This window comes from Protopterus annectens, chromosome 6.part0 (assembly GCF_019279795.1).
Source record: "Protopterus annectens isolate FY-2018-M chromosome 6.part0, PAN1.0, whole genome shotgun sequence".
Lineage (NCBI taxonomy): Eukaryota > Metazoa > Chordata > Ceratodontiformes > Protopteridae > Protopterus > Protopterus annectens.
In genome coordinates this window covers 1,476,114,863-1,476,259,041 of record NC_056737.1, presented here as the reverse complement: position 1 = coordinate 1,476,259,041, position 144,179 = coordinate 1,476,114,863, and positions in this window count along the sequence as shown.

The following is a 144,179-nucleotide window of genomic DNA, read 5'->3' as shown; positions in this document are numbered from 1 at the left end:
CTCAGGAGGTGGATGGTAACCATACCTCCTATGAGAACCATTACTGATATCCCTGTGTGGAACCTCCTGCCTGTGATGACTAGGAGCAGATTCGAACATGTCTGCAGCTGGGGCCATGACATTTCCCTGAGCCACAGTGTCCAAATCAACCTGTCTGCAGTATGTCATGGGAATGTGCAGACAGAGAGGCTGTGGCCTTATTCTGAGGAGGGAATGTGATGTGCATACTCCCTGCATCTGACATATACTCTGCAGCCCCAAGCTATGTCTGCTAATCCCCTTCATCATCATCATCATCATCATCATCATCAGTGGCTAAGGATCCTCAAACATTAGACAGGGAAGTTTCACAGTGTTAGTGTCAGACAATGCTTCACCACTGAATACACCAAAACAAAACATATGTTGTGTAATTAGTCTCAAGTACCACAGCTACACATGCAAGTGATATTATGACAACTTAAAGATAACTATGCCCATACTTTATGCAGGTGTTTGTTGTACTTCAGTACCAGATGTACCTATAAGCAATACAGGTGACATAGGTATTATAAACAGTAATGTGACCAACAGCTAAAGAAGGACATAGTAAAGGCAGGACTACATACCTGGTACATTAACTGTAGAACTCCTTTGGAGCTATCCATCTCTGGTCAAACATACAGTGCCACACTGTGGAACTCTGATGAATTGGTAATGAATTTGGAATAGGCCAGGCCGGAACTCCTTTGTCTCTGTAAGCTGCGGGAAAACAGATGGCCCACCATATGTACCCCTCTGTTCTTATGTCAAAGCCTCCTATCTGAGGGTGGCATTAAAGATCCTATCGCTGGCTCTCTGTCAGAACATATAATAGTTATAGGCCTGGCCACTCACAACTTTGACATTTTTCACATTCTGTTTGCAGAGATGGTCGTGGAAGGGCTTGCTGGAAGGTAACAATGCAATAAGCCATTTACCATGTAAAAGGAGGGCCTGCACTACCACTTCATTCTTAGCATCAGTAAACTTGGGCTTTCAACTGGATACCCCCTTGGTTGCCTGCGGCTTAGGCTTACCACTGTTGATATGAAAAACACTAAAATTAAGAGCCATGGCCTTGTGTAGTACATATCATAACATTATGTAAATGCTATTAATATGTCATATGATTTGGTTCACAAGGGCATGACAGAAACATAGGTCTTAAATGCAGTTTTGTTAGAATAGATTTTACACAAATACAGTTTGCTAGAATAGATATTACATAAATACAATTTTGTTAGAATAGATCTTACATAAATTCAGTATTCTTTTCGCATAGACTTGTAAATGTCACCATTTTGAAGCAGTCCTATATCTTGATTTTTTATTTCAAATTTTTACATACAGCTTTAGTAAATTCAGTTGAGTGCAAAGTTAATAACCTTCAGGCCAAGCGACTAATAAGCATGAAATGTGCAGAGCACAGCTTCTCAAGGGAACGTTATAAGATGTGTAGAGTTCTCTGATTCACAAAGGAATATTTTGTTGTGTCAGAAAGACCTAGCAGAGACAGAAACAGGCAGGAGACATTCACAGATTAGGCACCTGAAATAATAAACCTTATTCAGATGATACAAGGCCTGATAATCAAGGTTGAAGAAGTGCATAAAACTGACAGGAATTTTACAGAGAAGAGAAATATAATTTGCATGTTTCAAGAGAACAGTTCTCAGTTTCAGTCTGGTTTCAAGATTTGTTCAGATCTTTTTCGACTACAACTTTAGTTATGTCACTTTATCTATAATTATTATGCTACCTTCCTTCTAAAGAGGCACTTGTCACAGTGTTGTGCTAGTTACTTATAAAAGTAATAAGCTACTATTACTAGATACTTTTAAGTGAAAGTAATATGTTACTATCACTTATTACTTTTCTAAAAATGTAATATACTACTATTACTAACTAAAGTAACTAGTTACTGTTAATTTACTTTTACATAAGTATAGTTTATCAATTCTCATGTTCAGATTTACTCACATAGTACTTGTGTGTAAAGAATACATGCTTACTGCAGATGAATATGAGTGTATTAAAGTTGCATACACATTGTTACCATAATGATGAATAGCATTTTACAGTTTACAAAGTCCCACAGACTATTCTTTATAGTCAGAGTCACAATTTAATACTTACTAATAAATTACTCACAGCCAGTAACACAAGACCCATAACAAGATATGACCCATCAAATTTTCAACAATGTACATTAGGCTAATCTGCTAAAACAAATGCTGAGGATGCAAAAATGTTTACAGAAAATGTCATATAGGTCTAAAATGACTGTTAACACAACATCAGCCAAAATATCACTTTATATAAATATTCACAATGACTACGCATTTCTGTTGGCTTGAAGAAGGAGCAAATTTTCAAAGTGTTCGTCAGTGAATCTATTTCTTCTTGCAGTCAGCACTTGTCCACCAAGACTGAATAGACATTCAATGGGTGATCTAGATGGCAGAGCTGTATTAGTGTTCAGAAATATCTTCTTGACTATAGGGTAATTGTTGAAAGAAGATATTTCTCTGGAAGGGTCAGCCAGATATATGCCCATCTGAGAACATTGCCTGGCATCGACTCTTTGAAGCTGAAGAATCTGTCTTCAGCAGTTAATGCAGAAGCTTCAGATGACCCATGTGCAGGTTCATCCAGTTTCTGTATGGCATCAAGGAGCAGAGCCTTCCTCTGAGTTTCTGCTCTTCACTGTCCATCTATCACAAACGGAACTGTGGATGCACTATGCTAGCCAGAATGAGCTCTTCATGCTCCAGAAGATGATCGAACTGAGCCTCAATGCCTTTAAGAAGAGCATCAACTAGTGGTACAACAAGCTTCACAGATGGCCTGAAAGGACAACTTGTTTTTCAAGCACATAATGGTGGTGATCAGGATTCCCATGAAGCTTTTTAGTTCTGACTGAAGGATGTTCAGAGCCATTGCCAGGGGCCGCATTGCTTGCACAAACTCAGCAGCAAAGGTAATTAATTTCTGCAGGCCTGAATATGTCATTTCCAATCTGTTCACATATCTCATTCAGCAAGCCTTCACCCTGAGTTGCAATGAGGTGAACTCTCCATCGCGTAGAAAGTGAGATTCCATCATGTTGCATTGGGAATAATCAATGTCAGATCACACTTATTTCGAGCCACTTCAGCAGCTTGGGTGCTGTGACTAGCCTTGTTCTAAGCAGAATAGCATTTGGCCATGGTGCTTCACATGATCTTTTTATACTGTGCATCATCACAAGCAGATTCAGCATTTTGCATGGCAACTAAATTCAACGTGTGCTGCACATCTCAGATGGGGAGGCAGTGAATAGGTGTTCCTGCTTTGCCCTGACTGACTCAGCATACCTGTCACGCTGTTGAAAATCACTGTACCATCATCATCCTCATCTTGGGACAGAATGGTTGTAGTCACAAATCCCTCAAATTCTGAGAAGGCAGTGAAAGCCTTTACAAAATTGCTGCCATTGTCAGTAATTGTTGCACACATGTTTTGATCTATCTTGTACTTGATGGGAATGCTCTCAAGAGTCGATGCTATGAAATCATATGTATGCCTTCCCTGCAATCTACAGCATGACAAAGCAGCAGATTTTCTTTGAAGTATGTCACAGTCGATCCACTGGGTGGTAACACCAAAGAAACTACGATTCTGATAGGTCCAAATGTCAACTGTAGTGTGCTGCATACTATCAACAGTCATGCTGGAAGAAGTTGAAAGCTTGTTCTTATCATTCGTAAGCATATTCGTGTACTTTTCTATAAGATCATATATCTGCCAAATCTCTGTGTTTTTGCTTAAAGTTAAATCACTGTCTCAAAGCAAAATCTTTCACACTGCATCATTATTAACACCATACACAAGTTTGTCTTTTATCAACTCATCTCTCAGATCACCAAATCTGCACATTTTTGACTAGTTTCTCAAGTCAGTTATATATGCTGCAAAAGTTTCACCAGGCTTTTGATCCCTTGTATAAAATAGTGCCTTTCCACTATAATATTAATTTGAGGGTTGCACATTTCTCTACATTTACGTTTTAAGCACTCAGAGTTCATAGGTTCATAGGTTCGTACTAGGCTATCTGCTCTAAGGCATTTATAAGCCTAGCCAGAGTGTATGTGGCTTACACCACCCCTTAGGATGAGAATACTACGCCCTTTTAGGGTTTAGTTTACTATGCCTCTGTCTAGTAGTGACACAGAGATGACCCCCGGGGTAAACCTACGATCTCCCATCCACTCGTCGAGATTTCTCTTGAATAGAGTCAGTGAGGGGCTCTGCCTAACATGGACTGGGATTCTGTTCCAGAGTGTAGGGAGCCTCTGGGTTATGAATCTGTCCCTCCAGCACGTCCTATTTATTTCTGTGTTGAGGTTTAAGTCACTTGTTCTCATGGCTCTGATGGATTTGGATTTTCTGAGGTGGAGCATGTCCATTAATTCAGGATTGGACATGGCCTTGTATGTCAGGCACAGATCACCTCTGAGTAGCCGGTATGCGAATGAACAGAGCTGGAGTTTTTTCAGTCGGGCAGCATATGACATATGTTTAAGACACTTTATCCTCTTGGTGAGGAACTTTTGGGGTCTTTCCAACTGCTGCAGGTGTCGGGTGAGATACATCCCAAATGGGGCATTGTACTCAATCATTGGCCTGATAAGAGAAGAGTACAGGGGCACAATGACCTCTCTTGATCTAGATGTGAAACCCTTCATGATAAGGTGGGCAATATAGAAGGTCTTTCTAACCACTTTGGCAATGTGAGTGTCAAATGAGAGGTTACTGTCAACCTGGGTCCCTAGGTCCCTGATTACCTCTTTCGTACTTAATGGATTACCGCATATGTGGTAATTTGTCAGTACCTTGTTTTTCCCAAAGGGTATTACTATACATTTTTTGGCGTTCAGCTTAAGGCCATGGCTCTGGAACCAATTATCCATTTCTATGAGGCCTCTCTGAAGGATGTTTGTGTCCGCTGGAGTATCAATTATGGCGCCCAGTTTGCAGTCATCTGCGAACTTTGTCAGCCACAATCCTCCTATGTTTGCCTGTACTTCGGAAAAATAAATGCCGAACAAGAGAGGTCCCAGGACTGAGCCCTGTGGGACACTGCTTGTGACTGGCTTAGAGTCTGACATAGCTCCAGCAACTCTGACCCTGTGGGTTCTGTCCTTGAGCCAGTTTGCAACCCATCTTGTGACATATGGGTTTACATTTAAGCTGGTGAGTTTGTCTATGATGCCTGAGTGGGGTATTGTGTCAAAGGCTTTTGCAAGGTCAAGGTAGGCTGTGTGAACTGCCTTACCCTCATCAATGGCCTTAGTGACTGTTTCAAAAAAGTCAACCAAGTTCAAAAGGCAGGATCTGCCCTTGACAAAGCCAAATTGAGTAGGATCCAATGTCTGTAGGTCCCCAATGTCTTTGCTTATGAGTTCCATAATGATCCTCTCCATAGCTTTGCAGACCAGGCTCATCAAGCTTATGGGGCAGTAATTTCCAGGGTCCGTAGAGGCACCGCCTTTGTGAAATGGGACCACTGTTGCCGTACACCACTCTTTGGGTACGTATCCTGTAGTAAGGCTAAGATTAAACAGCAGCCTTATATGTGGGTTTAGTTCCTCTTGGAGTTCATGTAGCACACAGCCCGGGACACCATCCAGTCCCATTGATGCTGTGTTTTTAGCTTTAGAGAGGGCGGCACTCACCTGGGCATCTGAGATGTTAAGGAGGCTACACTCTGCTGGGATAGTTATTTCTCCTTTTGGGGGGAGGGGGAAGAGAAATTTGCACTGAACCTGTCTGCCAGAATGTTGGCAATGTCAGTGGGTTCAGTGTATTTTGTGTCATTTTGGACTAACTCTGAGCATATCTGGGAGTTTCCACCCAGGTTTCTAACATAGCTAAAGAAGGCCTTGTGATTGTCTTTTGTGTCTTTTGCGATTTTTCTCTCAAAGTTGGCCTTGGATGATTTTATGAGTGATCATAGTTCTTTGCTAGTACTGATTAGACACGCCTTCCCTTTTAGGGATTTTGCTCTGTCATGTAGTAGCTTCCTCCTCCTGTTGTAAAGTTTGTTTATGGCTGGGGTCCACCAGACCGGGCGCCTGCCTTTGGGGGAATGGGTCTTGGTTTTATTTGGGATTGCATGATCCATGCATTCTTGAAGGTGCCCATAGAAGGCATTTGCAAAGGATTCAGCAGTGTGGGTTGTGGTTTCCACTGGCCCAGGGGCCTTGATGGATACCACTTCAGTCTTAAGAAGTGTGAAGTTTGCTTTTGATAAGTTCTTCACTGTGGTCTTTTGTGCAGGGGGGGGGTGGGATGTGGATTTCCAGTGAGATTAATTTATGGTCTGATCTTACCAAAGAGGGATATACTTCCGGTGTGGAGCATTTTGTCCCCATGTTTGTGATGATCAGGTCTAGTATATTGTCTCCTCTTGTGGGAATGGTGACTAGTTGTTCCATTGCATTTGAGTTTATGAATTCTAGGAACCTTTGGGCTAGGGTGTTGGGGCTTGAGTAATGTTCCCAGTCTATGTCTGGGTAGTTGAAGTCTCCCAAAATGATGGTATTTGTAGAGACATTCATACACTCCAGTGTCTTCAGGAAGGCTGTGTGGGGTTCCTGAGTTTGAGAGGGTGGTCTGTAGCATGCTACAAACTGTAAGGCAGTTTTGCCTATGGCTAGTTGCACCTGGATAGTCTCCGATGCTTCGTGCGTTGCCACTAACCTGGAGGTGTGGGTATCTTTGTTCCCACATTTCAGCCTGTATCACAATATGGCAGTCTTCCCCCTTCTCTGCCTAAACAGCAGGTGCATACACAAATGAATGTTCTCTATCAATGGCTTCTGAACCAGCAAAATTGAGCAGAATAAATGCTTTTGTATGTGTGTCTTTATCATAAAAAGCAGCATGTATGAAAATATTATTTCTTGCTCAAACAGTCTCCAGTTTTCAGCAATATTATTATCAAACAAAAGCAGATCAGGTCTGTGAAATCCAACTGCCATGTCAAATAAGTGCCAAACACACACTGAGTACATGTAATTATATTCAGCTGTACAACAGACTCTTTGAAATAACTGTACTCTTTGAAAAGATTGTACTGTAATACTACACACACTAACAACACTTTTCACACTTTAGATACTTTGAATAGCTTTAGTTAATGTGAAAAAGTAGTACATTGTGAAAAAATACAGTTATTTTTTCTTTTTTGAACATTTTATATGATTCTGATATTGTTTCAAATGTTTTCGTAATTATTTTAAGTGCTTTTTTCAGTATGTAGCAATTTTGAACATTTTGTTTATTTTGGAATGCTTTGCTTTATATTCATTGAGGGAAAATCATTTAAATGAGTTTATGAACCTGGAAATATTTTCTGACCTGTTTACAAGTCGTTTGCAGTCATTTGAGCCACTCTTGTATATTACTCCATTTCTGACTGTACTCTTCATGGTTTTAAGAAGTTTTGACTTTGGATCCCATCCTGCAAACATGTCACTCATCTTGTGTATTAAAATAAGATGACAATGCTTGGATGTTCATTTAAGATATTTATTATACACAAACACATCAGGATGGATGACTGGAAAATAAAACTTAAGCGAACTAGAACTGACTGACTGACTGCTATACACATACATGCTATCACTCCAGCTGCTTATACAAAATGGCACTCTGCTTGCATGTGATCAGTACTTTTTGTGCATGTGCCTATTAACTACATTGGCTTTGAAAGTAAAACACACATATTATGATCTACTCTCCCTGTGTTCGAGTGGGTTTCCTCAGGGTGCTCCGGTTTCCTCTCACATTCCCAAGACATGCTGGAGGTGGATTAGACATTCTAAATTGGCTTTAGGTGTAAGTGTGTGCATGGGTGTGCCTTCTGAAGAAGGTTGGGCACTGGACTGGCAACTCAACAATGTAAAACTCAACTGCCACTTGTTCTACATACTGATGATCCACCGTGGTGATCCCTGATGGGCACAGCCAAAAGAAGAAGACTAGTCTTTATATTTAGAAAGTCACAGATAATAATGAAACCAAACCAGCCAACAGCACAAGAACTATAAAAACCTATCACATTTTGTTATTTTCAGCAACTAAAAATCAAAACCTGAAAAGAATTTTAAATAGAACTTAAAATATTCTCAGGACAAAAGTTGATTGATCATAGATCCACTTGAAGTGTCCTGCGTGGCACAGTGGGTTGGGGCATCGGGTGCTCAAGTGATGAGTGATGAGTTTGATTCCAGCTGATGGTGGTATGAAGAACCAATGCCAATTATTATACTGCAAGGTAAGGATATGATCTCTGGCAGGCTAAAATTGTCTAGTGTTAGGGGATGATTTAGTGTGTGAGAGTCCCACACTACCAGGGCAGGGCTGGAGTCTGGTCATCATTAGCTTTCACCACCTTGCAGTGCTAAACAAAATGAAGTAAATTTTGCTCCAGACTAATTCTAATGATCTATTATGAATGCTACATGCTATGAGTTGTTCCAACATTATGTTGTAATTTTTTATCCAAATTGCCACTTTAAAGTGTCTATTACCTCCTAACATCTGATTACTATTCATACTATATAGGGACCCCTGAAGTTTTACATCCCTCTTTAGGAGGCTATATCAGCCATGTTGAGAACCACTGGTTTAAGCAAAAATAACTAAAAAGTAACTCACATTTAAGTTACTAGTTACTAAAAAAGTAATATATTACTAGTTACTATTTTGAAAAAGTAATTAGTTATATTATTAATTACTAGAAATTGTAACATATTAGATTAATATATCACTTATTGTAATAGAGTACTCTCATCACTTCTTGTCAATCTTCTTACATAACTTCTCACAACATAATAAAATCTAATTGCAAGAAGTTTCTTGTAACTTTTATTCTGAGAAATGCACTGAAGAGATAATCTGTGAGACTTGCCACTTTTTTCAATCAGAGATGAAAAGCTGTATTTCTACGAACATCTACATCTTATATAATAGACTTTCTTTCATAGCTTTCTCATCCCAAAGAAAAAAAGCACCTGTCCCACAAAAAGTTATATCCCACATGTAACTCAGCTTGACACCTCTAATTGATTTTCACAAATAATTTGGTTGAATTGGTCAGCATACTTAATATGCTACTTTATCTTAGTACTTACAGTATCATCATCTAAAGAAATTGTACATTAATAAAGACAACCATCATTACTTTGTGAAGAAGTTGAAAGATATGGTCCTATCCAACATTCATCCTGATCATTCCTGAATTGCTCACCTAGTTTTTTATCCTCTACTTGCTTCTTCTGTTCATATCTGTCCAAACCTCCCATTTCCAACCTTTAACCTGATAAAAAAATAAATAAACACAATGCTCAGTTGGTCATGAATGGCTTATAAAGAGAAATAGCTAGTTCTGTACTCATCGGTTGCTTGATGGTTGGCATAGGCAACATCACTAGTCTTTCTCATGTGGTAAAAATTAAGAAAATTCCTACACATGCAGTGACATTTTGCTAGTGCACCTGGGATGGGCATGGATGCATGTCAGTAAGCAATTCTGACAAATTTAAAGTAAGGTAAGATGATGCAGTTTTCTGGAAATGCTTTTATGGATCAACATATACATGATGTGAGGATACTATATCAGAGTACGAAAAGTCATACTACATTGATGGTGTGTTGTCATTTCACATTTTTCTTCTCAGCCTATAATTCCATTAAACAGGTAAATATATCACATACCTTTACTTACAATGCTGGGTAATGAACTGATATTGAGTATATGCTAGAAACATCTTGGGTTATACTCCATTGAGTAATATCCTACATTATCACACACCTCATCCTGCTCAGCCTCTATTGTATCACCTTTAGGATATCCATTTTCAAAATTCCATGCAACTTTCAGCTGTCAGTCTCATGCAATATAAGTTGCTCTGTGGCTTCACAATATGCTGCATTGATCTGTAGCATGTCAGCTACAAGACATGGGTATCATTCCAGGGATGTGCACTTTGCATCAGCATTAGAAACATAGACATTGAGCTACCATTTTGATGACTATTACACATGCGAGCTAAACCATGATGTATCACAGAAAGCAATAATGACAACAACATACGCTGATTTAATTACTTAACTGTAAAACATTACATGGCTCATTGCACTCTTATAATGGTGTGTAACTTGCTAATAAGTTGTATGGAGGGTACTGACCCCTGATTACTGGTGTCTGTTTAACACTGCTCAGTTGTTATTCATTCCACAATGTCGAAACACTCATTTCAAATGTGTGCTTTCTGACAACTCCTGTATAACTTTTACAGTGGCATTATTTCTTTACTTATTTTATTTACTTATTTTGTATTTAGTTACCAGGAAAGTCTGACTGGACACAAGTCCTTTTTCAGTGGAGGCACAAGGAGAAAAGCTCCATATAGAAAACAGTATATACCACAATAAACAATGGAATATGATTTAATGGAGTATACACATAATTATACACAGATACTGGTGCATTAGTTTACAAATAAAGCATTATGAGGAAAAAGATGTGAGAACATATAAAGCACCTCCAAATAACATATTTCAGAGTAAGAAGAAATTTCAATATATCATATGTCAAAGAACCAAACTAGACAGGTATCAGCTAGATGAGCTTTTAATTATTTTTGAATTGTATTATAGAGGATGTCGATGTCATGTTGGTGGGCAGAGTATTCCATTTTTATCTATAAAATTTGAGTAGAGGGATTGTAATGATGGAGTATTCTCAGGGTGATACAGAATTTTTTGGGCTAACATAAATTGGTTGCAGAGGAGGATCTGAGGGAATTCTAGCCAGTTACCTGCTTTAGGGCTATACATTGATGTGACTTATAAGGAGTCTGTGGCAAACCTTGCAATTTTGTTGTAACATGAATCAAGTTTTGCTATATCTGTCTTTCTAAGCTTAGTTTGAAGTGGAGAAGCATAAACAAATGTTGAGATGAGGTATGTATGTGCAATTGTGGCCTTGGTGCTCTTTCTAAGTAACTGTTTATTTCTGTATAGTGCACCCATTTTTTGTACATCTTCTTTATGGTTTGGGACATGTGGATATCAAATTTAATATTACAATCAATTGCTACCCCAAGTAGTTTGGTGTGAGTGATTCTTTGATGTGATATTGAATGGGAGTGTAGGTGATGTGCATCTTGTAAGTAGGAAGAGCAGATGTTTCGTTTTATTGGGGTACAGAATTAGTTGGGAATCAGTAAGCCATGCTTCGACAAAAAGAAAGGAAGCCTGTGTTAGTGAATGGAGTTCTTGGAGGGAAGAAGTAGCACATATTAAAGTGGAATCATCTGCATATTGGATGACCAATGCATGCAATGCAGAAGTGTGAAGCTGATTAGTGAAAAGAGAGAACAGGAGGGGACCTAAGATGGAGCTTTAAGGAACTCCTAGAGTAACTGGAAAAAGAGGAGAGAAGTCATGTTGCCATTGAATTGCTTGCTGTTGATCTGCTAGGTTTCTGTGAAATGAGGCAATAGAGGAATCACTAAAATTTAGATCCAAAAGAAGCTTACTGTGCATGACCATATCAAAGGCCTTAGAAAGGTCAAGAAAGATTGCAGGCACAAATTAGTTTTTGTTGTTTCTATGGTTGTTTACTGTATTTGTGAAAGACAGTAGAGGAGTAGGGGTGCTATGAAAAGGCCAGAATCCATGTTGTGTTTTTGACAGAAGTTTGTGAGTATTTAAGTGCTGCATGATTTGCATATGTATACACCCCTGTACAATTTTGAGTAGTGGGGAAAGGATAGCAACAGGATGATAGTTGGTTAGTTCTGTTGAGTTACCTCCTTTGTGTAGAGGAATAATATGGGAAATTTTCTAGATATCAGGAACTAGATTTTCAGATATAGATACTTTAATAAGGATGGCAATTGGGTAAACAATTTCATCAGCAGCAATTCACAGAAAACCAGCTGGTAATTTAACAGCAGCTAACATTGTGGACTTTACCTTTGTAAGTAGTTTTTTTTAATCACGTCCATAAAGACAGGTTGTAAGATAAAGCTGATGTTGCTATTTTGTGATTTAGGTGGTTCCTTGGAGAAAGGGGAGTGCTGAGGGCTAGATAGGGCTGGAATGTATTTAATGAAATATTTATTGAATTGGGTAGCAATATTGTCTGGTGAATTTATAGTAGTTAGTAGCTAGTACAGAGGTCAAGTGAATGTAAATTAGGTAGGCAGGGGTTTCAATATGATAAGTAAGACATTGTAGCAATGTGAGTAGGATTGTGCATCATGCAACATTGACTTAGGTTCAGAGGTTCATAGGTAGGTACTAGGCTATCTACCTGAGGGCATTTTTAAGCCTAGCCAGAGTGTGTCGGCTTTCACCACCCCATTGATTAATTAACTGAGCCTCTGTCAAGCAGAGCCAATGAAGTGATCCCAGGGGTGTATTTTCTGTTACCCATCCACTCGTCGAGGCTTCTCTTGAAGAGTGTTAGTGAGGGGCTCTGCCTAATGTAGTTAGGAATCTTGTTTCAAAGCTTGGGGAGTCTCTGTGACAGGAAGCTATCCCTCCAGCATATTCTATTTATTGTTGTGGTGAGGTTTAGCTCACTAGAGTGCGTGGATCACAGTGACTTGGATTTCTTTAGGTGGAGTATGTCCATCAATTTTGAGTTGGACATGGCTTTGTAAGTCAGGAAGAGATCACCTCTGAGTAAGCGATATGCCACTGAGTACAGACGGAGTTTCTTCAGTCGGGCTGCATAGGACATATGTTTGAGGCCAGTGATCCTCTTGGTGAGGTGCTTTTGTGGTCTTTCCAGCTGTTGGAAGTGTCTTGTGAGGTACATCCCAAATGGGGCATTGTACTCTATGATGGGTCTGATGAGTGAGGAGTAGAGGGGCACTATAACCTCTTTATTTCTAGATATGAACCTAGTAGTAATTAGATGGGCCACATAGAAGGATTTCCTAACTACTTTGGCAATACGATTGTCAAAGGAGAGATTACTATCTAGCTGGGTCCCCAGATTTCTTATTACCACTTCTGTATTAAGGGGGCTGCTGCCTATGTGGTAATCCATGAGCATTTTGTTTTTCCCAAATGGGATGACTATGCATTGTTTGGCATTTAGCTTGAGGCCATGACTTTGACACCATGTGTCTGTCTCAGTAAGGCCTTTTTGAAGGATGTCCGTGTCAGCCGGAGAGTCAATTATGGCTCCCAGTTTGCAGTCATCGGCGAACTTGGTTAGCCATAGTCCTCCTGTGTTTGCCTGTACATCTGAGAAATATATGCTGAGCAGTAGGGGTCCCAGAACCAAGCCTTGCAGGATACCACTTGTGACTGGTTTAGAGTCGGACCGGGAGCCTGCTTTTCTTACCGTGTGACTTCTGTCTGTAAATCAATTGGCAACCCATCTTGAGACATAGGGGTTTATGTTCAGGCTGGTGAGTTTTTCTATAATACCTGAGTGAGGAATGGTGTTGAACACCTTGGTGAGATCAAGGTAGGCTGTGAGAACCACCTTTCCCTCATCTATGACCTTGGCCTTGGTGACTGTCTCGAAGATGTCAACAAGGTTTAGTAGGCATAATCTGCCCTTAACAATGCCGAACAGGGTCAGAAAACAAATACAACGTTAGGTATACTAATTGGATGTAACAATTTGACAGGTGTGAGGAAATCAATAGGAAAAGGTGTAGACTGCTTTCTGACCTTCCCTAGGAGGCTGGTCTAACTGCTTTGGATGATGTTTTAGACAACTTTTCTGCCTATGAAATGCATTTGCACTCACAGAAGGCTAAAATGTTGGATCATGATTTGCTTGATTTTAAAAAAGATCATGTGTTTGCATGGCCACAGATTACAAACTCCAAAGATGAATAAGGAGGACCCACACAAGAGGAAACTGGATTAGAACAGAGTGAGACTCTGAGTACCAATCATGTTGTGCCTTTTGTCACATCTACTGAAGCTCCTAACCCCATTGATTCCACATCCAGAGATGAGTCTGAGCAACCTCCGGTGGTGCGGAGAAAAATCAGCTCCATTCAGCAGAGCTCTCTTCAGCAGAATTCCCTACAGCAGGATTTTTCTTCCCTGTCTCTCCCTTTACTGATCAAATGTTTGGATATGGAGGACCAGGGGAGGTCTATCAGCAGAAGGAGAAAACAGAGGAGGCAGCAGATGGACCCTCCATATTTGTCAATGATGAAATGATATCTACAGCAAACAAAGAAGAGTCCATAGTTGTGAATATTTCAAATAAGTACTTAACCCTTGTTCAAGATTCTGTGCTGGAGTGTGATCTATCTTTTATACTAGCACAAGAAGCTGATGTTAGTGATGTTGTGGTTGACATTAGGTTATTTGTAAGACATGTAATGTTAAAAACTATTTTTCCTGTTGATTCCACATTTTCCAGCTTACAGAAACTTAGTAGTTTTCAGCCTGCACTACATCCAGTTTTGGAAACATTCTGTAAGAAATGTGAACTTGATTTGTTCAAAACTTTTCATGGTAATATTGAAGTTATTAGAGCTAACAAAGTGAATAGTTTCTATAATCTAATTAGGGATGAGAGGGAAGCATTGATGGAGTTGCGAAGGGATAAGACATAGTTTTTAAATCAGCAGATAAAGGAAGGGCTGTGGTGGTCCTTGACTATTCATACTATACAGCTGCAATTATGGCTTTACTCTCTGATAGAACTTTGTATAAGGTGATTGATGCTGGACGTGTCTCATTGTTGAAAAGATCTATTGACTCTTTGGTACAGGATTGTTTGGACAGTCATTTAATAACTTTTGAACTATGTATTTATTTGGTACTTAAATATCCTGTTATACCATTGTTTCAAGGACTTCCCAAGGTGCACAAATTTTTTTATTGTCCTCCTTTTAGACCTATAGTTTCTGGGAAAGCCTGGGTCACAGATCCTTTCTCCATATATGTGGAGAAGTATCTTAGAATAGTCATGAATGGAGTTTGAACAGTTTTGTGTGATACCAAACAATTTTTCAAGACTTGTATAGTTTTATTACATGAGATGGACCCCCTCATGGACTGTTATCCTCTAACCTTGAATGATAAGTCTGTGTTCACTGTGATTACTAATGCAGAAGACATTGAAATGACTAGGGCTTTATTTGTCAACATAGTAGTGTTAGTACACAACTGATAAACCTGTTATGCCTATTACTGGAAATTGTATTGGAAAATAATGGGTTTATGTTTGAAAATTTGGTATTTAAAAGGATGGCATGGCTATGGGCATGGTTGTGTCAATAGCTATGCCAACATGGCACTCGTCGTCTGGGAACAGCAATATGTGTTTCACGGACATGGACTTACACAATACATTTTGTTTTATAGAAGCTTTGTGGATGATATGGTTTTGCTGTGGGAATGGTCCTTTGAGCAGTTCCAAGATTTTGTAATTTATTTACATAGTACAACTTCATATTTGAGATTTATGAGTCACCAACTCCTGAACTCCATTGAATTTCTTGATGTGTGTATTGATAAAGATGTAAATGGTATGTTCTGTACAGGGCTGTTTAGGAAACCATATAGATGTAATGCAGTGTTGTAACAAAAGAGTATGTATCCTGCATATATTTATAAGAATATTTTAAAGGGACAAATCCTACGTATGTCTAGATTAAATAATTTGGATGAGAGGTTTTAAAAGGATTTGACCAATCTGACAACTAATCTTAGGCAGAGAGGGTATGGAACATAGTAATAAGTAATGCTTGCATGTCTGCAATAGGTTTCAGAACTGTTAAGCCAGAACCTTACTTTTCTGAAATTTCTAGGCATGAGGATGAAGTTTTAACCATTCAAGGGAATGGAGCATTAGTTCAGAATTTACTACCTATTACTTTAAATTATACAAGAGATATATAATCACTGCACAGAGTCATCAAGAGAAATTGGTCCATTCTCAAGACAGATGATTCTATTGGAGATGTAGTTGGCAACAGGCCATGTTTTATATATAAAAATTATAAATCTTTGAAGAGACAGCTATGTTATAGAGTTAACCATGTCCCTATGATAGCATCTAATAACACCCAAGGTACAAGGGGGTATCTAAGATGTAGGTTCTGTAAATATATTGACACTTTGGATACTTGTATTCACCCTTCTACTGGGTTTGCATACAAGTTTATACTTTCAGCAGATTGTTGGACATGCAACGTAGTTTACCTTGCCACTTGTACTGCATTTAAAGGCTTCTATGTAGGTGAAATCAACCGTTCACTTTTTGAAAGAATAAGGGAACATCTTTACAGCACCTGGATAGGAGATACTAGAAGTGCTTTAGCTAAACATACCCTAGAAGTTGGCCCTACACATAGTTTTAAATTTAAGGTAATAGTAGTGGTGAACCAGAGTCATCATGGGGTTGATTTAAGGAATTACACTGAGGTGAGGGAACTATGTTGGATAATTAATTTAAAGGCTAATAAGTTACCTGGGTTAAATGGGAAGGTTTTTTTGAAACCTGTCCTGAAGTCCAGGGGCTTCCCACACTAATGGTTGCCTAGTGTTTGTTTTATTAAGGTATCTGATAGTTAAAGAATGTTTTTTATTGGTTGGTGTTTAATTGCTTGTATTATATGTGTCCTTTGTGCCTGTTTTCAACAATATGGTCTGAAGAAGCAACTTCATATGTGAAAGCACTAACCTTCTCTTTTTTTACATGTTTTTTTTTAAATGTGTTTACATTTTAAGTTTGGTCTGCCATGTTTCTGTGCTCAGGCTGGACTGTTGTTTTACTCTGTTTGTCGTTTTTCCCTCGCACAGTTTTCTCCCTTAGAGTACTTTTCCCTTTTTATCAATGAAATGTTTATTGAATTAGGTAGCAATATTGTCTGATGAATTTGAAGTAGTTAGTAGCTAGTACATAGGTCAAGTGAATGTAAATTAGGTAGGCAGGGGTTTCAATATGATAAGAAAGACATTGTAGCAGTGTGAGTAGCATTGCGCATCATGCAACATTGGCTTAGAGAACAAATACAGTGTTAGGTATACTACTTGGATGTAACAGTTTGACAGGTGTGAAGTTCTGATTCTCAAAGTACTGTAGTCCCTTTTAACCCTGGTCATTTGCATTCAAACACACTGTTGATAATATGTATTCAAATTTATGTTTTATGCCAACTGTTTTACAACATTTATTGTGGTGTAAGTAACTAGTATGCAGATTAAGTGAATGTGACTTAGGCAGCATGGGGTTCCAGCCCAATGAGGTGGACATTATAACCTTGTGTATCATACAGTAACAACTTAATAAACAAATACAATGTAAGATTCACTATCTGGATATAACATTTACATGGGTATGGAGTTTTCATCCCCTAAATGTTATAGCTCCTTTTAATTCTGCTCATTCACATTGACACATACTCTGTTGGCAATATCCATTCAAATGTGTGTTTTTGTCAACTGCTGTAGGATTTCTTTTGTGGTGTTAATAACTACTACATGGGCCAAGAGAATGTAATTTAAGAAGGCGGGGGTTCAAATTCATTGTATAGGGAATTGTAGCAGTCTGACAAGTAATCCATACCTTGCAGTAAGTAGGTATAGTGCATATATGTAATAAGGGTACTAGAGTATCTGTATGCTGCAGCTTGCCATTACTTTGCAATTTGTCAGTATAGTAAGGAGCGGGTTCCAGTCCCCTTATTTTTTTCAGTATTACACACTCACAATGTAATAGTGAAATGTGATAGTCACATACATGGGCAAAAAGAGGTTTCATAATAAGGAAAATTATCTGTGCGTGGTATAATTTGTAAGACATTTGGTGAAGAGTGACTTAGCTGTCGTAACATAAATACAGAGAAATTACATTTCTCATTGTTTAACAAAAACTGAGGAAAAATCCTTCAAATGTGCTAAGAACTCAACTTCTTTTGTTCAAGTGAGTAGATGAATGATGAGCAACACCAGTCAATGATGACATAACGTGCCATTAATAATTGCATTTGACAGATGTCAAGTTTGTTTGTAATCATAACATGTTGTGTTCATTGTCAATAAATTAAGGGAAGGATTATGAATTATATATATTGTGTATAATGTTTATAGTATAGCCTTCTACAGTGTTGTAAAATTCCCTGAAAATAGGTATTTAAGAGCACTCTTATAATAATTTGTTTGGTGGATCACTTGTTAATGTGCTGGTGCATCAAACATCAATTAGGCTGGCAAGGATTAAAATCCTTAATGATCTACCTTGTAGAATGCTAACACATCTCATTATCCTGTGCCACTAATGAAGGCATCATGCAAGTAAAACATGAATCTAATATATATACATGTTAGAGATTCCATATCTCAGTTAATTCATGCAGTGATGGGTATGGTGGATGATGGTTTTAAATACCTTCGCTTGTTATGTGTTTTGTTATTTTCCACTGTGCACTTTACATTCTCCAGTATTGTTTTAATGTTTCCATGAAATTAGTATATTCAGACCTCTTCAGTATATAATTTCTGAGGGTTCCCTTGTTAATGGCCAAGAATATGCAATACCACAGAGAAAAGGTAGGAGTTCAAACCCATATATGTCTATTTTGCCTGCCCTGTTATCATCTTCTCCATTCTATGAAATGTGTTTTCCAGTTACCTTTCCTGCCCCTGCTTGTGTGGCATGTTCTTCTAATTCAGTGGTCTAGAGCATGTCAGTGATATAAAAAGATGTTCAATTCCATTCATGTGTGTTGCTGTTTTAGTGCTGGCATGTGTTCAGTTCCTTGAAATATTTTCTCCACTCATCTTTTCTGCCACTGCTTCTGTGGCGTGCCCTGTTACTATTGTGGTCTAGTGCTTATCAATGACACAGACAATCATTCATTTCCATTCATGAATGTTTCTGTTTTAGTGTTGCCATGTGTTCAATTCCCTTGAAAGTAAACAGTCCTGTCATGAGTGTGTATATTATGTTGGGGGGGGGTAGTAATTTGTAATATAATTATCTTTCTGAATGTTTCTGTCACTTTTGAGATGGGTAGTTCTTGGATGTATATTTGTACTGGCTAAAATGATGGCAAACTACGTCATGAGCTAATTAATCAGTTGCACAATTGAGCTAGCCTTTGAAGGGTATTGTGGTTTGATTTAAAGCATAGCTATTGTGATTATTCTGAGTTCTTTATTGGAGCTGTTTACTTATGCAATGACTTTTAATGTGTTTTATAGCAGTTACACCATGCCCACTATAGGTGCTTCCCTTGCTTTTTTTTTGGCAAACCATCTGCACATATAATACATTTCCGAGGTATGTATTTAATGATATGTTGCACTCTGACTTCCACAGTGTCTCATCTTTTCAGTACACTGTGGGAATATTAGCATGTGGACTGAATTGCTGCACTAACACCCTCAGGCCAACACATATTCCTTTTTTAATAACATTTATGGTATAGTATAGGTAAACAATCCAGTGTTGTCAGGTATGGTGCAGGTTATTGCGTAATGTTACTATATTATTGTAGATTACACAACGTCTGTATATACTTCACATTCTACAAAACTGCTGTATTTTCATAGTATCTTATTTTATTTTATTCCACAAATCTGTTTACACCTTTATGTTCTCCATCTCCATATATACCGTTGTATAGTGTAACTTCATCTTAAGTCTCAATGTCTGTGATACATGACTTTCAACTGCACATATCTTTATATATGCATTTGCTGCTGTTGATTGGATCATTAAACAACTGTGCATACACTTGCATCAACCACTGAGGGTGCTTGTACCTTGTCATTGTGCACTTCACCTGTTTGTATTTAGATGCGGCCACAAGGTGGTTTACCAAGATCTAGCCATGAGTATGTGCTGTGGCCATGATGATGTGCTCCTTGTTGCACATGTTAGCATTGCTGTGTATATATCTGATTAGAAATTTTGTTCATCTTGTTGTGAACGTAAATAGTCATAGCTTGACCACAATGCTGCCATGTCATTAATAAATACTTTAGCATGAAAAAATCTGGTACAAAATTAGGATTATCTGTAGCAGCTAAGATAACATGTTCTGATAATTTGCTCAATATAGCTGTGTATTTAGACTGTATTAGTGGGGTTCTCTATCACTATACTTCCTGATAAAACTACTTTGAACTTACATTCATATACTTTCTTACCACCACTCTACTCTTATATTTCCCCATATTCTCTTGCTCTAACTTACTGCGGTCTTTCTTCTGTCTCTTTTTTGTATAATAAGTACTAACTTTACTGCCTTGTTATAAATTTTCAGCTTAGTAAAGTTTTTTTTTCTTTCATTTCAGAGCCTACAGTCACTACATTTGACCTTGATATTGCAGGAGCTCTGCCACAAGGCCCTGCACCTACAAGTTTACTGAGAATTTTGTTAGTGGTTAATGTAAGCATATTTATCATGCAGAACTGTGGTGCATATTACCTTTAATTAGTTAAATACATGCCTGCTCTGTGATTGAAAGTCACTGAGAAATAGCCCATGGACTCTAAGGACCTCAACTAAGTTGGCCACTCTCCCCATTTGCTTGACCAGTAGACTATACTGCATATGCCAGTTATTAATTCTGGAAAATGACAGACAGCATGTTTTACTTGCATCTCTTTGTAAATTGATTTGTTCTGGCTATAATCTGATTTCTCTCTGTCATACATTGACCTGAGGGTGGTATACCACCTACTCACCCACTGCTTCTTACTCTAATATTATATTTCCTACGTACACATTTCATCTGTGGCTCGTATTCCAAAGCCCTCCACAAATGACCTTACAGCTTCTATATATACACTTTTGATTCTTCTTTCCTACTTTTCTATCTCCGTTTAATTTTTAGCCTCATTCCCAACTACCTTTCACCCTCCCATACTGCTTTTTACTATATCCATTTATAATTGCACAACTCCCTAATAGTACCTATCTACTCCACATTGCAGCTTTGTCTTTTCCCAAATAAACCCTCATTTCTTTGTAGTTTGACTACATTATAATATTCTAGCATTTAATACACCTCTGTTCCTTACAGTATAGAGAAGACAACCTACTTATTTTTATAGAAAATACTCCTCCTCTTACCTGTCCTCTTCTACCTTTCAGCATCCACCATCAACCTCTTGTTTCCTTCTTCATTGCAACTTCCCCATTACCTGGCATCTATGAAATAGATTCCTGTACTTAACTCATTACATTCGAGCGATGCCTCCAGGTGCATTTGCAGTTAACTCCTACTGATGCCTGAAGGCATCAAATATTGCTTGTTCATATTTGCATCAATAATTCCAAAACCATGCAATGTACAAGATGTTATGATATTAATTTATATAGATATAATTTTCAATTTTTTCTAAATATTTCAACAACCAAGTAACACAGACAGATTTCCATAGCCTCATATGAAATCTCTCAGACAGATTAATAAAATGCTGCTGACAGTATATGTGTAACTTGAGTGGTTGCTGAGATATTATAAGTTGTTTGCAAAATATTACAAACCTAATAGTTACTGTGTTTACTGGGACTTATAAAATTCAGTTTTTAAGACCTCAAACCTAAAGAATACTACCACTATAAAAATAGTTTGTGCTGAAGTATTTGCCATTTATACCTCTTTCATAACCTCTATGGTTCCAATGATATGAGCATTTGTTTGAAATGTGAGGACATAATTTGATTCTTTCAAAAGGCTTAGGCTCTACCCATTGGCAGTTAAAGTGCAAACTTCCTGAGCTCAATTGGAGTGAATGAGTTTTAATTATGCTACTCTTCAGGTTATCCTACCATGACTCATTAGTTTGCAACATCTTTTCTGTTCTGTCCCAAAAATCTATCCATGCTTCCTGTTTACACTTTCCACATAGTGCACCAAACCTATTTAATATTTCCCTTCACCTTTTTTCCCAATATAGGCTGATTAATTGGACTTCAACTCAAACTAAAACAAAATTAAGTGCAAGAATCCTCGCCAAAAAAAAAAAAAAAAAAAAACAAGTATGCATAATTCCCCAATATACTAAATCCTTCTAGGATGACATATAGACCATAATCCTGGCCCCACCTGTCACAATGAACACAAAGATAATTCTCTCCTATGCACTTCTGTAACCAAACAACAGCCCCCGACCCTGGTGATCTAATGTTTGCTGCAATGAGTGTCAGAAGCATAAGAAATAAAACTGATGAACTACATGCCTGGGTTACCCAACATAATTTTGCTGTTCTCTGTGTAATTGAAACTTGGCTTAAACACAACATAAAAGACTCAGAAGTTATACCTCATGGCTATAATATCATCTGTAATGACCATATAAAGACGAAAGGTGGTGGTATTGCTTTAATATTTCTCAGTACCTACGACATTTTCCCTTATAGCAAACCAACACCAAAATTCAGTTCAGCAGAGCTTCTTACTGTATTCCTCAAAATAAACAATTATAAACAAATGTGTATTACTGTCCTTTATGTCCCTTCTGGTGACAATACAGCTATACTGGAAGATATCTTACATTGGATATCTATGACATTTCCACAAGAAAAATATTACTAGGTGATATAAATGTCAATTGGTTGGACATAAACTATAACTCCCCTTCATTTAGCATGAACTTATATGGTTTCACACAACTAATTAATAGCCCCCGCATATTATAGCAAAGCATCAAATTCCCTATTAGACTGGATCATAGTATCAGACCTTAGCAAATACTCCAACACGGGTACAATGTCAGACTGTCTCAATGATCATCTCCCAAGGTATGTGACTAGACATCTTACACATCCAGTAAAGCAACATATTTGCAAACCAACACTTAATACAAAAAAACACAAAGTATGTAGTATAGAACACCAAAGCAGGAGCCCGTATGCAGCAAAAAGATTTATTGTCTTCTGGTACCTCGGCTATACAAAGCCTTCATAGGAATAATGAAAGACAAAATGCTGCATCTTTTTATACATCTGCTAATTTGAATAATTATACAATTAATTATACAATTAAGTTAATACAAAGGCAGTTTAGTCAAAATTGAAAATATTTCCCATTCAGAATAAGCTGCTAAAGTTATAAATACAATAAATTGAACAACTTTATTAAATAATTTTATAATTTATAACATAATATTCATTTCTAAATTCAGACCCTTGGGCATAAGAGTACCAAAATTCAGAATAAATCTGCTTTCTAAATTTAATAGTTTTTGTGAATAGTTTCCAGAACCTATAACACTTGATTTGGCAAGAACACTAAAAAACAAAGAGTCAACACTACCATTATGAACTCTATTGAAATGTTCCGAAATGGGACTATCTATCCTGAGGTTCCTAACATCACCAATGTGCTCCATAATGTGTATTTTTACCTGTCGTTTTGTTTGACCAATATAATATTTAGGTGGAACACATCCACAACCCACTATATAAACAACACCACAGGCTTTACAATCAAATCTATCTGTGGCATTAAATTTAATGCCATTAATAACACTACCTGAAAGATTTTTAACCCTAGGGCAAATTTTACACCTACCACAAACGAACATACCATTACCTTCATTCAAGTGTTTCACGTTATATTTCAAACTCAAAAGTTCTTTTAAATTAGAAAATCTACCATTAGAGAAACAGACACTTTTAGAAAAAAGGTGTCCTATTTCATCATTATCACAAACAATAGGCCACAAAAAATCAACAATGCTCTTAAGTCTATTAGAAAACGGAGAATATTTAGTCACAAAGAATATTTTCTCATTATTTATATTCTCAGATTTATTAAATACATAAGAACCTAGTGCCAAATTGTCCTTCAAACTTTTATTACCAAGAACCTTATGTTCACTATTAATAACACCACTTTTTGAATAACCCCTACTTAAAAGTCTATTCCTTACATCATTAAATTCTGCTCTCAAAAAACATTTTTCAGACGTATGTTCAAATATACGTTTGAATTCACCAAAAGGGAGAGCCTCAATTAAATGTGTTGGATGTGCACTAGAAGCATGTAAAAAATTATTTGTTGCTGTCTCCTTTCTATAAGGTCTAAACTGAATATTATTGTAAATATCCACATATAACAAAATATCAAGAAATTGCATTATATGTAAATCAACTTTATATGTAAACTTCAAACCAAATTTATTCAAATGAAGCTTATCAATAAATTCACTGAATTCAGAAATGTCACCCTTACAAATGAATATCAAATCATCAATGTACCTACGGTATAAAACCACAGATTTACGAAAGAACTCTAATGTATAAAGAAAACTGGTCTCAAAAAATGACATAAATAAAATTGCATATGTGGGGGCAAAACTAGCCCCCATTGCTGTACCTTCTTTTTGCAAAAAAATTTTTTCTCACATAAAAAATAATTATGTGTGAGTGCAAATTCAAGCAGCAGAATAATAAAAGAGGTATGAGGGCCTTCCCCCAAAATATTACTAACAGCCTCAAGACCAAATTTAGTTGGAATACTTGTGTATAGGGCCTTGACATCTACAGTAGCCCAATAGAATTCCTTATCCCAATGCATATTTTTAACGAAGGCACAAAAATCATTAGTATTCCTAATGTGAGAGATAACATTCTTCAGTTCTTTTTTCAACAAACTATCCAGTAGAATTCCCACATTCTCAAGAAAACAACCACAGCTAGAAACTATAGGGCTACCAGGAGGGTCACTAAAATTATGATGTATTTTAGGTAAGGCATAAAAGGTTGCATCTCTAGGATTAGCCACATGTAATTTTTTTACATCTTTATGTGTAAGAAAACCCAATCTTTCACCCCGTTCTAACAGCTCCAAAAGTGCTCCATTAAATTCCAAAATAGGGTTATAAAAAAGTTCAGTGTAATCATTTTCATCATATAACAAATCAAAAACCATTTTTAGGTAATGTTGTTTGTTCATAATCACCCAATTGCCCCCTTTGTCAGCTTGACAAAAAACATATTTATCAGAAACTTTTTGCATAGCTCTAACAGCTAGCCATTCAGATTTTGTTAAATTAAATTCAATAAATTGTTTCCTAAAATGAGCATATTCAGTTTCAACCTTCTTAATCAAAACATTTTCAAAATTATTCAAAATAACTGACTTCTTAGGTGGATAAAAAGTGCTATATGTGGGTAAACACGGAACTTCAAGCTTGCCATATCCAGTGAAAAAATGATTCAACTCAAGATCTAAGTCACAGAACACAGTTTCAGATACATTAACATCCACAGCATTATCTAACTCATAGTCATAAATGGAAAGATTCAGTAATGAGTCATCTAAAATAAAAGAATTTTCATTACTCATACTGCTATTTACATCCAACAAAACCTGGTTGGCAGAATCTTGTGCTTCAAAATACACTTTTAAATATAATTTGCGACAAAAACGTTTTATATCAAGCACAATGTCAGCAAGAGCAGGTATTTTAGTGGGAACATATTTACTGCCCTTAAGCAAAACTTGTTTCATATCAGAGGTAATATTCAAGTCGCTTAAATTTAAAACATGTAAATTAGAAGTATTAACATCATTGCGTACAAGAACAGATTCCAAGCTAACAGAGTCAACACCTACTGTGGATGAAAAATTAAAGTTAGTATCTTCTATTTCGACCTCTTGTTCTCGGTTTACATCTATTGTTTTGGTGAAAATTCCATCTGCTTTGCTGCTCCGTCTCTGAATGCAACTCCAAATCTTCCGTTAGATCCACTCTTTCAAAAGACACGCTCTTCTTACTTGCAGTTGTATCTGATGACGAAACTGAAGAGTCCCGCCCACTATGAGAGCTTGCTTCCATACCTTTACCCTGGAATGTACCATTTTTACTTTTGCGTTGCCATGAATATATCAAGTTATTCTTAAAGTCATTTATATCACGATTAAGTTTTTTCTTTTTACGTTGAATGACTTCATTCTCAACCTTGGCAACTTCATCATTTATTTTCTTCATGATAGTATGAAAGCTCTCATTGGAAAAATCATTAACTAAGCTGCCTTGTATGTCAGCGATCTGAGATTGGATCACCCCTAGAGTTTTCTGATTACGTTTAACCAGAATTTTGAGCCACCCAAGAGTACACTGTAATGAAACTGCCTTCCATTCTTCCAATAATTCTTTTTCATCTTCGCAAAATCTAAAAGCAGGTAATTTGTCTATACGAAGACCTCTTGGTGTAATTGATAGGCTCACGTATTTTTCAAGCAAACGGGTATCATAAAACAGTGAAATTTCTTTTACCATGAGTTTCTTTAAGTCATTGAATCTCTTATCATAGTTACCATTCACCGCAAATGTCCAAGGGTCAGAACGAGCCAATTTATCTTCTCTTTCCTTCAGTAAATTAGCAAACATCAAACCATCTGTATTCCAAACCGGACTCGACATATTGAACCAGCTCCAAAATATTGAATACAAAAAACCACGAAGTATGTAGTGTAGAACACCAAAGCAGGAGCCAGTATGCAGCAAAAAGATTTATTGTCTTCTGGTACCTCGGCAATACAAAGCCTTCATAGGAATAATGAAAGACAAAATGCTGCATCTTTTTATACATCTGCTAATTTGAATAATTATACAATTAATTATACAATTAAGTTAATACAAAGGCAATTTAGTCAAAATTGAAAATATTTCCCATTCAGAATAAGCTGCTAAAGTTATAAATACAATAAATTGAACAACTTTATTGAAGAAGTCACTGAGAAATAGCCCATACTCTAAGGACCTCAACTAAGTTGGCCACTCTCCCCATTTGCTTGACCAGTAGACTATACTGCATATGCCAGTTATTAATTCTGGAAAATGACAGACAGCATGTTTTACTTGCATCTCTTTGTAAATTGATTTGTTCTGGCTATAATCTGATTTCTCTCTGTCATACATTGAGCTGAGGGCGGTATACCACCTACTCACCCACTGCTTCTTACTCTAATATTATATTTCCTACGTACACATTTCATTTGTGGCTCGTATTCCAAAGCCCTCCACAAATGACCTTACGGCTTCTATATATACACTTTTGATTCTTCTTTCCTACTTTTCTATCTCCGTTTAATTTTTAGCCTCATTCCCAACTACCTTTCGCCCTCCCATACTGCTTTTTACTATATCCATTTATAATCGCACAACTCCCTAATAGTACCTATCTACTCCACATTTCAGCTTTGTCTTTTCCCAAATAAACCCTCATTTCTTTGTATTTTGACTACATTATTATATTCTAGCATTTAATACACCTCTGTTCCTTCCAGTATAGAGAAGACAACCTACTTATTTTTATATAAAATACTCCTCCTCTTACCTGTCCTCTTCTACCATTCAGCATCCACCATCAACCTCTTGTTTCCTTCTTCATTGCAACTTCCCCATTACCTGGCATCTATGAAATAGATTTCTGTACTTAACTCATTACATTCGAGTGATGCCTCCAGGTGCATTTGCAGTTAACTCCTACTGATGCCTGAAGGCATCAAATATTGCTTGCTCATATTTGCATCAATAATTCCAAAACCAGGCTATTTACAAGATGTTAGAATATTAATTTATATAGATATAATTTTCAATTTTTTCTAAATATTTCAACAACCAAGTAACACAGACAGATTTCCATAGCCTCATATGAAAGCTCTCAGACAGATTAATAAAATGCTGCTGAGAGTATGTGTGTACCTTGAGTGGTTTCTGAGATATTATAAGTTGTTTGCAAAATATTACAAACCTAATAGTTACTGTGTTTACTGGGACTTATAAAATTCAGTTTTTAAGACCTCAAACCTAAAGAATACTACCACTATAAAAATAGTTTGTGCTGAAGTATTTGCCATTTATACCTCTTTCATAACCTCTATGGTTCCAGTGATATGAGCATTTGTTTGAAATATGAGGACATAATTTGATTCTTTCAAAAGGCTTAGGCTCTACCCATTGGCAGTCAAAGTGCAAACTTCCTGAGCTCTATTGGAGTGAATGAGTTTTAATTATGCTACTCTTCAGGTTATCCTACCATGACTCATTAGTTTGCAACATCTTTCCTGCTCTGTCCCAACAACCTATCCATGCTTCCTATTTACACTCTCCACATAGTGCACCAAACCTATTTAATATTTCCCTTCACCTTTTTTCCCAATATAGGCTGATTAATTGGACTTCAACTCAAACTAAAACAAAATTAAATGCAAGAATCCTCGCCAAAAAAAAAAAAAAAAACAAGTATGCATAATTCCCCAATATACTAAATCCTTCTAGGATGACGTATAGACCACAATCCTGGCCCCACCTGTCACAATGAACACAAAGATAATTCTCTCCTATGCACTTCTGTAACCAAACAACAGCCCCCGACCCTGGTGATCTAATTTTTGCTGCAATAAGTGTCAGAAGCATAAGAAATAAAACTGATGAACTACATGCCTGGGTTACCCAACATAATTCTGCTGTTCTCTGTGTAATTGAAACTTGGCTTAAACACAACATAAAAGACTCAGAAGTTATACCTCGTGGCTATAATATCATCTGTAATGACCATATAAAGACGAAAGGTGGTGATATTGCTTTAATATTTCTCAGTACCTACGACATTTTCCCTTATAGCAAACCAACACCAAAATTCAGTTCAGCAGAGCTTCTTACTGTATTCCTCAAAATAAACAATTATAAACAAATGTGTATTACTGTCCTTTATGTCCCTTCTGGTGACAATACAGCTATACTGGAAGATATCTTACATTGGATATCTATGACATTTCCACAAGAAAAATATTACTAGGTGATATAAATGTCAATTGGTTGGACATAAACTATAACTCCCCTTCATTTAGCATGAACTTATATGGTTTCACACAACTAATTAATAGCCCCCGCATATTATAGAAAAACATCAAATTCCCTATTAGACTGGATCATAGTATCAGACCTTAGCAAATACTCCAAAATGGGTACAATGTCAGACTGTCTCAATGATCATCTCCCAAGGTATGTGACTAGACATCTTACACATCTAGTAAAGCAAGATATTTGCAAAACAACACTTAACCCTTTTCAAGTTTAATCCAGAAATGTTCATTACTATACTGTTATCTATTAATTGGAACTTCCTAAAACTTCTCCCCTCAGACAATGCTGCAAACTGAATTCAATGCAACTTTTCTTAATATCCTAAGTAGCCCTGCATCTCATAGGAGGAAGAGACTGAAAACAAATAATGCAATTTGACTATCCAAAAAGAGTAGCATGCTAATGCAGGATAGAGAAAAAGCATGGAAAGAATGGCAAGTTGTAAAACACCTTAATATCTTATAAACTTCAAAATGATTTACAATCATATTAAAAGTAAATAAATGAAGACAAAAAATACTATAATAACCTGCAGAATAACTTTAAACATAACCTTAGCAATTTTGGAAATCCATTATAGAAATCTTACATCCCAGCCAAAATCTCAACCCAATCCCCTATCCCAATGACTCAACACTCAAAACTGCAATACAGTTCATCTCTTATTTTATAGATAGTATAGCATCTCTAACCTAGGATTCCTCAATATCTAATCCCAACCTGGCCTAACAGCCGCATATCACCACATCCACTTTCACCTTCAAACCTTTGCCCAGATCCTATATAAAACTAATCTTAAACTAAATTAAACAGTGCTCTTCTTCAGCTGATGATGTTCCAAGTGAGTGTCTAAAAATAGTAGCAAATAACATTGCTTAAACTGCTTGAATCCTTATAAATACGTCAAGATAGGAATGCTGCATTCCCTCTCTCTGGAAAAAGTCACATAATATCCCTCTGCACAAAGGGGGAAATTCAACTGACATTACCTATAGTAATTTTTACCTCCCCTTACAAAAATAGTTGAAAAATGTATTCAGAAACAATTGCTAGATGATCTCCTGCAGGAAGAATGTCTATCCCCTACACAACATGGCTTCCATCCTTCCCATAGTACTAGCACTGCCCTTCTAATCTATATAGATACTGTCAATAATGCTAGAGATAATGGAAGAGTAGTCTCTTCCTTATTTCTAGACTTGTCTAAAGCCTTTGATACAGTTTGTCACAGCAAACTTCTACTTCAGATGCCCTCACGAGGTCTTCTCAGCCTACCCTTCTGTGGTTCAAAAGCAATCCATCCCCGATAACAGTCAGTAAAATGGCACTATACACTCCCTCCTTACCTCACAGTCATGACTGATGTGCTACAAGGTCCTTGGTCCCCTTCTCTTTGACATTTTTAACAACATCCTCTATACCTCCACACAACAGGCCACCCTAATACAATAAACAGATGATTCCACTCTCATTTGCAAATCTGACAACATGGTACACCTTCAAAAATTACTCAGCTAGCTATAACAGCCACTGAAATGTGGCTTTAAAACTCACAACTCATGCTGAACCCCAAAAAGACCAAACTACTTTTCCCCCAAATCCTTCTCTCATAAAAAAAATAAAGTTGTCACACTTGATAATACAATCATTGAAGTCACTCCTCATAGCAAACTATTAGGGGGATAGTGGATGGTAATCTTACATTTGATCTTCATATAAAAAATTTAATAAGTAAAACTCATCAAAAACTAGGGATGCTTTGCAGAGCCCAAAACTTTTGTTATGACACAGCTAAAACTACACGTACCACTACTTACCTCCTCCCCACTCTTATTTATGGTGCTCCCATCCTTACTAACTTCCAGGCTTCACAAAAATTAAAACTTGAACAATGTTATACCAAATTTGCTAAATTTGCAACACATACCCCTTTCAGAACCCAGCACTGTATAGCACTGAAAAGCCTTAATTGGTTAGAACTGCCACATCAACTAACATATACACAACTTTTTACAACCTATAAACTTATCCAGCATCCATCTGCCTGTCTAGCTCTAAAACAAATTCTACACCACTATGTTCCCAGTCAGTCATTGTAATCCAGTGACCAAAAACTCCTGTCTGTCTACAAACCTAGCAAATCTGCTGAACATCGTCTGTATTAATACAAGGTTGCTAAGGCGTGGAACTCCTTACCTGTATCCGTCAGGTCTATAGCCTCCCTACAATCTTTCACAACCACCCTAAAGTATTTCCTAGCTAAAATCTATCTCTGTTCTTGTTCAAAACAAGGATCAACGATATCCCTAAATGTGAACAAGTACCTTTTCATTCCACTTGCCTCCTTACTCTTTCTTTTCTTCACTTACCGCCTTACTGTTATCTAATTATCGTCCCTGATTTTCACTCTAAATATAGCATAAGCCTGTTTTCCCTCATTTCATGTTGCAGTTCTAATTTGTATTAGACAATTTAATTGATTTTATTTTGTAATTAATTTTAATTAGGGTTAGTATTTAAGATGAGGAGTTTGGGTATTTTGTGTTAATTTCTGATGAAGTGGTTGACGAAAACGGATCTGGAATAAAGCATTGAAAGTTTATGTGTTGGCGTTTTAGTTGTGGGCAGTTTGCTACATCGAGTGACTACTTTGGTTGCTGCCTGGTTCCTGTTGGTGTCATTTTGCTGTTTATTAGACAATTTACCTTTAATTTCTCTACAAACTATTTAAAATTTCTCTAAATATTAAATGATTGTTATATACCTTGTATTGATTCTTAACCAATGTTTTTATATTATGTCGAATTTGTTATAATTATTTAAACAGCAGATGCTTTTGTTTTATTTTTGAAGAATGTAAAATTAATTTTCTTAAAATGTTTTGTAATAATTTGGAGCTTTTCTCCCCAGGCCTCCAAAGAAAATGGGCTACTATCCAGTAGGACTTTCCCAGTAATCAAATGTCAATAAATAAGTAAATAAATGAATAAATAAATAAATACATTCTTTAAATAAACCATGTTATTTCAAGAATCTATGGGTAATCAGTATTAATTTAATAAAAGAAAGAAGTTCTAGAAAGAACTATATGAAATTTTGTATATTAAGTTAATAAGCATTACAGAAATGTCGAAATTCTTTAATGTGACTTATCATTAGATATTGAAAAATATACCAAGAAATGCTGTTATTATGCTAATACAGAAATTGTGAAGAATGCCAATATGTTAGTTATCTTTGAATCTTCCCTTAGTTTTTTCCAGTCTGACAGATTATCAAGACTGAATTAGTTATCATTGTTACTCATCACGAATATTGAAATATTCTTGTAGGAAAAGTTTAAAAAAATCATTCAAGGTTATGAAAAGTGAGTTTTTACAAAAGTAGAAATCTGTAGCGAGGGTGCTTATTTTAATAACAGTCAATCCAGTGAGCAAATTAATTTAAAGACTATGTCATTTTTTTAATTCTGGCATAAACCTTTTTGATGTTTGACTCAAGGCTGTGTAGTCAAAGGTACATATATCAGGTTAATACTAAACTACCGGATACTTAGGCTCATTTAGTGTCATATTAATGCTAGATATAAAAAGTGCATTTATTATATTATTTACTATACCCAAAAGAAACACACTTGATTAATAAAGTTTTCATTTATAATTCTGGGTTCTATTGCATCCATCAATAGCTTATGCTAGACAAGGTATGGACTTAGCTACATTTTGAAAATATAAAAGAATATAATCAGCAAGTGCTGAAATATTGATGATAGTCATGATAAAGTTAGTACCTAGCAGTTTGTGATTCTGTATGATTTTGGAAAATAGAGGTTTTAAAGAAAAAAATAAATGAGGTGACAGATGGCACTGTGCCTACTGCCAACTGAAATAGTGATAGGAGACAGTAGCCTCCCTCTGTTATAAAGACAGTTGGATGTCAAATTGTATAAGATATCAGTGGCTTCAATATAAAAATCTGTAAAAGGAATTTTCTTTAACACTTCAAATAGAAATAGAACACATACATGATCAGAGATACTTACAACACTGTGGTAATTCCTGAGATTATCATGCAAAGCCCAGGCATAGAAATACTGTATATAAGGAAAACTTGAGGTGGAATGTAAAAGTCCAGGAAGTTATCAAAAGAAAAGAGTGCAAGAAAAAGTGGGAACTAGAAAAGATGAACCAGGATAAAGAGCAATACTGGTTAATGAAGAGGCTAAGCCAGCAGCTGTAACATCAAAGGACAGTCATCAGAGGACCACTAATAGTTTCTGGAAAGTGACTCACCAAATTGCACAAAGAAAGTCTATTAGGTTGAAAGGCTAAAACAGAAAGCTAAAGAAGATAGTCATCAGAAACCATTCATAAGGAATGTAAGGAAAAACCTGCTCAACAGTCCAGAAGGCTTGAAAGGCAGATGGAAGGAGTACTTCCATTAGCTTCCGAATGAAGGAAGCCTTGCAGAAGATGTACCGTCCCATTCACTGCCTGCAATGGAAGAGAATGACTAGTCTACCCTAGAAGAGGAAATCAGGGCATCCAGAAAAAAAAAATATGTGGATTGTTTGAGAGAAGAAGTTAAAAAAGAAAGCAAGGAAATGAAGCCAGGGAAAGCAGCAGACTCAGATGAGGTCACAAGAGAAATGATCAAGCTGTTGGGTAATTAGTTGATAAATGGCTCCGGAGGATTCTTGCAGCAGTACAAAGAGAAAAGCATATCCCAGATGATGGCAGAATATGCATTTCAGTGCCAGTGTACAAGAACAATGGGACATTCAGAACAGTGGGGAGTATAGAGGTTTCATACTCCTGTCACACTGAATGAAAGTGCTGGTGGAAAGGGTGATGGAAAAATGGATATGCAGTGAAGTAGGCAGTAATGTGGGAGATTAGCAGTTTGGATTCAGATTAGGATCCAGAGTGACTGACTCAAAGTTTGCAGTGAGACACTTAGTGTAGAAGAAGCTGAAGTTGAGGAAAGAATCTAATTGATCATTTCTAAATTTAGAGATAGCATATGACAATGTCCCAAAAAAGCTAATATGGACAGTCTTGTTGTAATTGAAAATAATGTTAACATTGGTGTTATCAGTGCAGGCTCAAAACAAGGACCCAATGACACAAATGTGATTAGTATTCTGATGCAAAGAGGAATTCACAATGGGAGTGGTTGTGCACCAGGGTTAAGTCGTGAGCCCACTGCTTTTCATACTGGTGATGGACTGCATTAAAAATAGGTTGGAAGGGACAGTTCAACAGAGCTGCTCTATGCAGACAATGTAGCATTGCAAGTAGACTCGGGAAAGGAACTTCAGAAAATGATAGGGAATGGAATGCAAAACTGAAGGCACATGGGATGAAACTGATTGCAGACAAAACAGTTGTCATGGCAATAAATGGATGAAATCAGAATGTTGTGAAAACTGATGTAGAATGGAAATAGTGGATAAGGATAACAGCTTCAAAAAACTGGGGAGGGCTTTGTGAAGAGAAGTGAAATCTGAATAAGGAGGACAAAGACTGAATCAGAGGGGCTGCCATCAACTGGTACAGAATGTGAGGAAAAGTGTGTAAAAGAGGAATGCCAAAAATGTTGAATAACAAGGTATACCAAATATTGGCACAACTAGTTATTCTGTCTGATGTAGAAACCTGGTCAATAAAGGAAGAGCAGCCACGGAAACAAGAGTATAAGGTGGTATAGTGTCTGAAATGGCTGGTAGGAGCACACTGTTGCAAAGATGAAGAAATTATGACGTAAGCGCTGATGCCCAAGTAGTTCTATTTGCAAAAAATTCAAAGAGAAAAGGGTATGTTGATTTGGACAAGTGCAGAAAAGCAAAGTTGATTTGGAGAAGAATATTTGTGAGAGAGTTGAAGAAGGTAAGAAGAAATAAAAACATCCCAAAAAAAGAGAAATTAATTTTGTGAGAGAATACCATGGCTATCAAAGAAAGTGGAATAGTGGCACCTAAACAGAGAAAGTGTAATAGTTGATTTGAAACACTGACCTCAAGTAGAAAATAGTGCTGATGAAGATGATGATTTCTGATATGATATAAACAGTTTCAACCTGATGTTATGAGCGTTGCTCTGGCTTTGATTTGGTAAGCAGAGAGATACTGTGCTAAAACAAGTCCAAACACTCAGATATAAAGTAAAATTCTTTAATGAAATCACAGTTAAGCTCCAAACACTCAGAAATAAAGTTTCCAAACACTATGAAATGTAATTTTATTGAAGAATTTTACTTTGTTTCTGAGTGTTTAGACTTAACTTTACCACAATATTTATCTGGTTATTGGTGATCATTGCTTTACTTCTGACATTGCATTTTTGGTTCTCAGTTTTACTAAGGCCAAATGAAATGTTGAGATAACTTGGTTAATCACAAGGTGAAAATGGCCAGAATTAGTAAATAAACCTTAATGTGTCAAATTATCAGTGATATCAGATGATAATTTTTAATTTGAGGATGATCTGAATTGGATTTAGCGGTAAAAAAAAAAAAAATATATATATATATATATATATATATATATATATATATATGTGTGTGTGTCAAAAAGCAAATAAAAGAAGATAAAACACAATATTATCAGTCTGCCCTAAACTCCTCTCATCACAACCCTAAGCAGTTCTGGTCCACAATAAACTCCATTCTCCACCCAGGTAAAGTAGGCACCCCCCCACCTACCACTCCCCCTTCCTCCAGCAGTATTGCTGACTCATTCAATAAACACTTTACTGAAACCATTCTGTGTTTGACTAAACAACACAACCCTCTACCCATCCTCCTTACATCAAAACCAAATACTCTGCCCACAGTCTTTTCTTTTTCATCAGTACCTACCTCCTATATAAAAAAAAGGTCTATTGAAACTTAAGCCTACAAAACTTTCAGCTGATAGTATCCCATCTGAATATCTAAAAATAGCAGCAGAAGCCCTAGCTTATCCAGTCTCTATCTTAATTTAATTGGTCCTTATCAGAAAGGTATGTCCCCACACTGTGGAAAATATCCAATGTCATTCCACTCCATAAAGGTGGCTTTTCCACTCAACTTTCCAATTACCGCCCCTTAGCCATCCTTTCTCCACTTTCCAAGATACTAGAGAAATGCATCCATTCTCAAATCTTAGACTACCTCTTAGCTAATAACCTCCTCTCCACACCCAGCATGGCTTCAGGCCATACCACAGCACTACTAGTGCCGTGCTCTCTTTCACTAATGCTATCCTTCATCATAAAAATAATGACCTGGTCTCTTTACTATATTTCTGGATATATCCATGGCTTTTGACATAGTCTCACACAAACTACTAATGTCTGTTCTCACTAACCTATCCGTTTCTCAGTCAGCTACTGATTGGTTTCACAGCTATCAATCTGGCCACCAACAATCAGTTGTCTGGCATAATGACCTATCTTCATGACTTCAAGTAACACTCGATGTTCCCCAAGGATCCATCATTGGTCTCCTACTATTCTCACTCTTCATCAATGATCTATTCACAGCCACCAAGCATACTTCTCTTATACAGTGTGGAGATGACGCCATCCTCATCTGCTCAGCCCCAACTATACCTGAACCTCACAAGATCACACAGGAAGCCTTTTCAGCTGTAGAAACCTAGCCATCAATGCCCAGTTATTATTGAACCCAAGCAAGACTAAACTGCTTATCTTCCAACCCACTAAATCTAACCCAATTATCCCCCACTTTAATATTCTAGCCAAAGACAATACCGTCATCTTCTCAACAGAACACACCAAACAACTTAGTGTTGAAATTGATAACAATCTCAGATTTGACACTCACATTTCTCTTCCTATAAAAAAAAGGTTCACAAAAAACTAGGTGCATTGCATAGAAACAAACAATTCCTCAACAAGACAGCCAGAATTTCTGCTGCCAATTCCCACCTAATCTCCATTTTATCCTATGCCTCTCCTATACTTACCTATCTTAGACAAGCAGACCTAAACAAGCTCGAGGCTTGCTATAATAAAATTGCTAAGTTTGCCATTGGTGCATCTTATCACAGCCACCACTTTATCTCACTTAGAGAACTTGACTGGCTTGAACTCCCTCAACTTCTTCACCTGAATCAACTCTCTCTCACCTACAAGTTAGTAAACCATCCTCTTAAAGTCCCATCTCTTTAAAACTTTCTCCAGCCCTCTGCTCCAACTAGACCTTTACACTCCAGCAGCAAAAATCTGCTTCTAGTGACCAAACCCAAGAACTCAGCAGGAGAAGCGCTATTCTCCTGCATCATATCCAGATTATGGAACAATCCCCCCCTTATAACCACACTATGTGCTTGCAATCTCTTCAAGACTGCACTAAAAACTCACTTAAAAAGTCTCTGGTTATGCCCATGCACCAATCCTGACTAGTAACCCTCCTTTTTACCACCCCTTCTTCTCCCCTCCCCTAGCCACACTGTCTCACACCATCTGATTATTGCATTCCTTCCTCTGCAGGCTCTGGCTCACCCTTTAACCTCCCCTTCCCTCCTCACTCAATCACTCAGACCTGTTATAACATGCTTAACTACCTCACTTCATCTCCACTCCCGGTACACATCTAACTGACTTACACCTAGCTTTCTCTCACTACCATGTATACTAGTCACCCAGTCTCTTCTCTTACTCCTCATTCTTCCCATTTCATTAACCCTTCTAGCTTGGTACACCTTCATGTGAAGCTTCTGCTTTATATCTGCTTTGAGTTTAGTGCAATATTTGTATATAAGATTTAGGTATATGAGTTTACAACGGTATCCTACCTTTATTCCTAGCCTCTAGCTAGATATTAGTATATCTGTTCATTACTATGTTTCATATTGTATGTATATCTTATGTTTGCTGCAGTATGTATTATTTGCTATTGTATGTATATTCAACTCCACAACAAGTCATTGTCTATGTTGGAGTGAATGACTTGAGACGTACCTCCCTGGACTACATGAAAAGAGACATGGAAGAGCTCTCAGATCATGTGGCCCAGGCAGGTATGACCCTAGTCCTGAGTAGCATCCTGCCATCACCCAGAATGATACTACAGTATAAGGACAAAATGATTGACTTCAACAATTGGTGAAGTTTATGGTGTCATTCAAAAGGGATCCAGTATCTGTCTGCCTGGGATCACATGATCGACAAATCACGATGCTTTGCCAGAGATTGTCTGCACCTGTCACCCCTGGGATTCAGGTTACTGGCTAAGGCTCTTGCCACCCCTATAGTGCCTTTTTTAGGCAAGGCTCAAAGGACAAAGCCACCACCATAACAGATATAAACATGCAAAATCTGAAGGTAATGCTACTCAGTGCTAGAATTTTAAACCTCAAAATGCACTCTCTCGAGGCACTCCTAAAAATGGAGAACATCGATATCTGTGCAGTAACTGGGACCTGGTTCAAGGCTCCAGAGAGCACCCCTGCAATACCAGGCTACAACTCTTACCACACTTTTCAGCCAGCAAACCAGGACTGAAGCACTATAGGCGGAGGAGTGTCCATATTCACCAAGGAAATTCACACCTCCAGGCTAGTTGCCCAAATGCATCTGAATTTCTACAGGTACAACTAACACTAGGTAAGACTGCAATCCAAATTGTAGCTTGCTACAGATCCCCCACCATGCCCCAAGATTCTCACTACACATTTCTAAACATACTGGAAAATAGTAAGATACAACCAAACACCCTAATACTGGGTGATTTCAACTACCCCGCCATTAACTGGGAAAACTACTCGGGTATCAACACCTTTGCCCAACGTTTTTTGGAATTCATAAATTCCAACGCCCTGGATCAACTAATCCATAGTCCCATCAGGGGCTCAAATATCCTAGACCTGGTCATTACCAACATGGGAGATTGATGCTCCACACCAGTGGTCACCCCCTCATTGGTCAAGTCTGACCATAAGCGAATCACCCCCACCCCCCAGTAGGGAAACATAAAAAACTTCTCCAAAGCCAACTTCATGCTACTCAAGTCAGAGGTGCCAAATGTCATGACAGCCATGCAGATGGGAACTGAAAGTTTGACTGTTGAATCCTACACTAAGGCACTGTATGAGCACATCCACTCATGCATGAATCATGCCATTCCAAATAGAACCAAGACAGTTTCCTCCAAAAAAAAAGGAACCCCATCTGGCGGTCCCCTGCCATAAACAAACTATACAACAGAAGGGAGAAACTGTTGCAGAAAAGAGGAAAATCTCAGGATGCAAAAAACTCCCTTTCCAGCCTCTAAAAGGAGCTGAGATCCCTCATAAAATCCTCCAAAACAAGTTACGAAAGTAAAATTGCCAAAGATTCCAAGGTCAGCCACAAGGCATTTTATAGTTATGTCAAGAATCTAAATGGCAATGCTCAGATCTGCTCTGAGCTACAACATAATGTCATTAAATATACTGATCCCAAAGATATTGCCAATATCCTGGAAGATCAATTCAGTGCCAACTTCACCCCCCTCTCACCCCCTAAAGGGCCCATCTCAATACCAAAAGATTGCCAAATTTCAGTAATCACGGCCATACAGGTAAAAAAATGCACTCTCCAAAGCTAAGAATACAGCATCCATGGGACCAGATGACATCCTGGGCTGTGTATTGCATGAAGTACAAAATTAACTGGCACCTCACCTAAGTGTCATGTTTAATCATAGTCTCACCTCAGGCTTCATGCCCACTGAGTGGATCACAGCTACAGTTATCCCACTCCACATAGGGGGATCCTCCATGGATCCCGGAAACTATTGTCCCATCAGTCTGATGAGCCTGATCTGCAAAGCCATGGAACACATTATCATGGAACTTAAACAAAGACATTGGCAACCCCTCAGACACTGGACCCCACCCAGTTTGGTTTCGTAAAGGGCCAATCTTGTCTCCACAACCTGATTAACTTCTTTGAATCAGTCTCCAGAGCTGTGGATGAGGGTAAGGCAGTCCACACAGCCTATCTGGACCTCACCAAGGCCATTGGACACAATTACCCACTCTGTAATCATAGATAAACTTACTAAGCTGGGCATTAATCCCTAAGTCACTGACAGAACCCACACTGTAAAAGTAGCTAACTCAAAATCCAGTTCCAGACAAGTGACAAGAGGAGTACCTCAGGGTTCAGTCCTGGGGCAGCTCTTGTTTGGCATCTACTTCTCTGAAGTACAGGCCCGCACTAAGGGACTCTGGATAGCAAAGTTCGCAGATGACTGCAAACTGGAAGCCATTATTGAATCCCCAAATGATATAGATATTCTACAAAAGGGCTTTACAGAAACAGATTCTTGGTGCCAGAGCCATGGGCTCAAGCTCAATGCCAAGAAATATATAGTTATCCCCTTTGGGAAAAACCATGTACCCATGAATTACCACATAAGTGGTAGTACACTAAACACTGAAACTGTGATAATGGATTTAGGGACACAGGTGGACAGTGGTTTCACCTTCGATAACCACATAGCCACAACAGTCAGGAAATCCTTCTATGTGGCACACCTCATCACTAAGGGCTTTTCATCCAGAAAAAAGGAGGTCATTGTCCCACTGTACTCATCCCTCATTAGACCCATTGTAGAGTACAATGCCCCTTTTGGTATGTACCTCACAAGACATCTGCAACAACTGGAAAGACCACAGAAATACCTCACTAAAGGAATCACAGGCCTAAAGCAGATGCTCTGTGCTGTCCATCTAAAAAAACTCCAGCTATACTCTGCCACATATCATCTACTCAGAGCCGATCTCTACTTAACATACAAGGCCATATCAAGTCCAACGCTGTTGGACATGCTACAGTTAAAGAAATCCCATTCTCTCAGAGCCACATGCTCCAGGGATCTAAACCTGGTCATCACAATGAACAAAACATGCTGGAGGGATAGGTTCCTGTCCCAGAGACTCCCCATACTCTGGAATAGACTGCCCATATATGTCAAGCTGAGCGTCTCTTTGGCCCTCTTCAAAAGGAACCTTGACGACTGGATGGGAGCTAAGGAAATTCACCCTAGGGATCATGTCAGTCAACCTGAAAGACAAGGGACCAGGGAAGTAAATATTCTGGGAAGAAATAGCCAGGGAATTGTTATGGCTAGGCTTGTATAGGCCCTAGGGCCAATAGCCTTGTACCAGCCTATGAACCTATGCACTCTGCTGCTCATTTCTTGTTCTGTGGAGCTTTTCTGCCCATTCCTCAGCTGAAAAAGGACCTGTGTCCAGTTGGAATTTCATGGTAAACAAATACAAATAAATAAATAAAATAATAATAATACTATATTCTTGACCTGCCCAAATATTTGTCATTAATGCCATTTTCTCTAAGATAGCTATATGCTTTTCAAACAATTGACAATAAATATTATTTTTTTACAAAAGGATTCATAATTTTTTCTGATTTTGTTTGTCTAATTTAAGCCATGAAATAACACACAAGGCTTCCTGTATAATAATTTATTTTATTTTTGCATTTGTTAACTGGGAAAGTCTGACTTGGGACGAGTCAATTTTCAGCAGAGGCCTGGGGAGAAATGTCTGTATCTACTTTTATAACTTGGTGAGAGGTTTGATGAGAATCCATTTAGAAAGTTCTCTGTACCAATAGTAGCATTACGGGTATTTTTATTTATTTATTTATTTTTCTTTTTGAGGCATAAATGTGTAGCACTAACAACATTGTGTGGATGTGAGCAGAGAAAACCATTTTCTGCTAATGACGATATATTTTTCAAGCTGTTCTTCAACCTGACTAGCTGGATTAAGAATTTTGGAGGTGTACCTGCCCATATGACATATTTGAATGTATATATAATATAGTTCAAATAATGACTGGTTGGAGTCTATTTAAATTACATCACAGCCCTTTTATTTCCTTCAAAGCTTTTATTATATTATTATGGAACATCAAGTTACAGGTAGCTATAGATTTATTTTTAACATATGCACGCTAATGTATGGTTTCAAGTCCTGACCTTCCAGTTCTGACAATAATTTATTAAAAATAGCCTTCTCCACTATTTTCCACAACAATAAAGTAAACTTATGGGTCTGTTTGACACTAGGTTTGTCATATATACAAGTAATGGTACTGTAAGTTCATGTGGATAATTTTTATAAAATTCTGTTTCCTTCCTATGCTTTATTTGGTTACATTTTGCATAGTTCTTTTTCAGTCTAATTTAATATAATTTCAGTATCTAAAGTTACCCAGATGTTACTAGTACAATTTATCACTGTCTTTATGGAGACAGACTGCTTTCCATGCATGAGATTTCATAAATATATCTATAATATTTTTTATTTTAGAATAAAGTTTGGAATCTACACACAGTTTATCAATTTGTATGTTTTAAGTCCTACAACATCTTATGTATCTAGAAAACATTTTTTTTATTGTGCTCAATATCTTTATACAAATGTTCTTCAAAATTTTCTTGATCATGTCTCACACTCTGCTTAATTTGTCTGTCCAGTTTCTTTCCATTTTCAGTTTTTGTTCAACATTATTTCCATTTTTTTATATATTTTATCTCTCATCTTAATTAAATATGTTGTTCCTATGGAAGTATATCCACCTGATCTTGTGTTCCTGGATCCTAATGTTAAACATGTTTATTTATTTATTTTGCCTTCCATTTCCCTTTCAAAACTTGCTACATTCCTTCTTTAGTCTTTAAACTGAATACATCACTCTTTTTAGTGAGGAATTGCTTTACCCTTTAGAGAAGGACATTTTTGGTGTGTTTTCTTTCATCTTTGTCTTCTTTTTTTTACTAAGTGTTGGATATGATAGTCAGTAATCGATGTGTATAGTTAGTTGTTTGTTTAGATAATGTTACAAACTCAACAGTTGTATAGTTAATGGTGGTAATAGAGAGGCTTGTTTTCTAGCATGTGAGATGCTTTGGTTGAAAATTATTAGCTTTGTTTTGCTGAAGTCAATGAGCAGCTGCGAATTAATTATCTATGCTCCTTCTCAGAAGTACTCAGGTAATTTGTAGTAGTTTGCTTAGGTATGGGGCTGAGCATATAAGGATGGAGCCCTCTGCATACTGTATATTGCATATTGTATAACAGAGATCATTCTTTGGTTACAAAAATACTTAACAACTCTCAAAGCATACCCACAATAGTAATCTATCCAGATTTAAGCAGTTGCAGGTGAACATTCAGTAGCTTAAAAGATGAAACCTTGAGGCCAACAGCACAGAGACTGTAGTATTGAAAGCACTTACATTCAGTCGTAGCTGTAAACTATTAGACACTAACATTTCTTGGCCTGAAATTGCACTGAAATTAGCCATAAAGTGACTGTAGAGTAGTGCACTATGCAGACCCAACATTTACAGTTTTGCCATCTTGATGACTCCCCAAGTCAATAAAGAAATCTTAATGGAGAATTGCTACACACAGGTAGTTGGTACAACACTCATGAGACTGAAGTGATTTTAGAACTTTTACTATAATTGGATGAATTCTGTACTTGAAGAAGACAGCAAAAAATCGGTACATAAAATCCTGAGCAAAGAGAATTGCAGTAAACAATCTAGGATGTGAAAAAAACCCTGTTGTCTAGATGATTAATATTTTGGTAGCAGCATGTGTTTTGATCTCAGAAAAGTTTTTCAGATGAAAAACATCTGACTGTGCAACTCATACAACCTGACTAGAAAGACACAGGCTGCTGTCAAAAATGTATTCAAGTCATTAACACAGGAAATAAATCTTTTAACTGGACAAGTAAAATTCAGTTTCTCTTTACTCTTTCATTTCATTGATTTACTTTCATAAACATAAATTGGAGTGATGAATGCAGTGAACAGGTAATCCATTAATGCAATTAAGTTAATTCATGCTAATTGGAATCCACTTCTGAACAGCTTCACAGTGATGGCAACACAGTGCCATAATACACACACACACACACACACACACACACACACACACACACACACACACACACACACATATATATATATATATATATATATATATATATATATATATATATAGATATATATATTATTTATATATCTATATATGTTATTTGTCTTTTCGGCTTTTCCTGGTTAGGGGTCGCCACAGCAGAACTCCAGTCTGCTAATGATTGGCAGTAGATGTTTTTATGGTGCCGAGTTGCCAGCCCGACACCCAACATTCAGCAAAGGCACACCCATTCACACATGTTGGGAGGGAGGGTGGCCTGGTGGATAACGTGTTTGCCTAACAAACACAAGGTGCAGAGTTTGAGTCTCACACAAGATATTATGGCTGCTTAAAAATGGCTCTCAAGGCAGGCAGCATGTCTTTTGGAGGCCACTTGACCGCAGGGAGCTTTTGTATATATATATATATATATATATATATATATATATATATATATATATATATAATTGGATTCTTTATTTGCACAAACAGCACTGTGAAGGATGTACATGGCAAACATGGATAGCATTCTAATTTGAGGGAGTTAACCTGATTCATGGCATGAAGTACATTGCCATCTAAGCCATTCCATATAGCAGATTTGCTGTGCTGTTAATCTGGAGTGTTGACATGAGACAGTAATGTCACCTAAGTCTTATTAGAATCTAATCAAATTATACTAATATGCATTTTGTTAAACAATTTGTTAATACAGCTATTTTGCCTTGGACCATGATTCTAATCATCATGTTAACATGATAAAGTTAGGTATCTTTGTCAAGAAGTATTTCAAGCAAGTATTTCTTACCATTTCCCCAAGCGGTTGCATATGAGTTTCAGTGATCAATTAAAACGCCACAAATAATGCATTGAAAAGCAACACTCAAATCAAGAGAATCAAGAGCAAATTAAATTGTCTCCAACATGGAGGAGAACATTAATTTCTTTGACATATGCTGATTCTAAGCCATCTTATTCTCAGTAACCTCCAAAAAAGATAGATGTGTTCTCATAGTTATAAGGTTTTAGGTATCAAAAGAGGACTTTTTCAATAATGACACAACAACAACCTTGTTGTCTCAGTGTCTACAAAGACATAGCTAATTGCATTTCTGCATCTTATTATAGGGGTGTAAGACCAGGATCTCAACTAGACTGATGGTCATATTAGCTAGACAGTTCTCATTATCTCAGAATCATCACTGATTGACAAGATGATCCAGTAAAAATTGTGGAAGATTAATATTGGTGTATAAGACTGATTATGTTTCTGGATGTACCAGGGCTATTCAAGAAAAGTGCACTAACTGTCCACAAGAAGAAATGGCTGACTAGGGTGATTTCTACCTGTAGCAATTACCTGAGCTACAAAAGCAGTCTTGCACATGAAAATGTATGTTAATATGAAGACATGTTTCCTTCAGATGAAACAAAGGTCAAGGACCAGGCTCCTAGCATGTCTTAAATTTCTGTCTTACTATATACATTATCTGCACATAACAATCAAACAATAGCTGAAAGAAATTAGGAGACAATAGAAGTAAAAACCTGAAGGCCTAAATATCTTGTGCCCTAATTACTTCTAATTTATACTTGACTACTAAAGCCTCCATTTATCAAGTTATAGTAAGTACTGATGGCTACAATGACAGTCTGTGGGGCAGTAGATGTAAAGCTGAGCTCCAGGAAGAAACAGGAGAATAATTAGTCTCATTACTTGAACTCCTCATCAGTAAAGTGATTGATAACAGGAGAAGCATTATAGTTTTTTCTTATTCTTAAAAAAAAATATTTGATATTTGGTATGTCCACTCTAATTAAATTATTGTATGAAACAGAAGGTAAATGCCTGATCAGAACTGATATCTAACAAAGCTTTTGTGATAAGATGCAAGATGAAATGTTAGTGTAAAATGAAGCCCAAAGTCATGCCTGAAATTAAGACAGTAGGGGAGGGGACTAAGATAACATTCAAAATATGTTAATGAAATAAATCCTTTTTTTTTTGGTAGCCATTGCATTGCTCTGTAGGAATTTATTATCATAACTGAAAGGGGTGCCAGTGTTTTGAACTTGAACATAAGATTCTCAGCAACTACTCATTCTAGGGAGGGATAAACAAAGAATACAGAGAGTAGTTGAAAACAATAAACACATGAAAACCATGATGTACAATTGCAAATTCCTAATGAAAACTTGACAGTTATATGACAGAACCACATATGTGTGATCAGAAAATATTGGAAACAGTTAAATGTGAAGTAACACATGCTCACATCCCACATCCACAAAACTAAATCCCTATGACACCACAATGTCAGTCTTGAAACACAAATGCTGGTTTTCTCACATTAATGATTATACCTAAGAGTGATGGTCACAAACAAGCCTAGTACCCTACATTAGCCCATATATTCCTTCTTCCACCACGAAAAGTATGCATGACATTAGTTAAGACTGCAGCCACTAATATTCAGAATAGTAACATAATGCAGTCAGAGTTAGAAATGTATCACATAATGGAAAAATGGACTGCAAACTTTAATTATACAAATATCCACTGTAAATTGAACTTGACTGTATATTTTTCTCTTGGGGTTCTGAGTCAGCTGATATTTTACAAAACAAGGTAGCTAGGACTCATTTATCAAAATATTGATAATCATAAGCTGTGTTTAGAAGAATCCCATCCATTTATGTGGTAAAAGAACAGTGTAGATGTGGAAGAGGACATGATAATCACATAAAAAGTCATTCTTTCCATTCAGGGGGAATGGCTATGCAACATATTAAATATTTGGGTCCCTAGTCTTAAACTTGAACTCAAAAGTATCTCAGCTTGCTATTTTACAGGATGCCATTGAAATCTAACCTGGAATACATCATGCACTGGAGAGACATATCCATAGGAAACAGAAATATATATCAAACTTTTAGAAAAGGTGAAGATGGTGATGAGGATAGCTAAACAATTTGAACAGATGGTGTGTGAAAGAAAAATGAGCACTTTTTGAATTTACAATCAGCAGAAGAAGGGAAACCTTCACAAATCCATAGTCTAGGCTAGGAGTGAATGAACATCAAGGTATACCATTCATTGACTATGAAATCTAAAGAGAATGTGAGGTTAAGTTCTGTACTGAAATCAAGAAAATCTTCTGTAGTGTACAAGCAGTGGGATGATAGCACTTACTGCCTAGGGCACTGTGAACATTAATCAATGAATGCTGTTCAAATGGAGTAGCACAGCAGGACAGAATGTGAATGGTCATGGTACACAGACATCTTTGTTTGAGTTATGGAGGTAGTATCACTACTCAGGCAAAGATGGAAAAAAAAATGCAATGCCTCCTTGTGTCTGCTTAACTGTATTGTCATAAATCTGACACTGACCAGAGTTATCACTTAATCAAGGCATACTGAGTATGTGGGCATTATCACATTGTATCCAGCAATACAGTAAAGAGAAAGTGATATTAAATATACTTTGTGAAATATATTGCTGGCCTAGGTAATCAAGTCGGCATGTTTCTTTCACAAACTAGAGGAATAAAAGAAAGTCCTTGAAATTTAAAAGCCATTGTTTGAAGGCATGTATTTGACAAAAGCACTACATCTGCCATCTTGGGTAACTGTGGTAGCTAGCTTTGAGAATTAATGAAGTAGTGGGCAAACTTCTATTGTGTTATTAAAAGTGCACTTTCTTAAGACAGAAAGATTCTCTCAGCAGATGAAATTTGTGAGTGAAGTAGCACGGGATACAATAGAGTAGCGCTGGCAGCTTCTATTATAATATTACAACAGTGTGAGCACCAAAGCAGAAAGTATATGTAAGAGAACAATGTCCATTTTAACTTGTTAGAATCAGGAAAATAAAACATAAAAAAATATGATTCTTGTGAATTGTTGTTTAGGAGACCAGATTCTGCTCAAAGCGCCTGATTCTGTGAATTTTTTTTTTTTTTTTTGGTCAGTGAAGAAAGAAAATTAATGTCCATTGTGCATGCTCATTCTGCATAATGCTCTCAGCAAAAATAGTGTCTAACTATTCCTAGCAAGATTAGGATAAGGGGAAAATATCCTAAATAAAATAACCCTTCAGAGCATTTCTAGTTTGTGTGTGATTTCTGGTTAAAAGACAAAAGGAGTCCATTAGCAAGCCCTTAGAACTTTACCCCAGCATCAGTATTAAATCAATTGTGATTGTTCAGCAGTAGAGCCATGCAGGAAGGGGCAACTAACCCATGATCTGATATAACTCAAGAAAAATTGTTGAAGTCTTTTATCTTAAAAGGTCATTAGGTTTATATATTCCGACCTAAAAAAATAGAAGTTGTTTTCTAAGTCTGTCTCAACAGAAGTATAGGCTATAATAGTCTGCCTAATGGAGAGCTGTCACCTTTTGTTTGTTTTATCAGCAACCTAAACTCATAATCAAAATGTAAGACTCCAGAACATCACATGGAGAATAGAGAGTATATCTATGAATGTACACGAATCCATGTGTTGTGTGTTGGTGTTTATCCGTATGTATATGTATGTAAATATATGCACATGGGTGTGAGTGTGTGTGTGTGTGTGTGTGTGTGTGTGTGTGTGTGTGTGTGTGTGTGTACACATAACAGAGGTGAGACTTAAGGAAGGTGCTGACAAGTTGAGGAAGGGGGAGGACGATGGATTTAGAGATATCAACCAATCACAATGTAGATACTGGTGATAGGGTGGACTGGATAACAAACCAGGGGATGCAAGGGCATAGAAGGGAGAGAGGGAGAGATACACTGAGATGGGAGTTAGATTGGATATTCTGCTTTGTACATGTCGTCCAGAGGGGAATGTCAGAGAGTACCCTGCTCACCCTCCCTTTGGGCCTGGCTGAGATGTAGTTGGCAGGGTAGGACAGGGATATGACTGTATCAGCTGCAAGAGCAGTCTTTCATGGTGGCTGATGCTGGCATCTTTCTGCCAGTCCACAACTTACTCCAGCACCTCTACCAGTTCCTTGTGGCTCACATAGTCACCACCCCAGGCAGAGCCACTGGCAGGAACAACTGCACTTCCAGGTGGTAAGGCATCACCAGGGGCATGGGAAGTTGGCAGAGCAATGCACTTTAGTGCAGCCACTGGAAGGCAGTCCTACATGATTTTCGTGCAGATAAAGGGATGGCTGGAATTGCTGGGGATGGGCGAACCAGACATAGTCACTGGCACTTGCAAGGTAGTTGTTGTACTTAACTGCAAAATAAATATAGACAAGCAACATAACAAGCATGACAAAATATTTTAAAAAGAAAGTATAGTGACAAAAGAGAGAATGAGAAATTGCACTAATTCAATTTATTAACTGCATTATCAAATGATTCAAACTACAAGTGCAGCTGGTACAGCTGTTAAAAAAACAAACAAACTAGCAGCAGGACATCTGTCTGACACTGGAAGGATGCTATGCTGATATGTGCTATCCTAGCAATGTGATCACAGGGGAAACTTTTGAGGCTGTACTGCCTCCACTGACTATTATTGTCAAGTGCACTAGCACCAATCTGCCACCAAAATGCTTGAGCATCATTCCGTTTGTATTACCAACTGCTATTCTGTAACTATCATTTACTGTACCACCAGCATAATTGTGCATGCCTATAAATGGAATAGTTACTCGCACTTTACATGACTGACTGATGAGTCAGGTTCAGAAAACCATACAAACATCAATATCAATACTTAGATATGTGTACACAGCAATACATTCCGCTGTAAAGTTTACTGTTAGAGATACTTTTATTAATTTAACATAGTCACAATATATACAGAGAAAGGAAAAAAAAATCAAGCTATAACTATACTTTTATAGAATGTTAGGAATATATTAAATCATCAACGTAATCTTATGTAATTAATACATTAAGAGTCTTGGTACATCAATAGCAACATTTTGAGGCTCTCCCAACCTCTAAAAGTCTTAATATAATTTATAGATCTTATTCTTATCACTTCTTTTTCAGTTTTACATAGTATTGCTGTTAAATGTAAACATTATTTGAGTGTAGGGACTGAATATGATTTCCAGTTTTTGTAATAATTTTTCTAGCTACAGCCAGGAGACATAAGAAAATGTTTTGTTGCTTGGCTTTTACAGAAAAAAGGACTAGTACATCCATTAGTATTATTGGTCTAGTTAAAGAGCACTTATCAGACCATAATCCCTTAAGAGACAGAGTTATCTCTTCCCAATATACATTTGTTTTTTTACAGTCGATAACCATGTGTGTCCAATAAGCTTTTACATCTTTACTACATCTCCAGCGCAATGAAAAAGTAATTTTACTAAACTTAGAGATTATATAAACAGTAACAATCATCCTATGTGTTTATTTCCCTGTAATGACTTTCCAGTATAAACTTGAAGTTTGACTAACTGATTTAAGTAGCAAAGTTGTATTCTTGCCATCTATTAGGTTACTCAATACACTACTATTTAAAAAGTTCCTTAATTTTGCATCAAAATTATTGTAATTATTATTATTATTATTATTATTATTATTATTAGTAGTAGTAGTATTATTATTATTTATAGCTACATGTATAACTTGGATAAGCTTATTTTGTAGGTCAATTTACTTTTGATGATAGCATTCATATGTTCATATAATGGGGGGATAATTGTCTGTTCCTCTTCACTCAAATTATCTATAAATTCATTTAATTTCTTATTGATGGATAATGTTAATTGGTTAATAGATTCATCTGACTTATAATATTTCATTAAATATTCTGGGGGCTTTGCTTTTTCTTTTTCAATACAGTCAGACCACAATACTAATACATTCCTTTTTAGTAAATTCATTTTAAGATTGTCCTGAGTTTCCTTAAATCTAGAGATGTGTGCAATGGGAAAGCACACAACTTTCTATTTTCATATTAATGGAGTTTTAAAAACATGCTTCTTAACTGTTTTAAGAATTTATTTCATATACGCAGAGTCTAAAGATTGAAAATAATTTCCTTCAAAGGTATATTTTATTAACCAGATGAAAGGATTGTTATATATTTCTAATGCATCATATGTGATAAACCTATTTAGTATAATTTGCTTCTGGATGTTTTTTTTTTTCATTGACTTGTGTAAGTTGAATCTATCCAGGGTATAATAAAGTTCAAATTTGCAGCAATAGAATAAAATTCTGCATTTGAGAAGCTAATACCACCATAGTCCCATAATCTTATATGATTTCTATAAGCAATTCCTGTTTTTTTTTCAGGATACCATAAGATTGAAGTTAACATTGTTTCCAATTTCTTTAAACACTTTTTGTCAGGTATTAAAGTTATTGAATGCAACATGTATATAAGCATATAATCGTGGGTAATACAATAATTTTAATATGTACTAACCTATCCTTGAAAGTAAAAAAAAAAATCCACTTTTTAAATAAAAGGTAACACTTCTTGATAGGTTTTTATTCCTAATTATCTTTATATTTATTATTAAACATACCATCTAGTAATTGATTTAACATGAACATTTTGGTTTTATTAGTATTATTAGTATTATTATTATTAAATTTTAGTAGCGATGCATCTTGAAACTTTTCAATTTCCTCATTTATTTCTTCAACTGAATAATTTAACTCTCCTATAGTTAGTAAAATATCATCTGCAAGAAGCTGCATTTTAGATTGACAATCCTTGTTAGTTAAGAATCCATCAATTTTGTCATTGCTTCTTATACTGTTATCTGAGGATATGATAACTAAAGCAAAATAGTAGAAGGGACAAGGGACACCCTTGCTTTGTGGCTTTGCTTAAAGTGAATTCTTGAGAAATGTAAGATTCAGTTTTAACATGTGCTTTTGGGTGTCTATGCAGTTTTTCTTTAATAATCAAATTAGTTTGGAAATGCAAATGCTTCTAAAGGTTTAAACAAGTAGTTCTAATCTACAGAATTAAAAGCTCTCATGATATCTAACCTAATTAGGGCCAATTTCTTGTTCGTTTCTTTTTCTAAATCTATACTATCATACTTTAATTTATTGACTATAAATCCTGTTTGATCTTTATTAAGTAACTTATCTACTGTATCTCCTAATCTTGTAGTAAAGATGGAAGCAAATATGTTATAGTCTACTTTTAATAATGAAATAGGTTTATATGAGGAAACTAATAAATTATCCTTTCCCTGTTAAAGTATAGGTGAGATTGCACAACCTTTCTAAGAGGTAAGAATTATTTTGTCACTCTGAATTATCCTGAAAATTACACTAAGTAATTCTAAAATATTAACTGAAGCAGAATTTATAATTCCATATTTAAACCATCTAACCTCGGAGCTTTACCATGTTCTCCTTTTTTTAAAGCTTCTTTAACTTCTATTATGGTAATAGGCTTATTCAATAGAGATATTTGTTGGCCATTAAGTTTATTAGTAACATTTTTCTTTAAGTACTTCTCAATTTTGTAATCATCAGGATTACCATTTTTATTTGTATTATGATCCTTCTGGATTTTTTTAATATGAAGCAATTTTTCTATGTATGAATTAAGTTTGGTAGTGTGAGGAGCTCAGATTTTTTGAATTGTGCCTTTTTGCTTGACATTTTACTTCTATTAGCTATGTACCTATGTATCCAGGAGATGTGATGGAAGGGCAGTGCAGCAAAGCCACTTGGCTTGTGATCCAGAGTCTACTACTCAGGTGGAGGGCAGGCTAGGAATGGTGTAGAATTGTGGTGAGAAAGAAGCTTTGGAAAGCAGTAAGGAATATGATCAGAATTAATGACAGACTCATGGAAGTCAGACTCCAGTGAAATGATAGGGCAGTATTCATAATCTCAGCCTGTGCACGACAGCAGGGTTATGATAGTGAGGAAAAGAGTGAATTCAGACAGCAGTTGCAGGACCTACTAGATAAAGCAGGACAACATGAATTAGTGTTGATAATGGGTGACTTGAATGCACATATTGCGACAGAACAGGATAGGAGGACTGTCTGGGTCCACATGAGTGGGGCAACAACAGGATTAAAGAAGGAGAAGCCATTCTAGACTTCTGTCTGGAAAATGGCTTGATAGTAGCCAACACATGGTTCAGAAAGAGAGACAGTCACAAGATCACATACAAGAGCAGTGAACATGCAATTCAGGAAGACTTCCTCCTAGTAAGGAAAAGGCACTGGGGCAGAATCCATGATTGCAAAGTCATCCTCAGTGAAATAGTCATCCCACAGTGTAAACCACTAGTTGCCACAATTATCTGCATGCAGTGGTCACAGAAGGCTCTAATGTCAACAGAGACCAGGCTGAAGACCTGGAAGTTGACTAGAGAGAAAGTACAACAGTTCAAGTAATTACCTAGGGCTCTAGCACCCCAAGAAGAGGAGCAAATAGGTGGAGTTGAAGAAGAATGTCAGCATCTAAAATCAGCATGTGTTTGGAATACAGAAAAGATATGTGGCCAAGCCAGGTATGGAAATAAGGTACATAAGGAAAGCTGGTGATGGAAGGCAGAAGTTCAGGAAGTCATCAAAAGAAAAAAAAAATGCAGGAAGAAGTGGCAGACAGAAAAAGACTGATGAGGCTAGGAAGAACTACTGGTTGGCTAACAAAGAAGCTAAGAAAGAAGTTGCAATAGCAAATAATAGGACATCACAAGCACTGTATCAACTTCTGGAAAGTGATTCAGTAAGGGGTACAAAGGCACTATACCAGGTTGCAAGGAAAAGACAGAAAGATAAAGACGATAGTCAGACACCCTTCATAATGGATGCCAGCAACAACCTGCTCACAAGCCCAGAGGACATTAAAGGCAGATGGAAGGGGTATTTCCAGCAGCTTCTGAATGGAGAAAACCCCACAAAAGCAAGACTGCCCAAGAAAAAGCCTACAATGAGAGAAGAAGAGGAACCCACCCTAGAAGAAGTAAGAACAGCACAAAGGAAGATGAAGTCAGGGAAAGCAGCAGGCTCAGATGAGGTCACAGCAGATATGATAAAGATGCTGGGTTAGATAGGGGAGAAATGGCACCTGAGGGTACTAATGGCAGTGTGGAGAGAAAGACATATCTCAGATGACTGGAGAACAAGTATACTTATGCCAGTGTACAAGAACAATGGGGACATCCACAACTGTGGGCAGTACAGAGACAACAAATTCCTATCACATTGCATGAAAGTACTGGAGAGAGTGGTTGATAAATTGATACGCAGAGTAGTAGAATGTAACATGGGAGATGAGCAGTTTGGATTCAGATCAGGATGCAGCACAACTGACCCGATGTTTGCATTGAGACAGATGATGAGAAGAAGCTAGAGATGAGGAGAGAGTCCAAATGGGTATTCCAAGACTTGGAGAAAGCATATGACAAGGTCCCAAGGCAGCTGATCTGGGCAGTACTGCAGTGGTTTGAAGTCCCATAAACATTGGTAGAATTAGTGCAGGCTATGTACAAAGACCCAGTGACTCAAGTAGGAACAGTGTTCAGCCTCACAGAGGGGTTCCTAGTGGGAGTGGGTGTGGGTGTACATTGGGTTTCAGCTCAGAGCCCACTGCTGTTTCATACTGGTGATGGACAACATTAGCAAACAGGTTGGAAGGGACGGATCAACAAAGCTGATGTATGCAGATGATGTGGCAGTACAGGCAGACTCTGAGCTAGAATTTCAGCAAAGGATAGGAGAATGGAATGCAAATCTGAAGGCACATGGGATGAAACTAAGCACAGATAAGATGGTGGTAATAGCAGCAAATTGGGGAAATCAGAAGAAGCTGATAATAGAGATAGAAGGGAATATAGTGGAAAAGGTAAACAGCTTTAAGTATCTGGGAGTAGTTGAGGAGAAGGGTAGTCTGAATGATGAGGTCAAAGCTAGAATCAGCAGAGCTGCAGGTATAGTCTATAACAGAAAAATGCCAAAGAACCTGAAAGGTAAGATGTACAAGACAGTGGTGCAACCAGTACTGCTGTATGGTACAGAAACCTGGGCAGTAAAGGCAGAATGGTTGAAGAAGCTAGAGGCAATGGAAATGAAGTGCCTAAGAAAGGTGATAGGATGCACACTGTTGGACAGATGAAGAAATGAGGACATAAGAGCAGAAGCCAAAGTAGTTCCATTTGCAGAAAAGATCAAAGAGAACAGATTACGGTGGTTTGGGTACATGTTTAGAAAAGCAGAAGACAATCTGGTGAGGAAGATTTGGGACAGACAGGAAGAAGGTAAGAGGAAGCAAGGAAGCCCAGAAAAGAGGTGGATAGATTTTGTGAAAAAAGATCTGTGACAGTCAGGCATGAGTTTTGAAGAAGGCAGGAGTGTAGCACTGAATTGAGAGAGTTGGCAACAGTTAACAAGATACCTTGACCCCATGTAGAAAAATGGGAAAAAAGGGGGCTGATGATGATGATAATGATTACTTCTATTAGCTAATCTATGTATATTTTTTTTCAAGTTGTTGAACAACTGAAGTTTTATTTTTTTCTAAAGCAGTCTCCACTTTATGCAATAAAACTGATATTTTGTCATTATTTTTAATGACTTCAGTACTATCTAATTTCTTTGTTTGTTGGTCAATCCTCACTTCATTGCATTTTATCTTGCATTTCTACCAACTCTTTATCCCATTCTTTCATTTTATTAATAGCCCATTTCTATATTTAATATGCCTTTTTAATGAGTCCCACTATATGACTTTACTAACATGACCATTATCATTCAAATATAAAACATTCTTGATTTGTTCCATAAAATAACTCTTAAATTATTTTAATTTCATTATGTATACTGCAATCCTATAAATAATCTGAAATTTCCTTACATCCATTGACATAGTAATACTTAGTACATTGTGATTACATAAAGGATGAGGGATAATTTTAATATAATTCACTATATTAAGTAAATATTTAGAGGCATAAATCATATCACTTCAAGTTTGCATCCTGTGCATATAAGAGTGAGCGAAGAACAATGGCTTTTCTTCTGATTTTACTGTTTAATCAACTAAATTATTGTTCCTATGCCACATGTTTAGTGCTTTAGCTGATCCCAGAATTTTAGCTTTCTTATGTTCACTTGTGTCTTCTATACTTGATATACAATTAAAACCCCCCTGTTAAAATTAAACTACCCTTCCAATGACTTTCTAATAAGTTTAAGTGACCTTTAGCCACTCTTGCTCCCATTTAAGGAATCCAGTAAAAATAGGTAGTGTATAGATTTTGCTGTTATACTTAATTATTGTAAATATACACATTCCTTTGGGATCATTAATGGATTACATGCCATTAGGCATTATAGCTGATTTATCCCAAAGTATAATAGGTAATACTGGATAAGTTATTGTCAGAAATGGATAGGTTGGGACTTGAAACCATATATCAGCATGCATATGTTGAAAATAGATATATTACCACCTGTAACATGATGTTCTATAACAATATAATAACAGCTATGAATGAAAAATGGTGCTGTGCTGTGATTTATATAGATTTAACTTCAGCATTTGACAGGGTCATACACAAAACGCTGATCAATAAATTAGTACAACTAGGTATTGATGTACTGTTGATAAGATGGATAGCTGCATGGCTTGCAGACATACCTCTCAACCTGGAAACATCAAAAATCTTGACAAGGCCCATGAAAAATAGGTACAAATCTGTATGCTGATTAACATCTAATTTGCATACATAACTACGTAACCCCACCCACTCCAATGGAATTGTGGGATACCAACTTTCAAACACAAACTGAAGAACAGACAACCAAAATATGGCACCAGAGTCCCCCTGTAGCCATTCCAAAGTCCCATTACCTGGCTATTTCACCCCATTTACCATAAACACTAATATGTGCATACTGCTTTACTTCTACAATGATTATTTGGATTTTATTTTTACATTTTACAGCACAACAATGCGCACACACTAATAGACATGGCATTAAAACTTCTCTGTCCTTGAAACTCACATTCATTGAAACAGCATTGAAACCCACACCACAGCCAAAGAAAATGCATCTGGCCAGTGGTGGATACAGATTACCTTTGGAGTGTTTTCAAATCATTGGCCCCTTGCACACAAAACAAGAAGCATACATGTGTTCTTTTCTTTGATACACTTTCCTGACTTTATTCAATTATATTCCTTGTATAATACAGCACACTTGTTAGATAGAGCACATTTTAAATTTGTTTGAACATTTTTCCAGTAGGCTGTACTGTAGGCAATAAAACAAAATGCATTAACCAATAATGACAAAACTGCCAAATTCAGAAAATTCCTTGTATAATACAGCACACTTGTTAGACAAAGTGCATTTTAAATGCATTGTTTGAACATTTTTCCAGTAGGCTGTACTGTAGGCAATGAAACAAAATGATACAACAAACAAAACCAATAATGACAAAACTGCCTATTTCAGAACATTTCCATCATAAAAGTCCTCTTCCACACCCACACTATAAATAGAAACTCAGATAGGACATCCTCACATATAAAAGAATAAAGCTATACATATTTAACTTCTAATGTTGATGTTTATTTTAATTTTTTGTCAGTCTGACACTACTGTGATATGTTTATCCTTTTTCTACTAAAAATACTGTTGTCTGGATTGTCACAAAAGAAATCCATAGCATTTGAATGAATAATCTGAGAAAGGTCTGTAGCCCATTACTAAGCAGACCTGTTTTGAGGATACTAAATGACCCATGACAGAGGTGACACAAGAACTTACTTCCATGTTAAACTGATGTTTTGTAGGGATGTTTAAGAACATTTTGCTGTATGCTACCCAGTCAGTGAAACTAATGTGAAGTTGCAGAAAAATATATTTTTTTCTGTAGGAGTGATTATAGTCCATCTTAATGGTTATAAGAGGAATACAAACATTTTGCATTCTAAGACATAAGCTGGCATTTTCCTATCATATGACATACCAATTATAGCAGGTGGAAGTATGGTTAAGTCTACAGATTTCTTCATTAAGCTTTTTTTTACAGCGTGAGAAACATTTTGTTAATATAGTCAACATTAGCATAACCAGAAATCATACCCCATCTTCAATGTCTTCCTGGTGAAGAAAGACGTCTGCCATGAGGCCTTCTGAGCCACACAAAAAAGAAAAGTTCTTCTTCACATTACACTAATAGACCCTTTCCAACCAAACTGTAAAAAAATCAGTCAGGTGCCCTTCCAGAACTGAAACCATCACTAAAACCTGGTGCAATGGTACACCTGTACTCACCTGTATAAGTGGTGCTGTGGCTTTTAAAGCCCATTCAAACCACCATGCTTTAGTTACAGCCTTCAAAAAAGCAAGGGGCATAACAGTTTCTCATTATGGCTCCTCTTTTTCAGTACAAGGAGGCAGCAACTTGCTTTGCTTTGTTACATGATTCTGAATGTTGCCTGTTCAAACATACTGGCCTGTAAAAGTTACTGTGACACTTGTACCACCACCACTACAAACAAACACAAATTCCTAAAAGCAAAAAAAAAAAAAAAAAAGAAAAAAGAAAAAATGTGGCTTTGATTCCTATGTGTATCCAGACAGCTTTCCACAGACAAGAACTAAAAATAACTGCATAATAATTTAAATAATATATGAGGGGTTTGATTTTCTTTAGGTAGAGGGTAGTAATTAACTATTCATACTCATGTGAACTGCTGTGTTTCATTCAAATCATAAACGTGTATGAACAGCCAACCTAAAGTAAATAAGAAGGACTGGAAAAGTTTCTGTCCAGATTAAAATAGAGAAAGCCACGTGACTTAGATCACAATGGGCTAAAGCAAATCAGCAGAAAAAAAGTTACTTATACATTCCATTGGAGCAAAAACACACATAGAAACAAGAAAGTGTTGCCTAGCATAAACTCTGCGTATAAGACATATTGAATGAATCCAGAGTATTTAATTTGAATTTTAAGAACAGCAACAGCTGGTAGTTTCAAGTCCAGAAATTATTTCTGCTCTTCTTTTCTGCATTGATATCCTGTCATCACACATCTTCAAAGCAAGCATTACTATCCAGAGTACCATTCCCGCAGGTCCAATTCCTGTTCTGAGACCATAAAATAAATAATCCATCCTAATTTCCTGTTCCCCAGCCATAAAATACATAATCCATCTGAATCCGGAGTGCCATTGCTGTTCCCCAAACATAATCCGTTTGTTCCTGCTCGCATTTGAGCAGCCAGGCCAGCCAGAAATGCGTGGATGACATGAGCCCCTTGAGCTCAATTCTGACAGGCTGGTAGCCATGATTGAGCTGACATCATTGCACACGTGATGATGTCAGCGCAAACAGGGAGAAAAATAAAAAATAATTCCCCACTCGGGAATCATGGCACCCCTTCATTTGGACCCCAAAACCTGGTAAAAAATTAGTAATTTGGTATGGTTGGGAGGTAGTTACAAATAGGATATGGCAAGTATCACACACCAACTGGACAGGTGAAATTCATGGTTACAGTCAAGGTGTCCCACAGGGCTCTGTCCTAAGCCCTCCATTGTTTAGATTGTATCTTTCAGACCTTACTTTTTCATCTGAGGTGTTCTACAGTCTATATGCTGTATCTTAGCTAATCTTGATGAGTGGATGGGAAATAGGAAATACACCCCTGGGATCACTTTTGTGTCTCTGCTCGACAGTGGCACAGGAAAATAACTTTCTTGGGTGTTGTAAGCCAGGGAACCTTGTTGGCTAGGCTTACGTAGGCCCTTGGGCCAATAGCCTAGTACCTACCTATGAACCTATGAACCTATGTTGATGACCTGAAATTGGGTAAACTGATTACAAGTTTTACAGATAAGGCATGTCTGCAAAATTATTTGACTAAATTGACCATTTGGGCACAGGAGAATAATATGTTGATAAATACATCAAAAACTAAGCACATGATATTTGGGAGACATAAACTGAAAGGTGAATATTTAATACAGCACACAGTGACTGAAACTGTAGACTAATTTAAGGACTTGGGTATATATGTAGATTCAGCTATGGGTTTTTCTAATCATATGAACCAATTGGCTAATGATATTTATAGAACTATAGGTTGTATAAAAAGATTTATAAAGTCTAGGAAATCAAACATAATGAAGTCATTGTTTATTAGTTACATTAGACCCAAACGTCTGTATGGAATAACAATATGGAAACCCTATAAGAAAACAAGCATGAATAAACTGGAAAGAGTACAGTGGAAATATACCAAGGGCATCCATGGATGTGAAAATCTAAGTTATTATGAAAGACTAAAATATTTGAAGTTGTACAGTGTCTCTTATATATATTTAAAATGAGATCTTATTCAGGTATATAGGGCATTTAGGGACAACTACCTCTGGGAATGTTTGGGGTTATCAAAACATATTAGAGAATCATCAGATAACATGTGTAGAAGATTCCATAGGAATGAGAAGTGTAGTAAGTGGTTCTCTGACAGAGTAGATGATGCTTGGAACAGACTACCAAATTACATTAAAGAAAGTACTAGTTTAGATACTTTTAAGAGCACCCTGGACATTTATTATGGGAAGAAGTGGTTTGGTATATTGGCAAGCTAGAAGGGCATTAATGCCCATGCCTGAAACATTTGTATGTATGTATGTATGTCTGTATGTATGTATGTAAGTATAGTAGTTCCTGTCTTCTTTTTTCTTAAAAGAAGCAGATGATAAAATTTCATAACCAAAATTACTCAGATATTGTATATCTTAATCTACCAAGTGAGTCATTGTAAGACTACAATTGTAACTGCATATATTACTAATAAAACACAACCTACAATGATACCAAAGTTCCTAGTTTTCCTATCATATAGACAAATTAATATACTATATCTCTACCTACTAACACTTAAAAATTCATAAAAAAAAAATAACCAAAAGATACTGTGACTTACAAATAATATAATGTTATATATAAGTTAAAAATAATAAGACACCATTAATTTAGTTATACATGTTGCCACTTAAAACTATTCCCCATTACTACATACATTTAATAATCCTATTCTATTAATCACAAATATTAAATAATCCAACAAATAGTTTACTATATACCTATTTATGTAATATAAGATCATAGGCTCATAAGAAGTTCTTAGGCTAATGGCTCTAGGGCTCTTACAAGACTGGCTAAGTTCTACCATTATTTCCATGATCAGCACCTATTGTCCCTGTCCAAGAGGGACACAGGTGAAATACTTAAATAGTAGTATAAATTATACTACTGAATTTATATTACTGAAATAGCAGTATAAATTATCCATTAAATATTCATAAATTATTCACTCTTCCAACATTATTAAAACAAAATATCTAAATAAATAAGTAGAACAAAGTGGGACCTGAAGAGATAAAGATATCTGTAATCTTACAGGTGACAGGTAATATTATCATGTTAGACTGTTATACAAAAGGAAAATCAATGTGTATATATATATATATATATATATATATATATATATATATATATATATATATACATATATATTCATCATGCTAAAAGATATATACAGTACATATTTTAAAGATCTAACTAAAGCTCTGAAATAATTTTAAAAGTACGAGTGTCTATATTTCAAAATTGTGTAACAATCTTAATATCAACATATATAAAAATTGTTAGCTTATTAAACTAATTCATAAAATATGTACATTACTGAGGTCAAATAGAATGTCTTGCTATTTTATGAAGTAAAAAAATGAAGTCTGTACTGTATTAAAAAGTTACAATGTGCTTAATTTAAATCCCATTCCCCGTTCCCTGGCTCAATCATATTGAAAAATCTACTTTACTTTCTATCAGAATGGATGCACTGATTCAGTAATATAACAATCAAATTTCTGCTCTGACTTATGAAATGAATTATTTCAGGTAGCATTACTGACTCTAATAACATACAATATGCAAAAAGTTTTTGGCATTGACATGACCAAGCATCATATTTTAGCTTTCAGGATATTGTCACATATTTTTATATGATTTTCTATGTACATTTTATGAGATCTTGTACATTTAAATTTCTGCCATATGCAGATATATGTAACACATATCTTTCTTATAAGTAGTGTGTTATTTCAATATATATTTTTATGCCTTATCTGCTAATTAAATTCTACATTATTCTATATAATTTGTATTTTTAAGATCTACCATCAAAGAACAATTTAATGAGCAGCTCACAATTAAAGATTACAGTATGTGTATATATTTTTTAACTTACTGATACTGTTCTTTTATTAATCTTACATAGTAGATATTTCATTCCTTGTGCATATGCATATTATTCATAAGGTATTTACTCTTTTATTAATTCTAGTATTACAAGCAGTCCTTACAATATGTACAAGAACTCCTGCGTGTGTATTTTAAATGTGTGTTTTTAGCCATTGTGAACTGCTGTTCTTGTCTAGACTTCACATCCTGACATTAGAATTTGATTACAGCATGTGAAAATGACAACTCACAGCACACAGTAGCTGATACTTTCCTCTGAATTTCTCATTACTCTTAAGTCTTTTAAAGTTTTCTAATCAGTAACAAACATCTACCATTACTTCTTTCTATTAATATGTAGAGTTAATAACACTTCAACATAAGCTAGTAACATTCAGCTAAATGTAAGCAAATTCTGTCAGCAAAAAAATATAAACTATCACTAGCTTTTGTTCTACAAATTCTTCACCTCTAAGAAAATAAAAGAAAAATATGTCATTTTGAGTAGACTTCTCACCTGTATACCTGAAAACAAAAGAAAGACAAAGAAATTTCCTTTCTATTTTCATAGATATCAGTGCTGAGCACTGACCTATATTTTCTTCCAAACAGCTCAAGAAACAGACAAGAAGCAAGGCAGGCAAGAATCCAACATTCTCACACAACTAGAACATTCTTTTGTTCGCAAACTTTTTTTTTTTTTTTTTTTTTTTAGTGTTACTTGCTTTTTTAACAATATGTAAAAAGAATGTGTTCAGCTGGAACACAAAACATAAAATCACCAGCACTTTCACTTTCATAGTACTTAGACCTCACATTCAGTTAACCCAGAAATGCACTTACTAAGCAAAGGTAAACAAATAAAACAAAATTCTTAACTTAAATAGTCTTAAAGTTACCAATTCTATTGCTTATAATTTAGTAATATTCTCTTACAAAAAGTATTTCTTTAACATTTACAAGTATATTTATAAGTTTAGTTAAATGAAATACATTAATTATTTCACTGTAACTATAGTAAAATTGTAAAATTAATCATTTTATAGGTTCGTATGTATTTACTAGGATAATGACCATAACGGCCTTTTAAAGCTTAGCCATGCATTCCACATCTCTGACAAGTTCTGGTACCCTTGTAAGTATAAGCAGGGGCTTTGTTCCTGTGAAATGGAGAACTACAGTTATTCCTCTCCACAAAGGTGGCCTAGAAAAGGACCCAGGGAATTACAGACTCATAAACCCGATCCGCCTCATCGGTTAGGTCATAGAATGCATCATTATTGACCTCATAATTAAAGACATAGGTGACCTCCAAACCCTGGATCCTATCTAATTTGGCTTCATGAAAGGCAGATCCTGCCTGTTAAATCTGGTGCATTTCTTTTAAAGTGTGACCGTGGCCATTGATGAGGGAAATCTGTGCACACAGCATAATTTGCCTTGGCAAAGGCTTTTGACACAATCCCACATTCAGGCATTACTGATAAACTTAGCAAACCAAATGTAAACCCCTTCATTGAAAGATGGGTTGACAACTGGCTCACAAACCAGATACACACTATCAAAGTGGGTGACTCCACATCAACCAGCGGACCTGTTACCAATGGGGTGTCACAGGAGTCAGTGATGGAACCCCTACTGTTTGGCAAATAATTCTCAGAAATTCAGGTCAAAATTAAAGGGTTGTGTTTGACCAAGTTTGCAGATGGCTGCAAACTAGGTGCAATCATTGCTTCCCCAAATGATGTCAGCATACTCCAGGATGGTATCACACAGACCAATGACTGGTGTATTAGTGACAATCTTAAACTGAATGCAAAGAAATGCATCATTATTCCCATCAGCACTAACAATGTCCCTTCACACTATCAAATCAATAACAATACCATAAGTACCCAGTAAGTGGTAAGGGATCTGGGATCACAGGTTGACTGTGACCTTAACTTTGACCACCACGTGTCTACCATTGTAAGGAAAGCTTTCCATGTAGCTCACTTGATTAGCAAAGGCATCACCTCGACAGCAAAAGAAGTTATAAACCCCTATACTCGCCACTTATCCAGCCCATAATTGAGCATAATGCCCCAGTCGGTATGTACTGTACTAAGCATCTACAGCAATTAGAGAGACCTCAAAGGTTTCTAACAATGAAGCTCAAGGGCCTACATCATAAGCCTTACATGGACTGACTAAAATCCCTCTCACTGTACTCTGTAACATATAGACTTTTTAGGGGAGACTTATGCCTGGCTTACAGAGCAACACAAAACCCAAATCTAGTGAACTTACTGCATATCCGTAAATCAAATGGGTCTAGGGCTACCCATTCCAGGGACTTAAATATGGCCTGCAACTTAAATAGGACATGCTGGAAGGGTAGATTTATCTCACAGCAACTGCCATGTCTTTGGAACAGGCTACCAAGTCATGTGAAAAAGAGCAGTTCTATGACACTGTTCAACAAAAACCTGGATGAGAGGATGGGGCATCATAAATTCTTATTGGGGATAGTGCCCACAACCCTCTTTGACATGGGCAGCCATCACTAAATGTAAGTGTGGGTATTGACTAGTAGCTCTACAGTATTACATTGGGTTGAAACAGCTAGGCTTAAAATGACCTCCTGGTCAATAACCTAGTAATATCCTATGATATTATGACCCTATGAAACATTTATAAGCAGGGGCCTGGGAAATGAACCATTTACAGTTTGCCTGTGTCCATTAGAGACATAGGTGCTAAAAACCAGAGATGAATTTCCAGTTCTCTATCCAATTACCCAAGTTAAAATTGAATTGGATTAAAGAGGAATTCTGCTTAATATGGATGAGGAGCCTTTTGCAAAGATGGGGTAGTCTCTGGGATATATACCTGTCTCTCCAGCAGGTCCTATTTATATCACAGGCAAGGCTTAAGTCTTCAGAATGGGTAATTCTAGTGCTGTTTGTTTTGTGGATATGCAGGAGGTCTATCAGAGTAGGGTCTAACAATGCCCTGTATGCCAGGCATTGATCTCCCCTCAAAAGCCTGTAGGAGAGAGAATAAAAGAAATAGGACCTTGAGGTGGTCTGCATAGGACATTTTACTTATGTCTTGTGTTTTACTTGTATTCTGTTTTAACTGCTTATTAAAACTTGAAAAAAGACCACAGCTCTGTCTCTTGTGAGTCAGGCAGAAATTAGTACAGGTCAATAGAACAGGTCAGTTAAGGTTAATCATCTGTGAACTGAGGGGGTGGAGCTAGGAACTAAACCTTCTATTTAAGTGGTAAAATAAAACATTTCAGAGCTTTACAAGAAAGGCTCACCCAGACTCTGCTACACTTTGCTGTGAGGGAAAGGTTAGTTTGCTTTTTATTTATTGTATTACTTTATTGCCTTTTTCTATTTTGAATACTGTAATTTGTTTTATTTACCTTGTCTTTTACTTGCATTCTGCTTTTAACTGCATATTAAAACTCGAAAAGAGACCACAGCTCTGTCTCTTGTGAGTCAGGCAGAAATGTTATTTCCCCCACACTCCCACCTGGTTACTGTAGTGTTCTTAAACACCACTGTCTTTCTAGTTGCCTTCCCCTTATGTTAATTTGACCATATATCTCATTTCATCTCTGTTTTTACTGGCTTGTGTGAGTAAGCACAAAATTATCATTTTGTGAAATCACTCCCCTTCAACTATTTAAATTTATTGGCCATCTTACTGTATTCCATAGTACTAGAATACAAAAGTGACCACCCCCTTTCAATCTATCTTGCTGTTTTAAAAATAGTGACTCTCCACTAAAACATAACTTTTTAGACACATAAAACTTAAGTTACCTACTTTCTCATCTAACTTCTCTATTGCACACTGCAGTGTTTAGGACAAACCATTTTTTTTTCATCTTACCTTTAGGCATTCCTGTGACTAGCACTTGCTTTAAAACCTGCTGGAAAGCACTAGGAAGTCTAAACTGATAAGCACTCAACTCTCCTTGTTAATAAGGATAACTTAATCATAGGCACTAAACAGCATATAACTGCAAGGTACCTTGCTAAGGTAAGGGAAAACAGCTCTTGTACTTTACAAAAAAAAAAAAAAAAAAAAGCATCAAACCAGGAATATCCAAGGGTCAGCTTCTGGTGATTTCTCCTGTCCACCTGGAGAATTTGGGCATATTGGGGCAATGCAGCAATTTCCTCATGTACTCAGATGACCCTCTCCTCTTAACACCCAACACTATAACCTGTGAGAGATGCACTTACATCGCCAAACTGGAAGCAAAGGTCTCTCCACCCATGATTGTGCTAGACAGTCAAGAGGATAAGGTTAACACCTGCAATATACCTCAAGCAACACATAGCCCTTCTAAACCCACACCAGCAACACCCACACATAGCAACACTAAACCCACATATGTGGAGGCCCTTAACAGTAACCTGCCCAAGTAACAAGGACCTCTGAAGCTGAAACACAAACAAACACCAGTCACAACCAAAGTGTCACATAGCTCACAACACCAGTGTGCCACACAACAACAGCCCCTAAGGCAAGACAATGTACCCAACACTTTAGTCATAGGTGACTCTATAGTCAGGCACACTGAGGTCCCACTCACCAGGCTGAACAAGGAGAAAATTACAGTCAGCTGCCTGTCAGGTGGCAGGATCCACCACATAACACATACACTCAAGTCACTCCACAATAAGTACAAATATGACTCTGTCGTTGTCCATGTTGAAGTGAATAACTTGAGACATACCTCCCTGGACTACATGAAAAGAGTCATGGAAGATCTCTCAGATCATGTGGCCCAGGCAGGTATGACCCTAGCCCTGAGTAGCATCCTGCCTTCACCCAGAATGATACCACAGTATAAGGACAAAATAACTGACTTCAGCAATTGGCTAAACTTCTGGTGTCATTCAAAGGGGATCCAGTATCTGTCTTCCTGGTACGACATGATTGACAGACCATGATGCTTTGCCAGAGATGGTCTGCACCTATTGCCCCTGGAATTCAGGTTACTGGCTAAGGCTCTTGTCACTCCTATAGTGCCTTTTTTAGGCAAAGTTCAAAGGACAAAACCACCACCGTAACAGGTACAAGCATGCAAAATCTGAAGGTAATGCTACTCAATGCTAGAAGTCAAAACCTCAAAATGCACGCTCTCGGGGCACTCCTAAAAATGGAGAACATCGATATCTGTGCAGTAACTGAGACCTGCTTCAAGGCTCCAGAGAGCACCCCTGCAATACCAGGCTACAACTCTTACCATACTTTTTGGCCACCAAACCAGGACAGAAACACTATAGGTGGAGGAGTGTCCATATTCACCAAGGATATTCACAGCACCAGACTAGTTGCCCAACACAATGCATCTGAAATTTTCCAGTTGCAACTAACATTGGTAAGACTGCAATCCAAATTGTAGCTTGCTACAGATCCCCCACCATGCCCCAAGATTCTCACTACACCTTTCTAAACATACTGGAAAATATTATGATACAACCAAACACTCTAATACTGAGTGATTTCAACTACCCTGACATTAACTGGGAAAACTACTCATGTACCAACATCTTTGCCCAACGGTTCTTGGAATTCATAAATTCCAGTGCCCTGGATCAACTAATCCATAGTCCCACCAGGGGCTTCAATATACTAGACCTGGTCATTACCAACATGGGAAATCAATACTCCACACCTATTGTCACCCCCAAGTTGGTCAGGTCTGACCTTAAGCTAATCACCCTTGACATCCACATCCCACCCCTTCCAGTAAGGAAACCTATGTAAAAAACTTCTCCAAAGCCAACTTCATGTTACAGAAGTAGCCATCTTCATGCTGCTGAAGTCAGAAGTGACAAACTTCATGACACCCATGCAGATGGGAACTGAAAGTTCGACTGCTGAATCCTACACTAAGGCACTGTATGAGCACATCCACTTGTGCATGAATTGTGCCATCCCCAATAGTACCAAGATGCTCCCTCCAAAAAAAGGAAGACAATCTGGTGGTCCCTTGCCATAAACAAACTTTACAACAAAAGGAAGAAACTGTTCCAGAAAAGAGGAAAATCCCAGGATGCAAAAACTCCCTTTCCAGCCTCAGTAAGAAGCTGACATCCTTCATAAAATCCTCCAAAGCTACTTACGAAAATAAAATTGCCAAATATTCCAAAGACAACCACAAGGCATTCTATAGCTATGTCAAGAATCTAAATGGCAATGCTCAGATCTGCTCTGAGCTACAACAGAATGGCATTAAATATATTGATCCCAAAGATATTGCCAATATCCTGGCAGATCGATTCAGTGCAAACTTCACCACACCGCCTCTCACCCCCTAAAGGGCACATCTCAAAATTGAAAGATTGCCAAATTCTGGTAATAACGGCCACACAGGTAAAAAATGCACTCTCCAAAGCTAAGAACACAGCATCCATGGGATCAGATGACATCCCAGGCTGTGTACTACATGAACTACAAAATTAACTGGCACCTCACCTAAGTGTCATGTTTAATCATAGCCTCACCTCAGGCTTCATGCCCACTGAGTGGTGCACAGCTGTAGTTATCCCACTCCACAAGGGGGGATCCACCTTGGATCCTGGGAACTACCGCCCATCAATCTGATGAGCCGGATCTGCAAAGCCATGGAACGTATTATCATGGGAGTTATAAACCAAGACACTGGCAACCATCAAACACTGGATCCCATGCAGTTTGGGTTTGTGAAGGGCTGGTCTTGTCTCCTAAACCTGATTGACTTTTTTGAATCAGTCTCCAGAGCTGTGGACAATGGCAAGGTGGTCTACTCAGCCTATCTGGACCTCGCCAAGGCCTTCGACACCATCCCTCTGGAATCTCTCTGGAACTCTGGAATCATAAATAAATTTACTAAGCTGTGCATTAATCCCTACATCACTCGATGGGTTGCCAACTGGCATACAGCTCCAGCAAGTGATAAGTGGAGTACCTCAGGGTTCAGTCCTGGAAATGCTCTTGTTTAGCATCTACTTCTCTGAAGTACAGGCCAACACTAAGGGACTCTGGATAACAAAGTTCACAGATGATTACAAACTGGGAGCCATTATCGAATCCCCATATTATGTGGATATTCTACAAAAGGGCCTTACAGAAACATATACTTGGTGCCAGAGCCATGGGCACAAGCTCAATGACAAAAAATGTATAGTCATCCTCTTTGGGAAAAAATATGTACCCATGAATTACCACATAGGTGGCAGTACACTAAACATTGAAGGTGTGATGAGAGACTTAGAGACACAGGTGGACAGTGGTCTCACCTTTGATAACCACATAGCCACAACAATCAGGAAATCCTTCTATGTGGCACACCTCATCACTAAGGGCTTTTTATCCAGGAAAAAGGAGGTCATTGTCCCACTGTACTCATCCCTCATTAGACCCATTATAGAATACAATGCTCCGTTTGGTATGTACCTCTCAAGACATCTGCAACAACTGGAAAAGCTGCAGAAATACCTCACTAAAAGAATCACAGGCCTAAAGCAGATGCACTATGCTGACCGTCTAAAAAACTCCACCTATACTCTGTTGCATATCATCTACTCAGAGGCGATCTCTACTTAACATACAAGGCCATGTCAAACCCAGAGCTGTTGGACATGCTACACTTAAAGAAATCCCAATCCCTCAGAGACACATGTTCCAGGGATCAAAACCCTGTCATCACAATGAACAAAACATGCTGGAGGGATAGGTTCCTGACCCAGAGACTCCCCAGACTCTGGAATACACTGTCCATACATGTCAAGCAAAGCAGCTCTTTGGCCCTCTTCAAAAGGAACCTTGATGATTGGATGGGAGATAGGAAATTCCCCCTGGGAATCATGTCAGTCACCCTGCTAGACAGGGATCCAGGGAAGTAAATACTGTGGGAAGAAATAGCCAGGGAATTGTTATGGTTAGGCTTGTATAGGCCCTAGGGTCGATAGCTTAGTACCAGCCTATGAACCTATGGCCTCTATTTTTTTAGTGAGGAACTTCTGTGAACATTCCAGTTGTTGAATATGCCTGGTTAGGTACATTCCAAAGGGGGCATTGTACTCAATTATAAGTCTGATGAATGGTGAACACAGTGGAACAATGAAATCCTTGGACCTAGATGCCATACCTTTGTTTATAAGTTGTATAACATAGAATGATTTCCTTACTGCCGTAGATGAGATGGTCAAATGCTAAATTACTGTCCATGTGTGTCCCTATGTCCCTGACTACTGAGTCAACTGTAAGGGGTGTGTTGTCCTGAAGGATGCGATTATGCATTTCTTGGCATTTAGTTTTAGTCCATGGCTCTGACTCCAGTTGTTTGTCTGTGTCAGCCCTTCCTGGATAACTTTTGTGTCAGCATGAGATTCAATGACAGCTCCTAATTTGCAATCATCTGCAAATTTAGTCAGCCAGAGGTTATTGACATTGTCTTTGACTTCAGAAAACTAAATACCAAAAGGAAGCAGTTCAAGGACTGATCCCTGAGAGACTCCACTTGTGACAGGCCTCTTTGTAGAGGTGGACTCCCCAATTCTAACTTCCTGGGTTCTGTCTGTGAGCCAGTTGACTATCTACTGGGTGGCATACAGGCTTGTACCTAACCTCTTGAATTTGTCAACAACGCCCAAGTAGAATATTGTGTCAAATGCCATGGGCAGGTAAAGGTATGCATTGTAAATCATTTTTCCCTCATGCATTGCTTTGGTGATCTTCTCAAAAAAGTCCTCTAGGTTGAGTAGGCATAACCTCTTGCCCTTGACAAAATCAAACTGAATTGCGTCCAGTGTCTGGAGGTTTGCTATATTACTATGATTATTTACATATAAGACTAGTGAGACTTATGGGTCTGCAGTTTCTAGGGTCTTTAGATGGCCCACTTTTATGAAGAGGGATGACTGTTGCTGTTCTCCATTTGTGAGGCACAAAGACTGTTTGGAGGCTACAGTTAAAAAGCAATTCCAGAGGGCCTGATAGGTCATTTTTCATGTTACTTAGAAGGCATCTTGGGATATTGTCAGGGCCCATTGATGCAGTGTTCTTGGCCTTAGAGAGAGCATTAAGGACTTGCTCCCTAGTGATAGCAGGGGGGAGTTTTATGTGATGGTATTTCCTAAGGGAAGGTTGGGTGGGAGAGAGGGGTAAAGTTAGAGCTGAATTTATTGGCAGTAGGTTTGCTACATCTTCTGGCTCAGCAGAGGTGGTTCAATTTACAATGAGCTCTGCTAAAGAATGCCTTGTGGCTGTCCTTGGCCAGGGAGGCCAACTTTAACACACATTTGGCTTTGGTACACTTTATTTATCCTCTGAGTTGTTTGTTTAGTTTGTTGAAATTGCTTTTATGTTGCTGAGTGCTGCAACTCCTAAATTTTGCATTGATTTTCTTCCTTCTGTTATACAGCTGACTGATTTTGTGATTCCACCTGGGTGGCTTGTTTTTTGAGTTAGCTCTGTACTTCATCCTAGTGGGTACAGCTGCCTCTGTGTAGCTATTAACATGCCTGTATAGGATTTATGTGAACAGTTCTGCATAGGCATCAGCATTCTTGGTGTTTATGGGGGTTTGAAATGTTGCTGGGTTATCACTTAATAGCAGGAAGTTAGCCTTAGAGTAGTTCCTGAATATTCCTCTAGTGGGGGGGGGGGGGGTCCAGACATTATTTTTACTTCAAAGAAGACCATTTTGTGGTCTGACCTTACCAGGGAAGATGGTACAGTATGGGGTTTGCAGCACTTTCCCATATTAGTGAGGACCAGATCCAGTATGGTTGCACCCCTGGCTGGTGTATTGACAATCTAGTCCAGGAAGTTTCTGTTACAAAATCTAAGAATCTCTGTGCCTGTACATGTGGTGTCATATAGGATTCTCATTTAATAGTGGGTAATTAAAGTTGACCATGAATATGGGATTGGGTCAGATAGTGAATGTTTCCAATAAGTATAAATGCATGGTATGGGTTTCTTGTGTCATAGAGTGAGACCTATAGCTTGCAAGGAAATGATATAGGATTTTGCCTATGATGATTTGAGCATAGAACACCTCAAGTGCATTGTCTTCTTTGATCAGCCTTGAGGTATATTTATTTTTGATGTAAATTTAGGCACCTCCACCTTTAGTCGTTGTCTGTGTAATAGCTGTTGTAAATGTGTGGAAGGCATTATATTACATTCCTTGTCATGAAAGATATTTTAGCTTAAAATATAAATAAATATTTACATATGTATTGAAGCTTAAAGTCCAATACAGACATTTTACTTAAAGGGTAAATCTGTTGTTTCAGAAAATAAAAGTCCTGTAATCAGAGAATAAAAAACACTATTTTTAAGCTTTTTTTTTAATTTTAGAAGCAGCTTTCCAGGAGTTCAGCTCCCTCTGTCTCTTGAGGGATATACTGTTCCAATCCATTTTCACTATTATTGAGGATCACAGGATCATATGAGGTTACTAGGCTATTGGCCTCATGACCCTTATAAGCCTAGCCAAGAGTTTAGCCCATGTTTAGACAAATCAGCACCCAGTGTCCCTATCCAGCAGGGACCACGGGTGGAATCCCAGGGGTATATTTTCTATTTCCCATCCAGTTATCTAGTTTGCACTTAAAAAGGGGTAAAGAGGTACTCTGCTTGATGTGAAGAGGGAGACTATTCCATAGACGAGGGAGTCTCTGGAGCACAAATCTGTCCTGCCAACAAGTCCCATTGATGTCACAGACCAGGTCGACGCCATTCATGTGGGTTACTCGAGTGGAGCTTGACTTGCAGATATGCAGCAGTCCCATCAAGATGGGGTCCATGATTGCCTTGTATGCCAAACAGAGGTCACCTATGAGGAGTCTGCATGAAACTGAGTAGACAGATAGGGCTTTTAACCTATCTGTTTATGGTAGATGTTTGAGGCCCTGGATTCTCCTGGTGAGGGACCTCTGTGGTCTCTCCAGCTGCTTCATGTGCTTTGTGAGGTACATACTGAAAGGAGCATTGTACTCAATAATGGGCATTATCAGGGAAGAATACATGGATGTTATGACCTCCTTGTCCGTGTCTCAAAGAAGTCAACCAAATTTAGCAGACATGACCTCTCCTTGATGAAGCTAAACTGTGTGGGATCACGTGTTTGGAGGTTGACAATGTCCTTGTTAATGAGGTCCATGATAATCCGTTCCATGGCCTTGCAGATCAGGCTAGTTAGCCTGATGGGTCTATAATTTCCCAGATCGGTGGATGCTCCCCCTTTGTGTAAAGGGATGACAGGGCTGTCCTTGACTCAGCTGGGATGAAGCCAGTACTCGGGCTTTGGTTGAATAGGCTGCCTAATGGTGCTGCAAGTTCCTGCCTGAGTTCACGTAGGATGCACATGAGATGTTATTGGTCCCATGGACATTGTATTTTCTGGCTTTGAGACAGCAGTGATGACCTGTTCCCTAGATATAAGGGGAAAGGGGCAGGTACTGGAGATGTTCTGATTTACTCATGGGGGGACAGAGGGGTAAAGTTTTCACTGAATCTGTTAGCCAGCAAGTTTTCTATATCTACGGCATTTGTATATGTGGTGTACTTGATCACTAGTTCTGAACAAATCTTTGTGCTTCCTTTGAGGTTGTGGGCATATGTGAAGAAGGCCTTATGATTGTCTCTAGTAGATGTGGCCAATTTGGACTTGAAGTTTGCTTTGGAGAATTTCATTAGTGCTCTTATTTGCTTGTTCAGACTTAGGAGACATTGCTTCCAATTGGGCACCTGCTCCTTCCTGGTCTTTGACAGCAATTTTTTCCTTTTGTTATAGAGTTTATTTAATGCAGATATCCACCAGACAGGTTTACACTTCCTTGCAGAGGATGACTTAGTCTTGTCTGATATTCCTGATTCCATGCATCTATATAAATGCTTGTATAGTGCTTTGGATATTGATGCCAGTTCCTACAGAGGCAGATGGGGCTGTGAATCTGTTTATACCATCCCTCAGGGGTCTGTAATCAACTTTGGAGAAGTTTTTATGTCTGATCCTAGCCAGTGGGGGGTTGGAGGAGATGGTGACTTTGAAAGTGATCGCTTTGTGGTCAGATCTTACCAGGTAGGATGATACTATAGGGATGCTGTAGTGGTTACTCATGTTGGTTAATACCAAGTCCAAGATATTATCATCCCTTGTGAGGGGTATCAACTAGCTGTTCCCAGGCATTTGCAATGACAAAATCAAGGAATCTCTGGGCATTTGTGTTCTGGCATGAGTAGTTCTTCCAGTCTATGTTTGGGAAGTTAAAGTCACTCAGGATCAGAGCAAAGGGTTGAATCTTGATAGATTTGAACAGGTCCAAATAGGTAGATTGGGCATCTTGAGTCAGATTTGGGGGCTGGTAGCTAGATATGATTTGAATAGGGGTCTTGCCAATGGTTAACTGCATCTGGAGTGTCTCCCGTGTGTCATACTGTGTCATACTGTTTGAACAGCCTGAAGGCGTGTATGTCTTTAATGTATATTGAAACTCTACTGCCTTTGGCTTTACTGCCCACAGTTTGGGGTCTGAATGTATGATAGAATGAGTAACCAGGTAAGGCTGTGGTGCTCTCTGCAGCTTTGAACCAGGTTTCTGTGACTGCACAGATGCCAGCATTTCCTAGAGTTAGGAATGCTTGCAATGAGTACAGTTTCATGTTTAGACTCCAAGCGTTTAGGAGCATGACATTTAATTAGTGTTTTGTTGACATTTTTGTGCTGGTAGTTTTATCCTCGTCACTTTTCCTAAAAAAGGCACTATAGGGGAGACAAGAACCTTTGCCAGAAGCCTGAAGCCCAGATGAGACAGATGTAGCCCATCTCTGCATTGTGGTCTGTCTATCATATCTTCCCAGGCTGTCAGGTACTGGATCCCTGGAATGACACCAGAAACTAAGCCAATTGTTAGTCAGTCATTTTCTGTTTGTACTGGGGCATCATGCTGGGTGATGACAGAATGCTGCTTAATGCTAGGGACATACTTACCTGGCACACATAATCAGCAAGCTCAATCATTTCTCTCTTCATATAGTCCAGAGAGGTACATCTCAAGTCATTCATGCCAACATGGACTATGTCAGAGTCATAACAATACCTGTTGTTGAGAGACTTGCATGTATGTGTGAGATGGTGAATTCTGGTACCTGACAGACAACTAACCATGACATTATCCTTATCTAGCCTGGTGAGAGGCACATCTGTGTGTCTCACAACGGAGTCTCCTATGACTAATATGTTGGGTTTATGGTGAATCCTTAGTGGTTGTGAGGCACAGGTGTGTGGACTATGCATGCTGTGTGGTGTGGAGGGCTATGGAGATTGCATATTTTTTTGCCTCAAAGGTCTCCTTTGTCTGGATATGTCTATGTGGAGGACGTCTGCATATGTAGGTGTATGTTGTGCAGGTGTGGATGGTGTTTGACGTGTAGTGATTGTGTTGACAACCTTTTCAATGCTAGATATATACTGGCTTGAGGGGGAGAGAGCTTGGACTCTAGGTTCCTAATGTAATTGCATCTCTCACAGATTGTGTTCCTAGGTGGTAGTAGTAGATGGTTGGAATTCATTTTTGTTGACGAAAGTGGATACCTCCTCCAGTTTGAAATAATTTGATCTACCACTGTAAGGTTTACAAATATACAGACAACTGACACAGAAGTAATGCAGTAATAAAAAATAAAAATCTTAGACAAGAAAAATTAATTAGAGAAAGCAAAAGACATATGTAGCCTGAACCTGAAAAGTCACTCCTTCCATCTCCAGAATAGGATCATAAGTTCATAGGAAGTTACTAGACTAATGGGCCTAGGGCCCTTACAAGCCTAGCCAAGTTCTTACCCTTATTTCCATGATCAGCACCTATTGCCCCTGTCCAAGAGGGATGCAGATGGAACCCCTGGGGTGAATTTATGGTCACCCATCTAGTCATACAGATTGCATCTGAAGAGGTCCAAAGAGGTACTTAGTTTAATATGAAGTGGGAGTCTGTTCCAAAGGTGTGGTAACCTCTGGAAGACAAATTTGTCCCTCCAGCAGGTTTTATTAATATCACATACCAGGTAATGTTTTTAGAGAGAGTAACCCTTGGACCATTTGACTTACAGATATGCAGCATTTCCAATAAAGCATGGTCAGCAATTCCTTGTATGCAAGGCTGAGGTCACCTCTGAGACGTCTGTATAAAGCAGAATAAAGTGACAGTGATTTCAGGTGATTCCAATAAGACAGATGCTGAAGACCTTGAATTTTCCTTGTGAGGAACCTTTTTGGTTTCTCCAATTGCTGCAGGTGCTTGGAAAGATACATACCAAAAGGGGCGTTACATGCAATATTGGCCTGAGGAGGGAAGAGTACAGGGAAGTTGTAACTCCTTTTTTTTCTGGAGGCAATGCCCTTACTTATGAGATGAGCAATAGAGAATATCCTTCTTAACACTATGGAGACATGGTGATCAAAGGTAGGGTTGCTGTCAACCTTTGTTCCCAGGTCTCTCATCACTGAGTGTGTACTTAAGGTGTTGTTATTGATGGGGTAGTTAACAGGAACATTGATTTTACTGAAAGGAATAATAATACATTTTGTTACATTGATTTTAAGGCTATGACTTTGTTACCAATCATTTGTTTGTGTAAGACCCTTTTGTAGGATGTTGGCATCATTTGGAGATTCTATGACTGCTCCCAGTTTGCTGTCACCAGCAAACTTTGTCAGCCACAGACCTTTAGTTTTTGCTTGTACTTCAGATAAATAGATTCCAAACTGTAGAGATCCCAGGACTGATTGCTGTGGAACACCACTGGTTACAGGTCTGCTTTTGGAGGTGGAATCCCATACTTTGACTATATGAGTTCCCTCAATGAGCCAGTTAATGACCCATCTAACGATATAAGGGGTGATGCCTAGTTGGGTGGGTTTGTCAATGATGCCTGAGTGGAGAATAGTGTCAAATGCCTTGGCTAAGTCCAGGTAGGCTGTATGCATATATTTCCCTTAGTCCAGGGCCTTGGTGACTGTCTCAAAAGTCCACCAGGTTTAAAAGGCTTGATCTCCCCTTGACAAATCCAAATTGAGAAGGGTCTAATGTTTGGCAATAACCTGTATCTTTGTTTATAAGGTCCATGATGATTGGTCCATGGCCTTGCAGATAAGGCTAGTCAGGCTAATAGGTCTATAGTTTCCAGGGTCAGTGGTAGCACCAGCTTTATGCAAGGGAATAACGGTGGCTGTTTTCCATTCAGCTGGTATGAAGCCAGTGGTTAGACTATGATTGAAAAGAGTACCCAATGGTATTTTTAATTCATGTTGAAGCCCATGTAGGACACAGCTAGGGATGTTATCCAGTCCCACAGAAGCTGTGTTTTTGGGCTTAGAGAGGGCATTTACGGCCTGCTCTTTGGAGATACAAGGTAGGGGACAGGTGGTAGGGATGTAATGAGGTACGTGTGGTGGAGACATTGGAGTGAAGCTTTCACAGAAACTGTCAGCCAACAGGCTAGCTATGTCTACAGGCTCAGTATATGTGCTATCATTAACTATCAGGTCAGCACAAATCTGGGCCTTTCCTTTTAGGTTACGGATGCAACTAGCGAATGCCTTGTAGCTGTCCTTTGTTGAGGAAGATAATTTGGACCCATGGTTTGCTTTGGAGGACTTCACAAGAAGTCTTAGTTGCTTGTTTAAGCTGAAGAGGTAGTGTTTCCAGTTTAGGAGGGCTTGCTCCCTCTTACTCTAAGACAGCAATTTCTTCATCTTATTGTAAAGCATGTTAATGGCAGTTGTCCATCAGGCAGGTTTGCTCTTCCTTGAGGAGATTGTTTTGGTCCTATCATGAATGGCTGAGTCAATACAGGTATACAATTGTTCGTATAAAGCATTGGTGTAGAGCTCGGCATAGTTGTCAGTTCCATCTGAGGGAGGAGGTGCAGTGAAGCTATTTATACCATCCTGTAAAAGGTTATAGTGTGATTTGGAGAAGTTTTCTTTTACTTTAGTTGCTGCTGGGGGGGGGGGGGCAGCTGCAATAGTTACTTCAAATGAGACTGATTTGTTGTCAGATCTCACCAGGGAGGTCCTCACAGTGGGGAATGCTACAGTGGTCCACCATATTGGTAAGCATCAGATACAGGATGTTGGCACCACTTGTGGTGGTATGGACCAGCTGTTCCAGGGGATTGTAGTTAATGAAGTCAAGGAACCTTTGGGCAAGCGAGTTTGAGCATGAGTAATTTACCCAGTCAATGGATGGGTAGTTGTTGCCAAAAACCATTGTGTTTGGATGTATCTTGATAGACTCAAGTAGATCAAAAGATGCAGATTGGGTATCCTGATTCATGGAGGGGGTCCTATTGCTGGCATTGACTTGAATAGGTGTCCTACCAACAGTTAAATGAACCTGAAGTGTCTCCAGTGAATCATTCTGTTTAACCAATCTGGAGGTGTATTTATCACCACACCCTTTAATTTTCATGCCTTCATTTTAGGTTCATAGGTAGGTACTAGGCTATCTGCTCAAGAGCATTTATAAGCCTAGCCAGAGTGTGTCGGCTTTCACCACCCCATTGATTAACTAACTGATCATCTGTCAAGCAGAGCCAATGAAGCGATCCCAGTTGTGTATTTTCTGTTACCCATCCACTCATCAAGGCTTCTCTTGAAGAGTGTTAGTGAGGGGCTCTGCCTGATGTAATTTGGAATTTTGTTCCAAAGCATGGGGAGTCTCTGTGACAGGAATCTATCCCTCCAGAATGTTCTATTTATTGTTGTGGCGAGGTTTAGTTCACTAGAACACGTGGGTCGCAGTGACTTGGATTTCTTTAGGTGGAGCATGTACATCAATTCTGAGTTGGACATGGCTTTGTAAGTCAGGCAGAGATCACCTCTGAGTAAGTGATATGCCACTGAGTACAGCCAGAGTTTTTTCAGTCGGGCTGCATAGGGCATATGTTTGAGACCAGTAATCCTCTTGGTGAGGTACTTTTGTGGTCTTTCCAGCTGTTGGAAGTGTCTTGTTAGGTACATCCCAAATGGGGCATTGTATGCTATGATGGGTCTAATGAGTGATGAATAGAGGGGCACTATACCCTCTTTATTTCTAAATGCAGACCCTTTAGTAATTATTTGGGCCACATAGAGGGATTTCCTAATTACTTTGGCAATGTGATTGTCAAAGGAGAGATTACTATCTACCTGGGTCCCCAGATCTCTTATTACCTCTTCTGTATTAAGGGGGCTGCCATGTATGTGGTAATTTGTGAGTGTTTTGTTTTTCCCAAACGGGATGACTATGCAGTTTTTGGCATTTAGCTTGAGGCCATGACTTTGACACCAGGTGTCTGTCTCGGTAAGGCCCTTTTGGAGGATGTCCGTGTCAGCCAGAGAGTCAGTTATGGCTCCCAGTTTGCAGTCATCTGCGAACTTGGTTAGCCATAGTCCTCCTGTGTTTTCCTATACTTATGAGAAGTATATGCTGAACAGTAGGGGTCCCAGGACCGAGCCTTGTGAGACACCACTTCTGACTGGTTTAGAGTCAGACCTGGAGCCCGCTATTCTTACCATGTGAGTTCTGTCTGTAAGCCAGCTGGCAACCCATCTCATGATGTAGGGGTTTATGTTCAGGTTGGAGAGTTTTTCTGTAATACCTGAGTGGGGAATGGTGTTGAAAGCCTTGGCGAGGTCAAGATAGGCTGTGTGAATCACCCTTCCCTTGTCTATGGCCTTGGTGGCAGTCTCGAAGAAGTCAACCAGGTTTAGTAGGCATGATCTGCCCTTAACAAAGCCAAACTGGGTCAGGTCAAGTGTTTGGAGGTTCCCAATGTCTTTGTTAATGAGTTCCATGATGATGCATTCTATAGCCTTGCAGACCAGACTAGTCAGGCCTATGGGGTGATAGTTACCAGGGTCATATGTGGCCCCTCCTTTGTGGAGAGGAATAACTGCTGCTGTGCACCATTCTATGGGTACATAGCCTGTGGAGAGGCTGAGGTTGAACAGCATGTTTAGGTGGGGGGGGGGGGGTTAGTTTGTTCTGTAGTTCATGCAAGATGCAGCCTGGTACACCATCTGGTTCCACTGACGCTGTGTTTTTGGCTTTTGAAAGGGCTGTTTTCACCTGTGCATCTGTGATTTTTGGGACATACACTTTTTCGATATTGTTGTGGGCCCTTTTGGAGGTGAGAGGGGGGTGAAGTTTGCACTGAATCTATCTGCCAGGATGTTGGCAGTATCAGTAGGTTCAGTATATTTTGAGGTCTGAACGTGTGGAGTGAGATGTAACCTGGCATGGCTGGGGTCCTCTCCACAGCTTTGAACCAGATCTCCATGACTGCACAAATATCTGCATCTTCCAAGGTGAGGGCAGCCTCCAAAGAGTGCAGTTTCATGTTGAGACTCATAGCATTTAGCAGCATACCCTTGAGGTTGTTTTAGATGGAGTTTTTACTTTGGGAATTTTGTCTTTAAAACACTGAGAATAGGAGACTAATCTCTTTGATAGCTTCCTGACCTGTTGTAAAAATGTAAGCATTTAGTGGCATGACCTCAGTTTATTATTGAGGAAACTAAACATCTATAATAGTTGCACAGAGAATATATCTCATATGACCTTACTCTGACCTCTTTTTACCATTGGCACAACATTTTATGATGGGTCCTGCACACATCATTGTAGAGGTGCCAGTCCTGCTCACTAGAGGAAGATATGCTGTTGGTATCATTGAAAGCTATGACATAATAGTGCCAGGAATCCACCTTATTCTGGGGACCATTATAGGAGTCACTAGCCTGGTGCTCCCAGTGGTCTCATTGTAGTAAGTAAAGGAAGATCTTAGATTCCTTGTTGTACTACCAGGGCACCCCACCATACGAAGTATCAGTGAAAGCCATACCCATGTTCTAGGTCTCATTCTAAAGAATAATGTCTGGCATCTTGTGATCATACCTGTTTTCCATTTCACCAACTACCACACATCAAATATCAATTCAATAGCATGACTTCTGGTCGGGTGTGAAAAAGACAGCACCAAGAATTTTGCCATGCTAAAGTGAAATAAAGGTGTGAGAAATGGCAAGCCATTTGAGTACTATGTGCATGAAGTTTAACTTCAATTTCATAATTGTTCTTTAGCACATCCATCAACTGCAAATACTTTAAATCTCATAGAACATCCCAGTGTGTGTCATCAACTTGCCCACACAAGCTCAATGCATTCAGCAGGTGCTCATGTAGGTTCATGAGACTGAGTGACATCAACCTGCCCACACATGCTCAATGCATTCAGCAGGTGATCATGTAGGTTCATGAGACTGAGTGACATCGGCCTGCCCACACATGCTCAATGCATTCAGCAGGTGCTCGTGTAGTTTCATGAGACTGAGTGATCCTCTTAGCAGGACTATTGTCATGACCACAACATGTAAAATAGCAGTTCAGAAACATTCATCATTCAGGCCCTCATCTGCAGAACCATAGTGGTCAGAGGCTCAAATCTATAAAATATAAACCCCAGCAACTGCAGAGAGCCCATTGCACTACAAAGCACTACATTGATCAACAATGAAGAAATTTGCTATAGCTGGAGAAATTTTTTGAGAAGGAAGAAACTAACATTAATGGACTTCTGAGTTAAGACCTTCTTTCTCCTACCTTTTTCATTGTCTTGCCTGCCTTCAGAAGGTCTGGCTTGTACAAGTATCTAAGGAATATGACTTCTGAAAGAAGTCACATCAAAACATTGTATCCTGCTGATGTAATAATAAGTACAATCAAGGAAGGTCTACTAATCAAATGGTGAAGTTAACTAAGGTCCAACTGCCTGTGGTAAAGAACTGAATCAGCATTAAAGGGGCAAAGCAATACTGTTTGGAATTGTTGTCTGCTGTCATTGTATAGTGCAGAGCAAGAGATTATGCAGGAGTCAGGGCTGTGGTCTTCTGTTGTTGTATGATCTCATGCTCAGCTTTCTTCTGAATGGTGGCAGTACAGGTAAGATGCTTACCTTTATTGCCAACATTCAGCAGATAGTACAGGTAAGTATGGCTTACCCCTAATGTCAGCATTCAGCAGACAATACAGGTAACAGTTCAAATAAGACATGCTTATTTGAAGTTTAGCCATGCAGTCATTGAAATTTCTATACTCTGCTAGCATTGGGTGAGGAAAGATCTTTTGTTAGGGTTGAGTATGGAGCATTCACACTGCAGTTGTACAGTAATGGAATATAACTGTTACTGGAAATGATGGTTAATAATTTTAATCAAGGTACTGTGTATGCTTTTAGGGCTGCCTGGTATAATCCCTTGTCATGTTACCTAAAATGCAGCTGAAGCATAGAATGTATAGTAGATACATTATAAAATGACTAATGGCTGATTGTTGTTGGGGGGGGGGGTCAGTGGGAATCACTGGCAGCATTTGTGGCAATTGCTCTGTTAAGCCATTATGTCTAATTATAATATATATTTACTGATATCAAACATGGTTGGTCAAGTGCAGATGGTGTGGCATACCAAATCTGTTCTTATCCTTATATTCAGTTATCCTTATATTCAGTCTTGACTCAGTATAATGCCTGGCAAAGAAAAGGCGTGTAAATGCAAGTTCTCCCATAAGGAGAATGAAATCTTGCTGTAGGCCCTCCATCTCCATGGTTGATAGATGTTCAGACAGGAGACATGAGTCTGTCACTATGGCAACCATGCTTGGCAGGATACAGTAAATGGTATCAATGTTGTCAGTGGCCAAGGCAGAAACTATAAACAAGTCAGACATTGAGCTACTGATATTATTTGAGATACTCAAAATGTATTGGCCACATTGAAGGAAAAGCTAGGATGATGGAAGGCAACACATCAGCCTATCCACTATTAACTCAGAAAGATAAGTTCCTTACCTTTCTACATGGAGATCAGACACATCAATATCCCATGGCAGGGTGATGGACCTTAGTGCATAACTATAGTATGCCGACAGAACCTCTATAAAAGATGTCCCAAGTGTGTGCAGTACTCTTGAGACAAATGAATACTGCTAAACTGTGTAGTTTAGCGCATATCACTAAATATATTTTACTCCTTTCTGTTGAAACATCTGGGCTTCAAATAACAAGAGCACCTGTGCAAGGTAAAGATTACCTTTATACATTATACCACTGTGTTCCATGCTTATTATTTCTGCACTGGTAATAAAGTAATGGTGATAGGTTTTTCTTACTGCATGTATTTTAATTTGTTGTCTCCACAGCTGATGTACTTTCCAGTTCTTTCACCATGGATATGTCTCTTCCACATGTTGGAGATGAGTATGATACTGACAACGATGTCAGTGACCAACTGGCATGATCATGGTATCTGTACTGGATTCTAAGAATGTGTAATCCAGATACCCTGCCCATTCTGTGGGCATGGCCTTTGTACCTGTGGAATCCGCACAAGATGCTCTGATTACCGGTGAAAGGAAGGTTATCACTAACTGATCTAGGAAGGATGGTATGTCTCTCCTTGCTGAACCGCCCTTGCAAGCTCCATCAGGCATAGAAAGGACAAGGGTGGTTGGTGTTCCAGTAGGCATAGATCCTATGGGTACCCTCCCAACTAGCTGTTTCAATATCTGCAATCAAGCAAATGTGCAAGGCAATTACAAAGAGACAGACCAACAACACCTCAGTTTTTGCAGAGGTAGTATGTGTTTTAAAGTTATGAGTGATGATCTGAGGTACTGCACATCCTGTATATGTGAAACCCTGGGGATGATTTGCCTGCTTGTGCAACAATGTCCCTCTTCTGCTCAAAGAACATGCAGACAAGGACATCCATGAAGATGTGGTGCTCTTGCCACTGAAACATTTGTTATATCCTATCACTCACTTTAATGCAGTATGGCTACCTCCAGGCAATGGCTTGTTACTGCCTGAAACATTTCTTTTACAGTCATCTGTTCTGAATGGAGGAATGAATTGGATGCCATATTTTTTCGGGTCTATATTATATCATCAACCGCTTAGCTTGTCGAACAGTTAAACATCGACAGCTAAGGGTCAAAAGCTTACAGTATTGAATGGCCAGTTAAGCAAATTCAGTTGGTCATTATCGTGAATTTGCCCTTTCCCCAGTGTAGAGCGATTTCATTATAATTAGTTAGGGGGGTTGTGGGGAGCACACTGCCCCACTTTGTTATGGCTTGGAAGTTCATGTTAGTTTGGCAAGGTAAGGCAAATTCTTTCCCTATGAAAGAATTCACTTAACTGGCTGTTTGAGATTGTACGTTTTCGACCCTTAGCTGTTGATGTTTCAGCAAGCTAAGCAGTTGATGATATAATATAGACCCACTTTTTCTCTGAGTATCTTTGATTTGTCCATAAGACACCACCACAGTGTTACAACATCTGCTGAGGCTGTGTTCTGTCAGAAGCACACATATTCCACTGTAGGATCTAGTTGCACACACACACACACACACACACACACACACACACACACACACACACACACACACACACACACAACATTTTACCTTAGACCAGACATAGCCCACATCATTATTACCTATCACAAAGCTTATGGCATTAGAACAGCACGCACACATTTACCAGAAGAAGACATTGCACAATGTGTTTCCATGCCTACCTGCACAAATAATAACTATCGCCTGCCTTTGTAATTTTTTACTTTGGTTTCCTATGCCTGATGCCCAGTGTGGCTGTCTATTCAGTGAGTAATCACGGGCTGGTTTTAGGTTTGAATGCATCACTTTTACTGTAGTATAAGCACCTTAACCTGGCCCTAAGCTATGAAATAAGTACTGCAATCACCTTTTTCTAGCATGATCATTCCCTCCTGATGGAACTTCCACTAACTCTCACTTAGCTCATTCTCCACTACCTGGTGTGGTGGGAAATGATCATTCTGCATATACCCTCCCTGCTGCAACCATTTCTTCAATATTATGTGTGTAATATTGCATATACTAAAAATATCTCTGTACATGTGCCAGGTTCATAATACAGGGTAACATCAGATACATCCAGGCAATAAAAATGTACATTTGGCATTCCATGTACACATTTGATATAGATCCAGGTTTGAGGCATGCTGTTCTAGTAGCCATACTCTACAATGTTCACTAGATTACATATTGATGTCACCAACCATGTCTAGAAGACATATCTGCCATTGTCAATAAGATTCACCTGGGGAAAGATGGTCCTCACAAACTGTTGATACAAATCATATGTGCTATATATGGGAATCATGACTATTTTCTGAGAGTCCTGCAGACACATTGTAGATTGCATCCTGAGTATTACAGATCACATGGCAGTTGATGCAGGGGTTACTTTTACTATTCATATATCTTCTTCCCTGCTCACCAGGTGGGGACTTTTAGATGAATGTGGAAACAGTCCATATCCCCAGTTACTTCAGGGAGATAGGGTAATCATAAATGTCTCACATGGTGGGACTATCTGAATCTGCTATGTTGTTTTCTCTCTCCTCTGTGGTATAAGGAAATTGTGTATGCTCCCTACATGCTGTAGCATGGCATCAAGGAACCAGTGGATATCACTGAGGCAGATGCCTGGAAACCCCCCTATTGTGTCCATCATTGGTTGCTGAAAGGTCCCTGTAGTTAGTATTCTTAATGTCACACATACTTTAGTATTCACTGGGTTAGGTAGTTCACACCTTCCACTGGCTTGCAGAAGAAAGAAACATATATCATCCATCACTTGTATGGTAACTCTGTCTGCACAGTAGCAGTCTATAAAGTCAGTGTCACAAAGGTCATGAAGTGTTAAGCACACACAGACAACATAGCTCCTCTGAGGGTGACAGAGCACAGCACTGTGGTTACTAGCATCAATTACAACCTGTGCTGAACATTCACATTTGCCAAAGCTGCCTAATATAATTCTGCTGTTCCATCGCTGTAACATCAGGTTTTGTAGTAATCAAATTCACTGGTGGTGGTGCTTCCAGTTGCAGATTTTATAAGTTTCTGAATTAATCTGCTATACAGATTTCTTCTCATTTGCATATCCAGTGTCCCTTATTTTAATAATGATTTGCATTAACATGTCATTACACTGCCATTAGCACACATTGCTAGCAACTGTGTTACTTGGTCTCCTCTACTCATGCTCAGTACATTTATGAATTGCATACACCTTGCACTTGGCTGCTCATCGCTCATAGTTTCTAACTGTAATGCAGCAAATGTTTCTGAATCCTAGTTTGTTTAGCATACAATATAAGTCCTCGGTATAATTACTGATCTATATGGTTAATAAAATTGTTTTGTGGGTTTTTTGAGTAATAATGGAGTTGTTTCTTTTATCCTCTTGGGGGGAGAAAAACTACATGACTGCTAATTTCTTTGAGTAAATCAAGAGCTTAATTTTATGGGTCCATTTGCATAAGTCATTAAAGTCAGACTACACTTGCTATTCTAATTTAGTACTGGAGCTATGTGAAATGAGCAACAGAATATTCTCAGCAACCTCTGGAAAATTTAAATGAGGAATATCTTTTTATGTTATTTTTTATTTTTATTTTTTAACAGAGAGAAAAGGCTCTGTCTTAGCATTGATCTTTGAAGTTCATGGTACCACACTGGAAGCTGCCAAGATCAGAGACAAAAGACTCAATGAACACCGTTTATGTTCTTAATGCATACCTTTGAGAATGAGAGAAAACTCTCCAGCTCAAAATGATCCATAACAGTGGCCACAGCCGATCTTATGTGAAATGGTGGCTTATGCAATGGGCTACAAGGTACCCCCCACTATTGGCCACATCTCTTATTGTCCCTCTTTGTTTTACCCCATCCTGACCTCCCTCACACTATCCTGATCATTTTTTTCTTCCATTTCTCACATTTTGCTCTGCTCTTCATCTTTGTCCTGCATCCTCACAATGCACTCAGAATGGGCAAGACTGCACTGAAATAATCATGGGACAAATAATTGAAATAAACTGGGGGTCTGGGGGACAAAGTCACAAGGATGTAGGTATTCAGGGATATATTTCAAAGGTTTTGATCCAATGAAGACCTGAACAACAAAGAGAATTAAGGGAATAAATTCAGTCCAAATCTTTGAATGTGCTTTTCTCTACTCTACATCATTGCAACACATTCTAAGTTATCTTTTTCTAACTGTTTCTAACTGACCAAAACTGCATTGTAATAACTGTTGAGGAAATAATCCAATTAAGCTGGGACTCTGGAGGTTGATAGGACCCCAGGTCATGTGGTTGAATACAATCTGAGTTGCATTGTACAGCTTTTTTCTCTAAGCTATGATTTCTAGAGGAGGGAAATAACTAATCACTCTTCCATAAAAATACCAAAAACATATGCAAATAACATATGTTATTGGATGTTTAAATGTACTGTTGCTTTAAACCCATGAATGTTTTAGTACGTATACTAAAACTTCTAAAATAAATAAATACATACAAAGTGCATTTTATTTTGCATAATAATATAATTGTTAGATAGATCTATAAATCTACAGACTTTAACAGTTTTATTACATGATACAATAAAATAATAATTTCTATTACTTAATAATGATTCAAGTAGTGCAAGGTACATAATATAGCATGAATTCCGAAAACAAAGATATTAAAACAGGATTAACAATACGAAGGAGTTTATGTAACCCTAAGGAACAGAAGTATAGCACAGTTCAGTCTTAGTACAATGTGTTTTGATTAGAAGCAAAACTGTTCGTGTCAGCTGTATGCTGTACTATTCATTTGGGACCTTGGTATCTTAAAAAGTTCTTATGTAAGTAGGAGTGACTTTGAAATTGCAGATGAGTGAAGGTCACCTTTCAAAAGGCAGCATGTTTTGTTCTCTGACAAATTCAAATGATTTCTTGTTTCGTTGTATTTCAAATGCAGTCTGTCTGTGGACTTTACACATTGCCTAACTATATGTACTCTTCTGCAAAATTGGGTAGGCCAAATTAAATAGTTTGATGCTGCTTACATTTAAATTCACTGTTTTTTAATGTTCTATTAATTCTATACAAAAAATATCTAATAAGATTTATATACAAGAAATATTAAACTTGACTCTGATTGGGTTCATTAAACAGTTTGACAATAAGTCCATCAAATTTCAAACTTATTTTTTCAAATATTCTAGAATAAAATATTTATTAGAATACACAGTTTAACACTGTTGGGCTATGGAGTTTTTTTTTTCTGTGCCTTGAATTATTTTATCTTATTTTATAAATGCAAAATTCCCTACCAAATCAATATTACTACGACATGTAGTTATATACGTGAATCCATTTTGCTCCTGGACTTAGGCACATATACTTCTGTTTAATGTATCTATATGTAACCAGCCTTGTCTACGTACAAATTATACTATTAACATCACATAAATTTTGTGTTTGAGTAATAATATTGTCAGGTCACTGCGATTATTAGCATATGGCAATAATCACTTCTGCTGCCAAACAGACACTGTGCTAGTATTATTTTTTATCTCTTGAAAAGTGGAGATGAGCACACCTGTGCTAGAAGAAAACTGATTACATGCACAACATGAAATTTAATATTTCTACAATAGTTTTACAATACTTTTTTATAAACATAGGAAACTTCCCATAACTTGTAGATGACTACCTAGTTATCATTAACATGACATTAAATTAAGAGAGGGGGTTTGCTGGAATGCTTCCTAAAACATGGTGTGACAACACCATTTCTCTTAAGCTGTGGATGTCTAGATGGCATTTTAATGGATGTGCAAGTTCAGACTATGGGAAATGACAGAATTATTGTGTAAAATGTCACTTTACACAGTGTTAAGCTCGAAATGACACTAGAGACAACATTCCCTGTCAAATCTAAAACTGATGTGTACTTGCTTGTTGTGAAATCCTCTTTGTAGGCATTTCTCCACAATACTACCATCATGCCTCATACTTCTGATAACATGTGGGTAATAGCTGTGACTTATTATCCTGTTCTGCTGCTATAACTGAGATATGTATAGCAAGTGATATGCATAGTTATTTGTTATATTTTAAACAATGGAGAACAGTGTTTGATGAAGTGATGAGTACAGTTAGATTTTTCATCAGTTGTTCTAGATTAGTTTGCATGAATTTAATTGGGGACCATGAACATTTGACATAATTTTTTCTTATTTCTATTTGCTCACTCCCTGCTGTAGCAATGAATGTAGAACTACATGTTAGTATGCTATTGTGTATCAGAGAGTGAGTTACTTCTTTCTACTTTTTTTCCTCTGAGTTGCAGGAACACTGCAATAATAATAAAGAAGTAAGGGTATATGCAGAGCAAAAAATGTTTGATTCCTGCAGAAGCATTCATTGTAGTTTGTGGGTTGCATGCTAACATGAAACTGTATTCCTTTAGAATAGTTAGATCTTAAATTAGATTAGTACTGATGTTATGACCTTATACTTGAGGAAATAAGTATTAGGGGACATTTTGAGGGGTTTGAGTACTAAGGAGCCATACAAGAAGCACATAATCGTCTGTCATGACATGAATAGACAGATATTTGTTTTGTCTGACAGAAAATAAATTGCCTGCTCTTTTCTCTTGAGTTTGTTTTTTGGCTAGGGTGTTTTTGTGTAAAGTCTGCATGACCTCTGTGTATTCACAGGAGTTTTGCCAACTATTTTAGTTTCCATTATACACCAAAACTATGGCTTTGTTGACATGTTGTTCTTTCAACTTGGCTGCAGTTCTGAATACCATGGTTAAAAAAGTGTGTGGCATTGTCTGATGCTTGGTGCTCCCATTCAGGAAGTGCATCTGCCTTTCACTATTTAGGTTTCAGGACAAGGTGTAACCCCCCCCCCCCGTTATCATGAAGTGAATTAAGCAGCTAATCAAAGAATAATGGAAAGAAGTAATAGAGTAGCAATTAGACACTTAGCTCCAAACAAAGATGTATCTGCTTGAATACTCAGGAGCTCCCACCAACATTCGGTGCAACTCTTTGCAAGTCACATCACTTGATTTTGTTATAATGTAATCAGTGAATGAGTGAAAATGATTCATAGGATCTATTTATCTGCCTAGACATAAAAAAGTTAAATGGCAGCTACTGTTTTATGTTTCCCTTCAACCAAATATGATTTTCACACCCCACACTAAGAATGTTGTTAGCAAAAGTTTATTTCAGCTTAAGGTCTCCTATAAAGTGTGCAACTATAGAAGCCAGAAGTGTCATTGCTATCAGTGTACTATTAAAAATCCAAGCTAGAATACACTTTCCCCATTATTGCATTATCATTCCCCCAAACCTCTTCTTTTTACAGGCCACAGAAAGCAAAATTATTAGATTCATTCACATATTCATTCCCACAGAAAATCACTTTATTACCATAACATTTAACTCACAGTGCACGCAACAGCTGCATTTTTGCTAAACTGATTCACTTGCACCTACTCACTGATAGCTATTGTCCCTTATTAAAAACAATTTTCTTTCACCAAAATCAAGTTGGCACGCTAAGAAGCAAAGATGGATGGGGGTGTGTGAGGACAGGATGAGACTAGGGTAGCAGCAGTTTTCTCCTGCTCTGCTTCTACATATATTTCTGACAGGAAATTATATTTCTAAACAAATCTAAACAATGTAATTGAGTGAATTTTGAAAAATATTACCGTGCTTGACGGTTGTATCAAACATTTTTTACATATTCCATTATTTTCCTGTCAACTTCTTTGTGGGAAATATTCATCACTGTATTCAGCCTTATAATGAGTCATACAAAGGTAACTTCGCAAGATCCTGTACTTAAAAAAAGAAATGAATTCAGTACTAACTACCATTCAAGAGTTATCACTAAAGATAGATACATTGGACACCAAAATTGCGGACTTTAAACAGAACTGTTGCAAAGAAATGGAACAAATCAGTGAAACCTGGCAGCTGTGGAAGACCCAGATATCAGGCATTGCAGATACTTTAAATGACATACATGAAAGACTGAATGAGGATGAAAACAATATTGAGTTCCTGTAAAAACAAAATACTCTTCTCCTAGCCAAAATTGATGACCTTGAAAACAGATCTCACAGGAATAACATTGAAATATTTAGATTACCTGAAAGAACTGAAGGTAATAATATGATTGTTTATCTTCCTTGCTCTCTTAAATTTTAGGCTTATCATAAGCACTCTTATATGGATTACAGAGAGCACATAGATCCTTAGTTACTCCTGCATCTAAAAACATTTCTCTGAGGTCTATTATTGTTAAATGTTCTTCCTCTCAAGATAAAGAACTTGTTCTTAAGACTGACTGGGTTAAATCACAACTCAAAGTAGATGGATGGATGTTACATTTGTTTTGACAAAGACTATTCTGCAGCAGTAATATCCAAGACAGACCCATTTCTTCCTCTCATTAGAGAACTTAAGAGAAAAAGCACAAAAGTACATCTACCATTTCCTGACAGATTAAAGATTTTCCTTTCAGACAAATTGAAACTCTTGAAGATCTGCACCCTGCTTTGTCATATTTAAAAACTAATAAAATATTAAAACAAACAAAATGTATGGATTGGTCCAATATGTCCTTCAAGGGGCAAGCAGAGAAAAATGGATTGAAGGTAAATGAAAAGAAGAAGAAATTAAGAAATAAATGACTGCTTTCTTAATTCATATATATATATATAAAAATAACAAAGTGCTAAATATTTTCTTCTTATATAAATACGTCTATTATTATCTTCATATTTTAAAACAATACTGCAAAAGATCTCATACTCATCTATAACATAAACAGACGTTAGAAAATCAACTAGAAGTCTGCTATTACAAGGTAACCTAACCTTTTTATACTTCCCAATTCCATAAACAACCAATACTTTCTTGATATGTTTTAACAAAATATTATTAGATATTTGATAGTATCAATCCTTATTTAAATGAAGCATATAGCCCCTATACCAAAATTTACACCATGGTGTTGCATTCACAGCTTGTTACCATTAAACTAATGTGTATGTGTTTCAGTTGCGGTTGGATTGAGTTTGATTACATTAGTTTACATATCTATGTCTCTAACTTGTCTTAGTCTCATAAATGGGGAATGATTTACTAAAAAGGGGCTTGTGCTCCATGTAGCATTTCATGTTTTAAAAGCATTAACAGTGAAAAATGCCTTACCGGGGGATAAATTGACATAACCTATTTTATGAATGTAGATGGGGCCCTACCTGGCTATAATTCAGTTTAATATTTGAGAAATTGTTTTACCATTACTAATAGTATAACCTGAAAGTTGTTTACATTATTAGTGCAGGGCTTTGATAATGTGTAGCTGTTGTGCCTTACCAGATGGATTGTGGTGATTGTTTTTGGGGGAGTGGGATAATTCCATTTTCTGTGGATATATTTCATGTGATAGTTTGCAAATGAAGGGCTGTGATGGTTGGAATAGATTTAATATTATTTCTAATTATAGATTTGTTATATATGTTCCTTAGTCTTGATAATGATGTGAAATACTGTCAGAAAATTAGAGAAATATGTCTGGTTACAAGATGTATACATAAAAAGTAGAAGTAATGTTTTTTCTCCCTATTGTTTCAGCTTTCTCATCTTACTTAAACACTTGAAGCCTTCTCTGATAAACAGCTTGAGCTTTGTGAAGTTTCCTGCCCATGCAGAGAAGCAGGGTTGTTAATGACTTATGATTTTGATTGGTGAAGAGCTTTAGAAGGTTAATTTAAATAATAGGTGGAATCTAAGAAGACTGCATTAGCTCAAATGTCACTAAGTTCTCAGTTGAACAAAGTCAATTAAACCATAAGCCTATGAATGGGGAATGCAATAAGACACTTAAACTCTGATTTCTGGCTAACATAAATTAAAATTTAAGTTATATTGTATGTTAAGACATCATAGCTTAATAATATAATTCTCTTTTCTATAGTACGCTACCAAAAGTTTATTTTTTCTCTTTCTAAATGATTAGTTTTGATATATTTTTGAATGAAAAATAATAATATGGACATACCATTTCTGTTATATAAGGCAGTATAGTTTGTTACATAAGATAAATGATAAGAATGCTAAGATTTGGTGAATGTTATATATACATTAAGATCTGTCAGAAGTGTTGCTTTTTATAATTTAACAAGGAAAACAAAATAATGCTGCATATACTGTGATATTTTATTGACTACATTTCTTGAAGATTATATTTAAATGCACATACTAAGATGTTTCACAGAAGCATTACATTGATAGTGACATGAACATATATATGACATTGGCAACCTTTTTTTAGAAGCTTAATATTACTGTCATGACTATGTTATCTTTATATTTAAAGTTATGCTATACAAAACAAAGAAAAAATCTCAAACCTTATGTTTAATAGGGATGACATAAGTTGTGTTAGCTTATTATAGTAAACTGCTGAGCACAAATAGCAATATATTATTGTTTAAATGTTTTATGACATCTATTATTATTACAGTTTCACTGAATGAAAATAGATTCAGGAAGGAAATTTATATTTTTGTGAGGCACATAAAAGAAATCTTTAACTGCAATACAGCAGTTTCTAACCTTTTCAAAATGACAGTAGATGAGATTCAAGAGTGTATATAGATATCAAATAATAAGAAGAAATATTTTTCTCTTAGTGTTTTAATGAACATACAAAAATGAAAAATATGCAAGTAAAAAAACAACTTTAGGAATGTAATACTCCTCTTATTTTTCACAGATATATACCAGTTTAAATGATATAGGCTTGTGTTTAATTTGCTATTAATGGCAATTTTGTTGCAACCTGATTGTTTGTTTGACTTTTGACTGTTTCTCTCTCTGTAATATTATAATTTTGGAAATGTCTGTATTTTGTATAATGATGGAGCTTTTCTCCCCAGGCCTCCGCTGAAAAAGGACATTGTATCCAGTCGGATTTTTCCCGGTTAACAAATGTAAAATAAAAAATAATAAATAAACTATAAATGTTAATGGATTGAATAATGGTTACAAGTGGCATAGTCTAAACAAATATTTGAAGTTATTTAACTCTAAGATTTTTTTTTCAACAAACATACCTACTGACAGAAGATAAAGACAGGTTTAATGCTAAGTATTACTCTATGTTATCTAGTTCACATTATAATAAAAAAGAGGAGCTGCTGTATCATGGGAACATTCTTTGCCTATGCCTAAAATCATTGACACATATATGGAGGATAAAGGTATGATTTGTTCTGTTACCTAGAATATAATAAGATAATATTAACCCTTATTAACTTATACTGGATTATTGGAATAGGAAGTAAAACCATTAAACAACTTCTAGAACAAGTAATTAAAATTTCAAAAGGCAGCATCATATTAGCAGGAGATATTAATTGTATAGTCACCAAAGGATACTAATACAACAGGTAAATGTAAAATACAGGCATCAGCAAAGGCACTGTTAAAGTTCACTGAACTATTTCACCTTCAGGACATAAAAGATTTCTCAGATCCAGAATCACTTTTCTTTACACATTACTCACATGGACATAGAGCACAATCCAGAATTGATAGAATATATGTCTGCAATGAGTTGATAGATAAACTAGGCAAAGTTAAAGTGGCATCTTGCACACTTTCAGATCAAAATGCAATCACTTTTGAGCAGTAGTTTTTAAAATCTAATAATAACATTAAGATCAGGAGGATACCAGCATATATAGGTTCATAGATTAGTACTAGGCTAAGTGCCCTTGTGAGCCATTTTAAGCTTAGCCAATTACCCCATGTCAGAATCAAACCCTGCACCTTGTGCTTGTAAGGGAGACACTTTAACCATTATGACAATCTCCTATGAAATAAACAGCCTCTGCAAGGCTCAAACCCTGGACCCTGCACACCATAGACAAAGTAACTTACCACTAAACCATACCAGATATATAACTTGCTTAAATGATTTTAAGGACTTTTTTTTTATTAAGGCATTCTTTCTTATATAGAAATTAACAATACAGGAGATATTTCAGAAATGTATCTATAGGATGCACTAAAATCATATCTTTTTGGTAGCTATCAATAAAAAAAAAAACAATGGGACAAATAATTGTACAATATACAAGAACAACTTGACAAATTAAAACTGGAAAATCAGACATGTAACAAGAATAACATATAAGAGATTAATAATCTACATAATAATTATTTGGAAATTTTAAATCATAAAACTAGGATTAATCTAGAAAAGTTTAAGATAATCAAGTTCTCTATTAACCCAAAATCTATGCATAGGTTAGCTAACAGAGCAAAACTACTAAGTAGGTCTCACCATATAAAGAAGATGTACTCATGCAATAAAAAAGTAAAAGTGAAGGAAATAGAAGATATTTTAAAAAGTTTTGAAATGATTGCAAAAAAAAATCAGTCAATATAATGCAATAACAGACTCAAAAGCGATAATCAAAACTTTTATTAAAAATATATTATTTGATGACCAAGTGAAAATAATTGATAAAACTATCTCAATGTCTGAAATTCAAACTCACATTAACAAATTAAAACCTAACAAAGTACCAGGTTAAGATAGAATTATACAAGTTACAACCTAAAGAAGCCTTAAACATATTACCCAACTTTTTTATAGTTAAAGACTTAACAAAAGTTCCTCCCTCCAGGAAATATACTATTATAATCCCAATTAAAAAAATAACAATTATTCAGCTGAATGTTCTCCGTGCAGACCAATTTCTGTTTTAAATATAGGCTATAAATTATTCATGGCAATTCATGCTACTAGATTAAAATATGTTCTACCTTCCATGATTAATGTGGATCAGACTGGTTTTATTCTAAATAGAAATACGTATGACAATATCAAAAGAATAATAACAGTAAATGACTATGTACACAATACAAAAGAGAATCTAACATTAATGTGTCTAGATATTAATAGTGCTGTGAATTGGAAATATCATTTGTTAGTCTTAGAGAAATTCAATTTTTCAAGTAATTTTTAGACATCTTATAAATCTACTTTTGACAATTGTTTTGCATACATTAAACTAGGTATTTTTACTTCTGAATCAATACAAATTTTAAAGGGAACTAGAAAAGGATGTCTTCTTTTACCCCTGCTTTTCACATTTAATTATGGAACCTTTTGCTAATTTTATTAGGTCAAATTTAGGCATACAAGGCATTAGCAAAAATGCAAATTTGGTTTCTAAAATCCAATTATTTACTGATGGCATTCTTCTGACATTGAGTGACAGTGATAATTCCCTTTCTGTTGTTCGTAAGACAATGGATGTGTTCCAAAAAATCTGATCTCTCATTTAATGTTAACAAAACAAAAATTCTACTAATAAATGCCAATATTGATAGGATAAATGATAGATGTACTAAATATGTTGTCAAAGTGAGAACAGTGAACAATTTAAGGATAATTATAACAGATAACATTAATATCATAAATTGCAATTGCACTAGCATCATAATTAGCATAAAGAATCTAATCTAAAGAACATTTGCACCACACCACACTCATCACATAGTCTCACTAAATCTACACCACCAAAATCCAGACATAGTAACACAAAAACATTTGCGGAGGTTTTAAATAATAATCTGCCTAAGCAAAACGAACTCAGTTGGCAACTGACAAGTTATTTATTTGAAACATCAGTCTAAATATTAATTGTGCCCTTGAAATATTGTTGCCGTTTTGACAAAACAAAGCCTGAATTGAAAAAGGAATGATTTGAAGAAGTGAAGTATTGTACAGATTTCAAAGACAGCTATTGACACTACAATATAAGTAGAAATGTATACATGCAAGGAAAAATTGAAATGCTTTATACTTTTAGTTAAAATAGCTTATTGTTAACTTTTTGCTGTATCAGAAAATTTAAAGAGCTAGGAAATTATTTCTAATTTGTCTTTATAATGTTTACTAAAGTGATATTAGTCACTGACTTGTTTAATGGATTGCGAGTCATGTACAAGAAGGACTACTGAATGCTATTTCTGTTTACCCATGTTTGCTGAATTTGTTTTATTAGTACTGATTTAAAACAAGGGAAAGAAAGGTAAGGGAAATCTCTGTTTTTCTGGTCAAGGGAGGAGAGGCTTAAGAGTATTTTGACTGCCCTGAAAACTCTCTAAGATGCTCTAAATACTGTTTGATTAATACTTATCTAAGGTAAGTCTTGATTACCATATAGGTACCTTCACATTCATTCTAGACCTGGTGTGATTACCCATTCTGGAAGCAGGAGGTGCCCTATGCAGGATGGGAAATGTCAGGGTGATCATAGTCCATTCTTAGACTCTGCTTTATAAATCTATAAATATGTAAAAGCACTGCACACTAGAATGTAGGGCACCTCTACTCAGAGTCAGGATACCACTGATAAGCCATGTCTTTTCATAAGTGTAAGTTGAAGTTGGTGAGCTGAAGAGTGGGAAAGTAAAGGAAGACAGTACACCTACAGTAAATTCATATTTCATTGGTAATCACTCATTGACTCCTGTAGAGTCCTTTTAGTCAAATTATTTTAGTAATAATCTATTTGTTGTTGGCTTATTTAGTGTATGGTCTTCTGTTGCATTTAATTTATCCAAAATGACATATCTGACATGTTTGGGATCTCTTAAGGGTAACTAAATATTGGATGTTTTCTAAGTCAACATAATAATTGTTTACACTAACATTCCATCCTGATATATAAAATACAATAGAACAATAATAGAATAATATAGAATTTCATATCTCTTTTAAGAAAATTCTCCAGATAATAATTTAACATATGGAGCTCAGTTGATATTGTTGGTTAAAGGTATGAGTGATAATCCAATAGATCTATTTTGATCTACTGGATTAGGAATTACTTTCATTCCATGTTTAATGGGAAATTCATATTTACTTGTATTTGATACTTTAGAATTAATGTTTTATAGAAGTATCAAGACTAGTAAATCTCCAGGACCAGATGGTTTCACACCTGAATTTTTTAAAACTTACACATCAGTGCTTACACCCCTTCTTTTGGAAATTTTTAATCACATAATGATTTATGGTATATTGGATTTACACTGGAACACTTCAAAAACCATTTTAATTTTGAAAAAAGACAAAGAAAAAACTGATCCTAACAATTATAGACCTATTTCTTTGATTAACATCAATATTAAAATCCTAGCTTCTATACTTGCCTTTAGACTGAAAAATGTTTTACCATTCTTGATTTCTTCAGAACAGGCGGGCTTTATATCACATAGACATTCATGGGATAATACTTTGACAATTGATTCTCTTATACACTTTACTAAAAATGACTCAAATCCACTGTATGCACTGATCCTTGACGCTGCTAAGGCTTTTGATAGGGTTAACTGGGATTTTCTTTTTCACATTATGTCTTGCTTCAACATACCATCTACTTACATAGACTTCATTAAAATTTTATATAAAAATTCCTCTACCTTTCTTTATATCAATAGGAAAGTATCCAAAAGCATAAAGATCATCAATGGTACAAAGCAAGGATGCCCACTATCTCCTTTTTTATTTAATTTTTATATAGAGCCTTTATTATTATATATAAAACAAAATACCTTTCATAAGATTCCTAGAATTCTCAACACTAATGTATGTTTGTCGGCTTTTGCAGATGATCTTGTAATTTATTTCCAAACACCTAGCTCAGACCTTTCAAAATTGATTGATTCTATTGAATGTTTTTCAGAGGCCTCGGGATATCAGATTAACACTCAAAAAGCACATATTTTCCCCATAAATTCACTCGCCCACAAATCATACTTATTTCCAGACTCTGCTTTCCGGATAGTTCAGAATTTTAAATATTTGGGGATTCTTATAAATCATAATGGACTCTCCACATTTCAAAATAATCTAGCTAAAGTATGGTCGTCTATAATACTTGATTTGAATAGATGGAAATTGTTAAATTTATCACTTCTATCAAAAGCAGCAATAATAAAAATGAATATACTCCCCAGATTGCTATTTCAATTCAATGCTGTGGATCAGTTAATTCCAAAATCCTTTTTTTCAAAAATTAATAAAGTACTGGCTAGTTTCTTATGGTTTCCCAAATCAGTAAGAATTTCTTACACTAATTTAATTTCTCCTAAAAGTAGGGGGGGACTTGGTCTACCGAATTTTCATCTCTATTATTTGATTATCTCGGCTACTAAACTATTATCTATCTTGAATAGTAATATTGAAAGGCATAATCAATACCCTATTTGGACAAAATTATTGTACCAATACATTCTAACAAAAAATATTAATCCAGTAGCTCTTCCTTTTCTTTCATTAGATGTCATGAATAATTTAAAAATTCCCAAATCTTTACAACAAAAAATCATCGCTTTTCAAGAATTGCTAAAACTTGTCAATTTAGAAAATATATTTCAATTAATGCAACCTCTTCATTTAAACCCAAATATTAACTTAGACAATATACCTATTAATCTTCTAAATTTTCCCCTGATCAAAGATCTTACTGTTTGGGATCTGATGCAACACAAAAATGAAACTCTCACCAATATACGCAAAACTCTTAAGGTTAATGCTAATTATATAACTATTCTACGTCAACTGAGAGACGTTGTCGATGCTAAGTTTCTTCACATTAAAATAGACAACACAGATCTCACTAATTATAAAGTAGTTACACAAATCCTTACACTTCCAGAGAAAATGTTATCTAAATCTTATAATCTTATAAATCAGTTAACTCATAATACAGCTTGCCTCTTTTCTAATTATTGGGACAAACACAATCCTCGTGTATCTATAGAACAGAAACTCTCAGCTATTAAAAATACACTAGAGTACTTGCCTTTCAAAAAACTCTTTTACACACAACTAATGATTAATAATAATGCATATTTCACTCCTTCTAAACTTAACAAATTTGATGCTAATAAATCGGCCTCATGTTCATGTTGTTCTCACCCTAATGCAGATCTTCTACACATTTTATGGTCTTGTCACCATTCACACAAACTTTGGACTTCCCTAAAAGTCCGTTTACAGAAAATGGGATATCATAAATCCACCCTATCCTGGGAGATTGCAATATTACACATACCAATTATTTATCTCTCCAAATTGGATACACAAGTGCTAATTTACATATGTTCACTTATAAAACTCTACATCACCCAAAATTGGCTAGATTGTACTAAACTGAATTGGAATAATTTTAAAACCCTAGCCTGTACATATCTTAGAGCACAGAAAATGTTAGTGAAAAGTCCCAAGAAGTTGGCTCTTTTTAACAAAGCTATAGAAAAGGTGTTACATATTATTAATAGTGAATAGTTGTCTACTCTTCTTTTGGGATTCATAGACCTCAGTCTCCTTTATATTCCCATACCTGCTTTATTTTAGATCTTTACCTATTTTGATAAATTTCTTGGTTAACACTTGTATATGATGTATATAGTTATTGTATTGTTCTCAGATAATATTGAGATAAAATATTTATCATACAAAAGCTGTGTTACCATAATTATCTCCTAACTTTTCAATCTTTCATTATGTATTTTAATTTAGTTTTGTTGTTGTTGTATTCTTATTTCAATATTTTAAAAATTCAATAAAAAGTTTTTGGAAAAAAAATGTTTTATAGAAGTACTTTTTTAAAGCCTGACCAGAATTTTACCCTACTTATATTTAAAGAAGAAAGAAAATTACATTACACTCCCAAGTTTACACACATAAAATAACATCAAGTGTTATCAGAGAATATGGTATAACTACTATAATCAAAATAAAAAAAGAAACAAAACGTTTCTTCCAACAAGAAGAGTTGGGTTGGGAGGGTGGCTTAATGGCTAAGGTGTTTGCCTTACAAACACAAGGTGTAGGGTTTGAGTCTCATAAGGGATAATTTGCTAGGCTTAAAATGGCTCGCAAGGGCAGTTAGCCTAGTAATAAACTATGGACCTATGAACAATAACTTGAAATGGATTTAACTTCCTTATCATTAAATATTAATGGCTTAAATAATGCAAATAAAAGATTAAACTTACTAAATAAGGCACAAATAGTATTTCTCCAGGAAACGCATTTTAAGACTAATGATAGCTTCATTTGGAATCCTAAGGACTATAAAGTCTTAGCTCAATCCTCATATAGAACAAAGACAAAAGGAGTATCAATTATCTGGAAGAGAAACATAATCACTCCAAATGTTATTTATAAATACGAAGACAAAGAAGGTCTACTAGCATTCCTTACAATTAAATTTAATAACAGAATATGGACCTTAGTTAATCTATATTGGTTCCCAGGAATTGGAGCAGGAGCAGTTAAAAAACACCTAGATTTTATTTCCAACAATTATAAAGGAAATCTTATACTGGGAGGAGACTTTAATTGTACCTTAGAAGCTTCTGAAACCACCAAGAAGTCTTTTCATATAGCAACTATTTCAAAATCCTTATAAAAATGGATTGATTAATTTCATTTAATAGACACTTTTAAAGTAAAAGATAATAAATCCTTATTATTTTCCAATAAATACCATAGATTTGGAACACAAACCAGAATAGACAAATTATTTGTAGTTCAAGATTTACAAACAAAAATCTTCAACTTCTCAATAGTTCCATGCCCCTTCTCAGATCATGACTCTCTGATAATGAAGCTCCAAATAGAGTTTAAACTTTTAATCCTCTCAACTAGAATTCCATCATATATCATGAAAATTAAAGAATTCAGACCCTGGATGTTGTTAGAACTACAATTATTTTTTGAAATTAATAATACAAAATAAATCAGTAGAGTCATAGTTTGAGACTCATTAAAAGCACATTTATTTGGTAAAACCTTTAGCTGGTACAAAAACAAAGTTAGGGAGTGGGAATCTGAATCATTAGACTTGCAAACCAGACTCTTGACAGCAAAATCTAAAAAAAATCTGAATTGTCCAGAAGTCAAAAAAGAAATAGAGGAATTAAATAAAAAATAGAATGAAATTCTAACACACAAAAGTTGTCTAGCCTTGGAAAAATTAAAAATAAACTCATTAGCCACCTCCCCCAGATATCTACATAATTTATCTACAAGAACTAAAATACAATCTAATGCAAATAACAGTAGTATATATCATGAAAAGAAAGGGAAAAAAGTATCAGATATAGGAGACATCCTTGAAGCATTTCAGTTCCATTATATGGAACACTTCAAAAAAGAAGATTTAGATACCAACCAAATAAACTTAGATACAAACCTTATCAATATAAAAAAAAATCCTGAAAACTTAAACTAGACCTACAAAAACCTATATCCTACAAAGAAATTGTTGACAAGATAAAACAAAGTAAATCTAACAAAGCTCCAGGGATAGATGGTATAATTACTGAAATTTACAACCTCTTCCCTTCAACAGTAATCTCCCTTTTTCATAAAACTTTGCTAGAAGTCCAGTCAGAAGCAAAAATACCACCCTCATGGAAATATTCTCTCATAACACCAATTCTAAAAGATAATAAACCATCAGACCTTTGCACCTCATACAGACACATATCATTACTGAATAATGATTACAAAATATTCTTGTCAATCCTAGATAACAGAATGAAAATCCCACTTTCAAAGACAATTAATAATGATCAAACTGGATTTTTATATAACAGGCACACACACAATAATATTAAAAGGATACTCACTCTTATAGATTATGTGAATAAAGAAGATAGAGAAACATTTGTAATCGGATTAGACATAGAAAAAGCCTTTGATTCCCTCAACTGGGAATATCTATTTAAAACTTAACATTATTTGAATTTTCTCCTCCCTTCATCTTATTACTAAAAACATATATATTAATAACTTAGCCTACATTAAATTAGGTCCTTTCACCTCAGAATCTATCCATATAACGAATGGTACTGATCAAGGATGCCCCCTTTTTCCTATTTTATTTGCTTTGGCTATAGAAATACTTGCAGAAAAAATATGCAATAATCCAAGAATTAAAGGAATAGAAGTCTGTGACCAGTACATATCTAAAATAATGCTTTTGGCTAATGATATTTTATTAACCCTATCAAACTCCAAAGAGTGATTAGGAGAGCTAGAAGAAGTAATGGAGAAATTTTATAAGATTTCAGGTATACACTTTAATAGATCAAAATCAAAATTTCTATTTTTAAATAAAAAAAGACCTACAAGTTACAGATAAATCCATCATAGGAAAACAAGAACTTACACTAAATTATTTAGGAATAGTGTTATGCAAAAATATAAACAAAACAATATTAATAAATTATAAAAACATTATTGAAACAATAAAAATATATATAAAAAAGTGGAACAAAATGATATTGGGCCAGATTCACGAAGGCTTGCACGGAGTCTAAGAGTAGAGTAAGACTCCATGCAGCCAACATGTCTGCCGAGCAATCCAGGAACAGCCGGTAGGGGCGTGCAATAGAGCTCCTAAAATGAGTCTTACACAGACAGGGCTTGGATATGCAAATTACCTCAATTGCAGGCGAAAGCTATGCAAATGAGGTAAATTTGCGATCCAGGAAACCCGAACCTGTCCGAGTAAGAGTAGTGTTATTTGCAGACGTACTCAGCTGACAACTGAGTACGGTTCTGCAAATAGCAAAACGGAGCCGATACAGCACCAAATAAAGGTTGCATCCAGTTGAGGAAGCATGCCAATGGCCAAATATACGGCCATTGGCAATGTTCACGGATGCAAAATAAAAATAAAAGTATTTTTTTTTATCCCGATTGCCGATGTTTAAGCGTAGCGCAGTGCCGCGCAAACACGCTGCACTCTAAAATCCAGAAAACCAATAATTAAAATCCACAAATGTGGATTTTATTGTAATTCCTAATTTACAATGCAAGGGAATGGCAGGCCGAAGACAACATGGCTTCCGAGTAGAGGTTGCTAAGGGGGGAAGCTCAGTCTAAGAGATGTAACCAAGCATTAGTAGGCAATCCTATGCAAATGAGGGTAAGGATAGTGAATCCCAAGTTTACATAGCAAATGAGCACAGTCAGTGGAGTGTAGTAGTAGGATAAGGGGAGTATCAGAGTAGAAGATAGGTGACATCTCGAGGGGGGTTTGTATGAAAGAAGTGAAGGTCATTGGAGCAGAGTGGCATGTGTTTGCTGTCAGTTACGCATCACTGGAAGAGGTGTGTCAACAGGTATCCTAGCTAAAGTCAAGAAGTTGAAGATGTATGCCATGGATAACACTAAAGTTTCTTGTAGAAGTGCTTGCAATGTGTTTGCGTGTGGGTGCACGCCTGTATATCCGAGTTAGACTGTGTGAGCGTGTGTAAGCCTGTGTGCATGTGTTTAAGCCAGAGTAAGCATGTCCAAGGTTGAGTTGAGTAAGCGCGTTTGCACCGGTGTGTGACCATTTTATCAAGAATAAGCAAGTTTTAGTCCATGTAATCATGTGTGCATGCATGTGAGCTGGTGTGAGTGTGTTTGCACTTGTCTGTGCTGCACTGCCCCCCTGAGGAAACAGAAAGGTAAAAGGAAGCACAACAAATAGTAGGAAGTTAACCAGGGAGTACTAGTAGAGCTAGCAGGTGAAAACAATCAGAATCAGGCAATTACAGAGGCAGTACACTAGCCCAGCCCAGCACAGCACTTAAAACTCAGCAAACAACATTCCACTATGTTTCTCCCAGAGACACTGCAACACTGCAGTAAGCTAATAGAAGGGAAAACTGAAAAAGCTTTACTGAGACAAAGAAATGTTAGGGGCTGCCATTGCTGTTATAAGGTGACATATGCAACATGCTGAGGGTGGTGACAATGCAAATGCTGCTGGACAACCCACAGTGAGGAGACTGAGAAGAGTGTACAGGCCCAGGGTAACATATCAGGGGCTACATGAGCTGGAGATAGTGGAGCACTATAGAGTGGACAGAGACCTCATGCAGCAAATTGTTGAGCTGTGCAGGCCATGCCTCACACACAGAACCAACAAAGGGGAACCCATCCCAGTGGAAACCAAGGTATGTGTTGGCCTAAGAATATTAGCAACAGGTACCTTGCAGAGACCAACTGGTAATATGATGGGGATATCACAGACATCAGCATCCAGGGTACTGCACCAGTTAATGGATGCCATGTCAGCACATGTCGGTGATCATGTATATTTACCCAATTCCCATGAGGTATTGGCCAGCAATATGTGTCTCTTCCAGCAAATAGCAGAATACCCTGAGTTAGTGGGTGCAATAGACTGCATGCACATATGCATCAAAGCACCAGCTGGTGAGCGGGGTAGGGACTACTTTAACCGCAAGGGCTTCTCCTCCATCAACTACCAGGTTGTGTGTGATGCCCAGGGCGTAATACTGAATGTGTGCACTGGCTGCCCTGGAAGCCACCATGATTCCCATATCTGGCATCTGATACAGCTGTACCAGACATTTGCCAATGGGGACATTCCTTATGGTCACCTAGTGGGGTATGCTGGCTACGCACTGGAGCCATGGCTGATGACACCAATAAGAAATGCACACACACCTGAACAGGAACACCATAATGAGGCACACGCACAAACACGAAATGTAATTGAGCATGTGTTTGGGCTGCTGAAGTCATGATTCCGGTGCCTGGACACATCTGGTGGAGCCTTGCAGTACTTACCAACTACATGTACCCAAATTGTCGTGGTATGTGCTATGTTAAATAATATGATCCTGCAAAAACAGCTGCAGCAGGACCAGCATAGGCCTGGGCCAAACAGCCCCCCACCATTGCCCAGGCAATCACAGGCAGAGCGTGACTTGGAGGAGGAACAATGTCAGTCTGCCCCAGTAGGCAGAAGGAGGTGTGCCCAGTATACTTTGGCCTTGGCAAATAGGCAATGCATAGCAAATACACTGGCTCAGTAGGAACCCTGGAAATGATACCTCTCTTTGACTCGCACATATAATAAAAGGGATGCCTAACTTGACACTACCTGTTTTCAAACATGTATAGGGAGTGTAGTATGTGCATCCGACATAAGCAGCCCTGCAGCACCAACTGAGGCATGATTGCCATGTGTTAAGCAATATAAAGCAGTGCTAAACAGCTTTTACCACAATTTAGTATATGTAAACAAAATTGCACACACCAACTAGCACAACTGTTGTCAATGTTGAGCAATATTGGGCAACGTTCAGCAATGTTGGACAAGCTTGGTCTAAGCTAGGCATAGCTGAACAAAAGCCAACATGCTCATATTTGCTCTACTGGCCATTAAGCAGTCTGGTCTGCTCAGTATGAAAATATAAAGTAGTGACAGGCCTCAAACCCAGGATACTGTGCACTATAGTCATAGTACTGAACCACTAAACATGACAGTATTTCAGTGGTCAGCCTGTATGAAGAAATGTTGATAAGTCTATGCAAAGTATCTCATGGAAACCCGTTGAGGCACAGCATAATTCCTGTTGAGTTATGACACAAAGGTGAGCCCTGCAGTAAGAATAGAACCTGATTTTCAACACACATATAGTATAAATGTTAATATTGGTCATGTTCACACGCATCAACAAATGTAGTGGACCTCAGACAGCAACATACTGAAAGGTCACACTGGGCATGCTCACACACTTGAATAAATGAGACAAATGTCAGGCAACAAAACACTGAAAGGCCGAACTGGGCATGTCACACACTTAGGCCACGTCTGAGTACAGCAGTGGGCCATACATATCTGGCAGTTGCATGTGTTAACTCAGGAACTTCTCACTATTCAGCAATCCGCCCTGTGCACACAGTTATATGACAACAGACACATATATAATATAGTGGAACCCTGTCATAATCAAATATGTTCTGCAGATACTTAGGTTGTTCATAGAAAGTGGGAAAGCAAAGAAGATAAAAAGCCTGCAATCAGTATCAACAATAAACAATGTGCATCCTGAACATTATCATAGGTTCAGAGGTTGATACTAGGCTATCTGCCCTAGGGCATGTATAAGCCTAGCCAGAGTGTGTTTGGCTTTCGCAACCCTGTTAGATTAGTACACTGTGCCTGTGAATAGTAGGTTACACAAGATAGCCCATTTATGATTAGTGTATTGTGCCTCTGTCTAGCAGGGACCCAGAAAATATCCCAGGGGTAAACATACGATCACCCATCCACTTGTCAAGATGTCTTCTGTAGGTGGTTAGTGGGGGCTCTGCCTATGCGGGACTGGGATTTCATTCCTGAGTGAGTGGAGCCTCTGGGATAAGAATCTGTCCATCCAGCATGTCCTATTAACATGTGTGCTGAGGTTTACATCCCTGGAGTGTGTAGCTCCAAGGGATTCGGATATCTTGAGGTGGAGCATGTCCATTAATTCTGGGTTGGACATGGCTTTAAACAACAGGCACAGATCACATCTGAGTAGGCAGTAAGCGAATGAGTAGAGCTGGAGTTACTTTATCCGAACTGCGCAGGGCAGCTGTGTGAGTCCCTAGATCTACTTGTTGAGGTACTTTTGTGGCCATTACAGTTGCTGCAGGTGTCGGGTAAGGTACATCCCAAATGGAGCATTGTATCCAAGCATGGTCTTGATGAGTATAGGGACACAATGACCTCACTTGATCTACATGTGAAACCTTATGGGATAAGGTGGGCTATATAGAAGGTCTGTCTAACCACTTTGGCAATATGATTGTCAAAGGCGAGAGTACAAACAACTCGTGTCCCCAAATCCCTAACAACTCCTACCTTACACAATGGATTACCACCTATGTGGTAATGTGTGGGCACGTTGTTATTCCCAAAGGGGATGACTATGCATCTAATGGCATTTAGCTGTAGGCCATGGCTCTGGCATCAGTCATCCATCTCTGTGAGACACTGTTTGAGGATGCTTGTGCCAGCTGAAGAGTTGATTATAGCACCCAGTCTGCAGTCATCTGCGAACATGGTCAGCCATATTCCTCCTGTGTTAGCCTGTACATCAGAGAAATATATACTGAACAAGAGAGGTCCCAGGACTGAGCCTTGTGGGATGCCACTTGTAACTGGTGTATAGTCAGACATGGCACCTGCAATACTCACCATGTGGGTGCTATCCCTGATCCAGTTAGCAATCCATCTTGTGACATATGTGTCGATATCGAAGCTGGTGAGCCTATGTATAATGGCTGAGTGGGGTATTGTGTTGAAGGGTTTAGTGAGGTACAGGTAGGCTGTGTGTACAACCTTCCCTACGTCTATGGACCTGGTAACTGTTTAAAGAAGTTGAACAGGTTCAAGAGGCAAGATCTGCCCACAACAAAGTCGAAATGTGTAGGATCCAGTGTCTGTAGGTTCCCAATGTCTGTGTGTATGAGTTCCATGACAATACACTCCATAGCTTTGCAAAACAGGCTAGTTAGGCTTATAGGGTGATATAGTCTGGGGTCCGTTGTAGCACCACCTCTGTGGAGCAGGACCACTGTTGCTGTACACCATTTCTTGGGTACATACCCTGTAGTAACTCTGATATTGAACAGTGACTTAATGTGAGGGTTATGTTCGTCATGAAGCTTGTGTAAGACGCAGGCCAGGACACCGTCTGGTCCCATTGATGCTGTGCTGTCTACTTTGGAGAGGGCAGCACTCACTTGTTCATTTGTGATGTCAGGGAGGCTACACTCTGTTGGGATGGACAGTTGCTCTTTAGGGGGGATGGGGGGAGACATTTGCACTGAACCTGTTTGCCAGGATGTTGGCAATGTCTATGGGTTCAGGGTATGTTTAGTCAGTATGCAGTAACTCACAGCATATCTTTGAGTTTCCACCCAGGTTCCTGACATAACTAAAGAAGGCCTTGTGATTGTCCTAAGTGTCTGGTGCAATTTTCCGTTATAAGTGGGCCTTAGATGAATTCATGAGTGATCGTAGCTTTTTGCTAGTACTGATCAGAGATGCCTTCCCTTTTTTGGGATTGTGCTGTATCATGTGGTAGCCTCCTTCTTTCGTTGTATAGCTTATTAATGGCTGGGGTCCACCAGACAGGTCCCCTTCCTTTGGAGGAGTGTGTCTTGTTGTTATTTGGGATAGCACAATCCATACATTCCAGTAGATGTCCATAGAATGCATTTGTAAAGGATTCAGAGGTCTGAGCCATATTTACCACTGTCCCAGGGTCTTTGAAGGATACCACCTTGGTTTGGAGAAGTGTGACATTTGCTTTTGAGAAGTTCTTCACCGAGATTGCCTAAGATGGGGGTGGGGATGGGATAATGATGTCCAGTGAGATAAATGTATGGTCTGACCTTACCAATGAGGGGTATACCTCTGGTGTGGAACATAGAGTCCCCATGTTTGTGATGATCAGGTCCAATATGTTTTCCCCTCTTGTGGGTGTGGTGACCAGTTGTGCCATAGCATTTGAGTTTAGAAATACTAGCAACTGTTGGGTGAGGGTGTTGGGGCTTGAGTAGTATTCCCAGTCAATGTTTGGGTATTTGAAGTCACCCAATATAATGGTGTTTGGGGAGACCTTCATATTCTCCAGTGTTCCCAGGAAAGCTGAGTAGGGTTCCTGGGTTTGGGAGGGTGGTCTGTAGCAGGCTACAAACTGAAAGGCAGTTTTTTCCACTGTTAGTTGCACATGTATGTGTAGTGGGGAGTACTGAGCTGCTTGTTTGTCCTCAGAGGAGTGGATAGAAGCAGCAACTAGTAATTCATCGGCCATTTTGTGTCATTTCCTGTTTTTTCCAGCCACCTGCTATAAAGCACGCTTTGGCAGGCTTTTCTGGCATTAGAGAACTAGGCATAGCTCCTCGTGGTCCCCTGCAGAGTTCCTAAGCCAGCAGAGAGCAGAAAAAGCAACTTTCTTAATCATAAGTATTTTTTAAACTTTTTAGTTTGCATTGTTCGATCTTTTGAGCTTTTCGACTACTGTTTGTGCCTATATTACTGTTTTATTACCTTATTTTCCTGTTTTTGTGAGCTTATATTGTTGATTGCACTTGTGGGCTAAAAAATTGCTTAAAAGTAACAAACAGGCTAATACACTCAAGTGTACCAGCCTTTGATAGCAATTTAGTCGAAAACAAAGCATTTACTGCATTTTTTTCTGTCTGTTTGCAAAAAAAAAAACAAAAAATATTTCTCCTTTTCTAAACTTTCCTAGCTAGTTGTTCCAGTGATCAGATTTTGCTGATCCCTGGGCTTTGTATTTGGTTTCTGTGTTCCTCCATTTTCTTGTGTGGCCAGAGGTAGTTTCTTTACTCACCAGTGGGAGTGGGGAGTACTGAGCTGCTTGTTTGTCCTCAGAGGAGTGGTTAGAAGCAGCAACTAGTAATTTGTCAGCCATTTTGGGTCATTTCCTGTTTTTCCAGCCCCCTGCTATAAAGCACGCGTTAGCGCGCTTTAGTCTTGAGCTGCTACCGTTACACACTAGGGCAGCCGGTTAATCAGATTTAAACTATTAGGGCTACCTAAAGTCCACTCTTCAAATTTTCCCTTAAAACTACCTTCCTCAAAGTATACTACTGTTCTATTTAGTGTATCCTACAACTATAAATTATCTCTACTTGACTCCCAAGTAGACTATTCTCTATCTGTATAGTGAAGCACTTGCTCCTACAGTACTTATTACCTCGATACAGCACTCTTGTTATAGAAAGTACCCCAAAAAAGCAAACCCCATTTCTCGGTCACCCACATCCCCCAGAACCTTTTCTTAAGTTTTTCTGTCCATTCCTTCTAGCATGTCGAGGGATCAGTTGCTAATGTCCTCTCCTGCTCAGCTGGTGAACCTGGGAATATTGAGGCAATGTTACAATTGCCTCATGTACACAGACAACCCTCTCCTCCTCCCACAAAACACAAATACATGCGAGAGATGCAACTATACGGCCAAACTGGAGGCTGAGCTCTCTCAACATAGGACTGGCATGACCAGACAGGAAGAGAAGGTAACCACACACACTATAGACCCAGTCTCACATAATACCATCACAACCTCAAATCATACACATAAACACACAAAGACATACTCGGAGGCTCTGATCAAAAATCTACCAAAACAGCAGAGGCCACCAAAGCAGACACCCAAACAACTGCCACCTCAGAACACAACACCTGCAACACATAGACCACACAGTCAGAGTGTCAAGCAGTCACAGCCCTTAAGGCCAAACACAATGCCAGACACACTAGTCATTGGTGACTCCATAGTCAGACACACTGACGTCCCGCTCACCAGACTGAGTAAGGTGAAGGTCACAGTAAGCTGCCTGTCGGGTGCTAGAATCCGCCACATAACGCATGCACTCAGGTCTCTCAACAGCAGGTACAAGTACGACTCAATCATTGTCCACGCTGGTGTTAACGACCTGAGACGTACCTCCTTGGACTACATGAAAAGAGACATAGAGGAGCTCTCTGATTATGTAGCCCAAGCAGGTATGACCCTGACCTTGAGCAGTATCCTACCTTCACCAAGAATGATGCCACACTACAGAGATATGATGATCAGCTTTAACAATTGGCTTAAACTCTGGTGTCATTCAAAGGGGATCCAATGTCTGTCTGCCTGGGATGACATGCTGGACAAGCCACGCTGCTTCAAGGGACGGCTTGCACTTGTCACCCTGGGATTCGGATTTTGGCAAAGGCTCTTGCCACCCCATAGTGCCTTTTTAGGCAAGGCTCAAATTCTAAACCTACCACCCTAGAACAAAACAAAGAAAAAACTAAGGGTAATGCTGCTCAATGCCAGAAGTCTCAACCTCAAGATGCACACTCGAGGCCCTTCTCAGTATGGAGAACATCGATGTCTGTGCTGTGACAGAAACCTGGTTCAAGGCTCCTGAGAGCACCCCAGCACTATCAGGTTTTACCTCATATCATGCGTTCCGGCCCCAAAACCCGGACAATACCAAGAAAGGAGGAGGGGTATCCATATTCATCAAGGACACCCACACCTCAAGATTGGTGGCATCGCACGATGCATCGGAAACCATCCAGGTGCAATTAACCATAGGCAAGACTGCTCTGCAATTTGTAGCATGTTACAGGCCACCCTCGCAAACTCAGGAACCTCATATGGCCTTCCTGAAAACACTGGAGGGGATAAATGTATCTCCGAACACCATCATACTAGGTGACTTCAACTACCCTAATATAGACTGGGAACACTACTCAAGCCCACACTCTCCAGCCCAAAAGTTCCTGGAATTCATAAACTCAAATGCCATGGAACAACTAGTCACCATCCCCACAAGAGGAGAAAACATACTTGATCTCATCATCACGAACATGGGAGCACAATGTTCAACGCTGGAAGTATACCCCTCACTGGTGAAATCTGATCACAAACTAATCTCGCTGGTGGTCCTCATCCCGCCCCCACCCGAAATGAAAAAGACCACAGTAAAGAACTTCTCGAAAGCCGACTTCACACTTCTAAAGACTAGTGTGGTCTCCTTTAAGGCCCCTGAGCCGGCGGTTAACATTACTCAAACCGCTGAATCACTTACAAATGCCTTCTACCAGCACCTGCAGGGCTGCATGGATCAGGCAATCCCAAGCAAAACAAAGACTCTTTGTACCAAAGGCAAGCGTCCAGTCTGGTGGACCCCAGCCATAAACAAACTCTACAACAAAAGGAGAAAGCTACTACAAAATAGAGCAAAATCCTTAAAAGGTAAGATACCGCTGATCACTATAAGTAAAAAGCTAAGAGCTCTCATAAAATCATCCAAAGCTAATTTTGAGAAAAAAATAGCTAAGGACTCTAAAGACGACCATAAGGCATTCTTTAGCTATGTCAGAAACCTAGGAGGAAACTCCCAGATATGCTCAGAATTAGTTCAAAATGATGTGAAGATTACTGATCCTACAGACATTGCCAACATACTGGCTGACAGGTTCAGTGCAAACTTCTCCCCCCCCCCTAAAGGAGAGATATCTATACCAAATGATTGTAGCCCCCCAAACATCTCTAACGCCCAGGTGAGAACTGCTCTCTCCAAGGCAAAGAACACAGCATCCATGGGACCTGATGGTGTCCCCGGCTGTGTGCTCCATGAACTCAACGAGGAATTAAACCCACAGTTAGGACAGCTGTTTAATCTTAGTCTCACCTCCAGATACGTACCCAGGGAGTGGCGACAGCGACTGCGGTCCCACTCCACAAAGGTGGTGCCTCCACCGACCCTGGAAATTACCGTCCCATTAGCTTGACAAGCCTTATCTGCAAAGCAATGGAGAGGATCATAATGGATCTCATAAATAAAGACATAGGGAACTTGCAGACTTTGGATCCAACCCAGTTTGGCTTTGTCAAAGGCAGATCATGCCTTCTAAACTTGGTTGACTTTTTCGAAACAGTCACCAAGGCCATTGACGAGGGAAAGGCAGTCCATACAGCCTACCTAGACCTGGCAAAGGCTTTTGATACAATACCTCACTCGGGTATCATTGAAAAACTCATCAACTTAAATGTAAACCCATACATTACAAGATGGGTTGCAAACTGGCTGAGTGACAGAACCCACAGGGTCAGAGTTGCTGGTGCCATGTCAGACTCAAAGCCTGTCACAAGTGGTGTCCCACAGGGCTCAGTCCTGGGCCCACTCTTGTTTGGCATCTACTTTTCTGAAGTACAAGCAAACACAGGAGGGTTATGGCTGACAAAGTTTGCAGATGACTGCAAACTGGGCGCCGTAGTTGAAAACACATCCGACACAGATATCCTTCAGAAGGGTCTCACAGAAATGGATAACTGGTGCTAGAGCCATGGCCTAAAGTTAAATGCCAAGAAATGCATAGTCATACCCTTCGGGAAAAATAAGGTTACCCCTAGCTACCATATAGGTGGCAATCCCCTGAACACAGAAGAAGTTATTAGGGACCTGGGAACCCAGGTTGACAGTAGCCCTTCATTCGACACTCATATTGCTAAAGTAGTTAGGAAGACCTTCTACATTGCCCACCTTATCATGAAGGGATTCACATCTAGATCAAGGGAAGTCATAGTCTCCCTATACTCATCACTCATCAGACCAATGATCGAGTACAATGCCCCATTCGGAATGTATCTGACCCGACACTTGCAACAGCTGGAGAGGCCACAAAAGTTCCTCACCAAAAGGATAAAGGGTCTCAAAAATCTGTCTTATGCTGCCCGACTGAAAGAACTCCAGTTATATTCAGTTGCTTACCGCTTGCTCAGAGGTGACCTATGCCTGACATACAAGGCCATGTCAAACCCAGATTTGATGAACATGCTTCATCTCAAAAATCTAGATCCTCAGAGCCACAAGGCGGAGACTTAGACCTCGACACAGTTATTAATAGGACGTGCTGGAGGGATAGATTCATCACCCAAAGACTCCCTATGCTGTGGAACAAAATTCCGGTTTATGTGAGGCAGAGCACCTCGCTGGCCTTGTTCAAGAGGAATCTTGACCAATGGATGGGAGATCGCAGATACACCCCAGGGGTTAGCTCAGTGTCACTGCTCGACAGAGGCACAGCAAAATAATGGGCATAGTTTCTCCAAACTAAAGGGGTGGCGTAATCCACAAAACTATGGGCTAGGCTTATAAATGCCCTCGGGCAGATGGCCTAGTATGAACCTATGAACCTATGAACCTATGTATGGTCTCCGATGCTTCGTGCAGTGCTACTAACCTAGAGGTGTGTTTACCTGTGATGTATATGGATATTGTTGGCCGGTCCGAGTCTTGTGGCCAAAAAGCATGGTATGAAGTATAACCTGGTAGTGCTGGTGTGCTTTCAGGAGCCTGAACCAGGTGTCTGTTACTACACAGATATTGACATTCCCCATACTGAGGAGAGTCCTGAGTGTGTGCAGTTTGAGGGTAAGACATCTGGTGTTGAGCAGCATTATCCTTAGTTTCTTTTACCTTGTAACATCTATGGAGGTGGGTTTGTCATTTGAGCCTCTCTTCAAAAAGGCACTATGGGGGTGGCAAGAGCCTTAGCCAGTATTTGAAAGTCCAGGGGTGACAGGTGCAAGCTGTCCATAGCAAAGCTACGTGGCATGTCGAGCATGTCATCCCAGGCTGACAGACTCTGGATCCCCTTTGAATGACACCAATATGTTAGCCAACTTTTAAAAGTGATCAGTTTCTCTGTATACTGTGACATCAGTCTTGGTGAGGATAAGATGCTACACAAGGTCAGGGTCATACTGGCCTGGGCTACATGATCAGAGAGCTCCTCTATGTCTCTTGTCATGTAGTCCAGGGAGGAACGTCAGAGGTTATTTGCACCAGCATGGACAATGATGGAGCCATTTCTGTACTTGCTTTGGAGTGACCTGAGTGCATGTGTTATGTGGCGGATCCTGGCACCCGACAGACAGCTCAAAGTGACCATCTCCTTGTTCAGCCTGGTGAGTGGGACCTCAGTGTGTCTAACAATAAGTGACACATATTACAAGTGTATTAGGTGTGTTGTTTAGCCCTAAGGGCAGTGACTGTGTGGCACACTGACTTTGTGAACTATGTGATATGTGGGTATTGTTGTGGGGTAGCAGTTGTCTGTGTGTCTGCTTTGGAGGTCTCTGCTGCTTAGGCAGAGTTTATTTAGAACTTCTGAGTATGTTTTTGTGTGGTAATGTAGTTTGATTACTGTTGTTATAGGTCTATGTGAGACTGGATTTGTGGTGTGTGTGGTTACCTTCACCACCTGATAGACTGTGCCAGTCATGGGTCGAGAGAGCTCAGCCTCGTGTATGTCTATATAGTTGCATCTCTCACATATATCTGAGTTTGTTGGGAGGAGGAGAGGGTTGTCTGTGTACATAAGGCAGTTTTAACATTGCATCAAAATTCCAATATTCACCAGCTGGACTGGAGAGTACACACTAAACCGACATTTGGACATGCCAGGATATTATGATGACATACACTGTTGACTGATCACAAAAGATCAGTAGGGTGTTAACTGTGTAAAAGAGTATAACAGGGGTTTAGTGCTCAGGTTTGTCGGTGTTTTGGAAAGATTATCTGTGAAGGAGTCCAGACTGAGCCATGACACCTCCTTCAGCTATGTCATAAATAGCAATGTACACTCATATATGCTGCCGCCTCACAGTAAGATGCTGTCTGGTTCGATTCTCAGCTAAATAGTCTTCTGCATGGAGACATACATGAATGGGCATACCTTTGTTGAAGGTTGTGCATCAGGCCTGGCAAGCCGGTACATAAAAATCAACTGCCAATCATGAGCGGACCGGAGTTCCACTGTGGCGACCCCTAAGCGAGAAAAGCCGAAAGACACAAACAAACTCATATATGTCCTAAGTCAGGGCCAGCTGTACCTGACTGACAATGCTGACATCCTGGGAGGGTGGCCTAATGGTTAAGGTGTTTGCCTTACAAACACAAGGTACAGGGTTTGAATCTCACAGAGGATAATTGGCTAGGCTTAAAATGGCTCGCAAGGGCAGTTAGCCTAGTACTAATCTATCAACCTATCAACAATCCTGTCAGACAGGCCCATATATACATACCCACCTCCCATGACAAAAGGCCCTATCATCATAGCAGGAGATATCACATGTAGAATAGGTAAACATCTCCCCCCAATGCCGAAAGCATGGCATCAATTGGATTACATTGTTTCCCTATTTGTGTCATGAGTAAACTACAGAACAAACAGACCCTGCACCTGAACAGTCTGTTAAGCCTCACCCTCTACAGGATCTGAAACCGTTGAATGTGTTACAGCAACATATGGCACTCCTCACAAGTGTTGGTGAACAACAGACCATGGGAAGTATAGTCCAATAAGCCTATGAAGTCTGATCTGCAAGGCCATGGAGTCCATCATGATTGTAGTCATAAACAGAGCTATTGGAAGCCGACAAACACACAACCCTAACAACTGTGGTATGTTCATGGGCAGATCATGGTTCCCAAACCTGCTAGACTGTTTGCAAGGCAGCCACCCAGGACATACATCACTGAACAGAGCTACACACGTCCCACATAGACTTTGAATAGCCCCTTATCAACATGTTGTATCCACAAAATCAACAATCTGTGCATCAATATGTATTGTCATATGAAGGAATGGCAATTTGTCCACAGATAGATGGGGTGGAAAGCTGTGTACTATCGATTGGCGGACCAAGGACAGACCCTGTCAAACTTGCCTGTGCCACAATACATGTATCATCATCTCCACTATTTGTGGCAGTGACTTTAGGTTCCCTGCTGCATTCAGCCAACCCAACCTCAGCACCTGTCAGAGGAAGACAGGAAACACACTTTACAATCTGTACATGATGTTATCACACATGCACACATGCACACATGCACACATGCACACATGAACACATGCACACATGAACACATGCACACATGCACACAAATACACTCCTCACTACAGCAGATACAAACACACACACACCAGCAATCCAACACATACTCAATAGTGGTTGAAGGTGGGTGACAGTATCACAAGGCAAACAGTCACCTCACACATGTCATCATTCAGAATATGTGTTGCTCAAGACCATGCAGTGTGAGTGTAGACAGCCCTAGTTAATAACAGTATACATGGCTTTGATGCATGTGTGTAGTTGTTCAGTGATTGGCTACACCCTGGAACACGATGTGTACAAGGACACAACATTGCTGTGCAAGTATTATCAGCTCTGCAATGTCCTGTGCACCATCACTCACAGGTATACCTACCATGGCTGCATGTGTTATCTGTGTGCCACATAGATTTCCATGTCTGATTACAGTGTCTTTGTCTGTAGCAGATAATAGTGGGCACAGGTGTAGCACATGCATGCTATGTACACACATGGGATGAGTGGTGCACGTATACGTGATGGAATACCAATGCTCGACATGGCCATTGTACAGTGGTTATGGTGAGTGTGGGACATATTGCAGATATGTCGGTGCCAGCAATGACTTGGCATGCTACATGACTGCAACATTAAACACCACACATACCCAATGTGTGACATGTGACCTATACATCCAATAGCATTCCAGGACATATATGTGTCACTCTGTACAGATGGCGACTGCTATGCATATTGTGTATAGTTGCATATGTTTGCACACACACAACATGCTATGCATATTGTGTATAGGTGCATATGTTTGCACACACACAACATTGAGGTGCAAAGCAAAGACTGCTATGTGTAGTATTGTGGTCACTGTAACTGGATGAGGTGTAGTACCATGAGCCGTCATAATCATGCATCATGTGGTCACTCAAGGCTACTAATGTGTGACAGACCACCACCTAGCATGCTGTACCTGAACTGCAGAGCCATGGCTACGTTCACAATTACACAGCCACTTTGTACATGGGTGTTTGAGGTGCCCAACAGGGAGCATTGCCTAACATGACTGTGTTATGTGTTGAAGAGTGTTGCACAGCCCCATGATAGGCCTCTACCCCTCAGGTATATATATCATGTGTGCTGTGTGGATGGCATGTGGGATACTGAAGTGTGACCTTACAGCGGGTGTGTGGTTATGCCATGTGTAGCATGTTGAAGTGTACTGCATATGACAAACGTGTTATGTTGTGTACAGCTGTATCAACTATCCCTATCCAATGTGCAGTACGGTGTTGCCACAAGTGTGTCTGATGCTCTGTGCATTGCATGTGATTGAGGCAGCTACTGACATTACTGAGATGTGCAACGTCTTACAGCAAACATGCACAGCATGCATTATGCGTAGGTGTGCTACGTGTACATGGCATACACCTCACCTATGACATGCACATTTCATTACCAATATTGAAGTTATAACACACTCACCAGAATGGATCGTCTGCCCTGCCGTCACACCAGAGGGACCTAAAAGAATATGAGACAGTTTGTCAGTGGCCACAACTTTGGCATTGCTACTGTGGGTTTTCTAAACTACAGTAGAACAGCAGTCGACTGTCACAGGTGTACAGATAATATTCCAAATATCAGTAGTGCACAACATTAGGCAGCACAACTGCTAAACACAGTACACATCTCACATATGCATAATCTAACAATACAGGTAACTGTAGTCTACAGATAGGGCATGTTACCTGCATGCTCCACGTCAACATGATGGGTGGCTCTGGTCTCCATGACGACACATCTGTGGCAGTTGCTGTTGTTGGCTAGGAGCCACCACGCTTAGGAGCAGCTCCTCCACTCTGGTGAGGGGGGGATGAATGGCCACCCTACCACTTGTGGCAAGCTGTTGTCTATGGATATCAGACGCACACTGCCGGACATGTCTAATTAAATCACTGCAGTGATGGCATACCTGCTCATATGTCTGGTTATGCATGCCTATGTCATTTACCCGACGAACAAGATCTTGCCACAGTGCAGTCCGCTCATGCTGGTGCTGGCTCCTTCTGGAAAACAGCAGGGAGTAGTGCTGCTCCAGGCTGTGGTGGATTTCCTGTTCCTCCGCTGCTGTGTAACAGGGATTATTTTGGTTAGCCATCAGCCTGAAAGAGAAACGAACAATATGTGTGAGCGAGTCCTGTGGCACAATTTACACCCTTAACTACAGATATCACTTAACTGCCATATATAGCATCCGTTTGTCTGTCAGAGGATACACACGGTCAATTCCACATACTGGTGCTCAGGCCACAACTGACTGACAGTGCCTGGCACACTCTATATATCAAACCACTATACAACAGTACCCGGCACACTGTTTGTGACACAAGGCACAACCTCGCCACAGGGGTATATATCACGCTAATGCACGAAGAAAGATGTCATCCATTGTAATGAATGTAAAGTACAGTTACAGTAGTACCAGTAAACCACCCTAGTCGTTGATGCCATACCCCTGCCTAACATATGTGCACAGTTGCTAATATAGGTGGTATACTGCTGTAACAGAGTATATATGTTGCTAGATACACATGTATACCCTGTAGCACACAAATGATTGCGGGCATGGTACAGTCATAATTACACACACATCAGACAAACATGCAACACACCAATGTATGCCAACCCAGATGACCTTTACCTGTGTACCATACAGTACTGTGTGCCACTACCTACAAAACCTTATGCCTGAGGTGTGTAAACTGTGCAGACTACAGAAAACACACAAGACAGCGTTTCCAAACAATGTGAACATACACCATACTGTGCTATTTAGGCCTACAGCTTCAGGTAATACTACAGTTCATATGGCAGTTGGATTCACCAGCAGTACCACTCACTAAGCATACATGTATTGCTTTAGCCTACAATGGGACACCGCAGTCGTCAACAAGGAACTATGTCACAATGTATGCCATACTACTATGTCTGCCTAGCAATAACATACACATATTTTGCTGGCCTCACAGCTAGGACACAAACTACAATGTCAGATACAAATTCAGACTAAGCTATCACACCTTTACAGACCTTGCACACATTCAGCATTACACTCATTCAACCTCACATAGCAGGTATTGCATTGAATACATGTGTGTGTGCATCGTGTCATAGGTAGGTAATACACTATTGGCACTAGGGCCTAGATCAGCCTAGCCATATGCTACCCTGGCCTTTGACACACATGTAATTTGATTTCACTTGCCCCTGTCAACCAGAACCACAGAGGTGATTCCCAGGGTGTATTACCTATCTCCCAAACAATCATCAGGGATATTTCTGACATCTGCTTATGAGGACCCTTGTTTGCTATTGCTAGGTGGTTTATTCCAGAGTATGGCATATCTCTGAGATAGGAACCTATCCCTCCAGCATATGCTGTTTAGTGAGCTGACAATGTTTAGGGCCCTAGAGTATGTAGCCCAGAGGGATTGTGATATGTTGACATGGTGGTTGTCAAACAGCTATGGGTGTGACATACCTCTGTGTGGGCAGTATGCAACACAGTCTAGCTGTGGTTTTGTGAGTCAGTCTGCATAGGACATCTGTTTGAGGCCAGTATTACTCTTTGTGAGGTATGTCTGTGTCCATTCCACTTGCTGTAGTTGTCATGTGAGATACATACCACATGGGGCATTGTGATGAGTAGAGGGGAACACTGACCTATATTTCCCTAGGTGACATACCTGTTGTGATGACACGTACCACATAGACATATTACAAGACTAGTGTGGCACTGTGATTATCAAAGGGAAGGATACTGTCCACCTGTGTCCCATGTTCCCTTATCACACCTTCAGTGTTATATAGATTTCCACCTATGTGGTAGTTAATGGGTACAGTGTTTTGGAAAGGAGGGATGGCACTGCAGTATCAACACTGGTCTTCAGTCCATGCCTTGGTCACCACGCACCTGTTGCAGTACATATGACCCCGTGTCTCTCTCTCTCTCACTATATATATATATATATATATATATATATATATATATATATATATATATATATATATATATATATATATATATATATATATATATATATATATATATATATATATATATATATATATATATATATATATATATACACACACACACACACACACATACATCTAAACATCCATTGCTGTACATATAGATGTACATATAGGCACATGTACAGTCCCCCTTTCATGGTGGGGATATCAATTATGCGACAGTTGTGAGATATACAGTTATGTAATAATATTGCACAGTGTTGTGCAGAATGCATTTTGGTGTCCTCAGCCCATGTAGCTTTAGCAGGCCTCACTGGCTGTAACACAGCAGATCTGACGAATCAGTCCCACAGCATTTAACGACCACATGACATATACCAGCACTGCATGCTGTTTTCTATGCCACACACTACATCCTACATAGATATATGCACATAACAACCTTCAGCAAAATATATATGTCCACCCTTCACTAACAGTTGTAGTATGTCCCTTGCCCTATGCACATGTGCAGATACATATAGATACGTTCTGCTGCCAAATATGGATGATTCACAGTGTGTAGCGTACTCTTCAAGTACATCTACTATATGCCAGCCAATACATATGAGTTACATACCTTACCTTTGTATTTCTCTGCTCCATCTGTTGTTACTGTTTTTTGGGGTTTTTTGGGGGTTTTTTGTCTGTCTGATTCTGTTTCTGTCTCTTTTGTCTATGTCTCTGTCTGTGTCTCTGTCTCTCACTCTCGCTCTCTATCTCTCTGTTCCTGCAATGATATTATTGCATGTGTGGTCTGCAGGTACAGCCTACTTTTCTAGGTATCTGCACATGTGCATGTGACAGCCTCTGCACCAATTGGTGCCCACCATTAAGTAATTGCATGCAACATGTACTTACTGTGATTGCAGCCCACTGCTATAAAATGCTAGGTTAGGTAGGTGTAGCCCTTTCAGCTTTCCAAGGTGGGGCCCATGCTTGTTTGCTCTGGACACCGTTATGTCAGTCAGAAGGTTGGTATATGTCTCATATCTGTAGCTAGGGTTGTAGCCAGTGATATGCATGTTGTACTCAAACCTGAATGTTGCTGCTTCCAGTACTCACTTCTCAGTGTAGACTTTTACTCACCCCTCCAAACGCTAACACAGGATACATGGGAGTATGTACTTTCTTTTTGAATTAGACAATTAACTGCCATACAAATGTAGTTAATGCAATGTATTCCTCTGACACATGCACTGTTTGTGAACTGATATACTGTAATTATTAAGTTACTCACTTCTGAACAGTTTGTGGTTTGTTTGTGTTGACATTAGCACAGGCTGCTCAAGACAACTGGACATATTTCAGTACTGAGTATGCCTACCTACATCCTTGGTTTTGCCTGGATACACAGGTATGTCATACGTTTGGGTAGGGGTGCAGAACTGCAAAGAGCATTATTTATTATCGTGTGATGTTTATCTTGCTGAACATACAGGGTTGCTGTATACCTGTTAGTCTATCAAGGCAAGTAGACTGTCTGCGTAGCTCCCACCTGTGGACATATCCAGATGGTAGTCACTAGTTAGCCTATTATTCTTTGTCTGTGCACCACACCAGTCTTTTCAGCACTGGAACAATGGCATTGTCACAGTTGGTTGCTAGCAGTACATGGCTACATCCTGTGATATTTCTGTGTTGTACTCCTACATAAGGGCATGCTTGTGGAACTACTTCCAAATCTATTTGCAGAGTGTCTAACAGCAGAAATGCTGATATCCCTGTGTGTTTCTGCCTCTGCCAGGCCTCAGATACTCTCAAGTATATATTTGAACAGCCTCAGGGAAAGGTACATATAAGTGATATACACCTGTAATATATTACAAACATATTTCAGTTGAGACTTTCTTGGGAATCAGAGCATATGTATTACTACACCTTTTCTGACGTGCAAGCAGTGTCTACTCTTACTTATTGACATTATTCATTAAGTGTGATTCCCCACTTTTCTGCCTAATGTTAGTACTTTTCAGAGTGATTCAGAGGGGCACAACTAACATTTGTTTATGAATCAGGGACATCCCTGTAAAGCAGTCACAAGTGGGAAGTCTGGCCTCTGCCCTATTCAACTATGCCAGTGTTTATCCTGGTCTGATACTGTGTGGGGTTTGTAAAGTTCTACTGTAACATTATTCCCTGCTAGAATGGCTGGTTCTCTTTTCACAATCATGTCATGCAATTCCACAACAACTGCTGGTAAAGACCCACAGAACAGGATTTGTGTTATGCCATTCCTATTTTCCCTTTACATTCCCTCATTGTAATGCATGATATATTTATTTCAGCACCAAGTTATCATATATTTGCTGTGACTTAGTGGTACTTCATGCAGTCTAGTGTGCCCAAGGTCTGGGGTTCGAGACTGACAGAGGTGCTTTCTTTTACTGCTGAGCAGAACAAGGGCCCTGACATAGAGTAACTAAGGCACTTTTAAGCAGTTGTAAGTGGGTTTGCGCGGGTCTGTGCAATGCTTAGCAATACTTAGCTAAGCGCACACATGCGCTCACCCGCTTAAACCTGCTTACTACTGCTTAAAAGTGCTTACTTCCACTAACCCCCACGCTACTTTATTTGAAAGAAAAGAAAATGGGGAGATAGGAAAGTGGTGAAAAAGGGGGCACAAAGAGGGAAAGACAGTAGGAAAACAAGCTTGGGATGTGCAGGACGGGTGTAGGGAAGATCCATAGCTGCCCATTTCTTTACCAGCAACAGCTGTGCATATGCAATAAATTTGGATTGACATTTGAAACCTTCCACCCCTGGGAGAGGGGTGAGCACAACAAAGTATGTTGTACTGCCAATTATAATTATCAGTTTACATGTCCAGCGGACATGTGTGTGAAATGGGCAGCTATGTATGGGGCGTAATTTTTTTGTGGGTACAGATTGCCCTTTTTTTTTCAGGTGAGAGTGGAAAGTGAGGTAGAGGAAGTAGGTATGTTTGGGGAGGTAGGTTGGGGAGGTAAACAGACAAGACAAACAAGATGCATACAGGGGTGGTGTATGACACATGGGGTGGGTGAACACAATTGACAGGGATGGATGTTTGGAAATCGCAAGCCCATGAGCCCACAGATGGTAACAGTGGAACTGAGATCCCCAACCATGGGCAGTCACCACTGCACCTTCACAGCCCCGAAGGAGGCTGTGCTGGGGGCTGCATAGGATGGGCAGACTCACCCGTGACATGCACCACTCTCACCTCAAGGTGGCATAGGGGATCAGCAGCTGCACGCTGGATCTCCCTACGCACCACAACCCAGACCCTTTGAAGGGTGACAGGTGGCCCTTCTCTGCCTACACTTGCACGGGGGGAATGAGCCCCATCCCCTGCGGCACTTCCACCTGAAGGTGGCACAAGACCAATGGAGGAGGGGAGACCGGGCTGGGCACCGGACCTGCTGGTGCCAGGTGCACTCGCCAGCTGAGGAGGGACAGGTGGGTCCACTGGCACTGGCCTTCCCATACGTTCTGTGATTAGGTGTGTTTAATTACAACATAAACAACAGCATTCCAAATTAGTTGTAACAGCATGCAGTAATATTCCCATTAACCCAACACACCAAGGTTCCAATAGCTGAACAGCAAGCATAACACATGCATATATTCAATGACAGTGGACATTCCAACAGCATGCAGGGAAGATTGGTAGCAACAGGCCACCATGACTGTGGTGTTTGAACAGGGCGCATGCATCAAAGTGAATGCAGATATTTATAGAACAATAGGACATATGTCCCAACAAATGCTTGAGATTACACATACCCATTGAGGTGTGGAATTGCATGGTTTATGCACATACAGTAGGGTGTAGAAAGAAACCTCAATTAACATCTTATAAGTACTTTTAGTCTACACTACATTCCTAGTGACTGCAGGTATACATCCCCTACATGTATTATTACACTTGCCAACATGCATTAGGTTGTGTAATGGGTTTGGCTAGTTTACCTGACCTATATCTGACATACTAACTGTCCAAGATGCAGATGTTACTGCTACACATTTCTTGATTTTATTTATATTTCTTTATCTACATATCTGGATGTGTTCACATGACATTTTCAGTTCAATTTGTATAGAACCCTGCATTTCTTGTAGCACACACATTTCTGGGGAACAAATTAACAAGCTACTCATGTGCCAGATTTACTTATGCATGCCAGCCAGTAACAGACTGTTGAGGACTGTATATATGCTTCACAGCTACTAGCATTTTCATCACCCACTTTAGATGGGACTGTGCAACTGTGGGTTGCCAGCACTTATTAAAACAGTACTATTTGTATAATGCAAGGGTACAACAACATTTCAAAGTAAGTGACACAGACACACTCCAGGTTTTATACCTTTATTAATTATATTACACACTTTTCCACAGATTCTCTCCTTTATTTGATATTACAGTGCATATGGAAGACATATTCAAGACATATTATACCTTTATTAACAGGTTAGAACACTCTTTTTCAATGATATTTAAAAATATTATGTAAATGTTATTTAAATTGAAAATAAAACAATATTTGAGAGAAAAACTCACTTAGAACACACTTAAAGAATAAGTGGCTATGCCCATGTATTACATAAGTCCTCCAATTATTCCACTTATACCTCACTTCCTAATCTACCTACTGTAATATATATTACAGTCTAGGTCTCCTAATGCTGATTGAATTTGTATATGTATTCTGTTATTAACCATGTGTAGCTATTTTTTCCTGTATATATAGGTCTTGTTATGTCTTCTGCTGTATACTGTATTTTAACATATTGAGTACAATTTTACTTACTGTGAAGCTTTTCTCCCACTGAAAATGTCCAGTTGGACCATCCCTGTTAACAAATGTGTAAAATAAAAAATAAAAAAATAAAATAAAATATTCAGAATAGTGCCAAAGACCTTGTCTAGTCCCTGGTGTGCTATACATACTACATAACCATGGAATGCAAATTTTGAAAAACACAGAAATACTTTATCAAAAATCCAACAGAAAAGTTTTCACAAACTTGCTTTTCTACTAGATTTTTAATAAAGCATTCCTGTGGTTTCCAAAGTTTGCATTTGATTGATATTTTGATTGTATGCTTTTCACTTGGAATTTGTCTGCCATAACTTCTTATTTGTGGATGTACTGCATAACTACTATCAACTGCTTTGGTTACTTTTTCAAAAGAATTAATGAGACTGAAGAGGCCAAACCCTTCCTTTGACAAAACCAAATTGATAACAGTCCACGGTTTAGAGATTTTCAATGTCCAGAACAAAGAAGCTTGAGATAATATGCTCCACAGCATTGCATAAGAGGCTAGTGAAATGAATGGCTGTAGTCACCTAGGACTGTGGTAGGGCAACCCCTGTATAAAGGCATTATAATAGCTGTTTTCCAGGCTGCAGAAATGTTACCAGTGGACTTGTTTAGATTAATGAGGTGAAGAAGAAGTTTACATAGGTCATATTTGAAACTGATAATTAGACAATCTGCTATATTATCAGGATGAATGAGGGTTTTTTTTTTTTGTTTGTTTTTTTGAAGGCTGAGAGAACTTGTTGCATGGTAACTAAATGGAGTGGCTGGGACTATGGATTCTGTGGAACAGCTATAACTGTGGGTATAGTAAAATCTGCACTAAACTTGTAAGCTAGGATATTAGCTATTTCCTTTTGGTCAGAGTGTGCCGTATTATTGTAGACTAACTCTAACAAATGCAGTGTGTCAGGTTTATAACATGATGACATAATTAAAGAAGGATGACTGTTTAAAGCTCCCTTAAACTCTTCACTAGTTTCCTTAAGTGTGGTCTTAAGGTATGAGAACAAGACCTCTTCTAGGCATTAAATAATTTGTTTCTCTTGTTATGTAAGTTATTTTTACAGGCATTCCTCCATAGAGGTTTGTTTTTATATTGCTGATTATATTTGGGGAGAAAGGGGACTGCCTTATAACAGCACCTATTTATGGGGGAGAGAAGTCAGAGGCATTGCCATCAGCTTTAGCAATGGGATCCGTCAAAGGAAGCTTACAGTGGAATTTATTTATGCTAGCAAATAATTGAAGGTTTGCTTCTGAGAAGTCCCTAAATACAAAAATATTTACATGGGAGGCACCACAAGTTTTGATGAAAAAGGTCTCTAATTTCTGGACTGATTTCATAAGGCAAGATGATACATGTGGAGATATGCAAGAAGAGGGCATATTTGTGAATACTAGATCATGGCTATTCGGCTCTCTAGTAGAATGGTTAATGATCTGTAAAAAAAAGAGAGGGGGGGGGTTGGCATAGTACTGGCAGTGTAGGTTTACCAGTTTATTGTTGAACAGCTGAAGTCCCAAAGCAGAAAGGCATTGGGTTTAATGGGGATTTCCATTAATGTGTAAAAATGGTTATTGTTTTGAGAAGTCTACCTAGAGGGCTTCCCTTGGAGTCATTGACAATTTTGAGATCAATATCATGGTCTGTTAATCACTTTCCTCTAAATATTGCTGTACTTGCAAACTGTAATTTGATATAACTGAAGACATTGCTATTTGTCCATATGGCTTATTTATCTGTTGTCATGTATTTGTTGTATTTAGTAGTTACATTTAAGTAAAACTGTTTCTGTTGTTTATGTTTGATGTTATAACTTTGTTTATTTTATTTGTTTTTTCTAGTTACCTTTCTTGGGGCTGGCAAAGTCCTGCCATATCACTTTTGGCAGGCAGGCCTTCCATCTTCAGAGAGACAGACTGTCTTGTGGCATTTTAATTATTGTTTTCATCACCCCACTTTCTTGAAGTTGAGAGTAGGGAGGTGGTTATCATATAAGCAGCCATGGGCATGGAATTTCAGATATGAAAGACAAAAGGATCCTATCTTATCCTAACTGTGTCTTACTTTGGGTGAGATGTTATATCGCGGCCCCCACCTGCTTAAGTTGGCAGTAGCTCAGGTGGATGTGAAAAAGAAGAGGGAAAGTTCATTGATGCCCTGGTCAAGTTTCCCCCAGTAATATAAATACCACCTTGAGTCTCCCCTGAAAAGAAACTACTAGCCTAGTGGGACTAACGCAGTCAACAAAGAATAAATAACATATATGATATTTTCTACATTTTTCCTTGAAATCTGGTTACCAGTTGCAGTGCCAAAACTGTTTGAATAATCAGTTGAAAATCAGAAACAAACCATGAAGTCATACCGCACTTTATGAGCTTTTGGTCATTCTGCTGCCATACACAAACGTGATGTATGCTTAGTTTTTAACAGCTTATTTCCTTGCACATTCATGTTCTACCAGCAGTTTGCTCACAGGAATATGGTTTGCTCATGTACTACACAAGTAAATGGCGTTTTGTCATCGATGATATTATGAAGGTTGAGATGCTTAGCATTTCTGCCTTCAGGCAGAATTTGGAAACAGTTGCTAGCTTTAAACAGACTAAATAGCTTTAAAATATAGTGTCAAGATTTCAAAAATGATACATAGATATGCAATAGGTGTTGAATGATGTCTGATTTTCAACAGCTTTAATTTTCTGTAATGCTTCCTTGCCAGTTTTGTCTGAAACATCTGTTATCTTACCTTTTTTTATTTATTTTATTTTACATTTGTTAACCGGGGGTGTCTGAATGAGCCAAAAAAGGCCCTTTTTCAGCAGAGACTCTGGGAGAAAAGCTCCACAAAGAAAAATTACAGATACATTTAGTTATTTATACATGGTCAGTATACACACAAATTACAAAAGACATGTTTTTACAGTGGTATGCGGCACATCAACAGTTACAGTGGAGAGAACAAACAAAAAATTATTAATTTAAAAATAAAGGTAATTAATAGATTTGTGGTGTACAGATGAAATTTGGAACATAGGTAGAATACATACATAGTACACAGGTACAGTACATACATTGTAGATTAGCATGTGTTTGTGAGTAAGATTGAAAACTATTATCAAGTACTCAAAATTTAGTATGTATACTTTATCCGCTTTCACTAGCCTGGGGAGCAATCATGACACTGCCAACTTTGCTTGAGATGTTGCCTGATGCGGTCTTTAAAGGAGGTTTTGGATGATGTGTTTTGAATTCTAGTGGGGACAGAGTTCCATGTTTTAGCCACTGAACTACTATATAGTGCATCTCCAAAGCTATTGTAGCTGTTGGTGACTTCTAGTAGTAGTTTTCTTGATGATCTAAGAGGCCTTTTGACTGAGTGATGTTTTACTCGGTTTTTGAGGGCAGGACACTTACTGGGGAGGTAATAGAATGACAGAGACAGAGCTGATTGTAGGTTAGGAGCTTGGGCAGTTCAAGCCAGTGGAGCTGTCTCAAAGCAGTACAGTGATGAGTTCTGTATGAGCAATTTGCAGCAAAGTGGGCAATTCTGTTATAGCAGGCTTCCATTTTGCTTAGTTCAGTTTTGTTGAGATTAGTCAGAATGGGAGATGCATAGAGTAGGGTGGATAGAAGTTGGGAGTGAGCAATGGCTGATCTTGTGTTGTTAGTAAGAAATGGCTTGATATGGTAGAGTGATCCCAGTTTGGTATGTACATTTTTAATAGTTAAGTTGAGATGACTATTATATTTTAGGTGGGAGTCTGTGGTTATTCCCAATAGCTTAGCCTGTGCCACTGGAGCGATTGGAGTAACATTTGTGGAGTAGATAGTGAATTGACTGTCATCAGTGTTTTTGTTAGAACTGGTTATAATCATAAGCTGAGTTTTCTTTGGATTGAGGATAAGTTGGGTTTTGGTAAGGTAGTTTCCAACATCAGAGAATGCTAGTTGAGTTGTTTGCAGGAGGGTGGGAATGTTTTCTGCAGCACAGATTAAAGTAGTGTCATCTGCATACTGAATGATAGATGCATGCTGTGTGGAGGTATGGAGGTAATTTGTGAAGACTGTGAATAGTAGTGGTCCTAAGATAGAACCCTGTGGGACTCCTATAGTTATGGGCAACTGAGGAGAGAGAGAATTTTTCCATTTCACAGCTTGGTACCTGTCAGTTAGTAGCTTTGGAACCAGGTAAGAGTGGAATTTGATAGGTGATATTGATTTAGTTTGTTTAGCAGGATTTTGTGTGAGACTGTGTCAAATGCTTTGGACATATCCAAAAAAGGCCTTCATTTTTGAGACAGTTTACTGTGTCTGTGAAGCAGAAGAGGGCTGTAGTGGTACTATGAGCAGGTCTGAAACCATGCTGAGTAGGTGACAGGATGTTGCTGTCTAGGAGATACTTTAGTATCTGGGTATGGATGCATTTTTCTAGGATTTTGGTGTGGGGGAGAGTAAAGCAATGGGTCTGTAGTTATTAAGTTCAGTGGAGGTCCCACCTTTATGTATGGGTGTAACATAGGATATTTTCCAGAGTTTGGGCACATAGTTTTCAACAATTGATCTGTTTATGCAAGTGGACACTGGGCTAGCAATAGCATCTGCTGTGAGTTTCAAGAAATAGCTGGGGAGTAGGTTGGCTGCTGTTGATGAGGTTTTTAGTTTGGAGAGCATGCTTTTGATTGAAGTGGTGGAAACTGTTTTGAGGGTAAAGCTTGTATTAGTGTTATTTGTATTCGGGGGGTAGTGAGGAAGGAACTGTCCTGTGATACTAAGGATAGAATTGAGTTCACAAAGTGGGAGTTGAACTGTGGTTCGTTGGGAACTTTAGTGTCGGGGGTGGTTGGTCTGGGGGTAGTCTTTTGGGTGGATTTTAGCAGCTGATTTACATTTTTCCAGAATTTTTGGAGGTTGTGTTGGTATTTAGTTTGCAATGTTGTGTAGTAGGATTTTTTTGTCCAGCCTAATGCATTTTTTTGCACGGTTGTGCAGTTATTGGTACTTAGGCTTTGTGTTTCTTTGTTTTTTTTTATAGTAAAGCCAGGCAGTGTCTCTGGACTTGAGGATTTGTTTGGTTTCTTTACTGAGCCAGGGGTTTGTAGAGGTTCTAACCTTGATTTTGCACAATGGAGCAACAGTGTCTAGGTGTTTTAGCAAAAGCTGTTTTCTCCCCAGTGTTGAAAACTAATGAATTAAGTTCTCAGAAACAGGTACAGAGATCACACTGCTCAATATTTATTCTATGTCACATGAAACTGGCTTTATATGTTTCTTATAAAATTTAGCACTTTCAAGAAATACTACAGGAAACAATCTTTACATTTTATTAGTTTGCTGGGCATATTGCTTCACATGCATTCATTCTTTTTGATAAATGTGTACCATTTCAACCTTAAGGCTTTAATTTTGCATGGCTTAAATATTTACACAATATTTCAAAACTGAATGTTTCTACTAGGTAAGAACAATGGCATATATACTCCTAGATGCAAGAAATGAAAACAAGAATGCATAGATCTGTGACAGCACATAAAATAAGTTTCACGTGTCAGAAGTGTTAAACCTGTTGCAGAATCTTTTGAATTAACCGTGGACTTATTTTATCAGATACTAATTTAAAAAATTCATAAGTGTTATTGCATTTTAAAAGCAAACCATATATTGTTTTCTTGCTTCTGAGCAGTCAGTATCTGACAAAAGTTATCAGGCACATGTCAGTTAAGACTAAAAAGGTTTTACAGCTCTATTCATTGGGTTCTGTGAGGATGTTGGCAATGAAACAAAAAATCAAGACTGTGTTTCATTCAGTAACCAAAAGTGTTGAATGAAGAAACTATCCATGATCCTTCCTGCACTGAACATCTAACGATATTTTTGGAGTAGGTTCTTTCCTGAAAGTAGCATTTTAACAGGACAGATTAAATACATCAGAGTGAAATAAAGCAATAACACATTTCCTTCTTGACTAAATGCTATACTATATTATACAATTGCACCAAGCAAGCTTTCATTTTCAAAGTCCCTGGTGTCCCTTGCTTTTCACAATTTATAAAGCCCCAGTCACATAGAGCTGTGTAATGAACTCAGCTTGTCAAAACTAGAAGTCACATCACTGACCTTCACAACCATTTCTCAAGACAAAAAAGACACACATTTTCTTACTTTACACAGTATATTGGCAATTATTATACCCATTTAAAAATAATGACATTGATATTTCTATAGATGTAATGCAATCATTGCTTAAATAAACTGTTTCAGCTGTGTTTATAACTGATATTCATAGACTGTCTTTCTATTTAGAAATAAAATAATGTAAAATGTCATATTAACATAGAATATTCACATACAGGATGTACTTAGTAAAGCACAGAACGGTATACACATTACAATATTTCATAACTGCAGAACAAAACTTGAAGTAGGGTCAATGAAAACCAATACTGCAACTGGTGCAAAAGCTCTTATGGGGGCCACAACTGACAGTGTGTCTGAACACACAATACAAAGAGTATACAAACATTCATTTCAGTAGATATGAGTGGCCACAGCAGCTTAAATAATTGGTTAGTAACAATAGAGATGATCTTGCTTCCACAGCTTTGAATTATTTTCTTTTTTTTTTTTTTTGTTATGGTCAACTGCAGATGTTTTTCTTCCTGGTTTTAGGGGATGCCAGTCTGGGGACAGCCCAGGGCAGTAAATGATCTAGCTATAGCTCTGATAAGAAACAACACATTCCAAGTGAAGATACCCTTGTGCTCTGCCCATTTTCTAAACAGAACAGGCTGTTATGATATGTGGAAAAGTGTTTGATACTTTATGAGTGAACAAAATGGAGAGCAGCTCATGCATGGATAACATGGCTTGTATAGTCTTCAGAGTCTTGGTAGTGCAAAGAAGGAACATGGGGAATCATTTGCTATGCACCCAGTCAGAACTCATAGGTACCAGAAGTTCTGTCCAAGACAATGCCTTGTTAAACTCACTGTTCAATAACTCGCCAACTACAAAGTCGAAATACCTGTCCTGGACAGCATGAGTGATACACAGAAGTCATAATAAATGGTTGGTGTGTGTATGCTTCCACAGGCTTCAAGTAATATATTAAGCATATCTCACTAGTTCTGCGTAAGGGAGATCATTTTGTCAGAAATGTCTTCTTTATGAATTCTAGGAGGACCTATAATTTCAGAGAGCATCAATAACCAACAGACATGGAATACAAAGAGTATACAAATTACACTAAACAACTGGCAAAAGATAAGCTTGTTATGCACTTTTGTAATGAATGAGTCTAACTAAGACAGTCTTTTTATAGTGAGGGTCTTTCATCAGACCATTATTATAGAGGCTCATGTTGTCACATGGACAGTAGTCACAACAGAACTAAATCAGAAAATCCTTTTGATAGATTGTGAAGCTGTAACACTCTTTTCTCTGCCAAACACTCAAATTGTGTTGCAATGTGATGTGTCAAGCAGCTTTTAAAACTGTTAAATGATAACTTGCACTTTGCTTCATACCTTTGTATATGCAACAGTCCCAAATTTCTTACAGCTTTTAAAGCTGCAAAACCTTATATAGTGTTTTTCTGTTTAACTCGGAATACATTGGAGCAGCTAACACTTGTATTGCAATGACATATGACTGAGTCACTGTTCATAACTACATTTTGATAAGTAATCTTAAAAAGCTGCCTTTCCTGCTCCTCTAATGTTAACTACTCAAGTGTTTGACTCTCACGTCTAACCAGGTTGACTGGGTCACAGTCAGAGTTCCACCCATTGGACCACAGAGTTGACATATAACAGCATTTTCTCAATCAACACTGTGTCTACAACCACAATAAGTTTAGGCACCAGCAAGGATTCCCAAATAAGATATTCACTACTGTGTGTCTCGCATGTCTGATCCTAACAGGAGTTATGTATGAAGATGCATAATGACTCTGAGCTATTTCACCCAAAGACAAAAAAAAAATACTTGTGACTTCTGAATAGTTTCCTGACATACACTGCAAGAGATCTCTTATAGATTCATTGAGTCATATGTTAGCACTAGGCTAACTGCCCTTGAAGGCCATTTTAGCCTAGTCAAATTTCTCATTTGATGCTTGGAATTAGCTGTATCATTTAGTGTTAAGATTAAAATTAACTTAGTGATATTGACGGACTTCCTCACCACAATGGACACATGTTGATTGAAAGTTAATTCATTGTTCACATAAGTTCCCAGATCCCAAACAACTGTGTCAACTCTTAAAGGTGAATTTAACAATGTGGTAGCTCCCCAGAACAGTTGGGCAAAATACCAGCAAACAACGTTAACAAAAATAGCAAAAGTAACAGCGGACATTCTTACAGCAGACGAGATAGAACAATAGCAATTTACATTCAGAAAGTGCAGAAAAAGCTTTACATTCCTTAAATAATAATAGTTTCAATATCTAAATAAAGCAATGAATAATAAATTACATAATTTAAAATAAAACTGTGAGGAAATGCAGCAACACAAAATAAGTGTTGAACTATGATTTCTATAAAAAAGTAGAAAATGCACAGCTAAGCACATAAACAGTATCAAACCAGAAAAAAATAGGCAATACGAAATCAAAGTAACAGAATTGTTTAATAACAAGACCCAATGGCTGGCTGAAGTAATGCTTGGTAGACGAGTGAGTGGCTGGGTTTGGTCATTTATTCTTCCTTGTGACCAAACTACACCAGCCATGGATAAGGTAAGTATTGTCTGCGACCATCTGTGGCTATTGCTAGCATAGCTACTGCATATGGGGTTATATTCCATTTTTACTGTTATAAGGTAGTATTGTTTAATTCTACACATACGGGATTGTGTTATTTAGCTTTGGCATAAGTGATTTCAGGTTATGTTTTGTTATAATTGCCTCCAAAAAGTTTATTCCTCAGCTGTTATCTATTACCTTAATAGATGTAACATGTTACCAAGTCACTGTTAGCTAGACATTGTACATGATTGTTGATATGTTTGATGCACACTTTGCCTCTTTGCTTGAGGACATCCCTGGACCTGGAAGCAATCCCTTTGATAATGAACTCAGTGTTTTAGAAGTATTTCTTCACCACAGTGTACACATGCTGGTTGAAAATTAGATCAAAATTCACATAACGTTCCCAGATCCCACTTAACTGGGTCAGCTTTCTTAAGGGTGTATTATCAATATGGTAGTGCCCCAAGCAGTCTTCTTCCCAAACGATATGATAATGCATTTTTTGGCACTTAGTTTTAGACCATGATTCTGCTACCAGCTATATTTTTTTCTGCTTCTTCAGGGTGGCTAAGTCTTTTGAGGTCTCAATAACTATACCTAGCTTGCAGTCATCTGCAAACCTAGTCAGCCAGAATCCTATAGTATTCACTTTAACTTATGAAAAGTAGACGTCAAACAGGAGAACTCACAGCACCAAGCACAGAGGTACTCCACTGGGGAATATATTAAAATACTGAAACCTCACTTACGCGAATACCTAAATGCTGACACATAAATAGCGAACCGCAAAAACACCGAACGTCCTGAAATGCGAAATTTGAAATATCAGATTGCCATAGTTGGCCAATCTCACTGCCTGCTATGTACTACCTACCCAAACAAAATAAATAATCCACACTTCCCCATATCTACACTTCACCCATATAGCCCATATCCTAATCAAACATTCACTACACACAAATGTATCTAACTATAAACAAACAACACCCAACTATGGGAAAAGTATAATTTATGTATACATTTAGCTACACAACTATATTACTATACATACACTTAACATAACCCTGCTTCTAACCTTACATTAACCTGCACCCTAACCTTAAGGTCTGTAACTATTGCACATTTACGTTAGGGAGCTATACCAGATAAGGGCCAACTATGACCATTTGATATTTTGAATTTCGCACTTCAGGACATTTGGTGATTCCGTGATTCACTATTTATGTGTCGGTGTTTAGGTATTCACGTAAGTGAGGTTTCGCTATTTTAATATAGACCCCTCCACTGGTGATTGTTTTTTTAGTAATGGTAGCTTCACCTATTTAGATCTCCTTCATTCTATCTGTGAGCCAGTAGGTGATATGGCAGGTGACTTAAACGTTATTCATTTTTTTCTGCTATGCCAGAGTGGGGGATTGTGATAAAAGCCTTATTTAATTCTAGACAGGTGGTATGTACCATTTAACCTCATCCATAGCTTTGGTGACCTTTTCAAAAAAGTCTACCAGGATAAGTACACTTGACGTGCCTTTGATGAACCCAAAGAGTGATGGATCAAGTGTATGGAGGTTCCCTATACTCTTATTGATTAATTCCAAGATAAATCTTTCCATGGCTTTGTATATGAGGCTCATCACACTTATGGACTTATATTTTCTTGGGTGTGTGGAAGATCCTCCCTTGTGTAGGATAATAACTGCAGTTTTCCATTCATATGGCACAAAACACATATGAGGCTAAAGTTGAACAGCAGCATTAGATATGTGGCCAAATAGTGCTTCATGCTATTCAGTATGTATCCAGGGATATTGTCAAGACTCACAATGTGGTACATTTTGCTTTAGAGCATGCTTTTAATGCTTACTCTTGTATGATAGCTGGAAGTGAGTTGGTTTTAGGTATCTGTTGTGGGGTGGGCCTTTACATATGAGCTGAATTTATCAGCCAGCTGGTTATCTATATCTTCAGCTTCTGTGAAGGTAACATTGATAGCATTCAGCACAGCCCATTGCTGTATTATGCTCCTGAGGTTACTAACATAACTGAAAAAAGCTTTGTGGTTATATTTAGCTTGGATGGTTATTTTAGCCTCAAAATTGGCTTTGTTGGATTTGATTAAGCACCTGAGTTCTTTAATTTAATGACAAGGGCTCCACTATTTTGAGCATTACTCCTCTTACTGTTGGCCAAAATTCTCTTCGTATACTTCTTTATCTTGTTTACATTATAGTTCCACTGAGGTGAGTCTTAGGTTTGACATGTTCTTATTTCTATGTGCTGGCACAGTTTGGTGGTGTTTGCTTTTGCAGGTTTCACAGCAATATCTGGGTTTGGAGCAGATCTGAAGCTTGCCAATATGTCATTTGGGAGTCAATGGTTTGTTTTAGAAAAGTTTATAAAGTAGCCATTCTGTTTTCAATTTTATTTTGAAGGAGACAGCTTTGTTATATGACCTAACAAGGGATGATGATACACAAGGAATGGTACAAGATGCAGCCATATTGGTAAGAACAAGGTCTAAGATGCTGTTCCTCCTAGTTGTACTTGATTTGTTCCAAGGCATTTATATTTACAAAGTCTAGGAATATTTATGCTTGTACATTTGTGGTGGAGTAGTCTTCCCAGTCTGTAGTGGGATAGTTAAATTCATCCTAAGAACATATTGTTGGGCTTAATACTGAGATACTCAAGTTCTTGTAGCAGCATCAGGACTTTCCTGGATTTTAGAGAGAGAGAGAGAGAGAGAGAGAGTCCTGTAGTTTGCTAATATATGGTAAAATACTTTTTTTTCTGGTGGTTTCTGGACATGAAGAAGCTCCAGTGAATCATGCTGCTTTGCCAGTCTTGAAGTGAGTATCTCTTGGATGAAGACTGAGAAATGTCCCACTTTTTTCCTCTTTTGCACATATGTTGGTCGTAAGTGAGAAAGGCATCATAACCCTCCACAGCCATTTACATACATGTCTCAGAAACTACACAGACATCTAGATTGTCCAGGGTGAGGAGAGCATGTAGAGAGTGTAGCTTCTTATTTAGGCTCCTAGTATAGATTAGTAACACTTTTACATATTCTTTTACTTGCTTTGCTATCTTGGTAAGTTTGCCAGTACTTGAAAGCATAGATGGGACAACTGCAGCCCATCACTGTTGAAACAGTGTGGTCTGTTGATCATTTCTTCCCAGACTGATATTCAACCCCCCTTGGAATGATACTAAAAAACTGCAGTTGTATAAGTAAACTTACCATAACAGTAGATGTTTGAATGATCACTACTGCGGTAGCCTTAGGTATGTGGAGTATATTAGAGTCGGCCAGCTTTCAAAGATTCAGAGCCCCTTCCACATGTTCAAACCATTAGGCAGCTTTAACTAAGCTGCCTAAAAAAATAAATAAATAAACTAACAACCAAACAGCATTCAATACATACAGTTACATTGTTTTTGATGAAGTTCCTGTTTTTAGAAGGAACAAAAGTGCTAAAACTTGGTTATTATAGATTCTACTGTGTCTATTGGCACAGAGTTTGTATATTTTCATTCACTTTTACTGGACGCTGTGCGGTTATTAGTTCATTTGTGTTTGTTGGTCTACTTGCCAGCATGTCACGTGTATCTATTTAATGGTTTGGAGACGAGTTCTCAAAAACTAACTGCAACAAAAGCAGTACAGCATTGAATCTTACACTGCTTATATAATGCATAGAGCAGATGAAGGAGCAATTTTCTAATTTTACGGCAGATTTGGTTGGATTGATTGGAGGGTTGAATGGAGGTTTTAACAATGAAAATGTTACCTCTTCTGCATTAGGTGCTGATAAAAGATTTTATGCTGCAGTTGTGTGTAATGATTTACTTCCCTCACTCCTCCATGTATGTGCACCTCATGGAGAGAGTTTTTGACTCCATTGCAGGCGATTTTAGAAATTTTGATATCCACGATGTGTTCACTTCCAAGTACGTACTTGGTGACAACAGTACTGGTAAGGCAACCAATGGGTCATGTTTGTAAAGTATCTTTGAAGGCACTCTAAATGATGGTGTTAAAAAAATTGACAGGCTACTAATGAAACACAAGTCCCTGTGTATGGCGCAGGGTGCCTAATGGACTAAGCATTTAGAAGTATAAGGTTCTGTGTTTCATCACAAATTATTGGATCTTTTTGACAAAATGGGTATTGAATTGATGTATATCATTATTTGGGAAATCAGTAGCAACTGGAGAAGTTGGAGATTAAAATTAAAAATATCAACTATAATATTGGTAATGATCTGGCTTTCTCCCATCACTTGGATGCCTTTCAGTGTGCGCCTGACAGAGTTGGGCATCATGAGGCTTCCATATTTAATTGCAAGAAGAAAAAGGTTTTGAGGGATGAAAATGAATACAAATGGAAGATTGCCTACCTAAAACCTGATGGGAAGAATAGAGATGTGCTTGGTGAAGAAGAGGTAATCTTGAGTAATGACCACGAGGGAAATGAAAGAGGATGAATACAGGTTGCCCATTTTCAGGGGGAATGGGACCCCTGTCAATCAATGAGACCAGAGGAGAAGCAGGGGAAGCAGATGTACAACAACGCCAATCCCAATTTGTACCTTTGAGACAAAATTTTCAGCAGAAGTTCTATTATAACCGACAGACACATCCATAGATTCCTCCAATGGTCTTGACACATATAAAGAAGGTACTGTTTATGATTTTTGTGGCTGTAAAATTTAAAACTTTTCCCCTCTTACCATTACCCCACTTTTGGTAGACTTTTTCAAAAAGAGTTCAAGTTTGTGCCTTCAACCAAATTAAATGCTTTGTGTGCTCTTACCAGACTGAAAACATTTACCAGGAAGCTTAATTTAGAATGTATGATGGGTAATAAAAGTGAAATTTCCTTTGAGCATTGGTTAGGGAGAAGTACATGGAATCCTCCTCCCTTAGCACTGTCAGTTGGTTTATTTGAGCAGTTGTGTGAGAACACCATCATGGATTGGTGTCATAAAAAGACAAATAGGTTTTATAACCTTACCCCTGAAGAACAGAATTTGCTGTTCCATTTATCCAATGACGAAAGCCTGCATGTTATGAAGCCTGATAAGGGTGCGGGTTGGTAAATAGATAACCACATGTATTCCTCCAAAATGTTTAAATTTTTAAACAATGGAATTCTTTTTTTTACCAAAGTATCTCAGAGTGAGATAAATATTGCCTATCACGGCATTGATTTTGCTTTGGAGGACCTGTTAATCATGTATGACATAACACCTAAGATGAGGGAATTCCTGGAGGGCAAAAAGTCTACATTTCTTGGAATCTTTGGAATTCCCAAGATCCACAAGTCAGTTGAAAACTCCCCACTAAGACCTATCATGGCTTCTAAGGGTTCTAAAGCAGAACCTTTAGAGAAATTCACTGATTACAAATCCAAATCTTTTCCAGAAGGGAAAAAAATAATTTGCTTTAGGATTCCTGGCATTTTCTCCAGACTTTGGCTGGTACTATTTTTTTTTTTTTTGCTTGAAAGGCTTTTGACATAAAATATTTTTTTTCAATTATTCCACACAACCCAGGTTTGGAATGCTTTTTTGAGGCCATGGTAGTGAGCATTAATTTGGATCATTCCAAGATATGTTTGGCACATCAGTGTATGGAAATTGTCCTTAAGAACAAGTTTATCTACTATGAAGTAAAACTTTTCAAAGAGCACAGGGATGTTGCAATGGGGGCAGCTTCGACCCTGATTTTCACCGACACAATCCTGTGGTGTTGGGATACCACACAAGTTTTTTGTTCACCCTTTTTTCTAACATGGTGACATATCTGAGGTACATTGACAATATATGTATTATATGGAAGGGTACCACTGGGGAGTCGGAACAGTTTGTTGACTTTTTAAACCATTCCACCAGTTTCTTGGAGTTTACATTCAAATATAATGACATGTCCATAATTTTTTTTGGTCATTACAATATACAAAAATCTGGAGTGTGGTAGGTATGAGTCCAATTTATACTGAAAGGACACCTTTTCCAATTCCTATTTACATTTCTAAAGCAACACACGTTGTTGCAAAAAAGGAATTTGGTGAAGGGACAGCTATTAGAACAAGTATACTGGTTTTTGAGGACCATATCTTTCAACAGGAGGTTGAGAAACTTTGTAGCCTCTTCTTGAATCTTCAGTGTCCACATAATTTATTGGAAGATCTGACTAAGTGGATTACTGGTATGAGATATATCAGTTATGGTCCATTATTGTGTCCTTCCAGTATTTTGACCATCAAAAGTAAAAATGAGAATATTGATTCCTCCTATGCTTTTGTCATTCAATTCAACAAAAATATTTTTTCTGTTAAAGATGTTATTCATAGCCACAAAGAAAACTGTCTTTGGGACTTTCAGTTTGCTTAATTTATTAAGTGAGCACATGAAATTTATTTATAAGAAATGTAAAAACCTGGAAGCTATTTTTGAAAAGAATAAGGAGGATTCAGTTCACTCGTACCAGTTTAGGCGGGTTTATATCATAACATCAAAGTAGTAAAATGTTAAATGTTATAATATCGAACCCAAAACAGTGAACGCTGAAAATAGCGAAGTTGTAAAACATTGAATTCTTTCCTAGGGAAAGAATTCAGTGGGCTGTTTGTGCCTCTTCGCTAGTTTCTCCACTGTGGTGTGAAGGTTATGGACCGAGTTAAGGTAAGTGTGCGAACGGACCGGGTTAAGGTGAGTGTGGGAATGGGATAGTTAGGGACCTTAGGGTTAGGGAGCAGGTAAGGTGAGTGTATGATAGTTAGGGGCCTTAGGGTTAGGGAACGGGTAAGGTGAGTGTGCGATAGTTAGGGACCTTATGGTTAGGAAGCAGATAAGGTGAGTGCGCAATAGTTATGGAGCTTAGGGTTAGGGAGCGGGTAAGGTGAGTGTGCAATAGTTACGGACCTTAGGGTTAGGGTTTGGGTTAAGGCAAGTGGATAGATAGTAGTGTATGTACGGTTTAGTGTAGGGTTAGAAGTAGGATTTTAAGTGTATATGTGTGGATTACCTTTTTGGTGTGCTTGTGTTGTGTGTGTATTTCTCAGAACAGCGAATATTTTCTCTGGGAAAAAACTCGCTGTTCTGAGCTTTCGATTTTATCACATTTCGACATTCCAGGTTTGGACTTATGGTGTTCAATATTTTAGGATATCAGTTATGTGATATACATCCGTTTAGGCATGAAATGTTGTGGTACTTGCAGGTACTGTAGAATTATTCTGCAGGGCAGACACTTACTTATTCTTGGTTATTCTAATGTAATTTCCTTCCAAGGGAGTTACAATTGTACTACTAAAGGGATGATTTACATTGCCATTTATTCCTCTTCCCCACCTTTTTATATTGGCAAGACTGTGGGTCCACTTAAAACCAGGATTCATTAGCACATTTATATTATTGGAAAAGTTAATAGTGTTAATGCTTTGTACAGGCATTCAATTGAATTCAGGGATTTTAAAAAGTTTGCCTTTTTAGTCCTGGAGAATGTTACGATTTCTCCTGGGGGGCCGGGGGTGATTAGGAGCTTACTCTTGAGCAGAGGGAACTTTATTGGCAGGCACTGCTCAACACATGCACCTCTCCAGGTATCAATGACATCACATCTATAAAGCATATTTGTAAATTGAAGCTGCCAGAATATGATGTTAATATAAATAAAGTCTCTTGGTGAACATCATATATATATATATATATATATATATATATATATATATATTTTTTTTTTATATTCATGTATATTTTTTCAAAAAGCATTTTATATGTTTCTTTTTTGTTGTTGTTGGTGAAAACGGTTTTGTTTTTGAAATATTGAAATATTGAAATCCTGCCATGTATGTTTAAATACTTTTAAATCTTTTTAAGTTTTGCTATTTTATGCATTTATTCATGGGGTATTTCTTTAAAGCCTTTTTGTGTTGGCACCTTTAAGACTTTTTAACAAGGAAATTAATAGTTACATTGTTTCTGATGAAGTTCTCATTTTTAGAAGGAACAAAAGCACTAAAACATGGTTATTAAAGATTATACTGTGACTATTGGCACAGAGTTTGTATTTTCTTTCTTATGCTGCCTAAAAAGACAGGTTTGAGCACCAAGCCATTCGGAGCTTTCATGCCAACTGAGAGAGGAAGGATGAGCCCTAAGACTCGCATACCTCTCAACTGTACAGATTTTTGCCTCAAGCATTTGGTCTGTTCTTCATAAAATCTGTGGTTTTTCAGAAAATCACGCAGGATTGAAGTCACTAAATGAGCATATAAACACATATATTTGATTGTCAGACTTAATATCCTTAAGAAAATGTATGGAAATATAAATCCTTTTATTCTAGCAGCTTTCTCAGTTTATAAGAGCAATACTTAAAATCTGTCCCTATTTTTGGGCCTTTGCCCCCCATTATTTTAGGCTCTGTCCAGATTTCCTGTGTTAAGAGGTTGAGAGGTATGCCTAAGAGGACAATGCTAGGAGTAACAATATATACGTATATGCACAACCAGGCAAAACAATACACTCAAAAATTAAAGTGAAGTGGAGGGAGGGAGTGGCTACTGTAGCAGTGATCATTTGGCCATCTACTGTTATGGTAAGTTTACTTACACATCTATACTATGTCCATCATACTGATCACTTTTGCAGAAACCGTAGCTATATGTGTATATTATTAGAGATTTCAACATTTGGAAGGTGGAAGGGGAAGGGTCCAGGATCCCCTTGAGAATGTTCCTAGTAAAGCCTGATCTAGACCTAGAGAAGGAATCGAGCTTGTAGTGTTTTATAATAGTATGTACAGAGGACCAAGCTACAGCTCCTAAAATACTTCCAGAATCCAACACTTTACAAAACACCATAGTTGAATCCAAGGCCCTGACAGAATGTGCCTTGACCCTGCCTGGAATAATATTGTTATGGTGAAAATAACAAAAAGTAATAGCCTAAGACAACCATTTGGAAATAGTCTGTTTAGACACAGGCTGTCCCTTCTTATCATCACAAGATATGAACAATTGATCTGAACATCTGAAATGATTTTGTTCTGTTAAGGCAGTGCCTGATTTGTCTTTGGACATCCAAAGTAAGGAGTATCCTTTCTCCGTCATTCTTGAGTTCAAAACAGAAAGCGGGGAGAT